This window comes from Pan paniscus, chromosome 1 (genome assembly GCF_029289425.2).
Source record: "Pan paniscus chromosome 1, NHGRI_mPanPan1-v2.0_pri, whole genome shotgun sequence".
NCBI lineage: Eukaryota > Metazoa > Chordata > Mammalia > Primates > Hominidae > Pan > Pan paniscus.
This window is the reverse complement of record NC_073249.2, coordinates 43,696,348-43,817,368: the sequence shown is the minus strand read 5'-3', so window position 1 is coordinate 43,817,368 and position 121,021 is coordinate 43,696,348. Positions and strand designations below refer to the sequence as shown.

The 121,021-nt window shown below is 46.8% G+C and overlaps 3 protein-coding genes, 1 long non-coding RNA gene, 1 other non-coding gene and 2 pseudogenes across 18 annotated transcripts in view; 4 read left to right on the top strand and 3 right to left on the bottom strand.

The window, feature by feature from the left end:
* Positions 1–2,497: 2,497 nt before the first annotated feature.
* Positions 2,498–16,435, bottom strand: LOC106634082 (uncharacterized). 6 transcript variants are annotated; one of them, XR_008624587.2, is made up of 8 exons: positions 16,298–16,435; positions 14,875–14,984; positions 13,579–13,638; positions 13,282–13,401; positions 5,893–5,992; positions 5,609–5,743; positions 5,330–5,374; positions 2,498–4,304 (listed from the first exon to the last, which is right to left on the bottom strand). It is a non-coding gene; the product is annotated as an uncharacterized LOC106634082 (long non-coding RNA). The 6 variants fall into 6 exon arrangements; XR_010110901.1 differs by having other exon boundaries at positions 13,282–13,330; XR_010110906.1 differs by having other exon boundaries at positions 13,579–13,622.
* On the top strand, positions 13,879–13,967 carry LOC112438220 (U2 spliceosomal RNA; annotated as a pseudogene).
* Positions 16,138–50,053, top strand: MFSD4A (major facilitator superfamily domain containing 4A). Of its 2 annotated transcripts, XM_034945054.3 has the most exons (10): positions 16,139–16,468; positions 26,893–27,091; positions 27,803–28,063; positions 31,097–31,265; positions 32,032–32,147; positions 33,192–33,365; positions 39,300–39,447; positions 44,944–45,014; positions 46,285–46,405; positions 47,552–50,053. In XM_034945054.3, the coding sequence occupies exons 1-10, from the start codon at positions 16,239–16,241 to the stop codon at positions 47,605–47,607; spliced, it is 1,545 nt and encodes a 514-aa protein (XP_034800945.1). In that variant the 5' UTR covers positions 16,139–16,238; the 3' UTR covers positions 47,608–50,053. The 2 variants fall into 2 exon arrangements, with proteins under 2 accessions (XP_034800953.1, XP_034800945.1); XM_034945062.3 differs by lacking the exon at positions 27,803–28,063 and having other exon boundaries at positions 16,138–16,468.
* On the top strand, positions 42,216–42,322 carry LOC112438323 (U6 spliceosomal RNA). Its single transcript, XR_003026776.1, has one exon. It is a non-coding gene; the product is annotated as a U6 spliceosomal RNA (small nuclear RNA).
* A 53-nt stretch (positions 50,054–50,106) lies between the features above and the next one.
* Positions 50,107–79,161, bottom strand: ELK4 (ETS transcription factor ELK4). Of its 2 annotated transcripts, XR_008624586.2 has the most exons (6): positions 78,952–79,160; positions 70,971–71,186; positions 67,263–68,135; positions 66,253–66,369; positions 63,746–63,912; positions 50,107–50,484 (listed from the first exon to the last, which is right to left on the bottom strand). XR_008624586.2 is itself a non-coding variant. In XM_008976551.4 (5 exons), the coding sequence occupies exons 2-5, from the start codon at positions 71,175–71,177 to the stop codon at positions 63,814–63,816; spliced, it is 1,296 nt and encodes a 431-aa protein (XP_008974799.1). In that variant the 5' UTR covers positions 71,178–71,186; positions 78,952–79,161; the 3' UTR covers positions 55,205–63,813. The 2 variants fall into 2 exon arrangements, 1 of the variants encoding a protein (XP_008974799.1); XM_008976551.4 differs by lacking the exon at positions 50,107–50,484 and having other exon boundaries at positions 55,205–63,912; positions 78,952–79,161.
* Positions 71,273–73,599, top strand: LOC106634027 (gamma-aminobutyric acid receptor-associated protein-like; annotated as a pseudogene).
* Positions 79,162–105,148: 25,987 nt separating the features above from the next.
* The window catches only part of SLC45A3 (solute carrier family 45 member 3), a 22,667-nt gene continuing 6,794 nt past the window's right edge, over positions 105,149–121,021 (bottom strand). For 2 of the 7 annotated variants that reach the window (XM_003822939.5, XM_034945098.3), the window contains exons 2-5: positions 111,759–112,160; positions 110,106–110,891; positions 109,134–109,399; positions 105,149–106,950 (exon numbers count right to left, since the gene is read on the bottom strand). In XM_003822939.5, the coding sequence (XP_003822987.1) occupies positions 106,513–106,950; positions 109,134–109,399; positions 110,106–110,891; positions 111,759–111,930 (1,662 nt within the window). In that variant the 5' untranslated portion in view covers positions 111,931–112,160 and the 3' untranslated portion in view covers positions 105,149–106,512. Of the gene's footprint in view, positions 106,951–109,133; positions 109,400–110,105; positions 111,724–111,758; positions 112,161–116,968; positions 117,221–117,344; positions 117,738–119,232; positions 119,566–121,021 lie in introns of those variants that run through there. The other 5 variants (XM_008976549.5, XM_034945115.3, XM_034945110.3 and 2 more) reach the window with 5 other exon arrangements.

The window sequence follows — 121,021 nt, the reverse complement described above, 5'->3', positions numbered from 1 at the left end:
TGTCTGTAATCCCAGCTACTTAGAAAGATGGCTTGAGTCCAGCCTGGGTGACACGGTGAGACCCTGTCTAAGAAAGAGAGAGACAGAGAGAGAGAAAAAAGAGAAGGGAAACGAGAAGAAAGAAGAAAGGCAATTCGAATCTCTTATGGAAAACTAGAAGAAATAAAAGAAGAAAATTCATCATAGGACATTGTGTGGCTCTGTAATAAACAATATTTACATTGTCACAAAACATAAACACTATTTATTGGATTTAAACATTTAGAAACCTATAAGCAAAGCACAGAAGATTAGAACATAATCTAATGAGAAAATTGGAACATAAATGTTGTCAACATTGAACATTTAAAGTAAATGTGCCAGGCGTGGTGGCTCATTCCTGTAATCCCAGCACTTTGGGAGGCCTAGGTGGGTGGATCGCTTGAGGTTAGGAGTTCGAGACCAGCTTGGCCAACATGGCCAAACCCTATCTCTACTAAAAATACAAAAATTACCTGGGTGTGATCGTGCATTCTTGTAATCCCAGCTAGTTGGGAGACTAAGGCAGAAGGATCACTTGAATCTAGGAGGCGGAGGTGGTCGTGAGCCAAGACCATGCCATAGCACTCCAGCCTGGGTGACAGAGCAAGACTCTGTCTCAAAAAAAAAAAAAAAGTAAATGTTCAGAAGACAGAAGTTGGGAAAAGCAGCCTAAAGGGAAAGGTAGGAGTGATGATATCTTTATCCTATAAACAGTGAGTCAAAACTACTATCAACAGCTAGTGGGATGAAAAATAAAGATGTAGTCACTTAAAGCAACAGAGGTAATTGACAGATTTATTTTTATTTTATTTAGAGGAATTAAATAAGAACAGTTATATAACTGTACTGACAGTAGGGTGGGGGGAGGGTTGTTTGGATTAGATATGTAAACTAAATCCTCATTTTTGATAAATTATTATTATCATTGTTTTGTGTGTGTGAGATAGGGTCTGGCTTTGTCACCCAGGCTGCAACCTCCACCTCCCGGGTCCAAGCAATTCTCCTGTCTCAGCCTCCCAAGTAGCTGGGATTACAGGCATGTGCCATCACACCCAGCTAATTTTTTATATTTTAGTACAGACAGGGTTTCACCATGTTCCTCTGGCTGGTCTTGAACTCCTGAGCTCAAGCAATCCGCCTGTCTCACCCTCCCAAAGTGCTAGGATTACAGGCGTGAGCCACCGTGCCCCACCTCATTTTTGATAGTTATAAATTAATAGAGGATGTTTAAACTTGAAAAGCCAAGGAACAGTGGCATTAGCATATTATTTAGAGATATGGAAGTTACTCCCAGAATAAAGAGCTAAAAGAGTTAGAAGCAGTTGCCTCTGGGGAGCAAGACTAGAGGTGGGAGGGATGAGGTAGGGGACTGTAAGCTCTTCTGTTCTAGTTTATTTTTAACCATGTGCATGAACTACTTTGATACAAAACATTTTAAGTGTGTCACAAGACAGATGAGAGGGTGGAGGGCAGACCTTTTGTGGCCATAGATGAGTTCTGGGGGCCCGATTCAGGTAAGACACCAGAGTCATGAAATCCCTTGCAGGTAGGACTGAAAAACAACCTAGATACTTGAGGACAGTGGAGATGGGAAAATGTTCTGATTTTTACAAGGAGACAGAAGGTATTTCTGGAAATTATAGACCAAACGGCTCAATATAGAATCCTGGCAACATTCTAGCACAGATTATTAAACAGATGGCTTGGGAGTGCTTTGTGACTTTTTATTTATTTATTTATATGCCACCTCATTCCAAAAAGAGGAATCTGTAGTGGCTTACAGAGATACATACTATACTATAAGATAAAAACATTTCTTTAAATGAGGAAAGGGTCTCAAAAAGTTAAACACAGAGTTAATATCTGACACAGCAAACCACCCTTCTAGTATGTACCCAAGAGAACTAAAACATATTCACATAAAAACTTGTGCATGAATATTCTCAGCAGCATAATTCATAATAGCCAAAAAGTAGAAACCCAAATGTCTAACAGCTGATGAATGTATAAACAAAATGTGGTATGTCCATACAATAGAATACTATTCAGCCATAAAAAAGGAATAAAGTACCGATACCATGGATGAACCTTGAAAACATTATGCTAAGTACAGGAAGTCAGACACAGAAAGCCACATATTGTATGATTCCATTTATATGAAATATCTAGATATGAAATATCTAGAACAGGCAAATCCATAAAGACAGAAAGTAAGTCAAGGGGAAGAGAGAGTGAGAAGTGACTGCTAATGGGTGTGGAGTTTATTTTGGGGGTGATGGAAATGGTCTGGAATTAGTAGTGATGGTCACACAATCTTGTAAATACACTAAAAACCACTGGATTGTACACTTTAAAAGGGCAAATATTATGATATGTGAATTATCTCCATTAAAAAGCTTTATTATAGAAAAAGTTAAGGAAAGGAGGGTGTATTCATACATTCTCACACTGATATAAAGACATACTTGAGACTGGGTAATTTATAAAGAAAAGAGGTTTAATTGACTCATAGTTCTGTGGGCTATACAGGCTTCTGCTTCTGGAGAGGCCTCAGAAAACTTACAATCACGGCAGAAGGCGAAGGGGAAGCAGGCACATCTTCACATGGCCAGCAGGAAAAAGAGAGCAAAGGAGGAGGTGCTACACACTTTCAAACGACCAGATCTCATAAAAACTCATTATTGAGAGAACAGCAAGGGGGATGTCTGCCCCCATGATCCAATCACCTCCCACCAGGCCCCTCCTCCAACATTGAGAATTATAATTTGACATGAGATTTGGGTAGGGACACAGACCTAAACCATATCAGAGGGTGAAGAGAAAAAGACAAAAAATAATGCAGAACCAAGTCAATATGTAACACACACACCACAAAATTCTTTGTAGGTGATAAGGATGCACCATGGCTTTGATCTTGAGCTTTGCAGCAGCTACTACAAACCTGGAAAATAGTGTTAATTAAATGATTCCTGGAATCCGTAAGACAAACATGAACTGGTTGCTCAGGAGGATCATGGCCTTTTTTTGGTGCTGATGCCCAATAGGCATCTCTCTGGTGTGTCTTCATAAAGAGGATCCATTGACAACAACATCTCCCCATATTTCCAGTGACAAGAGTCACACAGTTATATCCTAGGTTCAGTCAAATTGGACACAAAGCCCAAGTATAATTCAATAAAGGCACTTTAGTGCAGGGCCTAAATGGTACAGGATATGCAGGCAGTTCTTCAGTGGTAAAATGTGGATTTTCTGGAGCAGTGGTTTCCAACCCTAGCTGCACATTAGGAAGTCCTGGGAACTTTTGCAAAATACCAACACAGGACTCCACCAACCAGAGATTCTGATTTTTTCTATGTTTCCAGGGGATTTTAATATATAGCCAAATCTGAGAACTGATGAGATTGGTAAATTGTACATTTTTCATGAAATCCTCTATAAATACTATTTCTTGCCTCAGAGTTTCATCAACTCAAGGTTATAATACTTAAACACATTTTTGTGTAGCTAATATTTTCTGAATGCCAGCTATGTACCAGGCAGGTGCTGTGCTCTAAGATATAAGGATAATTGTGTGACCCAATCTCTATCTTCAAGGAGCTGATCCAGTATTGATTCGGGTTACAGACACCTCAGCTGCTTGTCACAAAGGAAGGTGGTGAGGGGATGCAGAGAACACAAGGCAGGCACTCGGGGCAGCTCTGGGTGGGTGGAGCACTCCCAGCAGAATGAACAACTTAGCTGAGTCCCAAAGGAAAGATTAATTAGGAAAAAGTGGAGTGGGAGAGTGGTACATTGTGGTCAATATTTTTCTCAATAACTTGGATGACTATTAGTAACCATTCTATATGAATGTGAGGTGCCATGCTTACTCAAGAACAGCTGGAGGAATAGCCCCTTGCTACATGACTGAATGGGGGACCAAAGTGCACTGGTGGGCAAGAGGAACTCAAACCAAGATTAATCGACACTCTGGATCAGGGCAAGGCAACTAAGAAGCGTGAGCAGTGCTGCCCTGAGTGTTCTACCAGAGGCTTCGCATGTGTTATCATGTAATCCTACATCGACATTTTACAGTTGAAGAAAATCAGCCTTACAATGTCAAGGTAGCTGCCTTGAGTTGGCACAGCCAAGTGTGTAGCCAGAACTCAAGTCTAAGCCTGTCTCACTCCAAGGTCCAGGTTCTTTCTGTTATTCCACATGTATCAAGTCCTGTATCAATTCTTTAGATTCAAACCATCAGCTGCTCATAGACAAGATAGGCAGGCTTGGTTCAGCTGCATTTTCTGTGGGGGAAAATGTTAACAGCTATCAGCTTATGCACTAGTCTTAGATGTATTGGAGTTGAATGTGAGAGGCAGACATTCTCATGGGAAGGATCCAGACTTTGGAGTCAGGCAACGCAGGCTCAAAACTCAGCTTTGCTACTTATTCTGTGTGACTTTAGGCAAGTTACTCTGCCTTCCTGAGCCTCAGTTTTCTTATCCATAAAATAGGGATAATAATGTCTACCTCACAGAACCATTGTGAAGATTAAAGTTAATGTATATGCATGGAACGTTTTCCAAGATAGAGCATATGTTAGGCCACAAAATAAATCCCAACAAATATTAAAAAATCAGGCTGGCTAGGTTGGGCATGGTGGTTCACACCTATAATTCCAGCACTTTGGGAGCCCAAGGCATGTGGATCACTTGAGGTCTGGAGTTCAGACCAGCCTGGCCAACATGGTGAAACCCCATCTGTACTAAAAATACAAAAATTAGCTTGACGTGATGGTGCACGTATGTAATCCCAGCTACTCAGGAGGCTGAGGCAGGAGAATTGCTTGAACCCGGGAGGCAGAGGTTGCAGTGAGCCAAGATCGTTCCACTGCACTCTAGCCTGGGCAACAGAGAGAGACTCCATCTAAAAAAAAAAATATTAGGTCGGCTATGGTGGCTCATGTCTGTAATCTCAACACTTTGGGGGGCAGGAGGATTGCCTAAGCCCAGGAGCTCGAGACCAGCCTGGGCAACACAGAGTGAGACCCCATCTCTATGAAAAAAAAAAAAAAATAGAAACCTTACCTAGTATTTTCTCAAACTACAATGGAGTAAAACTAGAAATTAATAACAAAAGGACCCCTGGAAACTATACAAATACATGGAAATTAAATAATACATACCTGAACAACCACTGGGTCAATGAAGAAATTAAAAAGGAAATAAAAAATGTCTTGAAACATGAAAATGGAAACACAACATACCAATACCCACAGGATACAGTAAAAGCAATACTAGGAGAGATGTTTATAGCAATAAATACTTACATCTAAAAAGTAGAAAGATTTCAAATAAACAACTCCATGATGCTCCTCGTGGAACCAGAAAAGCAAAAACAAATTGAACCCAAAATTAGTAGAAGCAAAGAAAGAATAAAGATCAGGGCAGAACTAAACAAAATAGAGACTAAAAATAGTACCAAAAGATGAAAAAAATGAAAACTTGTTTTTTCTAAAGATAAACAAAGTTGACAAATCATCAGCTAGACTAAGAAAAAGAGAACACCCAAATAAATAAAATCAGAAGCTAGGCACTGTGGCACATACCTAGAGTTCCAGCAACTTTGTAGGCTGAGACAGGAAAATCACTTGAGGCCAGGAGTTCGAGGCTACAGTGTGTGATGATCATGCCTGCGAATAGCCACTGCACTCCAGCCTGGGCAACAAAACGAGCCTCCATCTCTTAAAAAAAAAAATCAGAAATGAAAAGGGAGACATAATTGACACCACAGAAATATAAAGAATCACTAGAAACTATTATGAACATCTATATGCCAACAAATTGGAAAACCTAGAGGAAATAGATAAGTTCCTGAATATATATAACTTACCAAGATTGAGCCAAAAAGAAAACCTGAAGAGACCAGTAATAGGTAACAAGATTGCACCCATCATGCCACTGCATTCAAGCCTGGGTTACAGAGCCAGACCCTGTCAAAAGAGGAGAGGAGATGAGAGAGGGGAAGAGGGGAGGGGAGAGGAGGGGAGGGGAGTCTAACACCAATTCTTCTCAAATTATTCCAAAATAATTAAAGAGGAAGAAATTCTTCCAAACTCATTATATGAGGACAGCATTTGATACCTGATATCAAAAACCAGACAAGGACAAAACAGAAAAAGACAACTACAGGCCAATATTTCTGATGAACATAGATGCAAAAATCCTCAACAAAATATTAGCAAACAGAATCCAACAACACATCATAAAGGTAATAATACACCATGTTCATGTGAGATTTATTCCAGGAATGCAAGAATGGTTCAACATTTGCAATTCAATAAACATGATACGTCACTTCAACAGAATAAAGGACAAAAACCATATGATCATCTCAATAGGTGCAGAAACAGGATTTAATAAAACTACATATTTTCATGATAAAAACTCTCAACAAATTAGGTTTAGAAGAAACATACCTTAATACAATAAAGGCCATATATGACAAACACACAGCTCACATCATACTGAATGAAGAAAAGCTGACACCATTTCCTCTAAGAACTAGAACAAAATAAAGATGCCTACCCTCATCACTCTTATTCAACTAGTACTGGAAGTCCTAGCCAGAGCATTTAGGCAAGAGAAAGGAACAAAGGGTATCCAAATTGAAAAACAGGAGTCAAATTGTCCCTTTGCAGACAACAGGATTTTACATATAGAAAAATCTAAAAGATTACACACACACACACACACACACACACACACACACACACACCTCTTGGAACTGACAGACAAATTGAGTAAAGTTGCAGATACAAAATCAACATACAAAAATCAGTAGCATTTCTATATGCCAATAATGAACTAGCTGAAAAAGAAATCAAGAAAGCAATCTCACTTATAGTAGCTACAATAAAATAAAATACCTAGAAATAAATTTAACCAAGGAGGTGAAAGATCCCTACAATTAAAACTATAAAACACTACTGGAAGAAATTAGAGACACAAAAAAATGAAGACATCTTATGCTCATGGATTAGAAGAATTAATATTGTAAAATGAACATACTACCCAAAGCAATCTACAAACCCAATACAATCTGCATCAAAATACCAATGACATTCTTAACTGAAATAGAAAAACAATCCTAAAATTCATGTGGAACCACAAAAGACCCTGAATAGCCAAAGAAATCCTGAGCAAAAAAAAAAAAAAAAAAAAAGAAAGCTGGAGGCATCACGCTGACTTCAAAATATGCTACAAAGCTATAGTAACCAAAACAGCATGGTATTGGCATAAAAATAGACACATAGACCAATGGAACAGAATAGAAAACCCAGAAATAAATCCATGTATTTTCAGCCAACTGGTTTTCAACGAAGTTGCCAAAAACATACCCTGGGAAAGGATAGTCTCTTAAATAAATGGTGCTGGGAAAATTAGATATTCATATGCAGAATAATGAAATTAGACCCTCATCTTGCACCATGTATAAAAGTCAAGTCAATAGATTACAGACTCAAACATAAGACCCAAAACTACTAGAAGGAAACATAGGGGAAATGCTTCAGGACATTGGTCCAGGCAATGATTTTATCCATAATATTTCAAAAGCACAGGGAAGAAAGACAAAAATAGACAAATGGGACTATATAAAATGAAAAAGCTTCTGCACAGTGAAAGAAACAATCAACAGAGTGAAGAAACAACCTGTAAAAAGGGGGGAAACATTTGCAAAGTATTCACCAACAAGGGACTAATATCCAGAATATATAAGAAACTCAAACAACTGGACAGCAAAAAAAAAAAAAAAAAAAAATTAAAAAGTGGGCAAAGGATAAAAAAAAATAGACATTTCTCAGAAGGATACATACAAATGGCCAAACAAATATAGAGAAAAATGCTCGGCATCACTAATCATCAAGGAAATGTAAATCAAAACTGCAATAAGATATAATCTCACCCCAACTAGAATGGCTATCATTAAAATGATAAAAAAAAAATGCTGGTAAGGAAGCAGAAAAAAGGGAACTCTTATACACTATGGGTGAGAATGCAAATTAGTAAAACTATTATAGTGATACTATTAATACTATTCAGACACAAAAAATAATGAAATTCTGCCGTTCACAGAACATGATGAGCCTGGAAGGCATTCTATTAAGTGAAATAAGTTCAGGCAGACAAATATTAATGTAGCATGATTACATTCATATGTGGGAGCTTGAAAAAACTGAGCTCATAGAAGTAGAGATAGGATTGTGGTTATTAGAGATTTATAAGGGTGGGGGAACGAGGAGGATAGGGTGAGGATGCTTAATAGATAAAGTTACAGCTCGATGGGAGGAATAGGTTCTAGTGTTCTATAGCACTGTAGAGTGAACATGGCTTACAATAATTTAGTGTATATCTTTGAATAGTTAGAAGAGAGGATTTTGAATGTTCACAACACAAAAAAAAAATGATAAATATTTGAGGTGATAGATATGCTAATTGCCCTGATTTGATCATTACATACATTACATACATAATACCTGTATCACAACATCACTCCCTGTCCTCAGACTGTGCAGATAAAAAAAAAACTCTGTGCCCCATAAGTATGTACAATTATTCTGTGTCAACCAAAGATAAAAGGAAAAAATAATGTATGTGCAGACAAGGAAAAGGTATTTACAATACATGTAACTGACAAAGAACTCATATCCAGCATATATCAAGAACTCCTAAATAAATTTCAGAGATAGACAACCCAATTTTAAAAGTAAGCTGAAGACTCAAAGGGGTATTTCAAAAAAGAGGATGTGCAAATTGCCAATAAGCATATGATGAGATACTGAACCTTATTTGTCATGAGGGAAATGCAAATGAAAACCTTTGAGATACTAGTACCCCTACAGGGGAGGGGAGGGGAGGGGAGGACTGACAATGCCAAGTGTTGACAAGGATGAGGAACTAAAACTCTAGTAGGAGTGTACACTGGACCAACAACTTTGAAAAACTATCTTGCAGCATCTGCTAAAACCAAACCTATCTGTGACATAGCAATTTCACTTCTGGACATAAACTGAATAGAATGGGAGCTTCTGTCCACCAAAAAATAAGCATACAAATGTTTAGAGTAGCTTTATTGTAGCTGCAAACTGAAAACAATCTGAATGTCCATCAATAGTAGATGAGAAAAATATATTGTGGTATATCCATGTAATGGAATACTACATAGCAATGAAAATAATGAACTGCTGCTCTCACATACATAATGTGGAGCAAGTACACTACTGTTTCTGGCATGGGTGCTGGAAATGTTCTATATCTTGATGTGGATGGTGGTCACATAGATGTGTACACGTATAAAAATCATCAAGCTATTTAAGACTTGTGTACTTTAATATATGTAAGTTTAACCTCAATCAAAACAGTAAACTAAAAAATACTATATGTTATGTGCTTGGCACGGAGTGGGCACTGAATAAATAGTTGTCAGAATTTCTAGAGAAGAGGAGGCAGCAAGCCCATTGCATTGTGCACTGCTCAGACCACCGGGAGCCCTGGGTGCAGTGCTGGGAGCCACCCTTTTTGAGAGGGTCGCTGACCATGACAGCATGGCATGACGGTGTGATAAGAATAGCAAGGGAGTACTTGGTAAATGAGAGATGGCTGAAGGAAGCAGAGATGATGATGTCAGGAATAAGACTTTGAAAGAACACAGAGTGTATTCCAATGGTGAATGGCTCTCTGTAGAATGGGAATTAGACTTTTGCTTTGTGGCTCTAAAGTAGTGATTCTCAAACTGTAGCTGCATCTCAATCCCCTGGAGGGCTTGTTAAAACACAGATTATTGCTGGGCATGGTGGCTCACGCCTGTAATCCCAGCACTTTGGGAGGCCAAGGCGGGTGGATCACTTGAAGTCAGGAGTTCGAGACCAGCCTGGCCAACATGGCGAAAACCCATCTCTACTGAAAACAGAAAAGTTAGCCAGGCGTGGTGGCGCGTGCCTGTAATGCCAGCTACGCAGGAGGCTGAGGAAGGAGAATCGCTTGAACCCAGGAGGCGGAGGCTGCAGTGAGCCAAGATCACACCACTGCACTCCAGCCTGGGCGATAGAGCTAGACTCTGTCTCAAACAAAAACAAAAACAAAACAGGTTACTGAGCCTCACCCCTAGAGTTTCTAATTCAGCTAGTCTTGGGTAAGACCAAGAGTCTGAATTTCTAACAAGTTCCTCAGACATGCTGCTGGTGGTGGTCCAGGGACACGCTTTGCCAGCCACTGTTCTAGTGCACAAAATGAGGATGGCAGTTTGTGTTGTTGTTAATAATAATAACCACGAGAATTTATTGGGAACCTGGTGTACCAGCTCCTGTTACATACTGTCTATATTTTCTCACAGTAAGGGAGTTCTTATTCACCCCATTTAAAAAACGAGGAAACCGAGGGTCAGTTTCTCACTGATTTCACAGCCTGGGCTAGATCCTCTGATTCCTGAGCCTAGGCGTGCTCAAGCTGAGGCCAGGTGGCTACCTGCAGGGATGCTGGATGCTGTAAATGGAATCCCATTTCTGAGTGGGAGGTTGCACTAATTTCTTTCTTTCTTTTCTTTCTTTCTTTCTTTCTTTCTTTCTTTTTCTTTCCTTTCTTTCTTTCTTTCTTTCTTCCTTCCTTCCTTCCTTTCTTTCTTTTTTTTTTTTTGAGACGGAGTTTTACTCTTGTTGCCCAGGCTGGATTGCAATGGCACAATCTCGGCTCCCTGCAACCTCTGCCTCCTGGGTTCAAGTGATTCTCCTGCCTCAGACTCCCGAGTAGCTGGGATTACAGGCGCACGCCGCCACGCCTAGCTAATTTTGTATTTTCAGTAGAGACGGGGTTTCTCCATGTTGGTCAGGCTGGTCTCGAACTCCTGACCTCAGGTGATCTGCCCTCCTCAGCCTCCCAAAGTGCTGGGATTACAGGCGTGAGCCACCATGCCCGGCTGGTTGCACTAATTTCAGAGAGTCCTTCCAACTGTCCGTTAAACTAGTTTCAACTAGCACTTTTAAGCACTAGCACCTAGTAAGCACCAACTAAATGCCAGATGCTAGGCAACACCTCTCCAGGGTGTTTATGGCAACTGGTCTAACTCTAAGATGCTTCCGGGTCATCTCACCTCCTCCTGTCCCTCCCTTTCTTGGCACTTGTGTGACCACTCCCCTTACCCTCCAGGCAGGCTAGCACTAAGTAGCTCAACCGGATATTTGGTAAAGGAGGCTCTTTGTACACACACCCGCCTCTGCTGTATTTGCATTCATGTGCCTTAGGATGGCTGGGCCATCCAGGTATAGTCCTTGGCACCAAACTATCTGCCATCCACCCCATGCCAACCTCAGACAGAGCCTTCCAATCCACCCCCACACTCTGGCCAGCAGAACAACCATACAGGGAGTGACAAGACAAAATCTGGAGATGGGGGAGGGGTGGCTTCATGACCCAGAATGGCCAGAGGAACTGCAGGATGTGCTTAATGACCTTGAGCTGGAGACTTCACTCTACTGCTCCTGCCTGGCCTCTGCAGAATCTGGAAGCAGAGACCAGAAGGCCCTGGGGACAGAGGGCAGCCCCAGGTCACTAAGAGGATCCTGCTAAGCGTGAAATCGAGCCCAAGTCCCAGTGACTCCCCACTAGGCTGGTGAGAATCAGGCCTCTTCTCTTTATATCTTGTTTAAATATTTAAGGTTTTCAGTTCTAACAGAAACAGTAACAAAAACAAAATACACAACATGGGTTTATACACTAAGGAATTTCTGCAGCTGTAATGCATGTAAAAGGATAGTGGTAAGGGTATCTAACTCTTATTTCATTGTTTGTTTACTTTCTTCTGTGTGTTTCCATGACATAGATTACCTATAGATGGTCCAAGATCTGCAGGTGATTTATTGCTTCTCAACTTCCAGGTATAAAGCATAGGAGTTCAGCTGAGTGCAGTGGCTCACGCCTGTAATCCCAGCACTGTAGGAGGCTGAGATGGGCAGATCACCATGGGCCAACATGGTGAAACCCTGTCTGTACTAAAGATACAAAAATTAGCCAGGTGTGGTGGCGTGCACCTGTAATCCCAGCTACTTGGAAGGCTGAGGCAAGAGAATCACTTTAAACTGGGAGGCAGAGGTTGCAGTGAGCTGAGATTGCGCCACTGCACTCCAGCCTGGGTGACAGAGCTACATTCCATCTCAAATAATAATAATAATAATAATAATAATAATAAATGAATAAATAAAAGGCTGGGTACGGTGGCTCACGCCTGTAATCCCAGCACTTTGGGAGGTCGAGGTGGGCAGATCATGAGGTCAGGAGATCGAGACCATCCTGGCTAACATAGTGAAACCCCGTCTCTACTAAAAATACAAAAAAAATTAGCCGAGCGTGGTGGTGGGTGCCTGTAGTCCCAGCTACTCGGCAGGCTGAGGCAAGAGAATGACGTGAACCCGAGAGGCGGAGCTTGCAGTGAGCCAAGATGACGCCACTGCACTCCAGCCTGGGCAAGAGAGCAAGACTCCGTCTCAAAAAAAAAAAAAGCACAAGAGTTCAGTGTAGTATAAACACCTCTCACCAAGGAGTCAGAAATCCAGGCACCCAGTGATGAACCAATCCTGTGGTCCTTGCCTTGGAAGGGCGGCACTAAACAGAGAATCAGCACTAGGATAGTTTGGGAGCCCCAAGGAGGGAGCCTAGGAAGGTCAGAAAAAGGCTTCTGGAGAGCCAACCCTTGAGGCAATTAATAGATTTCAGGCTCCAAGAGCTTGAGAACCCTTTACTCCCACGGATCCTTTATTCCAATTAATGTAACCTTTCCATATTTGGGAGTCTCAGATCACTTTCCTTGGCTTGTGACGGTGGGGGATAATTCCCTTCTAATTTATAAGGGGGGAAATCAGAGAGTAGTTAAAGAAGGATCCAAGGTTTTGCCCTTCAAATTTAAGAATAACCACAAGGTGCCCAACTAAGAACAGACATGTGAATACACAGCACAAAGGAAAGACTGGATAGCATCTGCCCTTGGGGAACTTGTAAGTGGGAGATAAGACATGTAAATGTAAAGCCAAAAGTAATTGTATAATTTTTGTGCAAACAATTCACCTCACCAGCTATTTATCCAGGACTTGCTATCTGCAAGGCATTCTTTTATGTGAGGCACATGAGAAGGGGTGGAGTTAGAACACAGGTAAATATACTCCCAGCCCTTAGGAACTCATGATTTAACTGGCTCCTGTAAGGGGCTGGAGGAACAGTCCGTGGAATGCAATACCTGGCCTTGTGAAGATGGGGTAGCAGTACAGGAGTGGATGAGAGTCTTGCTGGAAATGAGAATTTAATAGAATTAATTCATCTGGGAAAGATGCCTAGAGGAGGTGGACAGTGTGTGAGGCTGGAAAACAGAAGGGACAGAGAAAGGGATGAAGAAAGCAAAAATAAGCAAAACGTTTTCACATATAGACTTGGCTTTCAGACCCCACTCAAAAGTCACCTCTTCCACGAAGCCTTCCCAGGCAGAATTAGACACTTAGCTCTCCAGGCCCTCAAACCACCCCATTACAGAACGTACCTCACTGCTGCACAGTTGGCCCCCTGTCTCTGTGGGTTCTGCATCTGTAAATTCAACCAACTGCAAATCGAAAATATTTCTGAAAAAAATTCATCTGTACTGAACATGTACAGACTTTTTTCTTGTCATTATTCCCTAAACAACACATTATAACAACTATTTACATAGCATTTACAGTGTATTAGGTATTATAAGTAATCCAGAGATGATTTAAAGTATACAGGCCTATGGATGTAGGTTATATGCAAATACTATGCCATTTTATATCAGGGACTTGAGCATCTTCAGATATTGGTATCTATCGTTTCTCAGCCTTTTGGCAAGACCAAGTGTAGTATCTGTTCTTATCAGATATTGGTATCTGCAGGCACTCCTGGAACCAATCCCCCCACGGGATATGGGATATGGAGAGACAACTGTACTTGTTTCCATATCTGCTTATCTCAACCAGAGGACCTTGTACAGTACCAGAACCCAATAGGTCTTTGACTATGAAGAGGCTGAGTACTGTATTCATGGTGGAATGCCTCCCTTTATTTTTACTTACTTTTTATTTTTACTTTTTACCATTTTAATCAAGTATAACTTACACACAAAAATGCACAAATCTTAAATCTACAGACCAATAAGTTTTTACACATATTTACACCTGTGTAACTACCACCTAGATCAAGCTTCAGAATGCTTCCAGCATCCCAGGCACTGGGGGCTACCTCATTGTGGCAGGGTCATTTGTTACTGTGGCTAGAGGAGCTGAGCCAGCAAGGTGCTGTAGTTGGGGAACGCCATTTAGGGAAATTATGGAAGGATTTCAGGTGTTTGGGCTAGAGAAGCAAAATCATTAGGGCAAGGTCATTTTGGGTGTGAAGGACTTACATGACGGAGCAATTAGATTTGTTCTGTGTGGGGCCGTGGGGAGCAGTTACAGGGTGAAGCATTTCAATTTTGCCTAAGACCATTTCTACAACCAGAGCTCATCCACACTGCAAGCAGAGCCCCTGGGAATATGCAAGGTCCCCAGCACTAGAGGTGTCAGTCAAGAACAGGACTGGCAAGCATTCAAAGGCAGTTATGGGGAGAGGATAGGGGACTCAATTGGAGGCTATTCCTTCCAATTCTGAGCTTCTATGGTTCCTGGAGTTCTGTGATAGTGGCAGAGAAGACTCAGTCAAAAACTTGTGGTTATGATTTGTTTGGTGTTTTTTTTTTTTTTCCCCCCAGAGGGTAGCTTTTCAGTTTATTACAATTACTGTGCAGGCCCCCCATCATCACTATCGAATAAGTACTTGTCATTACCTACAGAGTGATGAGCCAGAGGGACCCTGGGGCTCCCCCTTCTCTGGGGCTCACTGTCCAAGAAGGGATAGGGCAGATGCAGGGGTGCGGCTATGAGATGGGACCAGTACCTGCAAGAGAAATTGGTTGCCCCACCTCATGCCAAGTTGTCTTGGGGACACCCGCCCACATACCTCCTCAGTCTTTTCAGCCCTGGTCCCCCTGGTGGGCCAGTAGACATGATGTCATGGCTCCTGTCATTACTAGAAGACCTGGGCAGAGGGGACACCGCAGGGCCTTACTGTTCTGCCTCCAGGGGCCAGATCCTGGCTCCCTTCGGAGCGGGAACACACAGAACCCACCAGCCAGCTGAGGCCACCTAATGAAGGGACAGCCTAGGTCAGCTGCAGGCTCCTCGAAGGACACCCAGTCTAGAGAATAATCAACCCCTACTCACTGCCAGGGATTTATCCATGGAAGAAAGAATTTTCCCCAGAACTCTTTTTAAATTTTTTTTCCTAGGAGATTATTTCAGAATTCCTCCCGGGGTTCCTCCAGGACGCGGCCCTTCCCTCTCTGCCCTCCTCCAACTAGTTAGAAGGAGAGAGAGAGAGTCAGCATAGACCAGCGTCATCCTCCTCCTTCCCGCACCTGGCCAGGTGGGGAGGAGGGCCTCATCCCAGGCCCTTCCAGGGAGCTTAGTGTGAGGAAGATGTTGAGTTTCTAGGGTTCTCCTTCTAAAGGGCAATGTGATTAACCTCTTGGGGTTCTAATGAAAGCCATGCACGAATACTCTCCCAAGGAGAAACATATGTACAACAAGATTTTGCCTTCTGTTCTGGGGGAAAGGGGGGTACCGTTAGACCCTCGAAGTCCATCTGTGAAGCGCCTAGGTTTAAAGGGGTCCGGGTTTCCTCCACTGCCACAGCCCGGGTGCGGGGAGAGGGCCCCTAGCCTTATCCGGAGATACAGGATGTCTCGGGCTCTCCATCTGCCGGGCTCTAAAATGGGCGCTCGGGCCCCTCGGTCCCTGGGGGCTGCATCCGGAGGCTGGGGGGACTGGTCGAGGGAGAGCGGGCGGGGGGCAGCGCGGCTCCCGGTTGGTCTCCGCAGCCGGGGGAGGGCGAGCATGTGCGCTCGGGTAGGAGGGGGAGGCCGGCGCCTGGCACCGCACGGGGAAGGCGCGGGAGCGGACGCACTGCCCACCCGCCGCAGAGGCGCCCCCGCCGCCGCCCGGGCCCGAGGGCGGGGCCCCTCGCTGGGGCGGCCCCTCCCCGCCCCTCCCTCCCCGCCGCGGGCCTCCCCAGCCCGGCCGGCCCTCCCGCGGGCGGCACTCGGGCACCGGGCTCGCCGGGACCAGATCCGCGAGCCCGCCAGCCTGCGCCATGGGCTGCGACGGCCGCGTGTCGGGGCTGCTCCGCCGCAACCTGCAGCCCACGCTCACCTACTGGAGCGTCTTCTTCAGCTTCGGCCTGTGCATCGCCTTCCTGGGGCCCACGCTGCTGGACCTGCGCTGCCAGACGCACAGCTCGCTGCCCCAGATCTCCTGGGTCTTCTTCTCGCAGCAGCTCTGCCTCCTGCTGGGCAGCGCCCTCGGGGGCGTCTTCAAAAGGACGTGAGTGCCGCGCCCGTGCGCCCCCGCCCCGCGGCCCCCGGCACCCACCCTCGCCGGGCCGACCCTTCCCTCCCGCCCCGCGACCCGGCCTCTCCCCCGGCCCCGTGGGGCTGCCCGTCGCCCCCACCTCCCGGCCGCGACCACCCCTCCCAGCTCCGTCTTGGCGGAAGAGCTGCCTCCCTCCCTCCCCCGCAGCTCTCCCTGGAAAACTCTCTCCAGAGACTGAAGGTGACTTCTGGCTTATTTATTTGTCATCACTCATCCCTGTGAGAGGATAAAACCAGTTCCCACCTGCTTCCCCCACCCACCGCCCCGTGGGGAGAAGAGTGATAGAGTTTGCAGAGGTGGGGAGGGTGCCCCTCTTACACAGCTCCTCTGGGGTTTGTCAGTAGCCCCGGCTGCCGGGGGCGGGATTGGCAGTGAGGTGGAAGGACCGTGGGAGGGCCAGCTCTGTGGCGGTGCAGGGTGCTGGAGGTGGCCTGCGGCTTGACTGATTCCCAGGGCCAGGCTCCACTGTAGGCAGCTCCACATCAGCTAACACAGGCTGTCCCTTCCCCCGGGTAGCCACGGGGTTTAGTGGGTTCTCTGTAGCCCTCCTCCTGAGGCAGCCAGAACATGGTTCCTGCATTGGCCCCCGAGACACACAGGACCTCACCGTTAAGGCCAGGTTGGGAGGGGCAGGGCACTTTACCCATAGCTTGGTAAGGTGACTCTCCAGCCCTGGTGCCAAGGTTCCCCTCCACTCCCCACCCACCTCATCCTACTCCTGCTCGGCCTCTGCCCCACGACAGGGCTCGGGACTCTCCCTGGCACCACCCCCAGAAATCCCCCTTTGACACCATTGCAGAGCCTTATTCTCTCGGCTTAAATTGGACAGGGCCACCTCCGGGCTCCCTTGTGGAAAGACAGCCAGATTCACTCTCCCAGTGCAGCATGGAAAACAGAGACCCATAATAGAATAGGGAATAGATGACTTGCAAGCCAGAGGCTGCTGCTTGATTTCCCCAGTCCCAGCTCCTGGCTGAGTGGTTTCCTAGATCCCATGGACTCAGTCGAGCAAGCAGCCGGCCTGGAGACAAAACCGCAGTTGGGCTATCCCAGAGAAACCTCTGGAGGGGCCGTTCTGGGCTGTGGTCATGCCCTTTGGCTTAACGCCTACAGGTGTTCGTAAGGGCAGGTGTTTCCGTCCACCTTGCTTCCAGAGCTGGTGGAAGGAGCACAGGTGTCAGTACAGATGGACCCCACTTTAAGCCTTAAAAACATGACCAATTTTGGAAGTGATTATCCCCATTTTCCCCAAATCTTCTTGTAAACCAAATTATTCTCTTCTTAAAAAGCAAGTCTCCTTGTGTACACCAGTGTTTTGTGGGTGTGGTACAGGATTGGAATATACAGAAGATTCAGAAAATCTTAAGAACAAGCTCAAGATTCATTCTGCCTAGAGGTTTAATTAGAAACTAAGGTAAAGTATCTGTGGCTAGCAGAGGTTTTTTGGTTTTAAGTACTTTGACTTACAAAAGCTCCTTTACCTGGAGCTTTTAAAGAACATATGTAGTGCAAAGAACACGGAGGGGAAGGAGGATAATTTGAAATGACAGGTTGGCAGGGCAGGGTTTGTGAAGCCGGCAGAGATGCACACCCACCCAGCTGGGCCATCTCTTCCTGGGTAGTTTTGTATCTTCCTCAGCACTGCTTACCCAACAGGGGGCTCTGAACAGGCAGCAGAGAGAACCCTGCAGCAGGAACTGGCTCACAGAAGAGAAAAAAAATCATGGTAACAATGATAACTAACTTTATTCTGCACTTACTGTGTGCCAGGCACTATTCATAGTACTTCACATGTATCAGCCCATTTAATCTTCACAACCACCTTGCGAAGTAGTACTGTTATCTCCATTTTATGCATAAGGAAGTGGAGGCACAGAGAGGTTAAGAAACTTGGCCCACATCACATGGTTGTTAAGAAGAGGCCTAGCCAGAATTTGAACCCAGGCGTTGTCTCTAAGACAGATACTTAGGCAATCCCTCTTGCTTTGTGAGTCATCAGTGTAAACTCTGCAGATCAGGCACAGGTTTGGGATGAGTAGCCCTAAGGATGCTCATGGGCTGGGTATTCCTGAGCTCTGACAACTTCTGGGAATGTAATGGTGGCCCTCTGGGGCTTCCTGCTGGGATCTTTTTGGGGTGGGGTAGATCCTATCAGTGGTTGAGGTTTAAATTCTGAACCTCAGTCCTCCCACCCCCAAGACAAAATGCCATGAAGAACTCTTTCCTTTGGTTAAGAGCAAAACAGATATACAGTGGAAACAGAGGGATGTCCAGGGGTGGCCTTGAGTGTAGGCGACAGTCTCCCACCACCTTGCTGACTCTGGGCAGCTCTCATCACAGTCTCCCATCCCCCCAGCCAGAAGCTCCAGCAGCCCTGCAACAAAGCTTTAAAGCTGGATTCTGTGGGACCATGTCTCAGTTAAAATGCAATACCCCTGCAAGCAAGTGCTTTGCAGCTTAAGTGATTACCAGCTAACGCTCTCACTTGGTTTATACTTGTGAGTGGGGGATTGCTTTAACAAATCTGTGAGAGCCAGCTGTTGCGGGGGAGTGGGGGAAAGTTTAGGATGACACATGGGAGAGGATAGTTGGGGGCAGTGTCTTTCTCGTGGGTTCCTACTCAGGTCCTGCCTACTGCTGGGCCCAGACTGAGGGCACAGGCAGAATGGGGCTTGTGGATGCCTCCATAGGGATGTACTTTGGGAGGACTACGTGTGGAAGGTGGAGAGCCTTGGCTATTGGAGTGGGTGCAGGGGAAGACTTGAGCTCAGGGCAGCACCAGCTTGCTCACTCTCTCAGAGAAAAACAAAAAGCCACCTGGTTGGCAAGGGTGTGTAGGTGTGTGCTTTGTCAGGCAGGAAAGGCGAAGGGGTATTTAGATTAAAGGTTAGGATTTTTCCTGGTTTCTTGGAGACCTGTCTAACCGCCCTAGGGAACTGGGAGACCCCTTTATCTCGAAGGCGTCAGCATAGGTAAACAACTTTCAGAGCTTCCCCAGGCTTCTCCCAGCCTCACCTTGGCCTCTCCCCTGCCCATGCTTTCTTAACAGAGGGTTTGTCAGAGGATCTGTTGAGTTCTTCCTCTCTTTGCCCTATTCACTTTTCTCTTTTTCTTCCTTTTTTCCCCCTCAAATTCCTCCTAATCTGCAAGTCCTACCCTGCCCCAGACCTAGCTATGACTCCCTCCTGGCCATTGCACCAAACCCTGTCTTCCATACACCAGTTGCCCAGGCCACCCCTAGATATGCTGGCCCCCTCCAGTCCCTGGAACACAGGACAAACCAGCTTCTCCCCTTGAGCTGGGCTGTGGTTGGTCTCCCATCCAGAAAGCCTCTGCCTCTCCCTCCAGCACCTTGTCTACCAGTCAGCATGCAACAAACCTGTGCCAAAAGCCTACTGAGCGTCCAGTACCAGACATTGTCCTTGTTTTAAAAATCAGTCTCAACATGGGGCTATCATAGGGTCCCAACTCCCAGGTATGATCCCCAAAGAATTGAAAATGTATGTCCACACACTAAACCTGTACGTGGATGTTCATAGCAGCATTATTCATCCCAGTCAAAAAGTAGAAACAAACCAAATGTCCATCAGCGGATGGATGGACAAACAAAAATGTGGTTTATCCAGCCAGGTGTGGTGGTGGATGCCTTGTTGTTCCAGCTACCTGAGAGGCTGAGGTGGGATGCTCACTTGAGCCCAGGAGTTCAAAGACAACCTGGGCAGCATAGTGAGACTCCAGTGTCAAAACAAAACAAAACAAAAATGTGGTATATTGGCCAGGCACATTGGCTCACTCCTATGATGCCAGCACTTTGGGAGGCTGAGGCGGGTAGATCACCTGAGGTCAGGAGTCCAAGACCAGCCTGGCCAACATGGTGAAACCCCGTCTCTACTAAAAAAAAACAAAAACAAAAATTAGCTAGGCATAGTGGTACGTGCCTGTAATCCCAGCTACTCGGGAGGCTGAGGCAGGAGAATCGCTTGAACCAGGAGGCGGAGGTTGCAGTTAGCCGAGATTGTGCCATTGCACTCCAGCTTGGGTGACAAGAGCGAAACTCTGTCTCAAAAAAAGAAAAAAAAAAGGGGTATATCCATGCAACAGAATATCACTCAGCCATAAAAAGGAATGAGATACTGACACATGCTATACCATGGATGATCTGGAAAACATTATGCTAAGTGAAAGAAGACAGACACAACAGATCACATATTATATCATTTTATTTATGTAAAAGTTCAGAATAAGGAAATCTGCAGATACAGAAACTAAATTACTAGTTGCCTAGGGCTAAGGGTAAGGTGTGGAGATGAATGGGGAGTGACTACTAATGAATATAAGATTTCTTTTTTATTTTTATTTTTTGAGACATAGTCTTGTTCTTTTGCCCAAGCTGAAGTGAGGTGGTGCGATCTTGTCTCACTGCAAACCCTGCCTCTCGGGTTCAAGCAATTCTCATGCCTCAGGCCTCCCTAGAAGCTGAGATTACAGGCATGCACTGCCACACCCAGCTAATTTTTGTATTTTTAGTGGAGACAGGTTTCACCGTGTTGGCCAGGCTGCCCTCGAACTCCTGACCTCAAGCAGTCCGCCTACCTTGGCCTCCCAAAGTGCTGGGATTACAGGTGTGAGCCACTGCGCCTGGCCTGGATATAAGATTTCTTTTTGGGGTGACAGAAATGCTCTAAAGGTAGATTGTAGTGATGGTTTTACAACTCCAAATATTCTAAAAACCATTGAATTGTACGCTTAAATATGTGAATTTTATAGTATGTAATTTATATATCAATTTTTTTTAAGTTAAAAAAACCTCAAAGCCAGGTTCGGTGGCTCACACCTGTAATTCCAGCACTTTGGGAGGCCAAGGTGGGAGGACCACTTGAGGGCAGGAGTTCAAGACCAGCCTGGGCAACAAAGTGAGACCTTGTCTCAAAAAAAATTTTTAATTAGCTGGGCATGGTGGTGCATACCTATAGTCCCAGCTACTCAGGAGGCAGAAGTGGGAGGGTCACTTGAGCCTGGAGGTTGAGGCTGTCGTGAGCCATGATTGCATCACTGCACTCCCACCTGAGCAACAGAGCAAGACCCTATCTCAAAAACCAAAACAAAAATCTCAAAACTTATACCACCCATTAATTCACTCATTCAACAAATACCTCTTGAGCCAGATCCTGTTTTAAGGGTGACTACAACAGACAAAGTAAAAGTCGCTGCACTCTTGGAGCCCACACTGTGGAGAATTTTACATTGTGAAATGAAGGAAATCAAGCAGGGTAGCATGGAGAGTGGCACATTTTGGGGGCCAATTAGCTAGGTGATCAAGGAAGCCCTTTCTGGGGAGATGATATTAAAGCTGACTCTTGCGCGACAGGAGAGAGCCAGGCATGCAAAGAATTGAGGGAGAGGTGTTCCAAGTGAACAGACTGCAAGTTCAAGCTCAACCAACATCTAAGGAACATGCCCTGTGTGCCTAGCACCATGGTGGGCCCCAGGGGATGCCATCATGCACAAGTTGCAGCTCCCAACCTCAGAGTCTAACAGGGTGGTCCTGCCGTAGCTTGGAATCTCCCCAAAGACCAGTTTGTCTGCCCCTCCCTTTGGATCTCTCCAGCTTTAACATGGGGCCCTTAACAACTGAGGTGTCAGTGTGAAGGCTGGGGTGACCAAGTTGGAGGGGGGCCTTTTTATCCCTGGCCTTGCCCTCAGTCTCAGCTGCCCCTTCCCCATCAGCCTGGCCTGAGATAGAGTCACCAGCCTGCCCTAGCTCCCAGGGGGTCCCTTGTCTACTGGTTTCTTGTCCCAGGTCCCCAAACCATCTCCTTCTGGGCTGCTGCCCCTTTTGGGGTGGATAGGGGCTAGGGACACTTCCATCTGTGACTCTTCCACAGTTCTGCTCCCTGCCCTTCTCCCCTGGTCCTTCGAGGAAGGAGATTTTCCAGGCTGGGAGGAAGATGTCCTAAGCATCCCTGCTGGGCAGAGGGATCACCTGGGACAAACATGTGAAGAGAATGTCGATGCCATCAGGCCCTACCCAGGGTGGCATGGGGGCTGGGCTTCGGCAGCATTCTTCCCCACCCCTGGGGTGGCAGGCAGGAATGGGCTGCCTGGCATCTTACTGCTCAGGCCCTTCCCCTGTTTCAGAGCCAACTATTCCCTCCTCTTTTCACAGAACCAGGAAGGCAAGAACAGGTGCCCAAGGCAAAGCCAGGTCAAAGTGATCATGTATGCCCTGTGGGTAAGGCAGAGCATGGGGCTGAAGGGGGCAGCAGCAGCTCAAGGTCACCCAGCAACAGGGGCTGGGCAGGCAGCTCCAGCAGAGCCACAGCTCACCTGGGGGAAAACTCAGGCTCCCTCCTCTTCCCTCTCCCACTTAGACCTTCTGTGTGGAGCCATTAATAAGTAACTTGGTCATTTCTGAGACTTCCTGAAGTAGGTTTTCCAGACTGTCCAGGCTATATCTTGGGTCTCTCTGGGCCTTGGGGAAAGTGAGGCTCTTTCTCTAATTGGCCTGAATTAACCTGTGAGCCCAGGACCAGGGGAGGGAAGACCAATGCCACTCTGCCACTCTGCTGGCTTTGCCTGGGTTGGGAGCCAAGACTTTGGATCCTGGCTCAGTTCTGCTCCTCTTTTCCCCTATCTGGGCCTCAGTTTCCTGATCTGTAAAATGAGGGACAGGACTCATGTCATTGCTGCCACCTTAGCTGGGACGCTGCCCAGGGTGGAGAGTGAGTGGGGTGGGGGACAAGAGGTAGGAGCAGGGGTATCTCCCTCCAACAGTTCCTGGGCCAGCCTCCCAGGGTCACCCCAAAGGGCATTGCAGCAGGAATAGGGGCAGGCCTGGGAGGGTAGAATCTGGGAGCTGGCACTGGTCTCTGTACCCTGTCAGCTCAGTGCAGTTCTCTGGGCCCAACATTGCTCTTTGGGGAAGCCAGGGCCAGCAGGGAGGCAGTGAGCACCTGGGAGGGGTGGCAAGTGGCCAGGGGAAAATCCCAGAGAGTGAGCAAAGGAGGATGAAATGTCACATCACATGGACTCCTCGTGGCAGCCCCAACCTCATGCAGAGCTTGTTATCCCCATTTTACAGCAGAGGAAACTGAGGCTCAGAGGGGCTAAGCATAAGTGGCTTGCCCAAGCCACATCTCTGGGAAGTGGCCGAGGTGGGCCTAGAACCCAGTATTCTGATTCCAGATCGCACTCCATCCTGGATGCCAAAACTGTTTTGACATGGTTATTCCATAATTTTTAATTATCCACATTCCTCGAAGGGGCTATTGACCAAGCCATTTAAAACAGGCAATAAATGTATTTCAGTCTGGCTCTGGGATGTGTCTGGGACTTCCTTTTCCTTGGCAACAGCATATCATTCTAAAGAAATTTGTTCAGGCTGATGTTTGGAATGCCCAGGCACAGCCCTATGGAAGCAACTGGGGAGGGTGGGCAGCCTGGGATCTACAGACAAGATTTCCTGTGATACAGATGTCCCCATTTATTGGGAACAGGTCTCCATCGCCCTAACCTCCAGGCTTATCAAACTAAAATCACAGTCCAGGGAGATGCAGGGAGGGGATTTCCCAGGCGTGGTTCTCTCCAACCTCCCTTTTCCGTCTTTTCTCTCTTTATCCCTCCCTCCTGCCTGTGGCTGAGCCTGGGACAAACCATACCTCCAGTGGGCACCTAGTGTCCTTCTCAAGAATGACAGGTGAAAGGAGACAAACAGCAGTGAACAGGACAGAGATGAGACCTGGACAGGGCTTCCTGACCCCTTCCAGCACTTACTGACCCCTTCTCTTTTTCCCAATCCCCACTGTACACTGGGCACCTTCCTGGCAACCCGTCCCTACATGATTCTTTCTCTGCCTCTATCTCTGTCTCCCCTATCAGATAAACTAGCAAAACTCCCACATCGGCCTCCCAGCAGTGCCCAGTCCCTTCTACCAGGCCACCCCGTGTGGGCTGGCAAGACAAGCGTTCCCCAAGCACTGCGCCGGTCACTAGCCACGTCCAGGAACCTGGGTTGAGCGTCTCTGCAGAGCCGAATATGGGGCCAGGCATGGCTTCCACAATGAACAGGCAGAGGCAGATGCCTGGGGAAGCTGGTGGTGGAGCCAGCAGTGATGCTCGCGAGCATGTGGATCTCTGCTAACCCCCGCAGAGGGGTGTTAGAGGCGCATGTTCTAGAGACCGCAGCTGCTCTCCAGTGCTTCCTAGCCTTGCCATTCAACGCTCTGCAGAATCTGGCCTCCTATTCTCGGCTGGCACTCCCCTCTCCAGCCTGGCTGGGTCCGTGGCTCCTTCCTCTCCCCTCCTGCATTTGCACCTTCTGAGTGGAGCCATTAGCGAGTAACTCAGTCACATACCCATACACATGCACCCACATGTGCACGCACACACACTCCTCCCTGGAAAAGCAGCATAGCATAGGGACTATCAAGCCAGAAGACCTTGGTTAGAGTTCAGGCTCTGTCTGCTGCTATCTTGGCTTTTCTCAGCCCGAGTTTACTCACTGGTCAAATGGGCACAACGACAAAGCCTGCTTCATAGCCTTGTCATATGAACCAAGTGACAAACGTTAGCAGTTGTCAGCAGACCGTAGTACTCGCTATCATCCTGGTTTCCTTTCCCATACCTCTGCGCAGCCCCTGCCCATGTCAGTTTACTGATCCCAGGTCCCGTTCCCCTCAGGACTTTGCTGCAGATGACTTCACTTTCCTGCAGGATTGAAAGGCAATAATGATAATGAGCTAGTTCTTCGAGAGAGTTTTTGCACTTGCCTTGGGGCATCCCTGCTTACGCAAAGTGGTGAGTGAGGTGGTAGAAATGTCATGTCCTGGTACCCGTGTCAGTAGGGGGACCTCTGAGAGTGCAGACAGGGGACTTTCTGGCTATCCCTGAAGTCAGGCCACCTAGGAGGCTGCCTAGTCTGTCTTGTCCAGGGAAAGGGAGGGGAAAGAGAGAGAACTATGATGAGCAGCCTGCTGTTTTATCAGCCCACGGTGTGTGTTAGCATTGCCTCCCCATGACGCACTCTCCCTCCATCTCCTAACAGCTGGCCTTGAGGTTGGTCCCCCTCTCCTCCCCCATGAGTTCTGAGCTGGGAACATGCTGGGGTCATGACTGTCATGATCGGTAATCTCCCCAGCAGATCAGCCTGGAAACAAGAAAGGAGAAAATAACGAACTGCTCTATCAGCAGAGCCATGCTGATAGAGGATTTAATCAAAGGTGGGGCAAGATGAGATGGCTGAGGGCCAAGGCCAAGAGCCAAGGGGGTCAGGGGCAGAAGCTCTGGGAAGACAGCCTGAGTGATCACTGGGGCCCTCCTCTTTTTTTTTCAGTGTGAAACTCAGAGAGGCCTTTCCCCCTCCCCTCTCTCAGCTCCCACCTTTCCAGGTCCAGCAGCCGCACTGGAGGCTGATGGGGTGGGGGGCTCTCTCCCTTTCCATAATCTGAGAAAGTTCCTCTACAACCTCCAGAACCTGCCTGCTGCCCAATCTCTCCTCTCTGACATTAGACTTTCAGACTGGTCTCAGAAAATACAAGTCTTTATCCTTTCTCTGAGAGTCTGGTTATTGGGCAAAGTGTCCCAAAAAAGACCTTGACAGAGCCTTAGACACTCCATCCAATCATTCATTCATTCACTGATAGGGTAGCAGGCCCTCCCCCTGCCTGCTGTGGGCTTTTCTATTATCTGAAAAGGGGAAGATCAACACGGTCACCTTTCAGTGTGTATGGCCACAGCCCCTCCTTTCCCCACTTCTGCACATTTGCCAGGCACAGAGCCTGCGACCTCTGCCTGCTACAGGGGTCATCAAATCACCTGAATACCTGGGCTGTGGGCGCTGGTGTGGGCGGCTCAGGCCGGGTGCCTGTGAAGCAATGGCGTCCTCACCATTCCTGTGTGGGGAGGGCACAGGGCAGCCCGCGCCAATTCCTGGGCAAGAAGAAATGCCCAGCTCTGAGACTTCTGGGCTCAGGTTCCATCCGGGTGGGTCCCACCTGCGGTTGCATGCCTATGACACATGCCTCTTGAGATGCTCAAAACAGGTTCCCTGAAAAGGGTGGGAAATATTTTTGCATTTAATTGCTTTTAAGTAAACAATTTAGGGTTTAAGGAAATAACGTGCAATTGTTTGTAAGTAGAATACTAGTGGCTAGGCTTTGTGAAGTGTCCTGCAGCCACCTTGTGAGGTAGATTGTTATCTGAGCAGACTTTGACAACTTGCCCACAGCTAATAAGTGAGCAGCTTCTTCCTCAGCTCTCTTCCTTTTCTACCAGAGGGGGAGAAATGTCTTGGCTGCCCAGACCACCCAGTGAATGGAGGAGAAGGGGGAGGGGATGCTTCCAGCCCCATCCCCTGACATCACCCTTCCCTCCTGCAGCCTGGCCCAGTCACTATGGGCCCTGTTCACCTCCTCTCTGGCCATCTCCCTGGTGTTTGCTGTCATCCCCTTCTGCCGCGACGTGAAGGTGCTGGCCTCAGTCATGGCGCTGGCGGGCTTGGCCATGGGCTGCATCGACACCGTGGCCAACATGCAGCTGGTAAGGATGTACCAGAAGGACTCGGCCGTCTTCCTCCAGGTAAGCCCGGCCAGCAGGCACAGGGCTGGGAGCTGGGGAGGGCATGGGAGCTCCCTAGGCCCCCTCATTCTCTCCCAGCCTCCTCCCCCAGGGGCCCACTTACCAGCTGGGTTAGTAAGTTCTAGACTCGGTTTTCCCATCTCTAAAGCAGAGCAGTGATCCCTGCCCTCACTGCAGGGTGTCCCAGGAGCCTAAGCGCTTGGGAAAGAAAGCTCTTTGCGAACTGGAAAGGGGGTGTGACTCAGGGCTTGCCTCCCCTCTCCTTCCCCTCCTTCCCTCTCTCTCCTTTCTTCGTCTTTCTCCCCCCGGGATTCAGCCAGCCCTTCCCTTTTTGTGCCCAGGATTCAGCCAGCCCTTCCCTTTTTGTGCCCCCTTCCCTTTAGGGTGTTAGCTGGTGGATGCTAACATGGTGATCAGTCCCAGCTGAGGATTAACAGAGATGGGGAGGGAATTGGGCACTGTCACCCGAGTCATCCCAGGCCGGCAGGGTGGTTGAGAGAGGTGTGTCACTCTTCACCTCCCCTCACCTCTCCTGCTTCCTGCACCCATGGCTCCCCATTCCAGGGCTGGGCAGCAGCCCCTAGATGGGGCAGAGGGTGGGGCTGGGGGAGGGGGCTCAGTGTGGGTCCTCTGGACTGGAGGCCAGGCCACCACTTCCCCGGGCTGAAGACTGACCCCCACCCCCACCCGCCACCTCTCCTCTGTCCCCAGGTGCTCCATTTCTTCGTGGGCTTTGGTGCTCTGCTGAGCCCCCTTATTGCTGACCCTTTCCTGTCTGAGGCCAACTGCTTGCCTGCCAATAGCACAGCCAACACCACCTCCCGAGGCCACCTGTTCCATGTCTCCAGGGTGCTGGGCCAGCACCACGTAGATGCCAAGGCTTGGTCCAACCAGACGTTCCCAGGGCTGACTCCAAAGGACGGGGCAGGGACCCGAGTGTCCTATGCCTTCTGGATCATGGCCCTCATCAATGTGAGTGTCCCTGGGGCGGGCCAGGTAGGGAGCTAGTGGACAGTCCACACATCCCAGTCCACCCCACACCTAGTGAAGATTCTTCAGATGCTGAGAAACGTGCTGGGGCTGAGGTGTGCATCCCAGAGGCAGGAGGATGGGAGGACAAACCCTCCCCGGGATCCCCTGCACTACTACACCATCCTTCAGCGACCTGTGATTGCAGTTCTCAAGGAGGGTAAAACAATGAGCTGAGCACAGTGAAAATCAGGGTCAACTTTCGAATTATCTGAGGTTCTGTGGGAAACTAGTTTTTTCCTCCAAGGCCAGATGAAGTGGACCCTGGACAGACCCCGGCAGGAAGTGGAAGGTTTTTCTCTGGGTCCCTTCATCAATGGTGGGATTCTCCTGTGCCCTGCTGTCAGGGGCTCCTGTGGAGGCTAGGAGACAGACAAGATGACCTCTGAAGGGCCCTGCCTGCCAAGGCAGCCTATGGTGGGAACAGCGAGAGACCACTTCACCCCGTGACTGCGTCACATACCGAGGCCCGCTTTGTACACCCCTGCCAAGTCAGCACTGACTCTGGCCTCCAGCTGGAAACCTCCTCTGGTGCTCTGCAAACCCAAGTTGGGATCTCTCACGTTAGCCCAGACTGGAGCCAGAGTGTCAGGTGGGGAGACCCCCTACCCCCATCCACCTGGGTTGGGGAGGACTGTCGGGAACACCAGAGCATCCCTGGCTCCTGGGCTTGGGGGTGGGGAGCATTACAGTGGCCACTGTCTTGGCTGTGGGATGGAGGCACCATGCTGCTTGTCATGGTGGCTTAGAGCCTCTCTTTGCAGTAGGTGGACTTCTCAGCTCTCCTGGGGCAGGTGGGCTGGACTCAGGCACTAGAGCAGCTGCCCAGCTGCTGCTGAGCCTCAGAATATGCCACACACATAGCACTGAAAGGAGCCTTTGAGACCACCATTCCAGTGAGCAGCAGGGCAAGGGTGGGGGTGTCATGCCATCACCAGCTCAAAGCCCTGACAAGGGACTGATAGGAGGCTGAGCCCGGCTGGAAGCCCTGACCCTCAGCATAGACCATCTACCTGCTGCCCCCTCATCACCAGTCCTTTTCCTTCCTTTCCTTTGTAGATTTCCTTTCCCTGGCCTGAATCTCCTCTGGGGGCTCTCATAAACCCACCCTCTCCATCTGCTCCTTCCCTTTTCAGCCCATGCCCATCCATTGTTTTGGAAAGAATGCGGCTTTGGGCCTGTTCCTTCCAGGAGAGACCTGCGAAGGAAAGGAGCAGTGTCAGTAGAACCTCTAGGCTGAGACTCCCAGACCAGGAAGCCGGAAGGTCCGGCTTAAGCCCGAGGTTTGTTCTCTCTTGCCCCATGAAGTGCAGACTGGAGGGACTTTGTTTGCTGCAGGATTTCCGGACTTTTTCTATTGGTTTGTGTCTGAAAATAAACAGTCCAGCACGGAGGAAGATGGGGCTGTGCATGTACTCATGTGGGTGCACACGCACACACATGTGCACCCCACCTGCCCTTCTCTGACTTTTAAGGTGGGGCTGCCTTCCCTGAATGGAATTCTTATAAAATTGGGTGTGTTCCTGCCAGCAATGCCAGCCAATCCTCTGTGAAGCCCTTCCCAGCACCCACCTCCCTGGAAAGCCCCACCTGAGCGATCATGCCTCTTGTACAGCTGTTTCCACTTGGCCTTCACTCAGGCACTCTGCCACTACAGGCCTCTGTGGGTGGGTTTCCTGTTTCCCCCCTCACACTGGAGGAAGGGCTGTGTCTCCCCCATTAGGGCTCAGCAGGGGCTGTTCTCTCCCCACTCAGGCCTGACTGCCAGGGGCCATGTCTGACCTTGACTTCTTTTTGAGTGTGCAGAAAGGCTCCCAAGGTCACCATAGGGAGGTGCCAACACAGGGGTGGTTTTTGTCTTTCACTCCTGTTAGGTGACTTGAGGAAATACTGGTGAGAGCCAGCCTGCCTCCAGGGGCAGGGAAGGGCTCCCCCAGAACAACACCAGGCAGGGGCTGGCAGTCTGCCAGCCTTCCATCTCTATCCTATGCCTCTCCCGTGGGCCAGGAAGAGCCCAATAGCTGGGCACTCTCACCAGCCTCTGGGAGACATCTGCAGCTCCCTGGGCTTCCTGTCTTTCCTAAGTGAAAGGAACTGGGCTGAAGTTGCAGCAAGAAGGACAATAGTTAGACTTGATGTGGTACTTCCTGGCAACCAGGGTGGTGAGACACAAGCAGGGGCCCCTGAGGGAGGTGGTGGAGGCTTCCCCAGGCAACCTCAGAAGCAGGAGCCATTTCCCACTGCTCTGAAGGAGTTCCGATTTAGCATAAATAGCAGCAAACTGAACATAGGGCTTATGTGTACAGGCTGTTCGTAAACATGTATTTTTCAATCAAAAGGAGATCATGTTTTTGTTTTCAAGCCCCTGAGAAGAGCCTCTGTGCCCTGCTAGGATCAACATCACCAAGGCAGCTCCTTAGGTAGAGACAGCACTGGAAGGATCAGGATGCCAGGCTCCATTCTGGCTTTGCCCCGAGTCCACTGTGTGACCAGGGCAGTCTCTCAGTCTCTAGTTTACCCCTCAGATCTCTTCCAGTTCTAACAGGTTACGACTAAGTGATAACATCCCCCAGCATGTTTTGTAGAGATGTGATGCCCAAAAGCAAAGCTGCTTTGTAAAGCATCACGCAACCCACCAGCATGAAGGAGTGTGAGGTGTGACACTCCAGCAAGCTTACTCCCAGCACCTCTCCTGGGCCAGCAGAGAGTTTGAGTCTAAGCTTTGCATGCGACAAATATCTGTCTTTTCAGGGACGCGAGTATGGTGATCAGGCAGCAATTACAGCAGGCCTCCCCACTCCTACCTTGGTCAAGGCACCTGGCTTCTTAGGTTGGCATGGCTCAGCTTTTAGCTGGGCACCCTTAGAAAAGAGCTGTCTTCTCCCAGGACTATGCACATGCAGTGTGTGCAGAGGCCAGGTGTGGGAAGGGGGAGCTTCAGGGCAGGGCTCTCCTGACCCTCTGCCTGCTCCCCAGCTTCCAGTGCCCATGGCTGTGCTGATGCTGCTGTCCAAGGAGCGGCTGCTGACCTGCTGTCCCCAGAGGAGGCCCCTGCTTCTGTCTGCTGATGAGCTTGCCTTGGAGACACAGCCTCCTGAGAAGGAAGATGCCTCCTCACTGCCCCCAAAGTTTCAGTCACACCTAGGTAGGGGCTCTAATGAATCTGCATCCTCACAGCCTCATGTTGAGGCTTCCTTGGTAACCCCTCTCCCAGAGAGAGTGAACCTAGATCACAGGTGATTTTTTTTTTTTTTTTTTTTTTTTTGAGACAGAGTTTCACTCTCGTCGCCCAGGCTGGAGTGCAGTGGTGCAATCTCGGCTCATTGCAACCTCCGCCTCCCAGGTTCAAGCGATTCTCCTGCCTCAGCCTCCCAAGTTGCGGGGATTACAGTCACATGCCACTACACCTGGCTAATTTTTGTATTTTTAAAGTAGAGAAGGGGTTTCGCCACGTTGGCCAGGCTGGTCTCAAACTCCTGATCTCAGGTGATCCATCTGCCTCGGCCTCCCAAAGTGCTGGGATTATAGGTGTAAGCCACCATGCCCGGCCACAGGTGATAGTCCTTTTTTTTTTTTAAAAAAAAAAAAAAAGAAAGAAAAAGGAAAATCTTGGCCCTGATGGTGCAACCTGACCAAGAGAATGAGGAAGGCAGACTTCTGACTTCACCCTCCATTCTGCTCAGCCTTGCCTTTTGTTACCTTGGGCAAGTCACCTGACCTCTCTGAGCCTTGGCTCCACCAAGACTGGGAGATGGACAGGGGTTATTCCTAACAGAAAGGTCGTGAAAGTAGAGGCAGTAAGTGGGCCCCATCCTGCAGGGCTCTTCTGACTGCCAGCCACGGCCCTGGGACATGCAGAGGGAGGGAGGAGAAGCTGAGACTCACCCCTGTTCTTCCTGTGCCTCCTGCAGGGCATGAGGACCTGTTCAGCTGCTGCCAAAGGAAGAACCTCAGAGGAGCCCCTTATTCCTTCTTTGCCATCCACATCACGGCCGCCCTGGTCCTGTTCATGACGGATGGGTTGACGGTGAGCCTGCCTCAGAGGGCGCCCCCTACTGGGGGACCCTTCACCCCCAGACTCAAGTCTGGGAAAGGCAAGAGAAAGAGAGGAGCATGAAGGTTTCCTGGAGACCTCTCCTGGAGTACAGTTGATTCAAAAATTTAATCTGAAGTCCTAGTGTGACTGTCTCCAGAATCAGTCACAGCACGTTGGTACTATGGGCTTCTGTCTTGGCCAATTGTTTTTTATTTTTGTTTTATTTTTGTTAATGCTATAGGTAGGGGCCTAACTGGTCTGTTGTCAAGGACAGGCTACCTGCATTTTTTAAAGGGGTGGTGCCCTATTCCCCAATTAGAGGTCATGCTATATAAACAGGGTACTTTGCTTCCTGGAATACATTACAAACCTGGGTGTCTCGAGCCAGTGTTGTAAACAAGCTTCAGGTGGAATTTAGGCCCAGTTGTTCATGCCACTAGTGACCTCTGTTACATTAGTTAGCACCTTTTTCCAGAAACTTCTTAGGATTATATTAGGGCAGTCGTGAATGGCTGATCAACTGATTGCCATATGATGACCTCTCCAGAGAAAAAGCCCTAAAAACTTAGATGACCTGGTGGAAAGTACTCGTGACAGTACTGGTTGACTTCCAGCACTGGGTGTGACCTCGGGCAAGTCACTTCTGTCTGCTTTCTCATCTGTAAAACCAGATGCTTGCACACACCTTTTTTTTTTTTTTTTTAAGTCGTGTTCTGCTCTGGTTGAAGTGGGGAGCAGTGCCTGTCTGCCCAGGCCCTGCGGGCACTCCCATGGAGATCCAGAGCCACCTCTCTGGAACCCCTAGGTCTCCACGGTGCAGTCTGTAAGCTAAGGCACCCCAGGTTCTGTCCTCAGCTTGAGCCAAGTGTGTTGTGTGGCCTTGACTCCAAGCCCAGCCCTGGCTGAGCCTCTGGGAGTGGGAACAGGCAGTCCTCCCTCTGCCCTCCCCACACCTGCCCAGCCTGGGCTCCCTTTGTGAGGGTCGTTGTCTGGCTGGGCTGCAGGTGTGCTCAGCAGCACCCGGTCTCTCCACAGGGTGCCTATTCCGCCTTCGTGTACAGCTATGCTGTGGAGAAGCCCCTGTCTGTGGGACACAAGGTGGCCGGCTACCTCCCCAGCCTCTTCTGGGGCTTCATCACACTGGGCCGGCTCCTCTCCATTCCCATATCCTCAAGAATGAAGCCGGCCACCATGGTTTTCATCAACGTGGTAAGCAGCTGAATAGCCTCCTCTCTCTTCTGAGAGACCCAGGAGAAGCCTTCTCCTCCTGGCCCCTACCCCAGGACGTTTGCCCAGGCCTACATTCTGCCAGCAGGATGGGAACTCAGGAGTAGAGGGAAGAGAGGAGAGAGGATGACGAGGAAGGGGTGGGAGCCTCCCTGGGAGGTGGAGCCTACCTGGGTGACCATGAAAAGTCCCTTCCCCTCTCTGGGCTGCTGATCTTATACCCTTAAAACATAAAAGGAAAGGTCTGTAGGAGGTGCTGGCTGCAGTGTGTGGAGCCCATCCCAGCCAACAACCGGCTATGAGCGTGAGGAAAGCCAGTGCTGGCCCTGGTCCTCCTGTGTTTACCTTGGTGCCCAGCTGCTCAGAGCCCTCCAGTCAGTGGAAAGCTGTGGAGGCCAGGGATCCCGCAACCGTCGGAATCACTGCCTCTGGGCTGGGGCCTGGGGATTTGCATTTTGTAGCTCTCCTAGGTGATTCTTTTTTTTTTTTTTTTTTTTTTTTGAGATAGGGTCTCCCTTTGTCACCCAGGATGGAGCACAGTGGTGTAATCTCAGCTCACTGCAACCTCTGTCTCCCAGGTTCAAGTGATTCTCCTGCCTCAGCCTCCCAAGTAACTGGGATTACAGGTGCCTACCACCATGCCTGGCTAATTTTTGTATTTTTAATGGTGATGGGGTTTCACCACGTTGGCCAGGCTGGTCTTGAACTCCTGACCTCTTAATGATCCACCCGCCTCGGGCTCCCAAAGTGCTGGGATTACAGGAGTAAGCCACTCTGCCTAGCGCTAGGTGATTCTTAAGTAGGCAGGACATGGAGGATGACCTTCAAGGAACTGATCTGCCTAGGAGGCAGGAGGTCTGGGCCTGAGCAGTGGGTTAAGACCCTTGCCTTGGTGTCCATCCACGTCACCATCCATGACACAGGGGTCCACATTACAGACTTCTGCCAAATTGTCTAGTCCAACCTCCCATCAGGCTTGAGCCACCTCTATCTATAACATCCCTTCCAAAGGGTTCACTGTCTGCTTAAACACCTCTAGTAACTGCAACTTACTACCTTTCCAAGTAGCCCAATGAGGGTACTAAGTCCAGGTAAGAAAGCATTTCCTTGGTTGAATTTCTAGCAGAGAGGGGGTTTGGACACAAGGTTGCAGTTTCAGAGACAAAGATCATGATCCCCAAGAAAGGCCTTTGGATTTGACCTTGTGCCAGTTGACCCTCAAGAAAGATATTTCAGTTCAATGTAGATGGGAGGTAGGTGATAAACCCAAACTCAAGAGGTTGAGGGTGAGAGGGAGATGAGCAGTGGAGGAATTTGCATTTCTCTTTGTAAATATTTTTGAGTTGAAGGGAGTTGTGTTCTGCAGGACTCAGGGTGTATGGGCCTGCTTATAGTAGAGGATAAAGGGAGGACACCTATTAGAAGGAGGAGTCTGTGAAAATACCATTGTGAGAGAGTAACCGAGTGAGGAAGGCCCTGACAGAGGGGAGGTGGGATGGAGAGCGGGAGTGGAGGAAGCTCTAAGCTCAGCAAGGAGGAAGGCCCCTGTCCATGGAGTTGGGGCGAAACGATGTCAAAGGGGAAAGGTTCCAGAAGAGGAAGGGCACAGACATGGGGCCAGCCCTGGCTTCCCTGTCTAGGTCAGACACAAGGCCAATTGCTAAGACAGAGGAGAGTGGGTGGAAATCTGGGTTTGGGAAAATAAAGGTCTGAAGCATCCACATATGTTAGGCATTGCCCATAGACACTCACCTGGAGTGCTGGGTTTTAAAAAGGAAAATCAGGTTCCTGGGCCCAACCCAGACTGAGTGAATCCGAATGTCCAGGAGGAGGCATAGCAATCTATATATTAAACAAATACCCCAGGGGAATTACATCATCCAGCAAGCTCAGGAAAACACTGTCCTAGAACAAGTGACTCCCAAATACATTAGATTCACTGGAGCTGCTTTTTGAAAATAGGATCATGAAAAGGCCAGGCGCGGTGGCTCACACCTGTAATCCCAGAACTTTGGGAGGCCGAGGCGGGTGGATCACGAGGTCAGGAGTTCGAGACCAGCCTGACCAACATGGTGATACCCCCATCTCTACTAAAAATACAAAAATTAGCCGGGCGTGGTGGCGCCTGCCTGTAATCCCAGCTACTCAGGAGGCTGAGGCAGGAGAATCACTTGAACCTAGCAGGCAGAGGTTGCAGTGAGCTGAAATGGTGCCACTGCCCTCCAGCCTGAGAGACAGAGCAAGACTTCAAATCAAAAAAAAAAAAAAAGAGAGAGAGAGAAAATAGGATCATGGACCCCTACCCCAGAGATTCTAATTTAGGAGGTGTGGAGAAGAGCCTGGGCCTCTGGGTTGTTTTGGAAGCTTTCCAGCTGCTTTTGTGGGCACCCTGTTTGGGAACTGCAGCTGAGTGGCCCTGAGCAAGCATCTCCTGTGTAGATGTGAAGTGCCTGTGTCATATTCACTGTGACTACTTCCGAGTATTCCTCTCTAGGTTAAATTAATGGCCACCCTGTTCTCAGCATTCTCCTGGAGCTCAACAGCTACTTCCTGACTTAGTATGTTTGTGCTATGTGCAAAGCCCTGCTGCAAACTGCAGGCCGCCAAGTTCTGGAAGACAAGGTTCTTGCTTCCAGGGAGCTTACGGCCGGCCAGAGGAGGGCAGTGTGCCCCAGCACAGATGGAGGGTGAGGGGGTGTAGGCAGTGGAGATGCAGGCTCAGTACCAGACTGAGTCACTGGCTGAGGCAGGGGCCACACTGCGTGGGAAGAGAGTTGGTGGAGCTGATAGTTCGTCCTGGTTAGTCTTCTATCACCAAGGCTAAAATAAGACTTGGGTGTCTTTCAAACTTCCCCAAATCTAGGGATTTTCAGGGTGACAGTCTTTGAGGCATGGCTGGAAATGCATGTGGTTTGTACATGGGGTAGCCAGGTGGAAGAAGAGGAGCAGGAGTGGCAGCTTCCAAACCCCGGCATCTGTCCCAGGCTCCTAAGTTGAACACTGAATATTAAGAAGGTGCCAGCCCCTGAAGGCAGGAGGTGAGCAGGCCTGGCTGAAGTTCAAAGGCCTGTGTTCAAAGGCCTGGGTTAGGGGGTAGGAGGCTAACTTGGGGGGAGCACGGTAGGCAGGGTGGGGGATCGGGAGCAGAAAAAGATGAGGATGGGGAAGTAAACAGGGGCTACATCCTCAGGGTTTTGTAAGGTGGGCTTTGAATTTTATTCTAAGTGGGCAGGAAGCCAATAGGTTTTAAGCAGGTCTGTGTTGCATTTTCTTTTTTCTTTTTATTTTTTTGCATCTCACAGATACATTTATTCATGCTATGAAGTAAACGGCACTTATACAGGTGCCCCGTGATGTTTCACATTTCCATCTAACATAGCTTGCATTGCATTTTTAAAATTTATTATTGTTTTTTTTTAGAGAGACAGGGTCTCACTATGTTGCCCAGGCTGGTCTTGAACTCCTGGTCCCAAGCGATCCTTCCTGCCTCAGCCTACCAAAGTGGTAGAACTAGACAGGAGCCACCATCTCCAGCCACTTGCACTGCATTTTAAAAGTGCACTCCAGTGTGGAAGAACAGACTGTAGCTGGCAAGAGTCAAACACGGACTGTTATTGTAGTCCAGGCGCCAGAGGGAGGCGGCTGGGATGGGGTGGTCTGGATGGATCTGGAGCAGTACAAGGATCGAACATGTTTTTTGAGATGGTGCGGACAGGACTTGTTGCTGACCCAGGTGTGGGAGGTAAGGAAAGGAGGAATCAAGGACCTTAGACACAGGACTTGAGCAACTGCATGACTGGGATGCCCTCACTTGATGTGTGCAGGAGTAGGATTGGCAGAGGAAATTAAAAGTCTAGTTTGGGCCACATGGTTAGTCATCCAGGGACTGACTATATCCAAGGGGCAGCTTTAGGTGCAAGTCCGGAGTCCTGGACACAGCTCATGGCTAGAGGGATAGATACAAGCATGCCTGCTGCAGAGGCAGGTGAAACGTGGAGCAGAGCACTGCGGACATGGAAGAGCCAGAAGAGAATCCTGGGCCACCCCAACATTGAGAGAGTGAACAGAGGGGAAAGCAAGAACAAATGGATCTCAGGGACCATGTTCTGTGCCAAAGAAAGACATGACCTTTGGAACCATAGTTATGTTATGACTTTCATATTTTTACTGCATGAAAGAAGTCTTTTGTCTTTCCATTTCCATTGTGAAGGGAATGTGTTTCTCTCCTTCAGCCACTGTTTTGTGGCTGATCCCTCCCCAGGGGAGGAAGTCTGTCTGGGTAAGGCCTCTGAGCCTCGAGAACACCTTCCACCTAACAGATCCTGTGGCAGAGACGGAAGGGCTGCTAGAGGAGCGTAAAGGCCTCAAGGATTAGGAGCACCGGCTTTGATTTTCCAATTGGAGCAACTCTCCCAGGATCGGCTCCCAACCCTGAAAGTCTTTCCTTTCTGCATGCCCAGAAGTGGAGGGGTTGGGAGCTGGATGAGATTTCTTGCCTAGCTCTATAGTCTGTACTTACTTTTTAAAGAAACAGATGTCTTCATCCAGGAGATTTTTACCTCAAAGCCATAGGCTGCTATAGAAGATCCTTATCTCCTGAGACGTCTAAGAAAAGCCCACAGAGAAACACTAGGACTCATATTTGTCTGAAGCACCACAGTTTACAGAGCCCCTTCATCTGTATTATTTCACCACCACTCTTTAGTGTGGCTTTTGTAACTATTCCTATTTTGCAGATTAGGAAGTTAAGAATTAGAGCAATCAGCTACTTCCGGGTTCCACAGCTGGTAAAAAACACATCGGGACTTCCACCTGGGTCTTCTGACCCCAAATCTTGTGCTGCCTGGGTTTATTCCCAGATACATCTTGCACAGAAGTGACTCAATGCAGACATAAAAACGTGTTTAAAGAACTTAGAAATATGGTTATATTAACAAAAACATGCCTGCGTGACAGAGACCTTTACTGAACTAGAAAGATTTGGCTGGGCGTGGGGGCTCATGCCTGTAATCCCAACAGTTTGGGAAGCTGAGGCAGATGGATTGCTTGAGCCCAGAAGTTCAAGACCAGCCTGGGCAACATGGCGAACCCTTTCTCGACTAAAAATACAGAAAATTAGCAGGCGTGGTGGCACATGCCTGAGGTCCCAGCTACTCAGGAGGCTGAGGTGGGAGGAACGCTTGAGCCCTGTAGGTCGAGGCTGCAGTGAGCTGAGATTGCACCACTGCACTCCAACTTGGGCAACAGAGTGAGACCCTGTCTCTCAAAAAAAAAAAAAAGGAAAGAAAAGAAAGATTTCTGGGTCTCCAACCATAGGTTAGCATCTGCCCATGGGAATCTGAGCCAAATCTGAGGGTGCCAAGCTGACTGCCACAGCCACTGACCCTCTCCCTGGGTGGCTGGCTAGGATTCCCAGAGGATGGGACCCTGCTGCCACCACCCCTCTTCCCCTGCTATCTGATGGCTTCCTGTCTGTGCACTCTTGGCTTTCAGGAGAAGAGAAGCAGCTTCTCACAAAGAAACAGAGACTCTCCTACCCCCAGGGCTGGCAGGGCAGAGAGAGCTGATGAAATTGGCTTGGGTGGAGTTCCCGCGGTTACAGATAAGACCTTGGGGACAGGTAGTCCTCAGTCCCCAAATGCTTACGCAGCGTGTACCGTAGCTGTTAGGGGAGATGTCTAGGTGGGAAGATGTCTAGGCGGGGGTCTCCTTTCCACGCTTCCTTCCGGATGTCAGAACGGTCCCCAGAACACTGCGGTTCCCGCCTGGTCCACGGGGTGGCGCGCGGGTCACACAGCTGGGCTCCTTGGGCTAGAGAGGAAACGCCAAGCCAGGAGACGCCGACTCCTGGCGGTTCCTCACCACCGATGCTCAGCTTTTCGCAATTCCTAACCGCCTCCACCTCTGCCGCGACAGGTTGGCGTGGTGGTGACGTTCCTGGTGCTGCTTATTTTCTCCTACAACGTCGTCTTCCTGTTCGTGGGGACGGCAAGCCTGGGCCTGTTTCTCAGCAGCACCTTCCCCAGCATGCTGGCCTACACCGAGGACTCGCTGCAGTACAAAGGTGAGGGCCGGGCCCGAGCCAGGAGGCGCGCTCTATCTAGCTGGGCGCCGCCGCCTCGCTCTGCCCTGTCTCTCTCTGCTCTTTTTTTTTTTTTTAATTTTATTATTATTATACTTTAAGTTTTAGGGTACATGTGCACAACGTGCAGGTTTGTTACATATGTATACATGTGCCATGTTGGTGTGCTGCACCCATTAACTCGTCATTTAGCATTAGGTATATCTCCTAATGCTATCCCTCCCCCCACCCCACAACTGTCCCCGGTGTGTGATGTTCCCCTGTGCTCTTCTAGGCCAGCACCATCTCCCAGCGAGAACGCTGCCCTAGCTCCCTGGAGAAATGAACACCCCCCTCCTGACTTTGGCGGGAGCAGGCCCACAGCCGGGGTGGTTCTGACCCGCTGGGCTCCCTCCATTCAGAATGATCCCCGTAATGATGGGATTGCAGGCCGCAGAGAAGCAGTTAAGCTTCTTTTTTCCATCCGCTTTGTCCCCATCTTAACGTCTGCTGACCTGCAGCTGACATTTTGTGCGATATGGATGTGCTGGAAATGCCAAGTTCAAAGAAAAGCAAAGATGCACAGGAGAAGTTATGGCATAGGAAAGGCATTTTGTAAGCTAATTTTCAGTAACAGTACGTGCCGGCCTTGTGGCTGTGGTGGATGTTAGAAACGTGGAGGATTAGAACACGGATCTGGTTTCAGGAGTCACACAGCCTCTTTGATGTCAGAAATCTCTAATTCTCTCGACTACTCTCCCTCCCCTTTCCCTAGCCTCCCAAGTGCCTATAGCAAAGATCTCTTTTTTAATGAGTTAATTAAAAATAATTATGTTTTGAACATCACCAGAGACGCACTAGAGGCTGGAAAACCAGCATTAAGATAAGCGATTTCTGGCCGGGCGGGGTGGCTCACGCCTGTAATCCCAGCACTTTGGGAGGCCAAGGCAGGCGGATCACGAGGTCAGGAGATCGAGACCATCCTAGCTAACACGGTGAAACCCCGTCTCTACTAAAAATACAAAAAAATTAGCCAGGCGTGGTGGCAGGCGCCTGTAGTCCCAGCTACTCGGGAGGCTGAGGCAGGAGAATGGCGTGAAACCGGGAGGCGGAGCTTGCAGTGAGCTGAAATCCCGCCACTGCACTCCAGCCTGGGCAACAGAGAGAGACTCTGTCTCAAAAAAAAAAAAAAAAAAAAAAAAAAAAGATGAGCGATTTCTTTAGAGAGGAGTGGGGGAAGCTGGTGTACAGGGAGAGTCAGGGCAGTTAGAGCTGCACCCAGCAGTTATCCACAGCCTGGATCCTTGAAATCGAAGGATAAGCCCCAGACAATTTTAGCACATAACATCACCATCAGTCGTTAGGAATAAAATCTTTTCTACGATAAACCTGCACACTTTTTGTTTTGTTTTCAAAATGGAAATTTTTTTATTATATAAGCCGTATGTGCTCACTGCAAAAACCTCAAACAATAGAAGCACAGTTTAAAGCAGTAAGTGAAAGTAGCTGAAAATAACCCTCTTAGCAGTTCATTTCCTCCCAGATCCCTTCTGAGCTTGTGAGACCATTCTCTGCGCTGTTTAATATTTGCAGTTTAGAAGACAATTCCTGTGAGAGAATGAATTACAGAATCAAGTGTACCTGAGTTTCTTTGGCTTCTGGCTCCTCTGAGTGGGGGCACTACACATCATCTGAGAAACACCCCCAAATCAGGGCACACTTGGTATAAATTCCATTGAATCATGACTCTGAAGAGGTCCTGGCCATGGTGAAAACTGAGGGCAGAAAATGCATCAGCCAGTCATCATCCAGGCAGCCCATCACTCACCCATCTTTCTGCTACTCAGGACATCATGCTGGGCCCCACGGGACATGGCCAAGGAAACACAGTCTCTCCCTGCAGCTTGTCCTAACAACAGGACAGCCACGCACCCAGCTCCCATGGGCGAGGGCCCAGGAGCCCTCAGACTCCTCCCTCACACATCAGTCTCCAAGCCTCAAGGGAATAAATGAAGTAATGAAATAAGGTAGCTACCACATGTCACACAGTACAACTCAAGAGTTTTAAGTGATCAACAAATGTTAGAGTTTAATAATGATAAGTGAGGCCGGGTGCAGTGGCTCACGCCTGTAATCCCAGCACTTTGGGAGGCTGAGGCGGGTGGATCACTTGAAGTCAGGAATTTGGGACCAGCCTGGCCAACACAGTGAAACCCCAGCTCTACTAAAAGTACAAAAATTAGCTAGGCGTGGTGGCAGGCGCCTGTAATCCCAGCTACTTGGGAGGCTGAGGCAGGAGAATTGCTTGAACCCAGGAGGTGGAGGTTGCAGCGAGCTGAGATTGCACTCCAGCCTGGGTGACAGAGCAAGACTCTGTCTCAAAAAAAAAAAAAAAGTGATATTGATTGATTCTGCCTGCAAATGATCACTCAAATCCATCATCTTCATTTCTTACTGTCCCTGCCTAATTTAAGGTCTTTATCTTCATTGACCTGCTTGGACTAGTTAATGGTACCCAGGTTTTTCCAAGTTCTAATCACCTCCATCCCTTCTTTGATGGGTCTTATCTTGTCTCCTTGTCTTCAGTCTTGCCTCCATCTAACCCAGCTGGCTGAACATTAAAATCACCTGGAGTTCTGGTACCAAAACCCAGTGACTGGGCCTTACCTCTGAGTCTGATGCAACTGGTCCGGAGCTGCTAGGTGATTCTAATGTGCACCTAGAGGTGAGGACCATGTACTAAGCCACCCTCCACATGGTAAAACAGGGCTGTGCTTACTTCAGCAGCACATGTACTAAAATTGGACCAACACAGAGATGATGAGCATGGCCCCTGTCCAAGGATGACATGCAAATGTGTGAAGTGTTCCCCCAAAAAAACCAGAAAACAGAGCTGATCACAACCTCCAGATCTACCTATGGGGCATCTTTCTCTCCAGACTTCTCTCTCCCTGCTTCCCCTGCAAACCTGCATCCTAGCCACGAATTACATGCTATTCCCTGATGGCACAAAAACTGTTCTGTACCTCCCTACTTTGGCACGTGGTGAACCCTCTGCCTGGAACGTCCTCCCTGCTCCATCTCGCCCCTTTATCTTCCTGCTCTTCCTTCCAGACCTAACTCCAGGAAGCGTCCCTCTCCAGGAAGCTCCTCTGATCCCCACTGGAAAGGTGTGCCTCCCCTTTGTGCCCTTTGACGTTGCCCCTGTCTCTCATGTTTGACCCATCTCAAGACTTTTGTACCTAGGTTATCTGCTTCTTCTCCTAGACAACATGACCCTACCAAGGGACAAGGGTAAGAGCATGGGCTGTGCAGGCAATAGCACACCTGGCAGTCCTGCCTCCAGAGTTACTGGCTTTATGACCTTGTGCAGTTTCACTTCCTTCCCCTCTCTGAGCCTCAATTTTCTCATCTGTAAAATGGGGATGCAAATACCTGCCTTTTAGGATTGTTTTGTGCATCAGAAAAAATGTAAAGCTTTTGACTTAGCATCAAAGCTGACTCACGGGCACTCAGTGTCTTGTTAACTCTTAGTATTCACCTGAGCATCCTCAGTGGTTAGCATAGAACCCAGTGGTCCTCAGTTTTTTAAACAAATGAGTGGAACAGACAGATGGGTGCTGCTGGAATTCAGGGAAGGGAGTGAGGGGGCAGTGTTGATTTAAATAAAAGTAGCTTCATAGAGGGGATGGGATGTGAGCTGGACCAGAATCTAGAAAAGCAGAGAGGAAAATGGAAAGGCCTTCCTGGGTAGGGTGGGGCAGTGAACAGAATGAGAGCAAAGGCACAGAGACAAGTCTGAACATAAGCGAGACTGAACAAGCTAGAAGGAATGTGAAGTCCAGAGTAGACAATGATGACAACCATTTTATTAAAAGAAATAGTGTCTACTATGTGTTAGCTGCTGTGCTACTAACAGGCACTGGTTTTTGCCAGTGATCTATATGACAAGGCATGGCCATCCTCTCCTGGGCTTCCAGCCTAGTGGGGAGGGCTAGCTGGTCAACAGACAGTGTGGTGAGAGCAGGTGCAGGGTGATATCACAGCACAGAGAAGCAACCCATCCAGGCATGGGGACCAGAGAGGAACATTACTGATGGAAGTCTAAACTAGGACCTAAAAGATGAATGGGAACAAGCTGGCCAACATGGTGGAACCCCATCTCTACTAAAAATACAAAAATTAGCCAGGTGTGGTGGTGCATACCTATAATCCCAGCTTCTTGGGAGGCTGAGGCACTGTACTCCAGCCTGGGCGACAGAGCAAGACTCTGTCTCAAAAAAAAAAAAAAGATGAATGATAGTTTACCAGAAAAGAGGAGGAGGATGAATGTTCAGTGGGGAGTGAAGATGTGTGCTGAAGCCTGGAGGTGAGAGTTATGGAGGGTGGAGGGGGACAGAGAAGCCTGAGCCGTTAGCAGGGGCAGAGTCTAAAGGGCCCTGCAAACCACTTGAAAGTCCTTGGCCTTCATCCTGAAGGCAGTGCTGAGGGGCTTGCGCAGAGAGTTGGGCTGGTTTTGAGTTTATTGTGTGCCAGTCCTATGCCAGGCTCTTGGCATGTCTTACATCAGAGTTACCCACACGGTAAGTCTGTGAAGGAGGTGTGATGCTCGTCTTACAGAGAAGGAGAAACCAAGGCCTAGAGAAGTTAGAGAACTTGTCTAAGGTCACATGGCCAGTAGGTGACAACCTGGGCTTGGAACCCAAGTCTGACTCTGAAGCTTGGGCTCTGAAGGTGTGCACCACACTGCCAGACTCATCAGGGCGTGTGGCTGGTCAGTGCAATGCCAGGACAGCGAAGACACTAGTCTGCCTGCACCAGAGGACTAGCCTCAGGATATCAGGAAATCTTTCTGGAAAGGTAGGTAGCAGTCAGAATGGGAATGGCGCTGAATGCCAGGGCTAAGCAAGATGGGATTTACCCTGAGATACTGATGAGCAATTAAAGGTTTCAGAACAAGGAAAGGACAAAATGGCAGTAAGACCTAGGCATTTCCCAAAGCAAAGTTACAGGCTCATGTCTGAGAAATCCAAAGTAGTCCTTTCTGCCAGGCCATCTTCCAGAGGTTTCCCAGAAGCAACCTAGGTTTTTTGTTTTTTGGTTGTTTTTTTTTTTTTCCGTTTTTTGACAGGGTCTCACTCTGTCACCCAGGCTGGAGTACAGTGGTGTGATCATGGCTCACTGCAGCCTCCAATTCATGGGCTCGAGGGATCCTCCTACCTTAGCCTCCCAAGTAGCTGGGACTACAGGTGCACACCACCATACCTAGTTAATTTTTTTTAATTTTACTTTTTGTAGAGACCAAGTCTTGTGATATTGCCCAGACTGGTCTTGAACTCCTGGCCTCAAGAGATCCTCCCACTTCTGACTCCTAAAGTACTGGGAATACTGCCTTCCAAAATGCATATGCCACTGTGCCTGGCCAGCAACCTGGATTGTAATGCTGACTTCTGTCTCCTTAACTTGCTTTTACCAAACCAAACCTTCTCTTTTTGTTAGGCTGTGCAACCACAGTGCTGGTGACAGGGGCAGGAGTTGGCGAGATGGTGCTGCAGATGCTGGTTGGTTCGGTATGTGGGGACCTGTATGGGAGAGGGGAGCATTTGGGGAGCACTCCTCTGACAGGTGAGAAGATGCAGATAGCCACCTTCTGAACTCAAACTGTCCCTTTCCTGAGTCTCCAGCAAAGCCAGCAGGGCCCCCTGTGCCGTTGTTACCTGTTTCCGTTTCCAAGCCAGCCCTGAGAGCTGAGCCTCCATATGTGGGATCTGGAGATGTGAACGGATGCATGGAAAAGTCCAAAGCAAACACAAGCCATGTCTGGGAGCAGGGCCAGAGGGGGCCCGTGGGAATGCTGTTTAGCTCTCAGAGCCTGAGATGGGTTGGAACTGCAGTCAGAGTTCTTTTTCCATCCCTTCGGAACCCACCACTCCCTACCCCACCTCTCACAGCCTCTGGCCACCCTGCAGAGGGCCCAGCTTCCTGCTCAACTCCTGCCCTGACCCAGAGGGCCAACTCTTCCAGTTCTATTCAAATCTACCCATGTTTCATTTATTCACCAGGAAAAAAAAAATAAAACCTAACATCTACTTTTTATTGAATACTATAATGTAGATATTATTCCCCTTTTTACAACAGAGGATACGGAAACTCAGATGAATTTAGCAACTTGCCCTAGGTCAGTCACACTTCTAGAAACTGACAGAGAGGACCTCACATCTAGATCTTTCAGCCTCCAAAATCTCCCTCATTGTGACTCCATTCTCCTTTCCTCCTCTTTTGCCCTGCTGGAGGGAGGGGAAGAGCTGCATCTCACCATAACCTCCTCATTGAAATGATGTGACATCTGGGACTTGCTTTAGTGTAACCTAGTGCAGAAAAGAAGTGCAAGGCCACCAATGAAACCGGTGCTGACTGCTAAAGTTGAGTGATGGGTTCATTGGAGCTCCATATACTACTTTAACATGTTTTAAATTCTCATAATAAGAGATTAAAACAATATATCCTCTGCAAAGTTGTGGTTAGGTATAGAAACACCTAGTATGACTGGAGCTTCAGTGATGATAGAGATTGTCAGAAGGTTCCAGAACACAGAGCTGCAAGGGACTGCAGGGGGTCACCAGGTCCAGTCCCTGCCTTAGAGCAGGACTTCGGCCTTCTCCAGACACATCAACTTGAAACAAGGCCAAGGCCTCCCTCCTCCCCATGATTCCATCTCTTGGTGTGACGGGCCTCAACTTAGCTGAAAAACCAGCCAAGGATGGAGAAGGCTGCTTCCTCCGTTACACTTTCCATGTGAAGTTTTAATTGTCTGTCTGTCTGTGTTTTCCCCTTTGGCAGATATTCCAGGCTCAGGGCAGCTATAGTTTCCTGGTCTGTGGCGTGATCTTTGGTTGTCTGGCTTTTACCTTCTATATCTTGCTCCTGTTTTTCCACAGGATGCACCCTGGACTCCCATCAGGTAAGGAAAGAATCTGTTTCTACACAAGAGGAGGAAAACAGAGCCGGGGTCGGGGAGCGGGGGAGCAGGAGATGCTATGGATCTTAACGTGCCAGAAACGCTGCTCTGTTCCAAGTAAAATGCAAGGAAATGTTTATTTTTCTACAGCTTCCTTTTCCTCTCTTCCTGCTTTCCATACGATTGTCTGCGCTGGACTCTTAAGATAGGCGAGAGCTGGGTCAGCTGACTCATGGTTTCTCCATTAGCAGAGGGGTATGGATTGTGAACTTGGCTTCCTGCATCCCACCATGTCATGGGACCATGAGCCAAGAATCTCTTTGCAGCCTGTTGAGGGAACTGAAAGGCAGAGCCCGACTCCTTGGCTGGAACTCAGCCCAACGGCCTAATTGGCCATCTCTTTGCAGTTCAGGATTTTGATTCTAGTCCAAATCTTTTTTTCAAAAAGAAGTCCTTCAGGCCAAGTAGCAAAGAAAGTCTCCTTCAGGGCACAGACACCTCCTAAGAATAGTCTCCCTTCTAGAGACCCCAGGCAGGGGGAGTCCCAAAGCAATTTTCATAACCCTGAGCCCTTACCTGCCCTTTTGCCCACTGCTTTCAAAGTGCCCAGGGACTGCATCGGCTGTGTGCAAAGCCAGTTCTTAAGGTGCCCAGGCGGAGACTTTGTCCTCCCTATAAAAAGCAAAATCATCACAAAAAGACTAAAGGAACAGGCATTCACCATCCGCTCTCAGTGGGTGAACACATCTACGCTCTGAACGCTCAGTACAAAGGCCCAGAAGGAAAGGTGGCCCCCAAAACAGCACTAACTATAGCCTCACTTCTGAGACAGCAGTACTGGTTGCACACACACAGGAGTTTCATTTAAGACCTACATTCAATTAATATTTGCTGAACATTAAATGAATAACACTTAATGGGCTTATTCATGGGAGACAGACACATTCCCCAAGCCCTAGACAGCAGTCTCAGGAAACTGCCTCCACCAACTGTTCGCCAGAACTAGGGGGGCTGACTTTTCACTTTGCTCCCTCTAGAGCCACAGAATGGCAGAGAAACAAACAGCCCGGGTAAGCTCTCAGAATGAATCATCGCTGAAACCCATCAGAGCTGCTGAAACATGCTACCTGTTTTGTTTTTCTTTTGTAGTTCCTACCCAAGACAGATCAATTGGAATGGAAAACTCTGAGTGCTACCAGAGGTAAAACTGGGTGAAGGAGGCAAGAGAAGACTTTCAGCCTCTTGATCACCAGCACGACCATACTGTTTCAGAAAGCTGGGTGGTGGTGGAGGCGCTCTCTCGATGGCTATTCAAGTCTTCTCCACTAAAACTTGGTTGGGTAGAGGAAATTAAAGTGAGTCCTGGTACCTGGTCAAAATCATTAGAAGTTTACCTGGCTTCTCAAGTTATCTTCTTCCCTGGTTCAGACTGTTGGTAAGAGCTGTCCAGATACCCAGATGGGAAGGAAGGAGACAGCCGCGCGCTTCACTCCATTTGTCACCTCATGCATGGACCATACTCTGGGTTTGAGATCATTCTTCATTGAAGTTTGTAAAAATAGGTTGAAATTGTAAAGCTCCATGATCATTGCTATATGTAGATATATTTCAATTTAAGCAAAACAAGCTGCAAGTTATTCCCTGGCATGCTCAAAGGATTTTCGTGCTTTTCACTTAATAGTCCAAAGTCCCTTAAATTCCTGCTGCAGACATCAATAGCTTATCTATATTCTCAAACACCAAAAGGAAAAGTTGAATCTTGCTCTCTTTGGTATACTAATGTAGTGGTATGCTAAGCTAGCTCATACCAACTTAGAAAAGCTGATTGTAAAATTTTCATTTTGACAGCTGGTTATTAAATGCAGCCATTATTAAAAATCAAATCTTACAAACTTATAATTAAATCAATTACATTTAAAACAAAGGTAATAAATATTCAAAGCATATCACTTCCTAATTTGATCTTGATGCTCTTGAGGTAATTTACGTCCATGGTACCTGTGTGGTGGAATTACTATATATGATGGTGTGCTACTGTGCACCTTGTCTCAGCTCCACTCTTCGTGATAGCATGTTGGTAGCTTGAAATCAGCCAGGTGGGAGTATTACCATGGACACTGGCAAAAGCTACAGATCCCGGAGAGCCAGTGGTTAAACATTTACCAGCATACCACTGCTAGTAATCAAGGCTAACTGGTCCAGAAATCGCCCGGGAGAATGAAATGGATGTTCCATTTTTTTCTACTGACATTGACTAGCATATAAAAGGTATAGAAACAGCACTAAGACTTTCTGAAAATACCTAATGAAAATTTTACATCTTTTTTTGTTTTTGTTTTTGAGACAGAGTCTCACTCTGTTGCCAGGCTGGAATGCAGTGGCGTCATCTCGGCTCACTGCAACCTCTGCCTCCCAGTTTCAAGCGATTCTCCTGCCTCAGCCTCCCAAGTAGCTGTGACTACAGGCGCATGCCATCACGCACAGCTAATTTTTTGTATTTTTAGTAGAGACGGGATTTCACCGTGTTAGCCAGGATGGTCTTGATCTCCTGACCTCATGATCTGCCCGCCTCGGCCTCCCAAAGTGCTGGGATTACAGGCGTGAGCCACTGCACCCAGCCAAAAATTTTCCATCTTTTATAGAGGGAAAAAAACTCTTTATACCATGGCAAGGCCTTTTCTTTCACAAAAAGCTGGGCCTACTGAACAATTCAAGCTGTGCAGTAGTAGACTGAAAGCAGGATTTGTTGAGGAGTTACAGCTCCTGTCCAGAGCAAATCCTGTAGTGATACAAGGAGAATGTAAACTTGCCAGCTTAGACAGGGATCAGTCCTGAGACTGCTGGCAGTAGCAAATGGCTATTAGAGTAACTGTATAATGGTTTTGCCTGCACTTTCTCTATGTATATACAAATGTACATGTATAAATATAAAAATTAAGTGATCATGGTTCTTGGTAACCTGTCCCAAGTGCTGTGATTCACACGCCTGACACTAAAAGGTTCTTCCTGGTCCAGTCAGCCAGCTGTGACCAGCAGCAGCACAGCTGAGTGCTGAGAATCTGGCTGGAAAGAGAAACGTGGCTCAAGTGCTGGCTCACCTTCTAGCTGTGTGGCCCTGGGCAGGTTACTGAGGCTCTTCCAACCTCACTTTTCACATGTAAAATGGCATTTCTAAAAGTACCTACCCTACCTCAAAGGAATTCTGAAAAAAGTAAGTGAATTTGTATAAAGCACTCACAATATGCCTGACACACAAACTGCTTAATAAATGTTAGTAATTTTTAAAACCTCCTCATAAGCAGCTTAGAAATTATTCATGTTTGGTACATATTTATTGCAAGTCAAGCAGATCCAACTTTTTTGAAAGCTGGTGGTCTAGGAGTATAGTTTTAATTATGTTTGTAAATACTCAAAAGTATTAGATGCCAGTCTAATTTAAATGCAGTCTGACTGTAGCGAGTAACTGACCTGGGCAATGAAAAAGCAGCTGTATTTTTCTTGTGGTTTTTCAAGAAAATATCCTTTTTATACAGATTTAGAAAGAAGAATCAATGGCTATATCGAAGTTGATTATGACTAATTTGTTAATACAGAAAACAACATTAACACAAATCTAAGAGTACCTTTCCTAAAATAAAATATTTAAACTTATTAAGTGTGTTATCCATTATGAAGAACAATTGATCCTCTTGTATACACTCAGAAACAAATGGTCTGATGTTCCCCAGAGGCAGGTCTCTCTCATACTATAAGTTAATATGGCTTATATTTTAGAAGAAAGAAAACTGTCTCACAAGGGAAACTCTGAATTTTTTTAAAAAAAGAAAAATAAATAAATAAATAAATAAATAACCTCTCATAGCAGGGCTAAGTGCCACTATTCCCTATTACATAAAATCAGAATAAGGAAAAGGCAGGTCGATTCTTACGCCACACGCTTCTCAGTTACACAAGTAGGACTTTCTTCCTCATCTTCCTTTCAGGAATTTGGACATTTCAGAATCCTGTGGAATCACCCTGTTCCCAGATTTTCCTCTGCTACTTGTATATGGAAATCTAACCCATCGGGCACATCGGATTCACTAAAAGAAGACACAGTGACATAGAGTTCTTTTAGAGTGAATTTCATTTATTCAGTCAAAAAGGATTTGTTAAGCACCTGCTATGTTCAAGGCACTCATCTAGGTACAGACATACAGTGGTGACTGAGACAGAAGTCCCTGCCTCACAAGGATTATACCGCAGGTGAAGACATACAGACAGCAAACAAATACTACACGTAACATGCCACAGGGTGAGGGGTAATGTAGCACCATAAAGAAACATACAGGGAATATGGAATAGGATATGGGAATGCCACAGGGTGAGGGGTAACGTAGCACCATAAAGAAACATACAGGGAATATGGAATAGGATATGGGAATGCCACAGGGTGAGGGGTAATGTAGCACCATAAAGAAACATACAGGGAATATGGAATAGGATATGGGAATGCCACAGGGTGAGGGGTAATGTAGCACCATAAAGAAACATACAGGGAGTATGGAATGGGAATAGGGAATGTCAAGAGATGCTCTAGGGCCAGGCACAGTGGCTCACACCTGTAATCCCAACACTTTGGGAGGCTGAGGCAGGCGGATCACCTGAGATCAGGAGTTCAAGACCAGCCTGGCCAACATGGCAAAATCCTGTCTCTACTAAAAATACAAAATTTAGCTGGGCGTGGTGGTGCACACCTGTAATCTGTAATCCCAGCTACTGGGGAGGCTGAGGTGGGAGAATTGCTTGAACCTGGGAGGTGGAGGTTACAGTAAGCTGAGATTGTGCCACTGCACTCCAGCCTGGGTGACAGGGTGAGGCTGTCTCAAAAAAAAAAAAAAAAAAAAGATGCTCTGGAAGGCCTTTCTAAGGAGGTCCTATTTGTGTAGAAAACTAAATGATACGTGGGACCAAGCTATCCAAGTACGTGAAAACATCCCATCAGGCAGGGGGCACAGCAAGTACAAGAGCTTTAGGCTGGAATATGCTTATGGTATTGGAGGAACAGCAAGTAGGCTGGTGTGGCTCAACTGCAGTGAGGAAGAGTCAAACGGAACAAGTGGGAGTGGTTGCTAGAGGCCAGATCATATAAGCCATGGTATGTGTAGAGGTTTTTTTTGAGTGATGTAAGATGACTGGAAGAGTTGTGAGCAGGCAAGCGACACGATCTGATTTACATATCTAAAGTATCACTGGTTACTATGGAAAAGAGACTATGGGGCAAGCATGGAATTGGGAAGACCACCTGGGTACCACTGCAATAGACTGAAGAAATAATGGTGGCTTGGAAATGTAGATAGCAACGGAAGTGGTGAAAGTGATTGGATTCAAGCAATATTTTGAAGGTGAAACTGACAATTTGCTGATGGATTGGGTGTAGGGTGAGAAAGATAAGAATCAAGGATGGGCCGGGAACGGTGGCTCACGCCTGTAATCCCAGCACTTTGGGAGGCCAAGGCAGATGGATCACCTGAGGTCAGGAGTTCGAGACCAGACTGGCTAACATGGCAAAACCCTGTCTCTACTAAAAATACAAAAATTAGCTGGGTGTGGTGGCAGGTGCCTGTAATCCCAACTACTCGGGAGGCTGAGGCAGGAGAATCGGTTGAACCTGGGAGGCAGAGGTTGCAGTGAAGTGAGATCACGCCACTGCACACCAGCCTGGGTGACAAGAGTGAAACTCCGTCTCAAAAAAACAAACAAACAAACAAAGAATCAACGATGACCTGAAGGAATCTGACCTAAGTAACTGGGTACATGATGAAGCCATTTAACTCTGGAAGGCCATGGGGAGACATTCTGAGTTCTATTTTGGACATGATCATCTTATGATGCAATCTTGGATGTCAAGAAGGCTGTTAGATATAGAAGTCTAGAGTTTAAAAGAGAAGTCAAAGCTGAAGATACAAATTTTGTGGTCACATAAAGAAGTATTTAAAGTCATGGGACTAAAATGACACAAGCTAGGGAGTGAATGTAGAGATGGACAGATTGAGCCCTGGGATTCTTCAACATCTAGAGTTTTAGAAAAAGAACAAGTCCCAGCAGAGCACATGAGAAAAGCCAGAGAAATAGGAAGTTCAGGAGAAAATGTGGTTTCCTGGAGGGCACATGAAGTGCATCTCAAGAAGGAGTTAAGTAATCAGTGCTGCCAAGAGGTCCAATGAACACCGAATGTCAACCACCAGATGTGGCAACATGTAAGGCAATATGACCTTGACCAAAGAAGATAGTTTTGGTTAATTATGGTGACATATTCAAAACATATGGTGGTGGCTCATGCCTGTAATCTCAGTGCTTTGGGAAGCCAAGGTGGGAGGATCATTTGAGCCCTGAAGTTTGAGGCTGCAGTGAGCCATGACTGTGCCACTGCACTTCAGCCTGGGTGACAGCAAGGTTGACCCCAAAACAAAACAAAAAACATGGGAACCATCCAATGGACTCCTTAACACCAATGCTTGTCAGCTGACTGGCACAGCTGTTTGAGTTTGCGCTTTTTTTTTTTTTTTTGAGACGGAGTTTCACTCTCATTGCCCAGGCTGGAGTGCGATGGCGTGATCTTGGCTCACTGCAACCTCCGCCTCCCGGGTTCAAGCGATTCTCCTGTTTCAGCCTCCCTAGTAGCTGGGATTACAGGCACGCGCCACCACACCCAGCTAATTTTGTATTTTTAGTAGAGACAGGGTTTCACCTGTTGGTCAGGCTAGTCTCTAACTCCTGACCTCCGGTGATCTACCTGCCTCAGCCTCCCAAAGTGCTGGGATTACAGGTGTGAGCCACTGCGCCCGGCCCACTCCTGTTTCATTTAATAAAATGAAGTCACTTTCATAGACTCCCTGCAGTTACAGGGGGTCGGTCGTCCAGTTAGTACAGTGTTTTGTAGCAACAATCAATGTGAAATCATCTAACTGTTAATTATTATCTCCTACCTGATAATGCCAACCCTGGAAAATTACCCAATATTAGGGTATTAGTTTGTCATTAAACGCACCTATAAAACACAGAAAGTGCTTGCAAAACAGGTAGGCTTCTCAAAATAAGTGTCAACAGTCAGAAAGGTTAGAAAACGGTGGTGACTTAAACAGGCTTTTTTTGTTTGAGATGGAGTCTCGCTCTATCGCCCAGGCTGGAGTGCAGTGGCATGATCTCGGCTCACTGCAAGCTCCACCTCCTGGGTTCACGCCATTCTCCTGCCTCAGCCTCCCAAGTAGCTGGGACTACAGGCGCCCGCCACCACGCCCGGCTAATTTTTTGTATTTTTAGTAGAGACGGGGTTTCACCGTGTTAGCCAGGATGGTCTCGATCTCCTGATCCCGTGATCCACCTGCCTCGGCCTCCCAAAGTGCTGGGATTACAGGCATAAGCCACCACGCCCAGCCTAAACAGGCTTTTTAACTGAAGGACTTGGCACTTTTCATATTCTGAAATTCCTTTTGAATTTCCGTGAAGAACCCATTTCCCAAACTGATTTTACCTCGTGGGACTACCGTCGCAGTTGATACTCTGAGAGCAGTGTGTTAGGAGCATGCAGTAGTCCTCACTGTGCTCCACATGCTGACTGACCCACCAAGCAAAGTGACATTTCACCCATTTCACCAGGGTAGTGAACTGCCCCCTTTGCCCCAGAACAATCTGTCACTCTATCCTCCTGTGATTTTCATTAAGAGATACGAAACAGCTCTCTGCTGTCATTTTGCCACCTATAAACCCCACTTTTGGGCTGGGTGCGGTGGCTCATGCCTGTAATCCCAGCACTTTGTGAGGCCAAAGCGGGCGGACCACCTGAGGTCAGGAGTTCCAGGCCAGCCTGACCAACATGGAGAAACCCCGTCTCTACTAAAAATACAAAATTAGCCGGGTGTGGTGGCGCATGCCTGTAATCCCAGCTACTTGGGAGGCTGAGGCAGGAGAATCGCTTCAACCCAGGAGGCAGAGGTCACAGTGAGCCGAGATCGCACCATTGCACTCCAGCCTGGGCAACAAGAGCAAAACTCTGTCTCAAAACAAAACACCCCACTTTCCCTTATGTATATTATTTTGACCCAATTCTAAAAAAGCCTAATTTCATTTGCTAAGTGAAGTCTAAATTGCTTTTGACGAGGGCTAGATAAAAGCCTCTAATTTTTTTTTCTTTTTTTTTTTTTGAGATAGGATCTTGCTCTGTCACCCATGATCACACCAGTGCAGTGGTGTGATCTCAGCTCACTGCAACCTCTGCCTCCTGGATTCAAGCGATTCTTCTGCTTCAGCCTCCCGAGTAGCTGGGACTACAGGCACACCCCACCACGTCCAGCTAATTTTGGGAGGATTTTTAGTAGAAACAGGGTTTCACCATGTTGGCCAGGCTGGTCTCAAACTCCTGACCTCAGGTGATCCACCTGCCTTGGCTTCCCAAAGTGCTGGCATTACAGGTGTGAGCCACTGCACCCAGCTGATTAAATTTTTGAAAACCCTTTATTTTTCAAGTAAAACAAAAAGAGATTTCACATGGTGAATATTTTTTCTAGCCACTCAGTTCTCTCTTAATTCCTTTTATGTCAACAATCATTTTACAATCTCCCCTGTTCACCACCTATCTGAATCTAGATTTTAAATATTTTAATGTAGATACATATCAAATTGTTGAAGGCCAGATTTTAATGATAACCATTGGGAAAACAACTCTTTCCTGACCCACAGTTAGCATGGATGAAAATGTAATACAGAGACTGTAAAGAGACCACCTCAATGAATGTGAGAAAAGGGAATAATCAATTCAGAAAATCATTTTGTTAAAAATATTTATTTAAAAAAATACAATTGCTGTCCATATCTAGTTGCACATATTATCTATGAACATATATGTATACTTTTAGACTTGCAGTAAATTTGCTACAGTGCTTTTGTAAAGCCAGCCTGCATTATACAAAGCAAATTCCTCTGTCAGTTCTTACATAAAATAGATTTTTAAAAATGTATATCTTTCCTAAAAGATGCATATCACCATTATAGAATTTAACAAAATTTTTGCATAAAACCTGGGAAGTGATAGAAAAAATGATCACCTGATTGGTCAGAGCAACCCCTTACTATGTCTGGAGATGCACTGAGTATCAACTACACATTTTTTTTTTCAAGCAGCATATTATTATAAAGCCCTCAAAGTGCTTTTGCATCCTTTCGCTCACCTCTCTACACTCTCTATAAAGTTTCTCTGCCGTATACAGATAGAATTCAAGACTCTAGCTACAATCATCCTAATCAATCTTAGAGCAATATCCCTTTGTTTCCCAACAGGTAAGTCAGACTGCTTAGCTAGGAGATGTGGCAGCTTCCCTCCAGCTGTTTCATCAACTAACATGAAGTTTAATAAATGTTAGCAGTGACCATTTTAATTGCTTTTTTAGGAAAAAGAAAAAAAAAAGGTGCTTTTAATACTTTGAAGGTGCTTTTTAGGTCTCCCTAATGTAAATTATGCTGAAATCAACTAAGACGAGCTATTATTAACACTTTAACAGTTATCCATTCCTCTGGGTAGGTGTGCACTTACATTATATGTAAGTATCTCTACAAAGTGTTAGACACTGGATATGAGATACAGATTTCAATAAAACAAGGGAAAAAATAAGCAATGAAGTAACTGTCTTCTCAGTTGAGCTGACAGGTTTGAAGAAAGCACTCTTGACATGTTCTTACTACCACATATCCCAAACTAAGACATACACATAAAATAACATATCTCTCCTGTGTTAACACTGATGGAGACGCACTGCAATAGTCCCATGGCAGACATATGCTTTTCTTCTGAATTACAGATTGGCTTAATGAAAATTAAGAGTTTATTATTAAGCATCTTTTAATTTTTAAGTGATGTTCATACTTGACGGTTCAGAAACTGCCACTGCCACTGTGGTTAAATCACTTGGTGTATGGAATTTAAAATAATCTAACCTAGAGCTATTTCCCATTAATCAAACTCATCCCTAATTGTCTCTTAGGAAGGTCGTCTTTAAAGAAGATCGAGTAGGGCTCATGAAAAATTATTGGTTTGTTCTTCAAAATGCAAAGTTACATACCCTTATTTTTTAGCCAATTTGATTATTTGGTAAAGCAAGGGCATAATTTTAAGAAACTAATTTTAATCAAAAATTTTTACTTGCCTCAAACTAAAGCTAACCAGTAGCAAAATGACTGGACTGAATTTCATATTTAATCTTCCCTGCCCACAAAGATAAATGAAACTGCTCAAAGGCAAAAATAAAGAAATATAATTGTGATTAGAAAAGATCCAGGGCCAAAACAAATAAATAGGCCTCAAGGAATAAAAAATTAATTGTATTCATTTCTTTTCTATCTTTACATATACGCATCTGTCAATTTCACTAATACTGAACAGGGAAGTTCATAAAAATGCTACTCTACCACTTAAACAATAAATGTAAGCAATGAATGTACATACAAAGGCCACTGGTTAATACTGCCCCAAGTAACAAAACAATGAAATGTCAGGATTGTGTCCCCTACACAATAGACAATAAGCAACAATGACCAAACAGAAAAGAAACTTAAAATTGGATACTTTATAAATTTAAGTGTAATCTATCAATTGCAAATTATTTTTAAAAATCGTAAATTTCTACAAAGCACAATATTAAAAGCTTGCAAATTATTTTAAAATATCCTAGCCAAAAGGGCATACCTTACAGAGCCTAGAAGAATGGCTCATTAGGTAACCCATTTATCCCTTCTACAAACACCCTATAAATTCCAGAAAACATAAACAAGAAATAAACCTTACTTCCCTGACCCTCAATATCCTTAAGTTGAAATTAAACAAACAAAATAATCATTAAGTGCTTCCAGTTATTAAAAATGAAACAGTGCTAATATTGGTGCCCAAGAAAGTGCCAAGTGATTAACACCAATATATGGCATTCCCACCCCTGAACTTTAGGCATTCTTGAATGATTCCATTGGCTAGAACTCTGGGCCAGCCACAGGAAACCCCCACCTCCTCCCCGACCCCATCCAGAAGATCCCAGGCCTATGTAAGCATGACTCACAATCCTTGGAAGGGAAAACAACCAGAAGGAGCCTTTATGAGATGGGAAACAAGGCAAAGTTGAGAAGATCATTCAGCCCAAGACACTCCACTCTGAGGTTTTGGCTAATACTAATGACATACAGTTTAAAAGGATAAATTAGGCCACAATACCAGCATTCCTCCACTACTGTATTCAATCCATGGTCGAATCTCTGTACTTTAGAAATACTGCTTCCAGTATAAACCTCCTCTTTGAGAAACTTACAAACTAATAAAGATTTTACACAAAAGCAAACATAAATGTAGAAATTTTAAGAAAGGACATCCTTATTTGCTCAATAATACATGAACCTAAGAGAACAGTTTACTATGACTTTGTTTACAGTATGTCACATGTAAGCAGTGTATTTCTAAAATGTTGGTGAGCAATTCTTAAGGCCTACTGAAATGTGCAAAGCATTAATCTTTTAAAAAGTGGCAACTGCAAAGTGCAGCAAATTTTTTTAAGTTTTAGTATAAAATAGACTAGGAGCCATCAATGTATGTTCCCTATGAAAACAGATTTACACGCACACACACACACACACACACAGTCAATACATCAGTATATATGCATACACATACATTTACTAGGACAATAAATCAGAATGACTTGGAAAAAGAAATGGTCTAGTCTCCCAATTAAATATTTCAAAGTAAAGTTTTCAACCTCATAAAACTTCCTGATGTGGACTATACTCAAATGATTAGCACTCAAGAGATTAACTATGTTTGATTGTATCCCTCATGAATTTTCTTGTTAAAAGTTTCCTTTAAAATTATGTCAACAACAGCATGAATTTCCTGTTTTCTGTAGAAAGCTTAGAGCCAGTATTTCCCCTCATACAAACCACTCTGGATTTTCATATTTCACAATAAGTAAGTGTGGATGGCAGCACCTTAGAAATTGCTATTTTCTGGCAGGCTATCAATCTATCACAATTTTTTTCAGAGAAGTGACTTGAAGAAACTGACAGCTTCAAATGAAACAATTATACTACCATTAACGATTCACCTTTCAGATTTGCTCGGCTTACAGGTCAAAACATGACTTGTATAGTAACAGGTTCCACCAAGTACAAGAAATAAAATCAAACCACCTTCTTTTCTTAATACACGACCAACCACAAGAATTCTAGATCCCAAGATTAAACTTCAACTTCAGTAAGCAGAGTTCTGATGACACAAGAGGAATAACAGGGCACTTTGTTTCAGGCAATGCCAGCAACATTAAAACAATAACAAAACATTTGTTGATCCCAAACCAAGAATATAATTCTATTTTCCACAGAACCCAGTCTCTGGTTAGAGTACCTGCTGAAGAAAGACAATTATGGCTGACCTCCACACATCACTTACACTACTATGGACTGAACAATTAACTTCTCAATACTATTTTAGAAATAATATATTCTATCATAGCTTCAGATGACACACTACATCATGAGTAGTATTTTAACTTTCCTATTGGTTTGGTAATTCATTTAGAGCCCCAGATTTCTGCACAGAGACCTGCATTGGTCTCCAAACTTGTTTTCATACCTAAGAATGGCACCTAAGCACGATTCTAGACTCCTGGCACGGGTAAATAAAACATATACAGTCAATGAGGTTAAAAACACAACAGACCTATAAAGGAAAGTATTCCTTTAGTTGCTGAAATATCAGATTTTAAAAATCAAAAAGTTATTAATGCAGCAAGAAAATGTAACTTGTTATATATTTTAACATAAAGCAACTTGAAATAATTCTAAATTTGTTGGTAAAATATAACATAAGTCCCAAAGAAGTCTGTGAGCAGACTAGTAAAATAAAAATAGAGTCATACCTAACATGAAGATAAGAGACAACAGGCTGACGAAAGTAATAGGAATAAAGCTGTGGAAAACATGTGGTAATGGATTATTATTTGGGAATTTATCAAAAAGAATTAATGTGAAATTTCAAAAGTTGACAATAAGCTCTCCTGAAAAACTCCAAATCTCTAGGATTTCTCCATATATCCTAAGAGGAGCATCATATATGTTTGGAGATTAGAATGAGAATATCCTGAGTCAGCAGTCTTTAGGAAAAGCGTGCGCTTCTGGAGGGTGCACAAGACAACCAACTGGGGTGTGGGAAGAAAATACTATAACTGCTACTCAAGAATTACTTTTTATGCCATCCTTCATTTCAATTTTTGTGTATTTTTGTATAACACACATATTACTTTGGTATAGCGGTATATAATTTAACATATACCCATATGAATTTTTAATAGGGAAAGTTTTTATGTTCAATAACTCTTACTGATCAATTTGTGTGTTCAAAAAGGCTGGACACTCCTTTTCTGAACCACTGCTTCAGAGGTATTGAGAAGTGGTACTGAGTGGCTCTAAATGTGCTTACATTCACCAAAAACATAAAGGGACACCTTTAAGAACTTAAGAATCATAGTAGAAAGTCAGATCAGGATGAAACAATGTTGTCAGACTGGACGTCACACAATGCAGGGGTGAATGGAACTGAAGTGATACTATCAACAGCCTGGAGTTACAGCTCCAGAATTCCAAACCTCTGATTTACTTAAGTCAGTCTTGACTTTTAAAATCTGTAATATAGTATGTAAATCTTCAAGGAATTTTCCAGTTTAAAAAAATCCAGTAGCCTAATAGAGGCTCATAGGTTTACTGTCCCTATCAAAATTTCAACTGTCAAAATGTGGAAAAAAATTAAACTCATATTTTAACTCTAAGAAGCTTACGGTTGACCTTTTAAGGGCCTCTAATTCTTTTTTTTTTTCCTGACCGTAGTCCTCAAAATCCAGATTGTTTGTGCATACATTTAAAAAAAAAAAAATCAATGGAAATTTCCACCTTTGTTCGAACACATAAAGTATGCCATGAGCAATATAACATCACAAACGTACTGTGACAAACCATTAATAAAGAAGGATTACTAAGCCAGGTGTGGTGGTGCATGCCTGTAGCCCAGCTATGCAGGAGGCTGAGGCAGGAGGATCACTTGAGCCCGGGAGTTTGAGTCCACCCTGGGTAACACACCAAGACTCCATCTCTAAAAAATTAAATTAAAGGATTACTGAAAGATCTCATTTCTAAAAAAAGAAAAATAAAAAGATCACTGAAGTCAGACATGATATTTTAATTTTGTATTTTGAAAAGTCAGTATATAAATAAGAAAAAATTATTTTAGAAATTATGTGAAAATCCACTCTTGGGTGGAGTAAATGCAATGGTTTGCCAGCACTGGCTCTGAGCCAACTGTGCACATCCTTTCTGAACTCTAAGGTGGTAGCTTGAAATCAGCCACAGGAGGAGTAACTAATTTATATCAAAGAATTTGATATAAAATTCTAATTTATATTAGAATTTTATTTATAATTTATATTTGCAGCAAATGCTACAAATTCAGCGCTCCCCCCCACCCCCACCCCAGAGATCCTGGTTGTTAAACATTTCTAGCACACGACTGAGTGGATAGCGACCAGAGCAGAAGGAAAGCTAAGGTATCAGAGAAGATGTCTCAAAACCCCATTCAATCTGCTCCCCTTCCGTAACTTAGGCTACTGCTGCCCAACAGCATTCATCCTGGCAAAGTGACTAGGGATGGATACGAGCTACAGCTACCAATTACAAGTCTCTCCAGTGAAAACTGATCTGAAGTGGTACATCACCTTTCACACTAAGAATTCTGCATATATTCAACAGAATATGAAGCTGAGACTTTTCCAGGAAGGAGGTAGTCTATAAACAGAACTGTCTGCCTCATACACCTGCAGTAAGGTTGTAAACTTTGACTTAAAAAAGGATACGCACACACACACTTCTCCAAATTAGTTGATCTCAAAGAGATAGCAGATCACCAATCTGTGACAGCCTCACACCTCTGAGAGGCTATAGATTTATGCAAAAAGGACTCACTAAAATGGTTTACTAGGAAGTTGCTTCAACTGAGTTTCAATGGTGCCCTTGGTTCCAAGGTACCTCTGTGCTGAGACAGTTAATTATTAAAAATACTGTCTGTGAAAACAAATCAATGGCTTTTCTCCTTTAATTCAAAAAGATAAAATACCTTTGTGCTTTCAAAATTTAACACATCTAGCTAAATCAACCATCTATATCTACTTATTTAATGTACAAAATGTTAACCTAATTAAAACTATTTCAAAGTGCTGCTGAGAGGTCCAATTTCAAACAGGCATGCAAACTAAATAATTTAATATGGAAAAGAAGTCCAATATGTCTGTTCCCCATCACTATTAAACGATACCTTTCAACACTACTATTGCACATCTCAGGAACAGAACCTTCAACTGATAACCACAAATGAACCAGTAACAAGTCTCCGACACTACAGATATAAAGGCAGCTCACTGAATATGTTCCCTCTACTACTACTAAGTTAGCTAGCATAGATGTCTTCTTATACAAGAGCTTCTCTACACTGTATATAAGCACATTTAAAGTAAATACCATGCATCTGAAGATGCTAGTTTGTAACAGTGTCAGTCTGAGCCTTCAAGTTCTTACTTCTTCATTTAGTTCATGTGATTCTACAGGATTAGAAGACGAGTTTAACCGGTGGGAGAGATTGGTGGGGGAGGGTGGTAGTGGTGGTGAATGGTGACAACATATAATTTAATCCTGGACTTTAATTTTCAAAAGACTCCACTGTGATACTGATATCAATTCAGTTTGGGGAACCAACAAATCTGTACCTGGCATTGATTACCATATAGTAATATTTTAAAAATTTGGTAATGTAGAGAATAAGGCCTACATTTTTTACTACTAATATGAACAATCCAATCCCTATGTATAAGCATTCCCAAATGAACTCTGCTCTTCCCCATTTAAAAAAAAAAAAAGTTGAAAGAAATAAGCACATCTGAGCCAGGCGCGGTGGCTCATGCCTGCGCCTTTGGGAGGCTGAGGTGGGCGGATCACAAGGTCAAGAGATCAAGACCATCCTGGCCAACATGGTGAAACCCCGTCTCTACTAAAAATACAAAAATTAGCCAGGCGTGGTGGCGCATGCCTGTAGTCCCAGCTACTCAGGAGGCTGAGGCAGGAGAACTGCTTGAACCCGGGAGGCGGAGCTTACAGTGAGCTGAGATCGCGCCACTGCACTCCAGCCTGGGTGACAGAGCAAGACTCTGTCTCAAAAAAAAAAAAAAAAAAGGAAATAAGCACATCTTCGCTCCTGACTGGGGAGGCTTCACTTTCAATTCTACCTTCCTAACTGCATCTTTAAAACTATCATAACCTCTAACAACCTTAAACATAAAGGAAAGGTGATAAATGTATAGAAGAAAATGAGGTAAAATGAACAGGAAAAAGACAGGTCCTTCACTTGGTTATCTTCTAATTGAGAAAACCACTACATGTTGTTTCAAGTTATCTGATCGAATCTTTTACTCAGAGATGTTTCAAATATTCAAAATCCAAGTTCATCCTCCTAAAAGTGATCATTTCCCATGCTGTATTCCATGGGCATATAATCATACCACCCAGAGGGCAAAGAGCATTTCTGTGCTAGATGTGAGGTCCCATATTCTTACTAGGTGTTCCAAAAACTGTCTTAAACCCCAGGTCTAAAAATCTTTCTATAGTGAAATAGACTAGCTCCATGCTCTGTTGACAGGTTCAGACAGGATCATACATATGGCTAAGAGATCCACCCTGAATAAAGGTAAACAAGATGCCTTTTCATGGAGTTGCTTACACGTTATAGTTCACACAAAACAATCTCCCCAGTATGACTGCTCCAATCTTACTTTGTATGAATAGGAATGATTCTTCTTCTTCCACTGCTTAGGAACAGCTCACTTTAAGTCATTCAACAGAGCACACTTAGTCCTAAAGATGCCAATTCATTTCTCAAATATTTCTTTAAATAATAGATTCTAAGCATAATTTTTCCTGGCCAAAGGGTCCCAATAGCCAGAAGGAGTAACTTTGTTCTTAATTGCTTTTGCAAAGCACAGCCACTAAAGCCCACCAAAAACTTCTTCAGCACAAAGCTCAAAATATTTTTAAAGGAGAAAAGAAAAGGAAGGAAGGAAAGAAAAAGAAAAGGAAAAGACAGAGGGAGGTGGAGTTTAGACTCCAATTAAGGCATTTTTATACATATAGTCCAACTTGAGTCCTATTCAAAGAGAATCCTAAAAAGATGCTTTCAATGGGGAATGGCAAAAATCACAATAGTCTATTATCAGCATTGTAGAACTATCAATTGCTCACTTCAAATGCAATCACGTTGAATGTCTGTTTCTTTGTTCCTCGGTTCTCTCATTCCACAAGTGCATAGGTTATGTCTTCTGTAGGTCTGGGGAAAATGGGCCAGGGGTGGAAGGTCCATCCAGCCCAGACAGAGTGAATGGCCCATGACTGTTCAGTACAGAAGGAAACTGAGAAAGAAAACAAAACACATTATCATCCTATTACTCAACCCCAACTTTTACTTTCTATCCTACTCTATTACCTGAGGCAAAACACAACAGCCTTCTGTAATGGCTCACATGACAAAGGCAGTGGCTGTTTATCATGAAAGAATATTATGTCATAACAAAAACTAGAAACAAAAATCTTTTGTCCTAACATATTAAATATTAACATTCTCCAACTTACCTCAATGGAGTAGAAACAAAGAACAACCTGTACCTTCCTTCATATCCTAAGGTACACAGGTTTACAATTAACCTCAAATGAAGGTTTTAGAAAGTTCAAGTAAATGACAATATGCACTACAGAGTGTAATTCAATTATGGAGCAAATCATAAACCCTCAAAAAGAGATCCAGAAAGGTATAAATAGAGGGCACTCATCCTAGAAAAGGGTTCCCCATCAAGTATTCTGAGGCCAGCTCTACAGGGAGATTCCAGGCTGAAGCTACAGGAACACTATGACTTTGCTTAAGGTCTCAGCTGACTCTATAACTCAATTATCTGCTCATGTGTGGCAATGAAAAAAAATATGAAAAATTCTCAACTTTTTTTTCTATTCAATAATTTTAAATGTTGGCAAAAAATAAAAAGCAGAGAGATTTTTAATTTTCTTCTTTTTCCCTACCATTTCATTTCTAAAAGAATGAGAAGTTAAATTACAAAATATAAGAAAATCAGAGATAGTCAACCATGAATAAGTAAATGAATTGACTCCAATAAACTCTTTAAGTTATAACATCTAAGTGTTTTGGGCAAAATAATGGCTAAACCCATTAGGAATGGCAAGAACTTTCCTAACGTCTTGGTGAAGAGATAATATTCATTTTTTAAAAAATGTACATATAAAATGTTGATAAATTATCAATTCTGACTGAGGGAGAAATGGGACTGTTTGATATACCATTCTCAAGACCTTTCTCTATTTAAAAAAAAAAAATGCTTGGGCCGCGTGCAGTGGCTCATGCCTGTAATCCCAGCACTTCGGGAGGCTGAGGCGGGCGGATCACCTGAGGTCAGGAGTTTGAGACCAGCCTGATCAACATGAAGAAACCTCGTCTCTACTAAAAATACAAAATTAGCCTAGCATGGTGGCACATGCCTATAATCCTGGCTACTCGGGAGGCTGAGGCAGGAGAACCGCTTGAACCCAGGAGGCAGAGGTTGCAGTGAGCTGAGATCGTGCCACTGCATTCTGGCCTGGACAACAAGAGCAAAACTCTGCCTCAAAAAAAAAATTTTTTTTAATCTTTAATTAAAAGAGGGAACCTATGTGCAGAGATCCCCCATATATATGTGTGTGTGTGTGTATGTGTGTGTGTGTGAGAGAGTAGAGCAAGAGAGAGAGAGAGAATGTGTGTGTGTGTGGATTTTGTTTTTTTGAGACAAGGTCTCACTGTGTCACCCAGGCCGGAGTGCAGCGGTGCCATTATAGCTCACTGCAGCCTTGATCTACTGGGCTCAAGTGGTCCTCCCACCTCAGCCTCCCAAGTAGCTCTAGGGGCCACAGGCACGTGCTACCATGCCTAACTTAATTTTTTTTATTTCTAGTACAGACAAGGTCTCCTTAGGTTGTCCAGGCTGGTCTCAAACTCCTGAGCTCAAGCAATCTTCCTGCCTCGGCCTACCAAAGTGCTGGGATTACAGGCATGACACACACACTGCCTGGCCCATTTTTTTTTTTTTAAATAGAGAATTTCTAGTGACAAAAACTTGGGGTAGGCTCTAAATTTCCTACAGTATTGAACAATTCTTGGTCTAACTCAAATGTATGTAATAGTAAATAATGAAAATGAAACTTTGCTATATTTATTCAAGCTAGAAAATTGATATTTGCCAGCTAGAAAATTAATATTTGGAAATTCAAAAATAAATCTAAAGAATATTCATTGGGCAGGGCACAATGGCTCATGCCTGTAATCCCAACACTTTGGGAGGCCAAGGTGGGCGGATTACCTGAGGTCAGGAGTTGGAGACCAGTCTGGACAACATGGTCAAACCCTGTCTCACTAAAAACACAAAAATCAGCCAGACGTGGTGTTGCACACCTGTAATCTTAGCTACTCCGGAGGCTGAGGCAGGAGAATCGCTTGAACCTGGAAGGTGCAGGTTGCAGTGAGCTGAGATTAGGCCACTGCACTCCAGCCTGGGTGACATGGTGAGGACTCCATCTCAAAAAAATAAAAAAAGAATATTCATTAAATAGAAGTTTTATAATGATTAAACTGAATAGTGGGACCCTGCCTTTTTGCCTCTTTCTTCATTTAACATGCTCCAACTACAGAAGACAGATATTTATAAAATTACCTGGAAAAGTGTGTTAGCACCTTGCAGTCTGGCTGGACTTAGGGGAGCAACAGGACTGAGAGTACTCCAGAAGTGGATACTGGAGAGCAAGGGGCTTGGAGTCAGTATGATGGGTGTCTGCAATACACAAAGCAAAAATATTCACTGACTGACTTACCAGGATGTTTTATCCTTGAAACAGCACACAAATAACCCAAACCTAAATATTGCCCTATTCTCCACTCCAAATATCTCCAAGTCTGAAATATTATCATGACAAAACTCAAAAATTATTTTTACAAACTAAGAGGGATAAAAGTGATAGTAACTACTTAAAATTTTTTAAATTTTTATTTCAATAGTTTTTGGGGGTACAAGTGGTTTTTGGTTACATGGATGAGTTCTTTGGTGGTAAATTCTGAGATTCTGGTGCTCAACCTCTTTTTAAGCCAACATTTATAAAGTCTTTTCCAAATAGAAAAACCAACCTGAATTCAGGTACAGAGGAATAATGGGTAACCAAGACACCAGCATGTTTGTTTTTTTTTTAATAATGAGGTCTGTGAAAAATCTATTAAAATGTTCTATGAGATGAGCAAGTTAATAAATAGCTAAAGTAACTGTACCAACTTGTTACTCAACATCACACCAGTCATTTTTCTTATGGTTCTCAGGACCTACTGTTTTCTAACTTGAGATTATCACTGTTTGTTTTATAAGACACCAACGAGTTTTATAAGACCGAGAGAGAGCGAGAGAGTGTGTGTACTTTCTTTAGGAGGAAATAGAAAAATCAAAATATTTATTTACTTGTAGAACAATGAATTTTTTAAGAAAATACTCCAAACTTTCTATTTTAGCAATCCTAATTAAGATGAGAAATGGGGTAACTTTCACATGACAGTCACACATAACCTTTCTAAGACAAACCTAAGTAACAGAAAGCAAACTTGAGTGTATAAATTCTGGATTTGCTTAAAAGGGCAAATAAATGAAAGCAATGGTGACACCATAAAGAGCGAGCAAGCTACCTGTGAAAAAAATGCTGGTGTAAGAGAAGCTGTAGGGAGAGATGGGCTCAGTATTCCCAGTGGGCTTGGATCACTGCTCGTGATCACAAGGGTGGGTGCCAGTTCTAACCCTTTGGGTTTCTTGGATCTTGATGAATTATTTACTTTGTCCTTTTCTGGCAAGACTGAATCCTGGTCTTTAGGCTCCAGTGACAAATTCTCTGGAAGTTCCATTGGCTGAGAAGCCACTGAATCAATGTCTGTGTCGATGTCTGGGTGAGAACTCAGTGGTGGTGAAGGTGTTCTGGGAGGTTCCTGCAAAGGGGGTATGGACGAAATGGGTGGTGTGGTGGCAAAAGCAGTCATTACGTTAGAGGCAGAGGGTGGGGCTTCCAGGGAAGGCAGTTTTGGGGAAACCAACGTCTCCAAAGCTTGGATAGTTTCTTCTGAAGATGGAGAAATACTTGGGCCAGTTGAAATGGTGGCAGCAACAGGTTCAACCGGTGGCTTTTTGGAAGGTGTCGTGACAAATTTGATGACAGATGGTGTGGGCTCCTGAGGAGATTTTTTCTCTGCCAGTTTCTCGGCTGGATTCTCAGTCTTTATCAATTTGAAAAGCTTTACATTGGAGGAGTTCAAAGAGTTGAGAGTAAATGAAGAATATAAGCCAGAGTGTATGTAGTCATTGCGGCTAGAGGTCTTGGCACCAGGCTGAGGTGGTTTTTCTTTCCCTCCATTCTCCACATCTTTGGAACTGCTGCTGACTTCACTGAAGTTTAAACTTTCACAGTCACCCTCAATCCTGCCCACTGTCATTGGATCCATGTTCAAAATCTCTGGATAAGAGACAAACTTGTACACAAACTTCTGACCATTCACTTTTTTGATGATATTCTGTAGGTTAAAAAAAAAAAAAAAGCATTTTTATCCTTTCTTATAAACTTATATCCCATAGTTCATGAAAAAGCTGGCATCGGCCAGGCACAGTGGCTCATGCCTGTAATCCCAGCACTTTGGAAGGCCGAGGAGGGCGGATCACGAGGTCAGGAGATTGAGACCAGCCTGGCCAACATGGTGAAACCCCGTCTCCACTAAAACAGAAAAAATTTGCAGGGCATGGTGGCGTGCGCCTGTAGTCCCAGCTACTCAGGAGGCTGAGGCAGGTGAATCCCTTGAACCCGGGAGGCGGAGGTTGCAGTGAGCCAAGATCACACCACTGCACTCCAGCCTGGTGACAGAGCAAGAGTCTGTCTTAAAAAAAAAAAAAAAAGAAAAAGCTGGTAATGAGGTTCTCCATTTTAGAAGTAGACATCACTTACTTAAAACTTTCAAAATGACCTAAATTCATCTAGCCATACCAAACACAGTCCCTACTATTATGGAGAAGTTAAGGCAAGAACATTTAAATGTCTTATTAACAACTGAACTAATATGTTACATAAAAACTGAAGGATTTTAATTGCTTACCACTCTCAACCAAATATCTGTGCAGGTTAGAACTCCCTGAACTGCAATCTCAAACAATTCCAAAGGTATAAGCCATACACATCCTGAGTAAGCAAAAAGGAATTTATTTACTTATTTTTTTGAGATGGAGTCTCACTCTGTCACCCAGGCTGGAGTGCAGCGGTGTGATCTCAGCTCACTGCAACCTCTGCCTCCTGGGTTCAAGCAATTCTCCTGCCTCAGCCTCCCAAGTAGGTGGGATTATAGGCACACATCACCATGCCCAGCTAATTTTGTATTTTTAGTAGAGATGGGGTTTTGCCATGTTGGCCAGGCTGGTCTTGAACTCCTGACCTCAACTGATCCACCCACCCCGGCCTCCCAAAGTGTTGGGATTACAGGCGTGAGCCACCGCGCCCGGCTGTGAAAAAGGAATTTAGAACATAGTATCTGTTAAGGTTCTTACTTCCTTCAGAAATTCCAGTTTATCTCCAGACAGGAAAGCTGGTAAGATCAACCACTTAATGGTGAAAGAGCCCTACACAGTGGCTCACGCCTGTAATCCCAGCACTCTGGGAGGCCAAGGCAGGTGGACTGCCTGAGATCAGGAGTTCAAGACCAGCCTCCCGTAGAGATGGTGAAACCCCATCTCTACCAAAAATACAAAAATTAGCCAGGTGTGGTGGTGCATGTCTGTAGTCCCAGCTACTCGGGAGGCTGAGGCAGGCGAATCACTTGAACCTGGGAGGCAGAAGTTGCAGTGAGCTGAGATCACGCCACTGTGCTCCAGCCTGGGCAACAGAGCAAGACTCCGTCTCAAACAAACAAACAAAAAAAGGTGAAAGAAATTAAGATCTCAGCAATTTTAACTAAAAAACCAACTCTGTGTATAAACAGCTACTACTTAAGGTATAAGGTTTTAATTTGTGTTCCCTGGGTTAAACTAAACTAAAAGTAAAAATTAAGATATAAAACGTATATATGTAGATATATGTGTGTGTGTATATGTACATATATGACTTTTCTCCCCAACAAGACAGGGTTCTCATGGAGTGCAGTGGTGTGTGATCATGGCTCACTGCAGCCTCAACCACTTGAGCTTAAGTGATCCTCCTGCCTCAGCCTCCTGGGCACTGGGACTACAGGTGTACACCACCACGCCACACTGTTTTTTGTAGAGACGGGGTCTCCCTGTGTTGCCCAGTCTGGTCTCAAATTTCTGGGCTCAAGTGATCCTCCTGCTGCAGCCTCCCAAAGTGCTGGCATTACAGGCATGAGCCACTACTCCAGGCTTCACAATTTTTAAAGTAAATTATGACACACATGAGAATATTTACTTATCCTCAAGAATCTCAAATTGCCTTTGTCATATTCCGATTCCGTACATATTTTTTCTTTTAAAGACAACTGTAATTAGGAATAAAATATGTGTAATGGGAGTAAGTTAATAAATAAAATCTGGGGCAGCTGGCTGTGATGGCTCACACCTATAATCCCAGCACTTTGGGAGGCCAAGGCAGGTGGATCACCTCAAGTCAGGAGTTCAAGACCAACTTGGCCAACATGGTGAAACCCCACCTCTACTAAAAAAATAAACAAATAAATAAATAATAAAAAATTAGCTGGGCGTGGTGGTGGCCACCTGTAATCCCAGCTACTTGGGAGGCTGAGACAGGAGAATAGCTTGAACCCTGGAGGCAGAGGTTGCAGTAAGCCAAGATCGCACCATTGCACTCCAGCCTGGGCGACAGAGTAAGACTCCGTCTCAAAAAAAAAAAAAAAAAGAAGAAGATTTGGTAGAGATTCAGCCGGAACATTTATACCTTGTATCCTAATTCCAAACTGCTGAAGCTACAAAATACATTGGATTAAAATAAACTATGAAATTGGTATCTATAACCTCAACAGAAAACAAGGAATCTTTTTTTTTTTTTTTTGAGACGGAGTCTCACTGTCACCCAGGCTGGAGTGCAATGGCACAATCTTGGCTCACCACAACCTCCGCCTCCCGGGTTCAAACGATTCTCCTGCCTCAGCCTCCTGAGTAGCTGGGATTACAGGCGCCCACCACCACGCCCAGCTAACTTTTTTTTTGTATTTTTGGTAGAGACAGGGTTTCACCACATCGGTTAGGCTGGTCTTGAACTCCTGACCTCAGGTGATCCACCCTCCTTGGCCTCCCAAAGTGCTGGGATTACAGGCGTGAGCCACTGCGCCCAGCCAAGAAGGAATCATTCTTGTCTGGAGGTTCTCTGTATAGTATAAGATCAGGATGTGTACTACCTTTACATAATAGTATCTGAGGGCTCGGCTGAGTTTGTCATAATTCATGTTAGGCTTGTTCTTGCGAATCCCCCAGAGACGAGCCACCTCTTCTGCCTGCAAAAGCTTAAACTGCCCATCATTAGAGGTCCAACAGATCATGTGCTTGTTCTGAGGCTTCTGCAGGAGCTGAAGAAGGAACTGCCACAGGGTGATAGCACTGTCCATAGCAATGAGCTGAAAGAATATAGATAAGATATGTGATAATATTAACAGCCAACACCTATTTAACACTGTATGTCAAGCACTGTTTTAAGTGCTCTAAATGTATTAATTCATCCCCACATTTCTATAAGGTAGATACTACTGCATCCTCATTTTACGTAAGAAAAAACTGATTCATAAGAGGGTTAAGGAACTTGTACAACATCACACAAGTAAACGGTGAAGCTAAGATCTAAGCCCAGGCAATCTGGACCCAGAATCCAAACTCTTAAGGATGCCACGCTGCTTAAGAAATGTCTTAAGCAACAAGCAACTTGCAAGGAGGATAAAGCTAGTTCCCTAAATTATAGGAAAAAACAATGATTGTCAATCACTAGTGACTGTCAATCACTGTTGTTAAATTTGAATCCTAAAATCTCATTGCTGTATTCTCTCAGGAGACCACCATTCCAGCATCTGTCTAAATCAACCCGGTTTGGTTATCTGCCTGTGAGTGTATGTGTTTGTGTCTATCTCAGGGTGGCCCAGGGACTGAGGTGTAGGGAATAATCTACTTTTGCTCCAACTGGTTTCCATCACCATAAATGTCATTTACATACAAATTGGCAGCATTTTGAATTCAGCAAAGTGTTCTCTTTTCTGTCACTGTTCTGTCCACAGTGATTCCATCTGCAAAGATTCTCCTTTGATTAGCAATCTTTATGTGATTATCAAGGCATGGATTGAAGAAAAATATTTTAATATCTTAAGTTTCAGGATCTCCCTGTTTAGGCCAGAGTTTCTCAATTTTGGCATTATTGGTTTTGGGGGCCAGATAATTCTTTGTTGTGGGAAGCTGTCCTGTACACTGCAGTTTGTCTAACAGCATACCCGGCCTCTACCCACTAGATGCCAGTAGCACCGCCTGCCCCATTGAGACCATCAAAAATATCTCCAGACATTGCCAAATATTCCCCCAGGGGTCAAAGTCATCCCGGTAGATAACCATTGGTTTAGGCAAAGGAGCAGCAAGGAATGCTCTCTCATAAAGGTATTTTCCTCACAGAATTTCAAAACACCTTTCTATTAGGAAGAATTCTTTAGGGCAGAAACTCTGGCCAAATCCGTATAAGTGTGTCCTAAGAATCTTATGATTGAATACTTCACACACACAAAAAAAAAACAAAAACAAAAAACCTTCCTTTCTCTAGTAACGAGATCTCAATGGGTTAGAATAGAGTTTGAAAACAAATTATATCAATACCATTAAAACACTACAAGAACAGATCAAAACTGGACTACAACAAAATTTAAAACTGTTGTGCTGCAAATAATGCCATCAAGTGAGAAGACAATCCCCCAAATGGGAGAATATTTTCAAACCATGTATCACAAAGGGAGCCTGCATCCAAAATATATTAAAAAACGCCTACGACTAAAAAAAAAAAAAAAAAAAAAAAGCAAAGAATTTGAAAAGACATCATAGCAAAGAAGATATACAAATAGCCAATAAACACAGGAAAAAATGCTCTACATTGGCTGAATCTGCCTACTTGTCGCCACTATCACTGCCACCCACCTCCCGGCTCCCCCAGGTTCCCTCAGCCCAGCCTAGTTCAGCCCGGTTCCCAACAGGATGAAGTTCGTGTACAAAGAAGAGCATCCGTTCAAGAAACGCGCAGCTCCGAGAGCAAGAAGACTGGAAAGAAATACCCGGACCGGGTGCCGGTGATAGTAGAAAAGGCTCCCAAAGCTCGGATAGGAGACCTGGACAAAAGAAATACCTGGTGCCTTCTGATCTCACAGCTGGTCAGTTCTGCTGCTGCTGCTTCTTTTTTTTTTTTTTTTTTTTTGAGATGGAGTCCCACTTTGTCACCCAGGCTGGAGTGCAGTGGCGCAATCTCGGCTCACTGCAACCTCCGCCTCCTGGGTTCAAGCGATTCTCCTGTCTCAGCCTCCCGAGTAGCTGGGATTATAGGCGCATGCCACCACGCCCAGCTAATTTTTGTATTTTTAGTAGAGGTGGGGTTTCACCATGTTGGTCAGGCTGGTCTTGAACTCCTGACCTCATGATCCGCCTGCCTTGGCCTCCCAAAGTGCTGGGATTACAGGCATAAGCCACTGCGCCCGGCCCAGTTCTACTTCTTGATCCAGAAGCGAATTCATCTCCGAGCTGAGGATGCCTTGTTTTTCTTTGTCAACAATGTCATTCTGCCCACCAGTGCCACAATGGGTCAGCTCTACCAGGAACACCATGAAGACTTCTTTCTCTACGTTGCCTACAGTGACCAAAGTGTCTACAGTCTGTGATGCTGCTACCCCTGAGCTGGAAGGGGGGTCTCATTCTACAGAGAGGTGGCCTTCCTTTCTTGACCTCCTCCTCCAAGCTCAAACACCACCTCCCTTATTCAGGACCGGCACTTCTTAATGTTTGAGGCTTTCTTTCCAGCCTCTCTTAGGAGGGGTAATGGTGGAGTTGGCATCTCGTACCTCTCCTTTCTCCTTTCTTCCCCTTTCTCTGCCCGCCTTTCCCATTCTGCTTTAGACTTCTTGATTGTCAGTCTCTGTCACATCCAGTGATTGTTTCAGTTTCTGTTCCCTTTCTGACTGCCCAAGGGGCTCAGAACCCCAGCAATCCCTTCCTTTTACTACCTTCTTTTTGGGAGGTAGTTGCAAGGGACTGAAATTGCAAGGGGAAGGTAGGAGGCACATCAATAAAGAAGAAACCACCAAAAAAAAATGCTCTACATAATTAGTTATTAGGGAACTAAAAATCAAAACCACCTGAGAAACCACTTCATGCCTACTTGGAAGGCTATAATCAAGACAGACAGACAATAACAAATATTGGCAAGGATGCAGAGAAATTGAAGCCCTTGTACATTGCTGGTGGGAATGTAAAATGGTGTAGCCACTTCGGACAAGTTTAATACATGACTCAACAATTCTACTCCTAGGTATATACCCAAAAGAAATGAAAACATACGTCCATACAAAAACTTACACAGGACTGTTCATAGCAGAATTATTCATAACATCTAAAAAGTAGAAACAAACTAAATGTCCGTCAACTGATGAATGGATAAATAATATGTGGCACATTCATAATGGGGTATCATCCAGCCACAGAAAGGAATGAGGTACACACACACACAAGGACAAACCTTGAAAACATTATGCAAGTGACTAATAGAAGCCAGTCCACAAAAGACCACATATTGTATGTTTCCACTTATATGAAATGTCCAGAATAGGAAAATCCATAGACACAGAAAATAGATTAGTAATTATTTAGGACTGGGGGCTAAAATGCGGGGAAGAGAAGTGGGGAATGATAGAAAATGGGTACAGGGTTTCTTTTGGGGGTGATGAAAATATTATAAACTTAGGCAGGGCGCAGTGGCTCACGCCTGTAATCCCAGCACTTTGGGAGGCCGAGGTGGGCGGATCACAAGGTCAGAAGATTGAGACCATCCTGTCTAACACAGTGAAACCCCGTCTCCACTAAAAATACAAAAAATTAGCTGGGCGTGGTGGTGGGCGCCTGTAGTCCCAGCTACTCAGGAGGCTGAGGGAGGAGAATGGCGTGAACCTGGGAGGCAGAGTTTGCAGTGAGCTGAGATTGCGCCACTGCACTCCAGCCTGGGTGACAGAGCGAGACTCCGCCTCAAAAAAAAAAAAAAGAAAAGAAAATATTATAAACTTGGATTGTGTTCATGCTTGCACAAAACCCACAGCATATTACACCTAAGGAGGTGAATTTTATGGTATGTGAATTATATCTCAATAAAGATTTTCAAAACAAACAACACAACAAACACTATAAAGTTAGGTCTGGGAAGACTAATTCTAACAACATTTAACTCACAGAAGATGGGATTCTTAAGGGTCAACTATACCTACTTCCAAAAAGGGCAGAGATAAGAAACTGTAGTGGAAAATAGTTGGGTTTCTATAACTTTTCTGAAACACTCAAAATGTCCTCCAGTAATCCTCACGATTATCACTTTGAAGCTGGTTGTACAGAGACAGTCACCTAAAAGTAACGATGGGAAAATAATAAAGGATAGAAAGGGAGAGATGCTGCCCACAGTCAGAATTCATGGAAAAGCTGAAGCCATGAGTCCCAAGTCTCTTTCATCACAGTCATGTACTCTGTCCATTAGGGAAACCACTTTCCAAATAAATAGAAGCACTCATATCACTAATTGATTGTAAAAAAGCATTACATATTAGATACCGATAATAATCCACAAATATGAAGTGCTACCTTAATGCCAAATAACCATGCCCGCTAGAAATCGGTTCCCCATAGCCTCACTTAAGCGGGGCTAAAATAGCGGTTTTATACTACAGCCATTAAGTATGGTGGAAGCAGGCAGGGATTCCCTGTTATGTCTCTTGAGTTTACCTGACAGGCCTTTCTTCTGATGATGCCTAATGATGGCAAGTTACCGTTCTACTACAGTTTTCCCACTTAAACAATTATTTCTAATCTAATCCTGTTAAAACTACTCTCTAGTAAATGTTATCTTAAGCCGAGAACTCAATTTCCACATTTCCAGACATCACCTTCATATAAGACTGCTTATAGGTGGAGTATGAATCCATTCGTGAGACGATGAAGGAAAGACAGAGAATGGGAGTCTCTAGCCTACACAGATGTGGTGCCTATTATTCCATTTGTTTTTGAAAAAATTCCAACACCCGGATCCTAGAGTCTTAATACCTATTATGTAGATAACATTTCAGCCCTACAAGTTTAAAGCCTCAGCTATACATCTAAAGACAAAAACAACAAATTAACGTCTCCATAATGAGCACCCAAGGAGACTCCCCAAAATAACAGGTGTTCCCCAGATGGTACAGGTTTAACTTGCACCTTCCCTGTTGGTTATCAGTGGAGCAGCATGTATTTAGTCAAACACTGGTGAGCTGTTGGCTGCTTTAAGGTAGAACCGAGCTGTTGTGGAAAATGCTGATGCTTATTTAGCAACTACAGTGTGTCTACGATAGAAGGTTGAGGACAGTAAAAAAAAAAAAAAAAATGGCTTTGGCCGGGTGCAGTGGCTCACGCCTATAATCCCAACACTTTGGGAGGCTGAGGCAAGTAGATCACGAGGTCAGGAGATGGAGACCATCCTGGCTAACAAGGTGAAACCCCCGTGTCTATTAAAAATACAAACAATTAGCCAGGCGTGGTGGCGGGTGCCTGTAGTCCCAGCTACTCGGCAGGCTGAGGCAGAATGGCATGAACCCGGGAGGCGGAGCTTGCAGTGAGCCGAGATCGTGCCACTGCACTCCAGCCTGGGCAACAGAGCAAGACTACGTCTCAAAAAAAAAAAAAAAAAAAGAAAAGAAAAAAATGGCTTTGAGGTTTTAGACTGAAGTATTAGAAATGAATTTTGAGAAAAAGATATGAAGTGGACATTTTCACTGGGTACTTTAAAGGAATATTTTATTAATTCAATTATGATATCGTTATTCTTTTGATTGAAAAGCAGCCAACGTCTTCTTATATAGTTAAGTCAAAACTCTTCATTTTAGTTTCAAAAAGTGTGGTATTAACAATGATCTTCAATGATTTCATCAGATATAAAAGAGAGCTGGCCGGGCACAGTGGCATATGCCTACCATCCCAGCACTTTGGGAGGCCAAATCGCTTGAGGTCAGGGGTTCTAGACCAGCCTGGCCAACATGGTGAAACCCCGTTTCTATTAAAAATACAAAAATTACCTGGGCGTGGTGGTGGGCACCTGTAATCCCAGCTACTAGGGAGGCTGAGGCAGAAGAATCATTTGAACCCAGGAGGCGGAGGTCACAGTGAGCTGAAATCACACCACTGCACTCCATCCTGGGCGACAGAGCAAGACCCTGTCTCAAAAAAATAAATAAATAAAATAAAAGCTAAAGAAAAACATCCCCTAAGACAGTTATTAAAAATTATGTGGTTGCTTCATGCCTGTAATCCCAGCACTTTGGGAGGCCAAGGGGGGAGCTTGAGCTCAGGAGTTCGCGACTGGCCTAGGCAACATGTTGAAACCCTGTCTTTACCAAAAATACAAAAAATTAGCCGGGTATGGTAGTGCGTGACTACTCGGGAGGCTGAGGTGGGAGAATGGCCGGGAGATGGAGGTTGCAGTGAGCAGAGACCACATCACTGCACTCCAGCCTGGGCAACAGAGTGAGACCTTGTCTCAAACAAAAACAAAAACACAACAAAACAAAACCAAACAAAACCTTTTATTCTTGTTACCTATCAAAAAAAAAAAAGAGGCTAATTACTTGATTTTCCTACAGGAATCTCGAGTTTTCCACAATTGCAATTTTTAAAGTTTAAAGTTATAACAAAGGAAGAAAACACTTAACTGGTCCAAATGAAGGTATTTGATTTTTGAGGGGGTAAAGGCTGAAAACATAATTGATTCTATTTTAACACTTCAAAGATAGACCAATCCCTGTCCTAAATTGAAAGGGAGCATGCTGAAGTAATGTATTAAGAAAAGGAAGTCTCTATTAAATAAAACCTTTTCCACCCTAAACATGTTTATAATACACACAGTCCAGTTGCTGTGGTGACCCATAGCCCAACTATTTTTCAGAGACAGTAGCTAAAACCCAAAAAAAACACAAAGTCTCCAAATTTTCTTCAGCCTGCTACTTAAAACAAAACCAAGTTATGAATGTATCAAGCCTAGTTTCGAATCAAAATACTCACCGTTGTCAAAAAGTAACCAAAAGTAACATGACGTTTTTAACTACACAGGCTCCTAAAAAATACTCTTTGTATAGGATCCTGCACAGTTCTTACAATATTCTTACAATAAAACTTAAAGACACTACTTCACTAGGAATGAACAGATTCCACTTACGCAGTTTTAATGTTTAAGTAAAATCAAAGAGAAGAGTGTTCCTGAAGGGAAAATATTGAATCATACTACATTTTAATGAAAACACCGCTGCCAAGCCTAAATATTGAAGCACGAAGTTTTCCAAGCCAGGGGGAGGGGGTGTAGAGGGTGGGAAAAGAGGACAGAGGATCTGATCTATCAACCAAAGAGATGGACAAACCATTCTGATGAGGCATAAAACTCCAGAATCTTTATTTAAATTCCCCAAATTTCAAATAGCAATAGCTGGAGAAAAAGTGAAGTGTGTACTTTTGACTACTTCAGTCAACAACATCCCTATTTCCTTCCAAGGCCAGTTACTATCCCGCCCCGAAAGATGTTTCCAATTGATCTTCCCAGGAATGAAGTTACCAGCCTCGATGCAGCTGTGCACAAGGCGGAAAGTAAAGAGGGGCGGGGGGCCGCTGGAGCGAAATAGAAAAAGAAATGAAACTCGACACCGGATGACTAGCGAGCTAGGGGAGAGGAAGAAAAGCGGACGGCCGCGTGTGCCCTACAGGAGATCAAAGTCTGGGGGAAGAGGTGCAACCTCACCGGGCCTTGGTAAGCACTGAATTACTGTACTTTCATTTTCCAACTTCCTGTCACTACAGAAAATCAGAATTGCTCCCCTCCTCCCCATCCACGCCGAAAAAATCGCCGCCACCTTTCGCCCACGAGACTTCGGGGGACCAAGTAAGAGGCTACGAGAGCTAAGCGGTGCGCTGCGGCGTCCACCTGTGCGCCGCGGTGCCCGGCGGGCCGGGGGCGGACCCAAGGGGAGCGCGCGCCCGGCCCCCGCCCCCACTTCCTGTCGTGCCGCGCGCCCCTCGGCCCCCGCCCCCGCTCCCGGCCGGTGGGGCTGTGGCCGCGAGATCCCGAGGGGGCGCGCGGGGCTGACCGCTCACCGACGCCGCGCGCGGGGCTCCCCCTCGGTCTCCGCCTCGAACACGATGCGCCTCTCCGCCCTCAGCCTCCTCCTCACGCTGGAAACTCGAGGACGGCGCGGCAGCCGCTGCGACCCCCGCGGCGGAGCCGTAGAAGGCGGCGGCGGCCGAGCCGAGCCCGCCGGGTGCCCGCAGCCGCCCGCATCTCCCGCCGCCGCGGCTCCTCGCGCCCCGCCCTCCCCGCCCCCGCACGCGGCAGCGGCGGCGCGGGTCTTGGGGCCGCTACACGCCGGGCGCGCGCGTTCGGGGCGTTCCTTGCAGCGGCGGGGCCTGCCAGGCCCTCCGCGGCCGCCGCCACTCTCAAACCCCCCGACTGCTCCTGGGTCCCTCCCAGACGCCGTAGTCGCTACACGTCACTTCCGGGGGGAGGGGCTGCGACCCTAAGGGGCGTTGTGAGCCGCGTCTGCCCGCAAACCCGGGTTTGGTGTGGCCGGGGGATGTAGCTAGGGCGCCTCCTGGAGTCGTCTCGCCGCTCTCCGTCGCGTTCGGTGCGGTTGCTTCCAGGTCCCTGAGGCGCCCGTCCGGAACCCGCCAGGACCCAAGCTGCCGCCTGGGCCGGGACCTCGGACTCCTCAAAGGCGCGCCACGTTCTCCTCGGTTGGAGGGAAGAGGTGGCGCTCGCAGAGCAACCTGCGGGGGACCACTTCTGTTGGTGCTAAGCTTTGGCGAGAGTCTCCTCCCTCCTGTGTCCCTCGTCCTTACCACTCGCTGTTAGAAGTTGGGGCCGTCACAGCTTTCTCATCGAAGTGCCAGATCCCAGGACACTACAAACGCTTGATAAATACTAAATTAGCACTGTGGCTTTCTAGCCTGGGGACTGACAAATGGAAGCGCTGGAGTCGTGGGAAAAGCTTGCCCTGGCGATGGAGGCAGCGACCAGAAATCCATTCGTGGCTCTACCCCTCACTAACTCACCAATTTTAAGCAATCTTAACCTCTCTAAAACAGTCATCATTTATAAGGTGGAGAGAACCCAATATCTTAGAGTTGTTGTAATGATTAAAGAAAATAAGGTGCATGAAACACCTAGCAAGAGTTTCTAGCTTAGAGGTTCTCATTAAGTAAAATTCTTAAGGAATCAGGTCACACTTGATACAAGAAGCTACTTGAGCAGTTTAGCACCACAAGGAATGTAAAGTCATAAATTAGGACAGCTGAACAAAACCTCCAAGAAATAAATTAGGTGTTTGTTTAACAAGAAACCAAAGACAGGTCAGTGTCTGAGTTACTGGTTATTCGAGGCCATTTACTAGCTGTGTGACCTGTAGTGAGTTGGTTAACCTTTCTGGACCTCAGTTTCCTCATGTAAAATGACGATAATGAGCAGCATTGCTGAGAGGATTAAATGAAGTATAGAGCATAATGTACTTAGTGCATTACCTAGCACATAGTAGATACCCAGTAAATCGTGGTGTCATTTATTTTTGCCCCCACAATTGAATGTATAGTTAATTGAACTCACTGAGTGAAATGTGATTCTGTCATCCTTTTGTAGGCTTTTGGAAGAGAATCATCACTTCCTTGATTTCCAGCCTCCTCTTCCATAATACAGAGTAATTATAATCCACAAAGGTAGCTATTCCTGTAAAAACAACTCTACCAAAAGATGTTACCTTTCCAAAATTAGTTTTACCAAAGCATGCAAACATATTAAGACATGTTTTATAAGGAACATGCAGTATCTGAAAAGCACTAGCAGTCTTGGCCCCTAACATAAAATTTTCCTTGCAACAAGTTCCATCTTGGAAACCAAGAAAAAAAAAAGTATTAAGGTAGGCTGTTTAGGATACACCTATTGGAAACATTTGTTTATAGAAAGATTTCATTTTAAAGCCCCCTACCAAGAACAGTTAAGGGTTGTGGAGATCTGCACACTACGCTGCTCTGTTCAAACTGGCAGTAAACATCTGATTCGGCCTCAGGGCCAGTAGTTGTGTCATATCCCTTTTAGACTGAGCTTACGGCATTGTCAATTGCAGTGTATTTTTGGAAAACAGCCTGCTTTGGGAGTTCTTAAATTAGTCATAGCAAATCTGTCTGCTTTTAAATTGACTTTTTTTTTAAGGCGGTACATATTGACAGAAGAGAAAGGAAGAAAAGTGGATTTCTAATTAGAGAACTTGAGGGGAAAAGTTAATTAATGTGCCTGGTTTTCCCACTCAAGATTCTATAAATACACAATCTCTCTCCATGGTTCCTCACACAACAGATGGTTCTGTTTGTGCAAACTCCATGGTAGTTACGTTGGTCAACCAAAAAGACTGCTTTTTCGTTATCTTGTTTGGTCACTTTCCCACCAGATAGATGGATTCCTGATCTTAGCCTTAGTTACTCAGAGCCATCCCAAAGAAAATTTGTAGGTTTTATTACAATGTTTATTTATTTTTTTGAGACAGAGTTTCGCTCTTCTTGCCCAGGCTGGAGTGCAATGGCGCAATCTCGGCTCACCGCAACCTCCGCCTCCTGGGTTCAAGCGAGCCTCCTTCCTCAGCCTCCCAAGTAGGTGGGATTACAGGCATGCGCCACCATGCCCGGCTAAATTTTTTTGTATTTTTAGTAGAAATGGAGTTTCTCCGTGTTGGTCAGGCTGGTCTCGAACTCCTGACCTCAGGTGATCCGCCCGCCTCGGCCTCCCAAAGTGCTGGGATTACAGGCGTGACCCATCACGCCTGGCTTAAAATGTTTAAATATGTATTTTCTACCTGGCCTGCCCTAGATTTTGTTTTTGTTTTTTGTTTTTTTTTTTTGAGACAGAATCTCACACAGTCACCCATGCTGGAGTACAGTGGCACAATCTCGGCTCACTGCAACCTCCGCTTCCCGGGTTCAAGCGATTCTTCTGCCTCAGCCTCCTAGCTGGGATTATAGGTGTGCACCACCACGCCCAGCTAATTTTGGTATTTTTAGTAGAGACGGGGTTTCACCGTGTTGGCCAGGCTGGTCTCAAACTCCTAACCTCGTGATCCGCCTGCCTTGGCCTCCCAAAGTGTTGGGATTACAGATGTGAGCCACCGGGCCTGGCCTAGATTTTTTTTCTTAATCACTGCAGTTAACTCAGCTCTGCAACCCCTTGCCCCTAATTTAATTACATTTCCTATCCCAATAACACCTAGTTATGATCATTACTTCTCAAGGCAACTTCCTCTTCCCTCTCTTTATTTCACTGCTTCATCATTACTCCCAGTCACTATCCCTTTTTCCTAAAGAAGCGTTTCACGGATTTTGACTGACTAAGCAAGCATGGAGCCATCCAGTTAGTTGCCTGTTACGTCTTTCAAGCAATATCCTGTAGCACGTGACATTAAGAAGAGATATCTTTTAAGTCAAAGACAGCACCCACAACCCCAGGTGGGGACAAGTGTGGAGCAAATTGCAACATGACTGAGAAGAAAGAATAAAAATCTGGGATATCTGGGTTCTAGCCTTTGGGTCTCCCTAAACTCAAAACTTGAACCTCCTGAGAAAATCCTTGCGACTTACCCTTTCTGGGTTTCACTTTCAACATCTTTAGAAATAAAAGAGACATACCTTTCACTTCATGTCTGTAATGGATAGACTAAAAGAAAAAGGCAGTAGGCTGGTTGCGGTGGCTCACACCTGTAATCCCAGCACTTTGGAGGGCTGAGGCAGGTAGATCACCTGAGGTCAGGAGTTCAAGACCAGCCTGGCCAACATGGTGAAACCCCATCTCTGTTAAAATACCAAAAAAATTAGCCAGGTGTGGTGGCAGGCACCTGTAATCCCAGCTACTCAGGAGGCTGAGGCAGGAGAATGGCTTGAACCCGGGAGGTGAGGGTTTCAGTGAGCTGATACCGTGCCACTGCACTCCAGCCTGGGTGACAGGAGCGAAACTGTGTCTCAAAAAAAAAAAAAAAAAAGCGGTTGATCAAATGATGCTTTGAACTCTTGGTAAATAGCCCTATTGCTGTTATATTTGTGTGGACTGAGATCTTAGATAGAGGTAAAGTTATCTTTGAAAAGAAAACTCTGGCTAGCTGTATATTGAATCTGGCAGCACTGGCAACCCCTACTACCTGTTAAGGTCCTAAACTTTACCAAATATAACCAGTAAACGTTTCATCCCCAATAATAAGGCTTTTAATCAGAGGGTATTAAGGGTCCGGAGAAAACCCAATCTGAAGGTCATTGAACAAGGTACTTGTGGCCTCTAGACTGTGAAGTAAACTCATGGCAACATCTTTCAGGACTAGCTGTAATCTCCACACAATACACTGTTTTTTCAGAGAGGACATGACGAGACATGAGTTATTGCAATTACCGCCTGAGGCATAGCAACTGTCTAATATGTTTGATGACCTGTCACAAACACAGGTCAGAAAATAGCTTCATATAATTTTCATTCTTGATCTCTACACCCAGTCTACTTATTTTCTTTTAATATTTTTAACCTCAAGTAATTTTATTGGTCTTTGATAAATGTATAATTTCTAGACTTATAAAAATTGATATGGAATATGTAATAGAGAAAGAAGAGAGAATATATCAATTTTTTTTTGAGACAAAATCTCACTCTGTCACCCAGGCTGGAGTGCAGTGATGGGATCTCGACTCACTGCAACCTCTGCCTGCCGGGTTCAAGCGATTCTCCTGCCTCAGGCACCTGAGTAGCTGGGATTACAGGCGTGTGCCACCATGCCTTGCTAATCTTTGTGTATTTAGTAGAGACGGGGTTTCGCCATGTTGGCCAGGCTGGTCTCGAACTCCTGACCTCAGGTGATCCACCCACCTTGACCTCCCAAAGTGTTGGGATTACAGGCGTGAGCCACCTTTGGAAAAGGTGTTCCTTAATTGATAAAAGCTCATGAAATCTGCCTTTTGTATAATTGTTTAAGATTCTGGTGTTTGGACCAGCTCCTTGCAGAATACATATTGCTCTGAATTTTAAGCCAAAATAATTTTTCCTCTCTGGTGTATTTTATAATCACTGTCTGGAAAAAAAATCTTCTTCAATTAAAGTTAATTAAGGAAGCACCAATATATGATACTATGCTGTTATTACAGAAGAAACTCAAAGAGCATTTGCTCTTCTAGGAATTCTGAGTCTTGAATTGGCAACACTGACACCCTCAGCGACCATCATTGCTGTCCACGACTTCCAGCATTTTCAGAATTCTTTTGCTATCCCGTTGACATGAACAAAGAATTCAGCTAAGGATTCAGAAATGATGGGAGAGGCAGTCAGGCTGACAAACGAAGATATAAGTGCAGCTCTGAGCAGGGTTTTGTGTTGCTGTGAGGAAAGTAAAGTGAGGGTTTGGAGAGAGTAAAATTACCACCTCCCACTGCATTAAAGAACATTTCCTGGAAAGGGTGGAGTTTGAAAGACTTGGTGCTAATTCAAAAAGGTGGAATGCCATCTTTTTTTTTTTACTTGCTTTATATATCCAGCAGCAAAACAAAATTGTTCTGCTGTGCTAGAAAATTTGGCTTGTGAGTCGTGTACACAACTCAGGAGTGTGACACAGCTACCAGCTTTCCTCCTAACTCTCAAGGGAAGAAAATTCAAGTTCTGTCTAGGCTCACTCTGTAAAGTGGGAAACTTGCTGGTTTTGTAGGCTTTTTTTTCCCTTCTTTCCCTCTCTCAGCTTCTCCCTGCTTCTCAGAAGATGGAGTTGTGATGCCTGCAACTTACCAAATTTATCTATGAATCAGATTCCAATGGGAGACCCCTAAAGCAGAGGGAGAATAAGGAGTTCTCCCCATGATGGAAAATATCCAGAGACAAGGTTTCATGGAGCAAAGAATTCTGGCTAGATTTGGTTTGTAAGTGGATCCCTCCCCACTGTGTGTACACTTTATCTTTGTCTCTTTGCTTCTTCCCCACCCCCTTTCCCAGCTCTCTCTCTGTCTCTCTCTTGTTCCCTGACCCTTTTTTCTTCCTATGCATACTTTTTTCTTTCCCTTTTTAATCTCTATATCTTAATCCTACCAATGGCCCTCTGAGAATTTATTAGCCATGATAGGGATTCTTAGGCCTGAGATTTCTTATCAAAAAATATTTTTAAAGCATTAACCGTGTGCTGAGCTCTGTGCTGGATACTTTAGGAGATTCAAAAATAAGACCAGTCTCTTCTCTTCAGAAGTTTCCAGTAGATAAAGGGGTAAAATCACTATAATATAGGAAAGAGTATTTAGTGGAGGTAAAAACTACGAATGTTGAGAGTGTTGAGAGTAGGGAGGAGAAGATCAGGAGAATCTTCGTGTTCCCACCAGAGAACCAACCTGACCACTCCAGGGTATGGTATTCAGGATTTGGCCTGAAATGTCTTCTTCTTTACTCTCTCCCATCTGACTGTGTCCTACTTTAGGGCTCAGCTTAGATGTCCCCGATTCCAGGAAGTCCCCTAACACCCTAAACTAGGTTTGGGACTTTCCAGTGTCTCCCATCATGTCCAGTACTGGTCCTTCTTGCAGCACTCTCCACACTGACTTGAAGTTTCTTACTTGTCTCTTCAAGTGTTGGAAATGAGTTCTGGAGAAGAGAGCCCAGGTTGTTTACCTTTGCAGCACAGCTGAAGAATAATCCCTGCCCCAGGAGTGGCTCAGTAAAGGTTTATTGAAGAGATCATCCAGGAAAAGGGAATGGCATGGCAGAGCTCAGAGGCATAAACTGCCTGGCATAGAGATTTGCAGCGTGGCTTGCGCTGGAGTCCGTTTCCTCTGCCTCTCCACGGCCTTTGCTTCACCCACTATTGCCTCTCTTACGTTTGGCCTCTCACCTCCCTCTCCTTCTGCTAGTAAACCTGCTCAAGTCCCACCCATTTAGAAAACTTCCCCCTTCAAGGTATTAGCCTTTCCTTCTCTTTAGTATCAAACTTCAAAAAATAATGGTTTCTATCTCCTGCCTACCCATCCTCACCTTCTGCTTACTCTTCAGCCCACTGAATCTGTCTGCTGTCTCCACCACTGACTTTTCCGTAGTAAAGGCTACAGCTATCCTGATTGCCAAATCTCACGTTCCCTTTTCAGGAACTGTCCTGTTCGCCATCTTCGGCTGTTCCTCAAGACCAGTTTAGATGTTGCCTCCTTAGGTACACATCCCTGACCTCCAGAGCAGACTTAGCTGTCCCTTCCTGGCACCCTCTCGGACACACTCTCTTCTCTTGGCCTCCGTGATTCTTCTATCTCCCTGACCAGTTTTTGTCTCTCTTTTGGGACTTCTCTTCTACCAGCTCTGAAAGAAGGTTCTGTCCTTGCTTCAGGTTTCTGTCTTCGGCCTGTTGTCCTTCAACACACTCCCCATAAGGGACCCCATTCTCTCCAAGCCTTCATTCATCACCCAGATGCTAATGAGCCCTAACCTTTATCCTGACTTCTGTGAACTCTGGATCCGTTTCCAGTGTCCTACAGGATTTCTCCACCTGAATGTCCTCATGACACTTCCATCTCAGAATATACAACTTGAACTCATTACCTATACCTGCCACACCAAACCCTTTCCCAGTTTCAGTTGATCCCCTTTCCCAGTTTCAGTTGAAAGCGTTACCCAGACACCTCAGTCATCCTCAGCAATTCCTTCTGCCTCACCCTCCACAGACAATTGGTCACCATGGCCTGACGCATGTACCTCTAGAATATCTCACATTAATCTGTTCCTCATGCCTGTCCCCAAGGCTCTCATCATCATCTCTCTCTTTTTTTTTTTTTTTTGAGACAGAGTCTTGCTTTTTTTGCCCAGGCTGGAGTGCAGTGGTGCTATCCTGGCTCACTGCAACCTCCGCCTCCCAGGTTCAAGTGAGTCTCATGCCTCAGCCTCCAAGTAGCTGGGATTACAGGTGTGTGCCACCACTCCCAGCTAATTTTTGCTTTTTTTTTTTTTTTTTTGGTAGAGACAGGGTTTCACCATGTTGGCCAGGCTGGTCTTGAACTCCTGGCCTCAAGCAATTTACCCACCTTAGCTTCCCAAAGTGTTGGGATTACAGGTGTGAGCCACCGTGCCCAGCCTGTCATCATCTCTTGCTAGTACTATTGCAGTAGCCTTCTAATTTGTCTCCCAATAACAAGGCAATCCAGCCCATCCTCCACGTTGCCACATGGAAAATTTCTGAAGTACACATTTGATTGTGTCACTCAGCTGTTTTAAGAGTAGCCAGTGATTGATTTCTCTGCTGCTTCCAGAATCAAGTTCAAACTGTAACCTGAAAGACCTGTAAGCAGCAAAGTTTAAAGGCCATATCACCTTCCACTGTTCCCTACTTTCACCTTTCACTGTCTAGCTCTTTTTAAGCCTAATCCCCTCCTTCATAAACTATATCCCCTGCAAACACATAAAGCATTTTCAGGACTCCAGCCTTTTGTTTATATAGTGCTCTCAGCCTGGATTGTCTCCTCTATCCGATGAGATTCTGAAAAACTAAATGCTGTGTCAGTCATCTCTGTATATCCAATGGGTCCTTGCCCAATGCCTGGCATAAAATAGGGACTTAGTAAATTTTGAATGATTAATTCCCACTTCAAGGAAGACTCAGCTCTCAAATGTTATTTCTTCCCTGCTTCCCCTGACCACCTCCCACCTCTACCCCATTAGATGTGATTGTTCTTCCTGTGTGAATGTTCCTATTTATTTAACAAATATTTTGTGAGTTCCTGCCATACACCAGGCACTGTGCTAAGAAAGAGGAATATAAGATGCTTTCAGGGCCAGGCACAATGGCTCATGCTGGTAATCCCAACACTTTGGGAGGCCGAGGTGGGCAGATCAGTTGAGCCCAGGAGTTTGAGACCAGCCTGGGCAACATGGCAAAACCCCATTTCTATTAAATACAAAACTTAGCTGGGCATGGTGGCATGTGACCGTAGTCCCAGCTACTTGAGAGGCTGAGGTAAGAGGATCACCTGAGCTCAGGAGGTAGAGGCTGCAGTGAGCTATGATAGTACCACTGCACTCCAGCCTGGGTGACAGAGTGAGACCCTGACTCAAAAAAAAAAAAAAAAAAAGAACAACAAGACATTTTCAGTTAAGGGTAATAGACTGATAAGTAATCAATTATAGCACTGTATGAATTTGACTTCTCTAGGAAACTCATATAAGTGGAATCATTAGTATTTGTCTTTTTGTGACTGGTTTATTTCACTTGGCATAAATGTCCTCAAGGTCCATCCATGTTATAGCAGGTGTCAGAATTTCCTGATTAATACTAGAGACTCACTTTTATAGCATACCTGTTTGTTTTGCCTAATTTTTTTTTTAATAGACTCTCACTCTGTCGCCCCAGCTGGTGTGCAGTGGCACGATCTCAGCTCACCGCAACCTCTGCCTCCTGGGCTCAAGCAATTCTTCTACCTCAGCCTCCCAAGTCGCTGGGATTACAGGTGCCCACCACCGCGCCCGACTAATTTTTGTATTTTCAGTGGAGACGGGGTTTCGCCATGTTGGCCAAGCTGGTCTTGAACTCCTGACCTCAGGTGATCTGCCTGCCTCGGCCTCCCAAAGTGCTAGGATTACAGGCATGAGCCACTGCACCCAGCCTGTTCTGCCTAATTTTTTTTAAACCATGCATTAATGATGAAATAGTCACCGCTTTCATGACAGCTTTCCTTGCTCTCCAAACTGTGTATTATTACCATCTCTTCTGTATTCTAGGAGAGGAGGAAGAGAGGTGTATATGCCTCTTTATAGCCTGTGTAACATTCTGTTTTGTATTACAGCCATGTTTGTACTTGGGATGGGGACCTTAGCATCTCTTGTTGAACAGAGTGCTTTATACACAACAGACCAACACGTTTGGTTGGATGAATGGTCATATTCAACCTCTTCAGATGCCACTATTCATGGCAATTGACCATTGTCCACAGCCTCATATCAGAGAATCTCAAGGTTAAAAGGTGCTTAAAAATAATGTAGCCCAAGCATCCCTTAATGCTTCAATCTCCTTCACAACCCTGCACCAAACACTTATCCAGCCCATGTTCCAAAACCTCCAAGGCAGAACCCTTCACCCTTTGCCTACCAAAACCTGTATTCCTGTAACCTCTCCTGGCCCCATTCTGATCTCTGGAGAACATAGAACAACTCCATCCCTTCCTCCTCAGAGCAGCCTTTTCAATAGCTGAAGACTGCTCTCAAGTCTCCTGGGAATCTCTTTGCCAAGCTAAATATATCTCCATCCTCTAGTGAGAGGACTTCAAGAACCTTTACTATCTTGCCCATTGCCCTTGCTCTAAATAGGAGGTAAAATGACAATAATGGCCATATTGGGCACAGCATGGTTTTCTGTTGCAAGCTATCGACCCCAGATTGAACAGTCATAAGCTTTATGTAAGCAAAAAGAAAAAAAGTTTTACATCAGGTTTGAAAATAGGCTGCCAGTTGCCTCACTGCTCCAAACACCCTGCTGCCCACTTTGCCACCAGCTAGCAGGTGAGATTAGTGGATTGTGCAGTGGGAAGAGCCTTCCTCATTGGGCCTGTTTCCTTTTCTGTAAACTGAGGGAGTGGTTTGATCCCCACTTCCACAACACAACCAGGAAAGGGGTGGCATGCCTAAAAATGTCATTGTAAAGAAGATGCGATGCAGTGCTACTGCTAGAAGACTATTTGCAGAAATTTTCTACCAGCTCACTGAAATTAAGCATTGGGCCAGCTCCAGCCATTCATCCCTCTGGATGTGTACTGTTGAATTAGTTTCCCAGCATAACATAGACTGCAGTGGTCTGGGCCAGCTCTCAACAGAGTAACAAGGAGGCAAGGTCTTTGGGCCTGCCCTGTCCCTCCTGTACCCCGTCTCTCATTGTCCTGAATGCTCAGTTCCAAGAACCAAACTATGCTCACTGTGGATAGTTTGCTTCTGTGCATCTTTGAAACTCATTGATCAGGGATCTCCGAGAGGATAGGGACTGTATCTGTCTATTCACCCTGTGCCCCTGCCTTCCCCCATTGCACCTTGCTCTTCAGAAAAAAAAAAAAAAATTCATCCAACTGTTTATATTTTCGTGTGAATTTATGTCAGTGCATTATTTTCCCATTTTAAGTCTTATTTCTAATTATGGTCTCCAATTAAGGGGATTCCATCCTCAGCTAACAGGTAAGATTAGTGGAGTGTGCAGTGGGAAGAACCTTCCTCACTGGGCCTCAGTTTCCTCATCTGTAAACTGAGAGAGTGCTTTGATCCCCAGCTCTGGTATCTAAGGATTGATGATTTATTTGGTGTTAGTAAATAAACCTAGGGGCCCTCTGTGCACTCCCAAACCCCTGGGCCCCCATCAAAACACTGTCACCTTGTATTAGGGTCTCCAGATAAATAGAACCAATAGGGTTTGTGTGTGTGTGTGGTGTGTGTGTAAAGAGATTTATTACAAAGAATTGGCTCATGCTTATTGAAGGCTGACAAGTCCCAAGTCCCAAGATCTGCAGGGTAAGTCAGCAAGCTAGAGACCCAGGAGAGCCTGTGGTACAGTTCCGGTCCAAAGGCCAGCAGTTACAGACCCAGGAAGAGCCAATATTTTAAGTCCACAGGTAGGAAAAAGTCAATATCCCAGTTTAAATGCAGCCAGGCAAGAGGAATTCTGTCTTACTCAGAGCAAGGATCTGTTTTGTTCTGTTCAGGCCTTTACTGATTGGATGAGGCCCACCCACATTATGGAAGACAAACTGCTTTACTCAGTCTACCGATTTAAATGTTCATCCCATCCAAAAACATCCAGAATAATGTTTGACCAAATATCTAAACATCCTGTGGCCCAGTCAAATTGACACATAAAATTCATCATCATACCCTTAGAGGTAGGTAACAGCCACTCAAAAGGCCTGGCCCTGTCGTGAACAAGAGAGGTATCAGACAGGCAAGTTCTTTGAACTCCTGGATATAAAGGCAAGGCCCATCCTTGGTCTCCGACTCTATCTCTTCCCCTAACACCCCTGCCCACAATTCCTACAATTTCTTTCCACTGCCATTCACATCTTTTTTTTAAGATGGAGTTTCACTCTTGTCGCCCAGGCTGGAGTGCAATGGTGCGGTCTCGGCTCACTGCAACCTCCACCTCCCAAGTTCAAGCGATTCTCTTGCCTCAGTTTCCTGAGTAGGTGGGATAACAGGCACCTGCCACCGCACCCAGCTAATTTTTGTATTTTTAGTAGAGACGGGGTTTCACCATTGTTGGCCAGGCTGGTGTCGAACTCCTGACCTCAGGTGATCCGCCTGCCTCGGCCTCCCAAAGTACTGGGATTACAGGCGTGAGCCACTGCGCCCAGCTATTTTTTTTTTTTAACATTAAGAAAATTTTAAGCCAAGCGCGGTGGCTCACGCCTATAATCCCAGCACTTTGGGAGGCCAAGGCAGGCAGATCACTTCAGGTCAGGAGTTCGAGACAAGCCTGAACAACTTGGTGAAACCCCATCTCTACTAAAAATACAAAAATTAGCTGGGCATGGTGGTACATGCCTGTAATTCCAGCTATTCGGGAGGCTGAGGCCGGAGAATGGCTTGAACCCAGGAGGCAGAGATTGCAGTGAGCCCAGATCACACCACTGCATTCCAGCCTGGGTGACAGAGTGAAAACTCTGTCTCAAAAAAATAAAAGAAGAAAAAGAAAATTTAAAAGGATTTTTAGGAAAATATCACTTATAAAATTACTAGATATTCATAAATTAAATAAAATTATTCTTTTTATAGCACACTGAAACAAAAGCCACAAACTCATCTGAAAAACTGTGAAACCACTCATCATTCATAGAGTATTACTAAACTGAATCTAAAGGTCAAAAAAAAGTACTGCAGTAAACCACATGATACGCAAAAGTAAAACACAACTTTTATCTTAGGCCCAGCCACCTGATATTAGAAGCTGGAGCGTTAAGCTGAGGTTGTCCACTTGCTCAAAAGAAATACAGTTTTCATTTGCCCATTCATTTTGTTTGCCCAATAATTCATTTAAACAAACAAGCAAATGTAATGAGCACCTACTATGTGTAAACACAGAGCTAGAGTGGGGGCAACACAACAATGAATAAGATGCAGCTTTTCCCTGGAAGATCTTGGTGGAGGACCAGATTGCAAATTCTTGCCTGGGCTTCAGAAATCAATTTAGTATCATGGCTGGGCGTAGTGGCTCACACCTGTAATCCTAGCACTTCGGGAGGCCGAGGTGGGCAGATCACCTGAGGTCAGAAGTTTGAGACCAGTCTGGCCAACATGGTGAAACCCCATCTCTACTCAAAAAAATACAAAAATTAGCCAGGCGTGGTGGCACGTGCCTATAATCCCAGGTACTGGGGAGGCTGAGGCAGGAGAAATGCTTTAACCTGGGGTGGGGAGCTGAGGTTGCAGTGAGCTGAGATAGAGTCACTTCACTCCAGCCTGGGCGAAAGAGCAAGACTCTGTCTTTAAAAAAAAAAAAAAAAGCATCGTTTCTCCTAGGAAGCCCTCTCTGATCCCCCAGGGCCCCTCTGAGACTGGGCCCCTCCAGGCACACCCCCATCACAGCACTGTGACACATTCTATAATTGCTTCTGCATATCTCCAGCCCCCTCACTGCTTGGGGACATCCAAGAGGACAAAGACTGCATCTGTCTCTTCACCGTGTCGCAGCCCCAGCACGTGGTAGTTGCTTAATAAATGTGGAAAGACTTAGCAGATGATGAAGTCAAACAAATTTCTGCCCAGTGAACATAAGGACCACAGTAGCAGTATGCTATAAGGAGACTGAGGCAGGAGTGATTAACTTCAGAGGCCATAGAAAGAAATGTTTAAGCTGAGTGTTGGAGAATAAATACAAATTCAGTAGGCAGAGAGCTCTCCATGAAGAGAATGCAGCCAACAGCAAAGGCACTGAGGCTCAACAGAGCAAAGTTTGCATGAATGGAGGGAAGCAGGTCATCATGGCTGAAGCAGGATTTGAGGGGCTGGGAGAGCTGGGGCGGTGGGCAAAGGGGATAAAGAGGTGTACAAAGCCACACGTGAAGGGGCTTGTTTGTCGCATGCAGAAACGTGAGTCTCCTGAGGGTCCTCCGCCAGCCCAAGCATGAGGTAGTCAGCTCAGTGCTCCGGCCAGATAACCCAGGCTGTAGTACAGGCATGGACCCAGCGGAGGGACAGGCGGGACTGGAGAAAGGAAGAGGGATGGGTTCATGTGTGAGTCCAGAAAGAGATGCTAAGGGCCCAACCATGACAGTAGCAGTGAGGATGGCAATGAGAACATCAATGTGAGGGATATGTAGGAGATAAAATCAATAAGACTTAGTGGGTTTTTTTTAATGACTAATGCATGAAGGCTAGGAAAATATATGTACAATCAATTGAAGTGCTCACATCTTTCAAGAGTTCATTATGTCAAAAACATTCTGCAGCTGTTTCATACAAGGAAATCTTTTTTTTTTTTTTTGAGTTGGAGTCTTGCTCTGTCACCCAGGCTGAAGTGCAGTGGTACCATCATAGCTCACTGCAACCTCTGCCTTCCAGGTTCAAGCCATTCTCCTGCTTCAGCCTCCTGAGTACCTGGGATTATAGGTGCCCGCCACCACCCCAGCTAATTTTTTTTTTTTTTGTATTTTTTGTAGAGACAGGGTTTCACCATGTTGGCCAGGCTGGTCTTGAACTCCTGACCCCAGGTGATCCACCTGCCTCAGCCTCCCAAAGTGCTGGGATTACAGGCGTGAGCCACTGTGCCCGGCCAGGAAATCATTTTTATCCCTATTTTAAAAACAACCTTCTAGTGGTCATTTCTCTCCACTTCCCCCAACTTTGTACCTCAGTACCTATTGACGGTTATCAAACAGTCTTGTGCTGTTAGAAATAACTTTCCTGGCCAGGCTCGGTGGCTCATGCCTGTAATCCCAAAACCCTGGCAGACCGAGGCCACAGGATGACTTGAGGCCAGGAGTCTGAGACCAGCCTGGGCAACATAGTGAGACCACATCTCTAATAAATAAAAAAAGAATAATCATAAAATAAAAATTACAAAAAAAAGGACTTTTCACTTGAACATGTCTTATTTTCCCACAGGGAAAACTGAGAACTCAAAGAGAGCAATGACAGCATTTTAGACATCCTCATACCCACCCCATAGTTGTACGTACCATGGTGCCTTATACCTACCAGGTATCCAGTAAACAGCAATGGCTGGTTGACTGGTTGGTTGGTGTGTATCAGAAGGTGATGAGACGGGCAAAAGTCCTCCACTTAAAAAAAAACCTTTTTATTTTGGAATATTAGAGTTACAGGACAGCTGCAAAGATAATGCAAAGGTTTCCTATACAGCCTCACCTCCACCTTTGAAAATTGGTGATGGTAGAAGAAAAATAACCCTGAACCAGTGTGCCCTTGGGCAGGTCACACCACCTTAGCAGGCCCCAGTTTTATCACTGAAAGCAAGATAACAGGGTTTGCCTCACTGTCTTAGTCAGCTTGAACTGCTATACCAAAATACCATAGCTGGGCACAGTGGCTCACGCCTGTAATCCCAGCACTTCAGGAGGCCAAGGTGGGCGGATCACGAGGTCAGGAGATCGAGACCATCCTGGCTAACACGGTGAAACCCCGTCACTACTAAAAAAAATACACAAAAAAAATTAGCTGGGCGTGGTGGCGGGCACCTGTAGTCCCAGCTATTCAGGAGGCTGAGGCAGAAGAATGGTGTGAACCCAGTAGGCGGAGCTTACAGTGAGCTGAGATAGCACCACTGCACTCCAGCCTGGGTGATAGAGCAAGATTCTGTCTAAAAAAAAAAAAAAAAAAAAAAAATTCCAGACTAGGTGGCTTATAAACAATGGGTATTTATTCCTCACAGTCCTGGGGCCTGGGAAGTCCAAGGTCAAGGCTGTGGCAGATTGAGTGTCTGCTGAGGGCCTGCTTCCTGGCTCATAGAGGCCATCTTCTCACTGTGTCCTCACATGGCAGAAGGGGCAAGAGAACTCTTTTAAAAGGGCACCAATCCTATTGATGAGGGCTTCCACCCTCATGACCTAATTGCCTCCCAAAGGCTCCACCTCCAATGCCATCACACTGGGGGTTAGGTTTCAGCATAATCTGGGGAGGAGCACAGTCTGTAGCAGCCGCCTCCACACTCTTCACCCATCACTGTAATAAAATCACTGAGAAGAGGTCAGGCAGTGCCGTGTTCTCTGGGTCTAGAGCCTCTCCAGGATCAGGTCCCTCAGCAGGCAGGCAGCTGCTCCCTGTCTGCCTCCTCGGTGCCGAATCTGGGCTGCCAGTGTGTCTTTCATTGCCACAGCCCCAGAACTAACATGAGGCTCAGCATACAGGAAGGTAGACAGATACTACTTGATGGAAAGAAGGAGAGTGCATTAACTAGGGACTGTCAAATGCTAAACAGTCAATTGGGGGAGGGGGGTAGAGTGAGGTCCTGGAATTCTAGAGTTGGGTCTGTAATCCCAGCACTTTGGGAGGCTGAGGCGGGTGGATCACGAGGTCAGGAGATCGAGACCATCCTGGCTAACACAGTGAAACCCTGTCTCTACTAAAAATACAAAAAATTAGCCAGGCGTGGTGGCAGGCTCCTGTAGTCCCAGCTACTCCGGAGGCAGGAGAATGGTGTGAACCCAGGAGGCGGAGCTTGCAGTGAGCCGAGATCGCACCACTGCACTCCAGGCTGGGCGACAGAGGGAGACTCCGTCTCAAAAAAATAAAATAAAATAAAATAAATAAAATTAAATAAAATAATAAAATAAAATAAAATGATCTGTTAACACCCTCACTTGTTCACACAGTAGGACAGTAACTTGTCCAAGGTCAAATGCTACTAGGGGGCAGAATGGGGCCAAGTGCTTCTGTCACAGGGCAAGCTGCCCCTAATGTGCATGGAGATCTAGTGACAGTATTGGGTGCCAGAAAGTCCCAGCTCTAAACAGTCCTTCTGCCAAGGGTGATAAAACCGTCAGGCTGCTGTAATCAGATCTGAGCCTGGAAACCAAGGGCTTTTCCCCCAGCAGCACCAGGAGTAACCTGAGATCCAAGCTCCCTGGGAGATATTCCCCACCCCTACGCTGGCTGCCCACTGCCCCATCTCTCTGTAACTGGCTCTGCAGGGAGGGATACCCCAGGCCAGAAGGGAAAACCCACGAAATGTGTGAAGGATGGGGCATTGCCCATCCAGTACCCCTCCTGCCCCCTTCTCTCCAATTCCCAGCCTCAAATGCAGGCCAGAACCCAGGGCTCCACCCACCTCTGGGAGATGGGCAGAACCCAGCATGATGGGGCAGTGAGGGCTGCTCCCTCCTCCTCTCCCATCAGGAGTAATCATGGACCTCCCTCCTCTAAACTCTATTTGTGGCTCACGTTCTGCGTTTTCTGCTTTCATCCTCCCTGACACGTCTATGCATGGTTGACTCACACCTGCTTTTTCTTTTCCACCTAAATTAAGTGGTCCTTAAGGGCAAGGGCCAGATTGCACTTGTCTTAGACCCCAGGTGGAGAGACCTCAGTAAACATGACATTTCTGAGACTACTTGCAGTTTCCCACTTGCTTTCTAGAGTCTCCCTTCTTCCTGATTCTCTCCTCACTTCTGTTCTTCTTAGCAAGTTGATGTTTCTATGAGGAATGTGATTTAAAATCAAGAAACTACCAATACAAGGCCCCAATTGCCTGTGAGCTGGTTTAGTGGTCCCAGATATTTATTTATTTTTTTGAGACGAAGTTTTGCTCTGTCATCCAGGCTGGAGTATAGTGGCATGATCCTGGCTCACTGCAACCTCCACATCCTGGGTTGTGATTCTCCTGCCTCAGCCTCCTGAGCGACTGGGACCACAGGTGCGCACCACCAAGCCCAGCTAATTTTTTGTATTGTTTTGTAGAGACAGGGTTTCGCCATGTTGCCCAGGCTGGTCTCAAACTCCTGAGTTCAAGCAATCTGCCCACCTTGGCCTCCGAAAGTGCCAGGATTACAGGTGTGAACCACCGTGCTTGGCTTTGGTCCCAGTTGTTTAAAATGTGTGCTAGAAACGCTCCTCTGTGCCCCTGAGCTTCCTGTTCCTTAAGAACTTCCAGGCTCCTTTTGTGTGCCCTGTTGAGTGTCAGGACTGAAACCGTTCACACATGTGAGGAGGACAGCTCCTGTTCCCAGGGAGAAAGGATGAATGCGCCTGTGAGCCAGATTCTAGGTGTTGGTACCACAGACAGGCTGACCCTGATGATTGACTGTGGTTCTTTTTACTTCTCACATCATCCTTAACACCCACCTGCACACCAAAAGCCTCTGGGCCAGGCCTTTAACTCTGTTTCAATGTGGGAGAGATTAGAGAAGATGCATGTATATACAAGATACACAGTTCTGAACTTGCATTGGAAATATCAATATAAACTCACAATGTAGTTACATTTTTCAGCCTTGCACTGTGGCTGGAGCCTATAATCCCAGTACTTTGGGAGGCCGAAGTAGGAGGATCACTTAAGCCCAGGATTTGGAGACCAGCCTGGGCAATATAGTGAAAGACCCCACCTCTATTTAAAAAAAAAAAAAAAAAAGAAAACAAAAAACATTTCCTGGGCACATGTTCTCAGGGCCTCCTGAGCCTGTGTCACAGGACATGATCCTTACACACAAAATCACACATTTCCTAGCTTTGTCAACGGAAAAAGCCTAAAACCAATGACCAACTCAGTAACAACAAACACTTCTGATGGCCATGGTATTTATGGTCTCTAAATCCCATTTCCATAAGAAGCAACCAAAGACCCTTAGAAGAAATAGCTCATTCCAGGTCTGTGGCAGTAAAAATACAAGCTAATCCTGCACATCCAGTCATGCCAGAAAGCAAAGAAGCTTTGAAAGATCACTTAGTCAAGACTGCAGTGAGCCATGAACACACCACTGCACTCCAGTCTGGGCAACAGAGCAAGACTGACTTCAAAACACAACAAAACAAAGACCATTTAGGATTGTGTCAAAGGACTCAGAAATCAACTTGAAGAGGCTCCCACTGGCCAAAGATGGGGACAATTTGAACATGAATAAGGATAACAACTGCAAAGGATTTAAACACAACAAATATGTTTAAATCCATGAAAACATCATGAAACTAAGGAAGAAACCTCTGCCATCATCAGGGGATGCTAGGGAATCAATTCATTAATTTGAAAACTGGTGCGTGGCTGGGCGCAGTGGCTCACGCCTGCAATCCCAGCATTTTGGGAGGCCAAAGCAGGTGGGTCACCTCAGGTCAGGTGTTCGAGACCAGCTTGGCCGACATGGTGAAACCTCGTCTCTACTAAAAATGCAAAAATTGGCTGGGTGTAGTGGTAGGTGCCTGTAATCCCAGCTACTTCGGATGCTGAGGCAGTACAATTGCTTGAACCTGGGAGGTGGAGGTTGCAGTGAACCAAGATAGCACCACTGCACTCCAGCCTGGGCGACAGAGCAAGACTCCGTCTCAAAAAAAAAAAAGAAAAAGAAAAAGAAAACTGGTGGGTACAAGGAAGGAGGTATGCACTTGTTGAAGAAACGATAGAATATCCTATGATAGATAGATAGAAAGGATAGACTATCCTATGATAGATAGAAATGATACAATATCATATGATAGATAGAAATGATAGAATATCTCGTGATAGATAGATAGAAATGATAGAATATCCTATGGTAGATAGAAATGATAGAATATCCTATGGTAGATAGATAGAAATAATAGAATATCCTATGATAGATAGAAATGATAGAATATCCTATGATAGATAGAAATGATAGAATATCTGATGATAGATAGAAATGATAGAATATCCTATGATAGACAGAAATGATAGAATATCCGATGATAGATAGAAATGATAGACTATCCTATGATAGACAGAAATGATAGACTATCCTATGATAGATAGATAGATAGAAATGATAGAATATCCCATGATAGATAGAAATGATAGAATATCCTATGATAGAAATGATAGAAGGCCGGGCGCGGTGGCTCACGCCTGTAATCCCAGCACTTTGGGAGGCCGAGGCGGGCGGATCACGAGGTCAGGAGATCGAGACCATCCTGGCTAACACGATGAAACCCCGTCTCTACTAAAAGTACAAAAAATTAGCCGGGCATGGTGGCGGCCACCTGTAGTCCCAGCTACTCAGGAGGCTGAGGCAGGAGAATGGCGTGAACCCGGGAGGCGGGGCTTGCAGTGAGCCGAGATCATGCCACTGCACTCCAGCCTGAGCGACAGAGCCAGACTCCGTCTCAAAAAAAAAAAAAAAAAAAAAGAAATGATAGAATATCCTATGATAGATAGAAATGATAGAATATCCCATGATAGATAGAAATGATAGGATATCCTATGATAGAAATGATACAATATTATACGACAGAGAGAAATGATAGAATGTCCTATGATACATAGAAATGATAGAATATCCTATGATAGATAGATATACATGATATAATATCATTTTACAACCCCCGTGAAATAATGGATCTAAGTAAAGTTATCAATGACTGCAAACACCGAAAACAGAAGACAACCACTGGCCTGGGCTACTTTGTGAGACCCCGTCTCTACAAAAAAATACAAAAATTAGCCAAGCAGGCTGGGTGCGGTGGCTCAGGCCTGTAATCCCAGCACTCTGGGAGGCCGAGGTAGGCAGACCACCTGAGGTCAGGAGTTCGAGATCAGCCTCACCAACATGGTGAAACCCCATCTCTATCAAAAATACAAAAATTAGCTGGGCATGGTGGCGAGCGTTTGAACCTGGGAGGCGGAGGTTGCAGTGAGCCTAGATCACGCCATGGCACTCCAGCCTGGGTGACAAGAGCGAAACTTCGTCTAAAAAAAAAATTACCCAAGAGTGGTGGTGCACACCTGCAGTCCCACCTGCTCAGAAGGCTGAGAGGGGAGGATCACCTGGCCCCAGGAGGTCGTGGCTGCAGTGAGCCACCACTCCAGCCTGGGTGACAGAGTGAGACCCTGTCTCAATAAAAGAAAAAAAAAAGCCCAACAGTATACGCTCCCTTATATGGAAGTACAAATCTATTAAGTATTCTTGCAAAAACAAACAAACCAAATCTGTTGTCTCTGACTTTAATTACCAGTTTACAGAAAATACAGGGGCAGTAAAAAAAAATTACCATGGGAATACAGATGGTCTAACAGAAACTCCGTTTAACAAATAAAGAAAAAATAATCGAGGACATACCTTTGGATTAAAAGATTACAAGAGAAACGGGCACGGTGGCTGAAGCCTGTAATCCCAGCAACTTGGGAGGCCAAGGCAGGTGGATCATATGAGGCCAGGAGTTCGAGACCAGCCTGTCCACAACGTGGTGAAACCCCGTCTCTACTAAAAATACAAAAAAATTAGCCGGGCGTGCTGGCAGGCACCTGTAATCCCAGCTACTTGGAAGGCTGAAGCAGGAGAATCGCTTGAACCCAGGAGACGGAGGTTGCAGTGACCGAGATCGAGTCACTGCACTCCAGCCTGGGTGACAGAGTGAGACTCCTTCTCAAAACAAACAAAAAAAGATTACAAGAGGATTTAATAACAAGATTACAAGAGGATTTAAGAGACATATCAGCCCATTGCAATGTATGGAATTTATTTAGATTCCAATTTGAAAAAAACTATACCCCCAAACATTTATGAGGCCGGGAAATGTAAACAGTGACTGGATATTTGCTTATCTTAAAGAATTACTATTCTTAGGTATCATCATGGTAGTGTGACTACTTAAAAAAAAAAAAGTCCTGGCCGGGCTTGGTGGCTCACACATGTAATCCCCCAGCACTTTGGGAGGCCGAGATGGGCAGATCACCTGAGGTTAGGGATTCCAGACCAGCCTGGCCAACATGGTGAAACCCCATCTCTACAAAAACTACAAAAATTAGCCAGGCATGGTGGCTCATGCCTGTAATCCCAGCTACTTGGGAGGCTGAGACAGGAGAATCACTTGAACCCAGGAGGCAGAGGTTGCAGTGAGCAGAGATCGCGCTATTGCACTCCAGCCTGGGCAACAAGAGTGAAACTATGTCTCAAAAAAAAAAAAAAGAAAAAAAAAGTCCTTATCTTTTAGGGATATATTCTGAAATATTTCCTAATGAAATATGATATCTGAAATTTGCTTCAATGTTATGTAAGAGGAATGTACAGAAGTATTGATGAAACAATGTTGACCATGAGCTGGTAATTGCTGAAGATGAATGATGAGTACATTGGCATTCTTTATACTCTTCTCTCTGCTTTTGTAGGTATTTAACATCTCCATGATAAAAAGTTTAAAACAGGCCGGGCGCGATGGCTCACGCCTGTAATCCCAGCACTTTGGGAGGCCGAGGCAGGCAGATCACTTGAGGTGGGGAGTTTGAGACCAGCCTGGCCAACATGGCAAAACCCTGTCTCTACTAAAACTGCAAAAAAAAAAAAAAAAAAAAAATTAGCCAGGCATGGTGGCATGTGCCTGTAGTCCCAGCTACTTAGGAGGCTGAGGTGGGAGAATCACTTGAACCCGGGAGGTGGAGGTTGCAGTGAGCTGAGATGGTGCCACTGCACTCCAGCAGCCTGGGCAACAGAGTGAGACTCCATCTCAAAAAAAAAAAAGTTTAAAACAGCATTTTGAATATATGTCCCTAACTGGATATATCCCAAGGACTAAAACAAACCACAAAGAAATCTTAAATTTCATTTAGTAATGTTATTGTCAGCAATATATTACTATTGTCACTTTGGAAACTTATATAGACTGAATGATAAAGCATATAAGTAATTATGTTAATATGACTAGGAACCCAAAATTTCAGCTCACTGCAACCTCCGCCTCCCGGGTTCAAGCGATTCTCCTGCCTCAGGCCCCCGAGTAGCTGGGACTACAAGTGCACGCCACCACGCCCAGCTAATTTTTGTATTTTTAGTAGAGACGGGGTTTCTCCATGTTGGCCAGGATGGTCTTGATCTCGTGATCTGCCTGCCTTGGCCTCCCAAAGTGCTGGGATTACAGGCGTGAGCCACAGCGCCCGGCCCCTGCAAAATATATATATTTTTGAGATGGAGTTTTGCTCTTGTCACCCAGGCTGGAGTCCAGTGACACGATCTCAGCTCACTGCAACCTCCACCTTCCGGGTTCAAGTGATTCTCCTGCCTCAGCCTCCCAAGTAGCTGGGATTACAGGCATGCGCCACCACGTCCAGGTAATTTTTGTACTTTTAGTAGAGATGGGGTTTCTCCATGTTGGTCAGGCTGGTCTCAAACTCCTGACCTCAGGTGATCCACCCGCCTCAGCCTCCCAAAGTGCTGGGATCACAGGCGTGAGCCACCGTGCCCAGCCACCCTGCAATATTTAATTTGACTTGGAACATCAGTATTAACTTACTTTTTGTTGTTTCTAAAAGATAAACATCTCCTAGCTATGCCCACTGAAAAGACCTTAAAAAAAAAAAATGGCCAACCTAGTAGCAACCCTGTACTCAGATTGTGGTCCCTGACATGCACCAGAGATTGAGAAATGGCCAAGTCCATGTCTGGGGCAGGAAATGGACAAGATGAACTTGAGCTATCTTGTGCCTAAAATCAAGGAAACATCAAAGGCTACTGGAGTGGTCAAAAGAACACAGGAAACATCCGGAAGGAGGTCCCAGATGGACAGCTTGAGCCTCAACAATACCAACTGCAATGGATTGAAACACAAATGCATGAAATCCACAAGTTTGTAATGATAATTAATTTAAAACAATAACCTCACTGATCACCTTGGTAGCTGTTAGAGCATCATCTGATTACTCCAAAAATTGGTAAGTGATGGGATAGTATCAAGCATTTATCATAGTTTTCCCATACAAACCATATTTTAGCATAATCAAATAATGAATGAGGAAAACATTTTCTTTATGGAAGACTCATACCGAATAAGTAATTAAGGAGTGATAGAACTAGAAAATCATAAATTTGCAATATCTAATGCAATAGAATCTAGGCAATGATCATCAATGGTTTAGGAGAAGGGTTAATGAGACACTTTGTAATGGCCAACATGGGCAACATCTCTACAAAGATAAAAACTAGCTGGTGTGGTGGTACACACCGTAGTCCTAGCTACTTGGGAGGCTGAGGCAAGAGTATTGTTTGAGCTCAGGAGGTGGAGGCTGTAGTGAACTATGATTGCACCACTGCACTCAGCCGGGGTGACAGAGTGAGACCCCGTCTCCAAAAAAACCCACAAACCGTATAATGGATGGGTCAGTCTGACATCACCTGAACCCACTGAAAGTGGAACAGCGAGGCATGATGTGCCACATGAGATGATGCCATCTCCACAGCTCCGCTTATGAAATAGTCCTGTCAAAAAATAAATAAAAATCTGGCTGGGCACGGTGGCTCACACCTGTAATCCCAGCACTTGGGGAGCCCAAAGCGGGTGATCACCTGAGGTCAGGAATTCCAGACCAGCCTGGCTAACATGGTTAACCCCGTCTGTACCAAAAAATACAAAAAATTATCTGGGCATAGTGGTGCGTGCCTGTAATCCCAGCTACTCGGGAGGATGAGGCACAAGAATTTGCTTGAACCTGGGAGGCGGAGGTTACAGTGAGCTGACATCATGCCACTGCACTCCAGCCTGGGCAACAGAGCGAGACTCCGTCTCAAAAATAAATAAATAAATAAATAAATCTATCTAAATTTATTCAAGCCTCCTAGCTCTTATTAGCTTACAGGGAAAAAAAAAAAAAAAAGAGGACAAAGAGGAGTATCTTTTTATTTTTTGTGGAGATGGGGTTTCACCACATTGCCCAGGCTGGTCTCAAACTCTTGGGCTTGAGTGATCTGCCTGGCTCAGCCTCCCATAGTGCTGGGACCACAGACGTGAGGCATCTGTGCCTGGCTCAAGAGGAGCATCTTAAACACCACTCTGAGGATACGGTCAGCCAAATATAGAATGGGGGCAATTCTGTAGGAAAAATTATTGTTCATCAATAAGTAGCACTGAAAGAATAGAGGAGCTGTTAGAGATTAAGAGAAACCTGAGACACACAGCAACTAAATACAATTTGTTTATCTCAGTTGATTCCTGATTCAAACCAACCAAAGAATTTTTGAGGCAATTGGAGAAAACTGTCCATGGACTGGATAATTGATAAGGAATTATTGTATACTTTGTGGGATATCATGGTATTGTGATCAAGTTGTTAAAAATTTAGTCCTATTTCTTAAGAGACACAGAAGTATATACAGGTGAAACTAAATTGTCTGGCACGAGCTTTAAAAATACCCTAGGGGATGGGGGAAAGGGAAAGATGAAACAAAGCAGCAGAATGTTAATAACTGTTGCAGCTTGGTTCTTTATATCTGGCTCCCTACTTGTGTATATTTGAAATTTTCCGTAACAAAAAAGTTAAATGTAGAACATTTTTTAAAAATAGGTAAAACAAGCCCTTGCACAGGTTATTAACGGAACTGAACTCTTGGGAATTTAAGGAACTGGAAGGCCAGTCGAGGTTGGAGGCATCGGGGAGATGGCAGGGAAGACTCTGAGTTTGACCTGGACCTGGCACGAGGGTGGAGGAGAGGGGAAGGGGCATGAACCAAGGCACAGTGGGGTCAAAAGCCTCATCGTGCACATGCCAAGTGCATTCCCTATTCCCATGCTGTGGGTGATGGGTGCTTGTTCCATCTCCTGGCCACACTATGGGTTTTTTTTTTTTTTTTTTTCATTTTTTGAGATGGAGTTTCACTCTTGTCACCCAGGATGGAGTGCAATGGCACGATCTCGGCTCACTGCAACCTCCACCTCCTGGATTCAAGCGATTCTCCCGCCTCAGCCTCCCGAGTAGCTGGGATTACAGGCACGCACCACCACACCTGGCTAATTTTTTATATTTTTAGTAGAGACAGGGTTTCATCATGTTGGCCAGGCTGGTCTCAGAACTCCTGACCTCAAGTGATCCACCTGCCTCAGCCTCCCAAAGTGCTGGGATTACAGGCGTGAGTCATCATGCCCATCCCTACTCAGGGGTCTTTTAGAAGGAAAATGCCACCATTGCCCCACACTTCAGACTCTTTCTGACCCCCTCTCCCCAACTCTGAAACCCCCCAGTCCAAGGTGCAGCACAACCCCCCCCAATTGGCAATTGACACAAAGAGTGCCGGTCTATGCCTCCACCTGCTGGTGGCCACTGGGAAGTGAAGCTGTCAAAAGCCAAAGGGCTCCCTGAACTGAGAGTTAAGAATGTTGTAGAAAGATCAGGACTTTCCCCCTCATAAAAGAAACACATGCCAATAAACATATAAGAAAGCCTTTAATTTTGTCACCATAAACATTATACTCTGATTGCTCACTTACAGTATAAAATATTCACCCTGCTAAATAAATAAGACAACATTATTGCAAACGGCACTTAAACCCCCCTGAGAGATAAGACCTCCCTTAGCTCAGGCAGGGGGTGCTCCTGAGTTTCTGTGTGAGATTCCCCAAGCACAGATATACTCTGGGGGCTGAGATGGACAAAGGCTTGGGAAACCGCACTTTGTGCTTCTGGTCCTGCAGTAGCTCCAAACAGGGTTGTGGAGCCGGTGGGGAAAGTTGGGGGTAGGGGAAATTTTGGGCAGTGCCTTCATCAGCCCAGTCCTAGAGAGAGTAGAGGGGAGTGGAAGTGGGGGGAACCAGGCTGGGCCAAGAGAAGAGGGGTGGTTAGGGAAGCCGTTGAGACCTGAAGCCCCACCCTCCACCTTCCTTCAACACCCTAACCTTGGGTAACAGCATTTGGAATTATCATTTGGGATGAGTAGAATTTCCAAGGTCCTGGGTTAGGCATTTTGGGGGGCCAGACCCCAGGAGAAGAAGATTCTGGCAATGATCAGCCCAATGACCAGCTATCTCAGGGGACCTGATTGTTGGGGATCCCCCACCCTACCCAAATATTAGACACCAACACAGAAAAGCTAGCAATGGATTCCCTTCTACTTTGTTAAATAAATAAGTTAAATATTTAAATGCCTGTGTCCCTGTGATGGCAACAGAAGGACCAACAGGCGACATCCTGATAAAAGGTAAGAGGAGGGTGGATCAGCAAAAAGACAGTGCTGTGGGCTGAGGGGACCTGGTTCTTGTGTGTTGCCCCTCAGGACTCTTCCCCTACAAATAACTTTCATATGTTCAAATCCCATGGAGGAGTGTTTCATCCTAGAAACTCCCATGCAAGAGCTACATTAAACGAAGCTGCAGGTTAAGGGGCTTAGAGGTGGGAAACCAGGTGACTGAGTTTATTCAGCTCCCAAAAACCCTTCTCTAGGTGTGTTTCAACCAGGAGGCTAGCTGTTAACCCTGAGCCTGGGTAATCCACCTGCAGAGTCCCCGCATTCCAGTGCATGGAGCCCTTCTGGCCTCCCTGTATAAGTCCAGACTGAAACCCCCTTGGAAGGCCTCCAGTCAGGCAGCCCTAGAGACTGGGGAAAGAGGAGAGGGACGCCCCAGCCCCCAGCTGTGCAGCTACGCACCTCAGCAGCACAGGGTGGCAGCAGAGAGCCACATTACTTTGGCAGCAACAGAAACTGGCGGCCAGCCCAGCAGCCCCATGGGGCTAACAGGAGGGGGAGCTGGGACCCAGTGAGGCAGGCCCTCCACCCCAATGTGCTGGAAGTTTTCTACACTGAGTATTTGGCCAAGTCACTCTTGTCAAATACTACCTGTGTAGCAAAGTAAATGGCGACCAGACCCAGGCCTGCGGCAGACACCATATAGGCAGTGACAGACTGGCTGAGCTGGACGATGGAGCCCATAAACAGGGATGGGGCCACCTGGGACAGCAGGAAGGCACTATCCAGGATGGCGAGGTCCAGGCAGATGCCCCGGCCCGGAACCACCCTGGCCTCGGTGGGCTCACCCACCACCACACGTACGGAGACATCACAGGCAGAGGCCCCGCAGAGTGCGGGTGGAGGTGGGAGCAGGCCACTGCCTCCAGCACCCACGTGTCCATTAGGGAAGGGAGCTCCAGGCTTAGGGCCTGGCAGGAAGCTGGTCATCAGGCTGTCCTCACTGCTAGCGCCTCCAGTGTCCCCTCGGTATTTGGGCAGGAACACCTAAGGCAGAGGGGTGAAGAAAAGGGGAAGAGGACAGGTGTGTACCCAGCAGTGGCACCACCCCAGCTGTGAGAACAGACCCTTGCCTCCATCCCAGGAGCAATGGGACTTCATGAGAATCAGGAGCAGGAGAGAAGATGGAGACCCTACTTGGTCCAGGTCTATCCAGGACCCTTCCTCAGGAGTGGGAGAAGGGTAACGGGGTGGGGCGGGGACAAATGTGAACCCAGAAGTCTAGGTCTCCTCTAGCCTCTTAGAACAGGTAAGAGGCAGACAAACTCAATATCACAGATCAGAGAGAACAGAGCTCCAAGGTAAGGAAAAGACACAGGGGGAATGAAGACGGTGGTAAGAGATGCACAGAACAGAGGAACAAAAGCCAAGGCAGGGCCCCTGATGGCCCAAACCCCACGCAGGCTCTCCTAACCTTCCTTCCTGCCTGCCCTCCACTCTGACATCTGGAAATCCTCATTGCCCGGTGCAGAGAAGCTCTGCTTCTCTGGGGTCCCAGATGCCACTAGGGTAGCTGCCCTGCCATGAGCTCCCTTGTCCCCAGCCTTGGGGCAGGGAGAATCCAGTAGACCCCAAGCAGGAGGAATGTCCCTCTTCCCACCTCCCCCAGCCCCAGCTGTGCTAATGTTGAAGGCTTCTCACTTCCTTCCTGCTGTCTGACTTAGATCAGAGTGACTGGTCGACCACCATCCCCCCAACCCCTGCCCTTGATGGCCCAGAGCCTCCTATTTAAGGACAAGGCCAGGTCTTATCCAACATTGTCCCCATGCCAGAAGAGTTGAGTTGGGGGCATTTGCGAGGTGGGAGCCATGGCAGAGCTCAAACCTGACGCCAGGGAAGCCCACGGCTCACCATGCAGCTCAACAAGTGGGCAAAGAAACAGGCAGACAGCGTGCAGTGCCAAGTCTGCCATCAGCTGCTGTTAGGAAGGGGCCTCCCAGGACTTCTCCTCCCTGCCTGCCACCCCAGGAATGTCCGCTGAGGTTGGAGTCTGGAGTGGTCCGAGGACAGACATGCTCCTCCATCTGGAGAAGATGGCTAGCCCCAGAACGTTCCCTGGCACGACAGCACACACTCAGGCCTAGCCACTGATGCCAGCCCCCTGCCCCCAGCCCAGGCAAGCAGAAGAGTGAAGGCTGAACAAGGTTATCAGTGGGCTAACAGGGGTCTCAGGGACCAGACTCCCCCAACCGAAACCTTAGCCCCTCCCCTCCATACCTCTCACCCCTGCAGCTACCTACTCAGTTAACCAGCCTCTCAGCTACGAACTTACCTACTCCTCTCCTCAAGTGCTACGAGACGCAGGGGCAGGTCTTCCCTACAGTCTGAGAGCTCTATGAGAGCAGTCCTGCATCTCCTCCTCCCTTGGGACACCCCAACTCCATGCCCTTCAAGGCAGAGTCCAGCACCCAGGTTTGTAGCTCAGTGAGGTCAGTGGAGGGGACAAGGATGACCACACTGCCTGGGTTAGGTGGCTTCCCAAGGAAAGGGGCCCCTGGAGGGGCTGGTTAGTGTAGGGCCAACCAAGAAGGAGGTCCCCACAACTTACACAGTGCCCAAGTGAGTGGGTCAGGTGTCAAGCTCAGATATCTGCCACAGGGGAAGGGGAAGGAGAAAGGGAAGGAGGCAAAGGAGGGACGCAGGAAAAGAAAAGGGAATTAGACAGAAAAGAAAAATAAGCCAGAAAGAAAGGGGGTAGGAAGGAGCCTGCCCCATCTCAGAGACCAGAGTAGGATACAGGCTAAGTCAGGTTGCTGCTCCCTGAAGAAAGGTGTTGCTAAGGCCGGACCATTCCCACTCCCATCTGCTGAGGCTGAATGGCCCAGGGGTCATCTGATTCAGCGCCCTGCCTCTTCATAGAACAACCAGCCTAGAAGCCTAGGGCTCCTGCTGGCCTGACCCTTCGGGATTCCCACTAACGTATTTTGCATTTCCTGCAATCATCCATTCAAGTGCTACACAGTCCTGACCCCAGGAAGTCATTCCCAGAATCTAATCTACACTCTTCTGCAGCCCAAGCCTCTGGCCCTGGGGCTAGGATAAGCTTCTTCTCTGATTCAAAGAAGCATTCTCCAAAGTTGCTTGCCAGATACCAGGTTCTGAGCTAGTTGGCCTCCCAAAAACCCAGACCACCCCTCCCACCCTGACTCCACCCACTGGCCAATGAGTACCTGCTTCTCCCGGTGGTAGAGGGAGGCCAGTGTGTAGGGCAGGATCTGCAGGGCTGAGAAGGTGAACCCGGTGAGGGCGGCTGAAGCTGTCACCACGGCCACACTGTGGGACAGGCATGTGGCACCGGCAGCCACAGGGAAAGCTGCCACACTGGCCAAATAGACTGCTCGAGTGCCGAATCGCTGCACCAGCCGGTCCATGACCAGAGAGAAGACCAGGGAGATGGCGCACTGCAGGAACAGCCCCAGGCTGCCCATCCGAACGCCTGCAGAGGGAGAGAGGCCATCAGACAGGGCCTGGGAGGGAAGGGTAGGAGCAGTCTTGGGGAGATGAGAAGGCGGGACCACAGGTACCTGCTGCACGAGACCGGCTGTGGACCAGCCCTGCTCCCCAGCACCCTTCCCCTTTCTACCTGTAGCAATGGGAGTCTAGGTTCTTCCACTGACCCTCAGAGAATGTGGGCAAAGCCCCTTGCTGAAGGCAGAGGAAGGTGGTCTGAAGGTTTCCTGGGAGTCTCAGCTGTGGGGACAGGCGGGTGAGAGGGAATACAAAGACAGCTGGCCATAGGCTTCAAGACGCTTCTAGGACGCCTGAGCTGGAAGGCGCTGGTGAGATTATTTGGAAAGTCGTTGGGGGAGCAGAGGGCACACTGCAGCTGGAACCAGGCAGATCTGAAATCCAGCCTTGACTCCTCCACTCCCTCTAGACTTTGAATAAGCTCCGCCTTTCCTTCTGTCAAACTGGGGCAATGACTCTGATCAGACTCCTAGAGCAGCCAGAGGCCTTCCTGAAACTGCAAGCAGAGATGTTCCACACCCATGAGAAGCCGTGTATGCAGATGGGGTCCATCCCCACTTTCCTGACAGAGAAGTCGGGGCCAGGATGGAGAGGCACCAGCCCAGACACAGCCCCGAGTGTCGTCTCTGGTGGGCAGCTCCCACACCAGCCTCTGCTGGCTGCCAAGGCCTTACCTTCATCATAGTGTCTCCGGGCCTCAGTGCCCGGCTCAGCTCTGGGCACGCCCTGGTACAGCCCCTCGCCCACGAAATCCGTGTAAAACAGCGTGAAGGTCATGAATGCCATCCAGCTGCACAGCTCAGCCACGAAGAGCCGGCGCAGGGTGCGGGGCATGCGGCAGCACAGCTGGTGCAGCCGGGGAAGCAGGGCACCCAGGTTCCGGAAAGCCAAGCGGGCCCGGCATGGACAGCAGTGGGGCGGCAAGGAGGGGGCTGACAGCCCTTCTGCTGGCTCGGCGGGGCCCAGCGCTGCCTCCTCAGCCACCAGCAGTGTGGCTGCTACGCAGGTGAGGAAGATGAGGGTGAGCAGGCCAAAGAGGCACTCCTCCTGGGTGCCCAGGTAGGGGGCCAGGGCACTGGTGTCCCAGTCAATGGCAGGCAGGAGGTAGCCCAGGCAGCCCCCAAGACTGATCATGAAGGCATAGACAGAGTAGGCCTGGCGACAGTGGTCCGGGTCCCGGAAGAGGTCAGAGAGCAGGGCCTCCAGTGGAGTGAAGCACACCTGGCCACAGAAGTCCAGCAGCCCCACGCCCAGGATGAGCAGTGCCAGCTCCAGGGGCCTGGGATCCGGGCACAGCAGCCCTGCTAGCCAGCCAGCCCTTGGGATGAGAAAGAGGCTCAGCAGGATGCCCAAGGACAGTGCCCAGATGAAGGGCCGGCGGCGGCCATAGCGTCCACGCCAGTGGTCACTGGCTGAGCCTAGGAGCGGGACACAGACCAGGCCCAGCACTGGACCAATGCCTGCAAGAAGGGAAGTAGTATGAGTCAATGGCTGGGACAAGTAAAGGGCAAGGGGAAGGGGAACCAAGCTCCGTGAGAAGGATGGAAATAACATTCCATACTCGACACTGTGCTACGTCTTCACGGGGATGCTGTAATTTACTCCTCGTAACACAGGCATTACAGATGCCCCCATTTTCAGATGGACAAACTGAGGCATGGAGCAACTAAGAAGTGATACTTATTCAAAGGCGCAGACCTAGGGAGGGTAAGAGGCAGCGTTTCAACAAGCAGTGTGACTCCAGAGCCTGCAATCCTCACAGGGGCCCCTCTTCCTGGGGGTGAGGGGTTGTCACACAATGGTTACTACTTGCCTTCTGTGGGCTTTTGTAGAATTTATCTGCAGAGTCAGGAGTCCGCCCCTTGTCCTAGGGGTAGGAGCAAGCCCCGGCTGGGAGACCTTGATGGAGTCCCAGCTCTACTGTTCAGCTGCTATTTGGCTTTGGCTAAGACTTACCTAACCTCTTAAAAGCCTCTGCTTCCTTCTCTGTAAAATGGATCACCTCAAATGGTGGTTGTAAGCATTAAATGAGATAATCGCTATAAATTATAAAAGGGCTAGCCAAAGGTTAGGAGCATTTCTCCAGTGTCTCCTATGAGCCAGGCTCTGTGCAGGACCAGGGATCCAGAGGTGACTGGGGTATGTCCTTGGTATTCTCTTCTTTCTCTTGGTGTGCCCCCTCAGCCCAGGGTCACCCTCCTGCCCAGCAATGCCTTCCCAGCAGACCACCTCTCCCTCCAAGCAGCTCCCAGGGCAGAGGTACTCCTGTCCCACATCCCAGGTGGCACGTATCTGGAACAGGAAGGAAGGAGGATGTAGTGACTCACCCAGCACCATGGTCATGAACTTCTCCTCTACCCCCACTTCCAGCAGCAGAGGCGGCACATAGGTGATGCCTGCAGCCAAACACACCTCCAGGCCAAAGGTTAGCAGGTTGACCAGCAAGAGCTGGGCTTTCCGGTGCCGCAGCAGGCGGCTCACCCACAGCCTCTGGACCATAGTGGGCCAGGCGGGTAGGGCTCAGGGGGCCGTTCAGGCACTCCAGAACTGCTTCGTCTCGGCTCTGCTCCAGAAGCTGCGGCCTCTCCTCCTTGCTGCCGCCAACTGCCTAGGAATCAGCCAGGCGCCCATTTCCGCCAGCCCTTTGGTGCCAGTCCAGCTTCTCAGCCCATGCTCAACACCTGCTGCTGTGGGGCACCTCAGTGGGGACACGTCTCATCACTCAGATCCTAGAAGGGCGGGGCAATCACAAGCACACGGGGTGTTAAAGTCCTGGGAGCCAGGTCTCCACGATTTGCTCTAAATTGTCTGGATCCTGATTATTCACAGGCTGGCGACTGGCCCTGTCACCGAGGTGCCACCCCCTTCTGCCCAGTCAGGAAATGCATGTTAATATTAGCCTAAGGCTGACATAATTAATAAGGTAAATATGATTTTTTAAACCTCAGCACACTCCACAGCCAAACAGATGTTGGTTATTCTCTGTTTTGAAAAATCTACAATTTCCCTTCCCTGTTAGTATTGGGGAGCGGGAGGGAGCAATCAAACCAACTGAATTTTTAGTTGCCCAGCTATCAAGGTGCCCCTGGAGACCCTCTGCCAGGCCTGGTTTGTTTGCTTTTGTCTTTCTACTCCCCAAACCTGGGGTGTTCAATTCCCCTTTGTTAAGAGTAACACTTCCTATTCTGCATTGCTTGGCCATGAGCCACATTGCACCACAACCCCTAACCCCAAAGACCAGGATGAAGGGGAAAGGGAGGAGAGGCTGTTTTGTTGGGTTGGGTTTTAACTTAGAGAAGGCTCCCTGGGGTGAGCCTAGGCCTGAAAATCTCTCCCTTGAGTTTCTCCCTGAGTTCAACGTTCAAGGGGAAGAAACAATCCCTCACGTGGCCGTCCAACTGTCATGGGACAGTGGAGCCGTCCCCAGGTTCTAGCTCACAGGGGCATGAAACCACACCACCTGGCAACACCTGTAATGATACCAGTGACTCCCCCAAGCTGACAGGATGCCCAGTCACTTCCAGGGCAGCCTTTCTGTGCTCTTAAATGGCAGAGAGAGGAATTTTTCTGTGCTCTTTTCAATTTTCAGCAGAGAAGTCCCACACCCCTTCCTGCTAGCCCTGCCTCCTGTGCAGAGAGAACCATCCTGTACCTCCCCCGCCAAGCAAGCGGTCTCCAAGTCTTGCTTCCCGACAATACACCCATTGCAGTATCTAAGCCTCTGCTTAGAAGTGACTATGAAAAGCTGGGTGTGGTGGTGCACGCCTGTAATCCCAGCACTTTGGGAGGCCAAGGCAGGCGGATCACTTGAGGTCAGGAGTTCAAGACCAGCCTGGCCAACATGGTGAAACCCCGTCTCTGCTAAAAATACAAAAATTAGCCAGGCATGGTGGCAGGTGCCTCCACCACCCCCAGCCCCTACTCATGCCCTCTGCCAATCTCAGCACCTCATTATAAAAGGCACTTCAACTTCTCTTATCTTTTCACACAATACTAAACCCCATGGGGCCTTGCATATTACAAAGCATGTTGTGGGTGCTCTGAGCTGTGCCACAGAGAAATCAGCCAGGACTGAGTGTGGTGGCTCATGCCTATAATCCCAGAACTTCAAGAGGCCAAGGCAGGAGGATCACTTGAGCCCGGGAGTTTGAGACCAGCCTGGGCAACACAGCGAGACCCCCTCTCTACAAAAAATTTAAAAATTATCCAGGCGTGGTAGTATGCACCTGTGGTCCCAGCTACTTAAGAGGCTGAGATGGGAGGATTGCTTGAGCCTGGGAGGTCAAGGGTGCAGCGCGCAGTGATTGGACCACTGCCTCCAGTCTGGGTGACAGAGGGAGACACTGCCTAAAAAAACATCAGATGGCTATCAGTCCTGGGTAAGGTCTGTTCACTCCACCACCACCTTCAGGGGCTTTGCAGCTGGCAGATCATGAAGGAAGGGAATTGAGATAAGGCTGGGCAACCAGCAGCCTCCTCCCCTAAATCCTGCTCAGACTCACCCTTTGGGATGGGGCACACGGCCTCCTACGGAGGTGGCATGAGAAGGGGTGTAAAATACTGACCCATACTGTCTCCAAAAGGAAGGTGGAAGGCCAGACCTCAGTCTTAGCTGAGCTGTCATAGGTTCAACTTGAGCATCTCATTGCTGCATTTCCACAGTGTCCCCAAGAAGGAAAGCAGGAGACAGCACAGAGACCAAGAGGCAGTGCTATCCAGCCTAAAGGGAGGGGTTCTGCGGCCAAAGGCTTCCAGCCCATTCCACTCCCCACCCTTGTTCTGGGAGGGCCCTGAATGCTAACCTGCTCTGGGTTTTCAGGAGACCAGGTCCTCCCTGAGCAAACAGAGACTTTGTTAGACCCAGCCTCGCCTATAACCTGCACCCATTCTCTAAGTCCTGGCTGCTCCCTATTGTTTAAAATAAATTGCAGGCCAGGCACAGTGGCTCACATCTGTAATCTCAGCACTTTGGGAGGCTGGAGTGGGATGATGGCTTGAGGGCAGGAGCTTAAGAACAGCCTGGGCAACATAGCAAGACCCTGTTTCTACAAAAATAAAAATAAAATAGGCCAGGTACAGTGGCTCATGCCTGTAATCCCAGCACTTTGGGAGGCCAAAGCAGGCAAATTACCTGAGGTCAGGAAGTTCGAGACCAGCCTGGCCAACGTGGTGAAACCCCATCTCTACTAAAAATACAAAAATTAGCTGGGCATGGTGGCGTGCGCCTACAATCCCAGCTACTCGGGAGGCTGAAGGAGGAGAATTGCTTGAGCCTGGGAGGTGGAGGTTGCAGTGAGCCGAGATTGTGCCACTGCACTCCAGCCCCATGACAGTGTGAAACTCCATCTCAAATAAAAATAAATACATAAAATAAAAAATAAATAAATAAAAATTAGCTGGGCATGGTGGCATGCACCTATAATCCCAGCTACTCAGGAGGCTGAGGTGGGAGGATCTCCTGAGTCCAGGAGTTCGAGGCTGCAAGTGAGCTATGATCGTGCCAGTGTTCTCCAGCCTGGGCAACAGAGTGAGACCTGGTCTCTAAAAAATAAAAAAAATAAATAAACCACAGCTGTCCAGCAACCATTAATCACCCCACCTGCCTTGCCCCTCCCTTAATCCAGTTCCCAGGCCCCCCAGGAATTAGCAGGATCCTTCTTAGCCCACATGGGAAAAAGACAAAAAGAAAGAGGTAAAGAGAAGAGTGCCCCCCACCATCCTCCTACAGCCCAGATAGCTCATTAGTAGCCTCCCAGTTCCTGGGGTACCTTTCTCCAATGCCCCCCATCCCCACCCAGAGATTCTTTACCTGCTAACTTGGGGTTGGGCCAGGTGGGGAAAGGATTTGACTAGGAGGGGTGCAGGCTTCAAGCACCCCTGTATTCTTTGGTTGCAGAGTCCATCCTCCCTCGTTTGAGTTCTACTCTGCCCAGCGGGTCCAGAGTCCTCTCGATACCCCCAGACTTTACTCTTCCCAGCCCGGAATTGCCTGAGAAGTTCCAAGCCCATAAGCACACACTACCCTCCAAAGCCCCCTTTTCTTATCCTTGCATGCTTTCCAGTGCCCCAGTCCCTGTCATTTCATCCCTCCTCCAGGGTCCTCGGGCTAAGGAGACCACAGAGGACTCCTGAGCACTAAGTCCAGCTGCTCGCCATCCCCCCTCCAGGGCCGCCTTCCCTGGAGCACAAACGGAGGAGCCCAGCCTTTCTCAGTTCTCAGGCTCAGGGAGGTCAGAGAACAAGAAGTCTTTCAGTACCACTTTCCTGGCCACCACTCCCATCAGCAGCCTCAGGGCAAGCTTCTTGCCAAAGCTTGCAAGTGACAGATCAGTGTTGGAACCCCGCCTCCTGCCCCAAGTCTGCGGAACTCCCCCGTCCTCCTGGGGACAGGGTCCAATTCTCCCTTACACCCTCCAGTCTTGGAGATGCTTCTAAAATCCTCCTGCCCTACTACTCCTGGAACACTTTGGCAAAGACAAGATCAACCAGAAGAGCCAGCCTCAGAGCGTTCACCTGGCAAGGAGTGGGCAGGAAGAGGAAGGAAGTGGAGGGGCTGACCTCTCAGAAACGCAAGGAACAGGCAGCCTTCTAGGACAAGTCCCTCTCAAGTTCCAAACATCTCCCCTCCTCTCTGGGCCCAGCAATGGCAAGACAGCAAGAAAGCTGGAGGAAACCTAAGGCCTCTGGGAACCTTTCTGGAGCTCTGCCCCAGGTCATCCTTCCTCATCCTTGGGGGAAAAGAATCAAAACCCAGAGAGACCAAGGGCCCTGGGCAAGGTCAGTGAACCTGGATCCCCACTGCACCCCTCCAGGTACTGGGAGATACATGCCCCTATGCATCCCAATATGTGACACCCCCAGGGCTGGCTCCCACCCCAGCAAGAAAAGGGGCCGGGAAATGTTTACCTAATGAATGAATGGCTAAGAGCAAGGGGTGGCAGTAGAAGCAAGGGTGAGGGCTTAAGTCCTCCTCCTCCCAGGTGCTCCCCACACACCGAGGACTTTGCAGGCCCAACTCCAGAGGGAGCAGCTCCTATGGGCTCAAAGGTGGTGAGTGGCTCAGATAAACCCTCCTGGACTGGAAAGCCCCCACTTCAGACCAGACCCCAAAAAGGGAGTTTTGGGGGAAATGAAACTGAGCAACAGGAACAAACTTGGCCTGAACTTTGTCCAAAATACAGAAGACAGAGTGGCAGAGAAGGAGGAAAGCTGACCCGAGCCCACTCCCTGGTAGCTCCCTAAGGGAAGGGAGGGTCAGAGGGGGATGTATAAAGAGGTCTTTGAGGGCTTTCAAAGGGGCTCCTGCCACCCCGCACGGCTGAGGTGGAGCTGGGGGAGCAGATTCCCTCTACTGACAGACAGAGGCCCGTGGAAGCCCAGGCTGGGGGCAGCCCCCACCCCAGGCCTGTGTCATGCAGCAATTCTAAGGCTTCTTTATGCAGGCCAGCGTCAAACCCCACCCAGGCACATCAAACGGCTGTAGCCCCCACCCTGACCCCGCAGGCTCAGCGACCCTGCGTGTTCCCTGCACACTCACAAAGACACTCTGCTTTCTCCCAGGCTCCTCAGAAGCGGCTCCTCTCCCCCTTCACAGCCACCCCGCAGCCCTCCCCACAGAAGGGGAAATCGGGGGCTGGTGAGGCACGAGGAATAATGACTCAGCTGAGGAAAGCGGGTGGGGTCACCCTGGGCCAACCTCCCGGACACACACCCCACCAAGGCTGCCCTGCCCCAGGTCAGTGAGATGGCAGAGAAGGGGCGACCCCAGCACCTTGCTCCAAACTGAGCTCTCCAGGGTCCTCTAGGTTGGGGGCAGGGAGTAGACCTCTCAGGTCTGGGGGTTCCCCAGCCCTCCTCCCCATTACCCACCCCCTCCTCGCCCCAGTCCCACGGGACCAATGCTGTCACCTTACCTAATGAAACCTGGCACACTGCACTCCCCACGAGCCCCACCCTCACGGCAGCTCCACGGGAGCCTTGGGGACACCCCAGAAAGAGCCTGCACTAGCCAGGAGACCTGGAAATGAGCATTCTTGTGAGACAATGCGCTCCCCATCATGACAGATCCCCTTTGTGAGGGGTGCCATGTGCTTGGGCTGCTGGGGAGATGGTGGGAGGGACACGGCATTAGACAACCACGGCTTTGGTGACTCCCAACCCACTCAGTCTTTGATTCTCTGGGGCCAAATATTTCCAAAGCAGTGAGGGCCTCTGCTTTCCCCAGTCTTGCCCTAGAAAAAAACAGTGATTTGCAGAAAAAGCGGAGGCCCACGACTTCACAGGGCTCCCAGGGGAACCTGAGGACCCCACTCAGAATGAAGCCCCCCCCCCACCTCAGGGACTCCTAAGAAAGAATAAGGGCGGGCAGTGGGACGGGGGACCCCAGCCCCATCCCGGACTTGCTCCCTGGTGCCTGCCTCCCCCAGGGCCTGGAGGCCAGGGATTTAGAGTTCGCCCTGCTGAGCTGCCTTTTCTTCACCGTTACTGGAAGCCTTCTGCTTAGCAGCTTGTCAGAGAGGGTGAGGGGGCTGCAGGCCGGGACACAAAGGGGGATTAGGGAGAAACCTCTCGGCCTGCAGAGTAATCCATCAAACTCTCTCCGGCTGCCAGCGCCGGCCCCTTCCCACTCAATTCCCCTTCCAGCTGCTGCTGGCCCCCACCCCCTCCAGCTCCTGAGCCCGTCACTTCGGGCAGCAAAGAGAATCCCAGGCCCTAGGGGGGCAGAGGGGGCACACCACAGACACTGGGAAAAGGGCAATGGCTCCCTCCCCCCACTCACCCCCAATGTGTGAAAACCCAACAGGTGGCTGTGGCGTGGTGGAGAGTGGCTTTTGTTGCCCTGTCTGAGAGCTCCAGTCCAGCTTTGGAAAGGAAACAAATGCCAGAGGAGATTGGGGGAAGGGGAGGGGAAGGGACAGAGGGGCAGTCCCTGGAGCCAGCACTGCCCTCCCCTCCTCTCTCCTACCCAGTGACAGGGATTCTGGGACTGGCCTGACCCTCACCTTGGCCAGAGTCAGTCCTGGACAGCCTAAGCTAGGGCTGAAGCATGGGGACTCTCCCAAGGGTCACCTGGCAATCCCATGGTGACAGTCAATACAGACACACATTCTGACTCCAGGCACCTGGGCCTCCCAATCACACTTCGTTTCTGAGAACAGCTGCAACCCAAGGTCACACTGGGCATGCCCTCCAAACCAGGACCAGCAGTGCTCTTCAACCTGGAGCTCTCTTCCACCCGAGGGACCAGAACCCTCTGAATCCTGACATCCCCAAACCCTGGCAGACTCTGCAGGCTGACCTGGGTTTGGGTGTCTGCCTGACCTGGGTTTGCATGCCAGCTCCACCACTTATTATAATTGCATGAGCCTATAACTTGACCTTCCCATGCCTCAGTTTCCTCATCCACAATGAACAACAGCAGGCCGGGCATGGTGGCTCATGCCTGTAATCCCAGCACCTTGGGAGGCCGAGGTGGGCGGATTACCTGAGGTCAAGAAGTTTGACACCAGCCTGGCCAAAATGGTGAAACCCCGTCTCTACTAAAAATACAAAAATTAGCCAGGCCCAGACATAGTGGCACATACCTGTAATCCCAGCTACTCGGGAGGCTGAGGCATGAGAATTGCTTGAAACCGGGAAGTCAAGGTTGCAGTGAACCGAGATCGTGCCACACTGCACTCCACCCTGGGCAACAGGGTGGCTCTGTCTCAAACAAACAAACAAACAAAAAACCACAAACACACACACAAAACAGAAAAGAAAACGCACAATAGCAGCCAACATTGAGGTTATAATACGTACTAGGCACTCTGCCATGTGTCTTGGTCTTCCAACCATCCGATGAGGTGGGTACAATTAGTATACCCATTTTACAGGCACAGAAACTTAGATTAATACCACCAACTTCATAGATGTGGAGTGTGTTTGAGATACAGCATATGAAAGTTCCTGGCGGCCACTTCTTTGGTCGCCTCCTCAGTGGAGGAAGGGCTTTCTCATTCCCAAACAGGAGCGGCTGTGGTTAGGGGAGACCAACTACACTTTCTTCTCGGTTTCCATTCCCCCGCTCACCCACGTGCCTCCCCCACCGCACCAGCGCCTCTTTCAGCCCCTAGCAGCAAGAGGAATGCCAAGAATGCAACTGCCTCCCCAGGTGCTGGCCCCAACAGGTGAGGAGAGGTCACTGCAGCAGACCTGCCTGCTGGAGGAAGGCTGAGAAGGGAGGTAGAAGGTGGGACAAAGATCCCGTAGTTATGAGACAGCACGATTTCCATCCACAGGGAAAATGAACACAGTGGCCGACCCCTACTAACTGCCTCAGAGGCGTCTAGCGTGTGCCAGGTACTTGATATATTGTACCTTCTCTCTAATAACTCATACAATTCATATGCTCCAAATCCAAGGTAGGTGTTTAATATTCATATTCGAGATGAACAGCTCAGTCTCAGAACGTAACATGCCCAAGGTTGCACAAATAAACAGTGGTTGAGCAGAAAATTCAAACCATTTGAAAATGCTGGAAGGTGCTCTGAACTGGGAGCCAGGAGAGAGCAGTCCTGTTTCAGCCACTTTTTTTAAGAGCTGTGTACCCTAGACAGGCCATCTCACCTCTCTGGGACTCAGTTTCTACACCTGTAAAATGAGAGCTAATCTGGATAATGCTGAAGGTTCTTTACATCTGTGCAACCAGGTGATCTCACATGCACCCCCTACCCCCGGCAGTTGCTTCTTCACGGGCAGGTACCCGCTAAGGGCTCACTGACGAGGCTACATGACATTCAGGAAGGGATTCATGTTCACCCTTGTGAAATAGGAATATAAAATCCCTACTTTGTATTTGGACTTTCATGGCCTCCTACCAATGAGTCAAGGGGAATGAGGTGGAGAATGACTCCCCAGCCGCACTTACCCCATCCTTCACCTGCCCACACACTCTCAGGTACCAACACAGTGCCAAGGGTCAGCGGTCACCTGAAACTAAGCCGAGTAACCAGGACATCTGGGGGTAGAACTGCCCTCTTCCCTAGTCCTTCCCAGAGTTGGACTCTGTTCCTGGCAGAAATTAGTAACTGAATTCTCTTCTTGGGCCACAATAAATGCTTCCCTACAAGGTGGGGCAGCAGTACCAAGAAATTCCTTGGCCCAAGGTAGGGGAATATGAACATGGAGGGGGAAGAGGGAGCTTGGCACAGTGTCCAGGCCACTCGGAAGTTCCTTCCCCCCATCCTGCCTTTTCGTACAGCCCCTGAAAAGAGAAGCCTAAATGGCTTTCCTCCTACTGAACTTGAACTCTGCCAGTCAGCCAGGCTAGACAGCTCTCCCTGTCCATGTACAGCCAATCCTAGTCTTCCCTTTAGCCTGGCCTCCCTTAGGAGGTGAGGTATACAGGAAAGAGGCCAGGAGACTAAAGATCTATGCAAACCTACAGATGGGCAGCGCCCTGGACCAAGAGTCAGACCACGGTGCTGGTTCCAACTCTGCCATGTCCCACACCTCTAGGGTTTCAAACTTAGTGGCCTGTAAGGCTTTATTAGATCTGAGTCCTAGAGTCTGTGATCAGTCCCATTTATAAACAGAGGGCTCCAAGTCA

Bases quoted from the DNA above. Each gene is read 5' to 3' on its own strand.
- MFSD4A (XM_034945054.3), top strand. From the start codon at position 16,239: ATGGGCTGCGACGGCCGCGTGTCGGGGCTGCTCCGCCGCAACCTGCAG. The intron at 27,092-27,802 runs GTAAGCCCGGCC...CTCTGTCCCCAG, and splicing joins ACTCGGCCGTCTTCCTCCAG to GTGCTCCATTTCTTCGTGGG. The intron at 32,148-33,191 runs GTGAGCCTGCCT...GTCTCTCCACAG, and splicing joins TCATGACGGATGGGTTGACG to GGTGCCTATTCCGCCTTCGT.
- ELK4 (XM_008976551.4), bottom strand. From the start codon at position 71,177: ATGGACAGTGCTATCACCCTGTGGCAGTTCCTTCTTCAGCTCCTGCAG. The intron at 66,370-67,262 runs GTAGCTTGCTCG...TGTGTATTGCAG, and splicing joins CACCAGCATTTTTTTCACAG to ACACCCATCATACTGACTCC. The intron at 63,913-66,252 runs GTAATTTTATAA...TTTCTTTCTCAG, and splicing joins GTGCTAACACACTTTTCCAG to TTTCCTTCTGTACTGAACAG.